This window comes from Helicoverpa zea, chromosome 13 (genome assembly GCF_022581195.2).
Source record: "Helicoverpa zea isolate HzStark_Cry1AcR chromosome 13, ilHelZeax1.1, whole genome shotgun sequence".
NCBI lineage: Eukaryota > Metazoa > Arthropoda > Insecta > Lepidoptera > Noctuidae > Helicoverpa > Helicoverpa zea.
The window spans coordinates 12,704,520-12,841,304 of NC_061464.1; the positions used below are offsets into that span (position 1 = coordinate 12,704,520).

Here is a 136,785-nt window from a genome sequence, read left to right on the forward strand (position 1 = left end):
AAATATACGAGTACGTATATATGTATACAAGTAGGTAGGTACAAGTTATCTGTGCGATTTTATTGTTTAATTCAAATAAGTCAGCACTACGATGATTTGATTCAAGTACACTGAGCGATATAGTGATGAAGTATTAAGGTGAGCTTCGTACTAAGGAAATGGTTAAAATGATAAGAAATGGTTGCCTGATCTGACAGTTTGTTCACTTCACATCTACGGTACGTCACACATCACATACATTATCTTGAAGGTAGCATCTAGAGTAGGCAGAGTGTCACTGTACTATATGGTGTACATTAAGCGATCGTTGAACATGTGGCTAAAAAAACAAGTATTTCCTGCCAAAACGGGAAGTTAGCCGGCACTTAGCATATTGCGGGTGAGCCGAACTCCGACGTAATTGAACTAAACTAAATAACGCGATAAGCTCACGCTCGCCGCTATGTTTTTATGTTACTGATATTCGTGTATTTGATGTACATGATAGTAATTAGCTGATCACTGGATGACATTGTTCCAATATTGGGGGAAACACTTTTATTCATACAAATTTTTCATGTAAAATTAAAATACCATTTTTAAATACTTTCGTTACTTTAAATAAAATGCATACTTTACGCTGATGCTTACTGCCGTTGTAAAAAATACTTATTATTTATTCTTTACGACAATAGAACATGTTTGATTTAAATTCCAAAAGAACAGTACTACGACTGCTACGCCTACGTAAGTCGTAGCAGCGTAGCACTCGTAGCATTCGTAGCAAAATCGTAGTTGGTTTTCGTAGTCAATGGAAGGCAGGAATTGGAAACTAAAATAAACTAAAATATATTTAAAATATATTTGGTACATATAAACTAAAATATATTTGGTACTTCATGAATTATGTGATTCGGAGAACTGAAATCAGTATGAAAAGCATCTGTTTGAATGACGGCCATTAAGCAATTGAGAATTGCAACGCCATAAAAGCTTGCATTGAAACCCCTTTTGGAGTGAGTTATTGAAATGAAACGTTCACAAAATACTAACCCGTGGCGTACACACTCGGTATATTTGTTCGGGTATAATTATTTAGAGTTAGGCGTGAGCCTATGCGGGTCGAGCGTAATAAATTTCTCGGATGGAATTTAAATGTAGAAAAGTTGAACATTTTTAACGTCCATTAGATACAAACTGCGTTACGTACTGTTTGTGTCGGCTGCCCGGGATTACACAACCCTTTACCCAGAAGGATTGTTTGTACCCATGTCACAAAAGCATATTATTGCGTGCTGCAGGCTACCTTAATATTTATTTCAATTAGGAATATACAACACACTTTAACTTATTGTACAGAGATTGTCTGGAAGAAATTGCATCACTGTGTACCGCCAATCGTACTTCACTTTGTATTTCAACATTATTTACTGGATTTAATCATTCAGAATCAGAATCAGAAATATTTATTTGTCAAACATAGGTATTAAATGATGATTTGAAAAAAAAAATGCGCTATATTTTCATCTCATTCTCTATACTATAATCTATTTATATGTACATTTGATTTGTTAGCAAGTAAGATTCCCATTACAAGCAGTGTTATTCGGTTCCTGATGTAAAACTATTATATCGCAGCTTCAGTTCCAGATTTTTGGACTGTTATACAATGTCCGAATGCGAACGTACTATGAATATTTACGTAAGTATTTGTTACAAACATACGTAATGCTTTGTCTGACGGTTGTTTGTGCAAGAGTTAAGTCCTGCAGCATGCTTGCACTCGTCGCGCAAGCCGCACACAACACAAATAACACAGCTGCGAATGTTTGTCGCGAACAATTAGTGCAGCAACTGCAGCTACTGCACCCGCCTGCACCAGCATAGAACAAATACTGCACGACACTAAGCCGTTAAAGCTAAATCTTAATATTATCACAATTGTGCCGCTCCAAACATCCTAGAGCTATTATAAAATACCGGTTTAAAGACTGTTGTTGAATATTTTTTTGTATGTTTTGTGTGTCAACTAATTGCACTTTGCAAATATAGCTGTCATGTTAGCTATGGATGTGTTGATCTCCGCTGCACCGTAGAGATACTCCGTATATTGCATTCGGTTTTGTTGTCGGCACAGATGCGGCGTGTCCTGCACTCTGCAGACTGTCTGTATTAATGTTACAAATTAATTAGAGGAGCAGCTCTGTGTCGTCGCCGAGTGGTGACTGATCGCATGTCCCACACGTTTGCTTAGCAAATCGCCAGCAATTCACAAAATGAAATAGGAAATGCAACAGTTAACCGCTGTGCTGCGATGACTGTCCCCCCCCCTCTCCCGAGGGACATACAAACTGGTTAATGAGCCGCAGGTGCGCTGCGATCTGGTTTACAAACGGAACTGCCCCCAAGTCGCGGCTACTACATATACTGGGGCCGGCGGGACGCATAATGCGGTCGCCGGTCGCTAATCAGCCGGCTTGCTCCGACATAAACTAATAATGCAATTGATCCGGCTGCTGATTGTCAAGTGAGCGAGCACAAGCTTGTGGTGATTAAATCTGTAGGCATGGTGACATGGTGCGCAGGCAAGCTAAGTGGCCACTAGCGGCTCTAAGCTTGTTACACTATTAGCTGCCGCTGATGTACACTACCACACAGACATGCATTGTACGACCACGTTACTCACACTTACCCACGTTACTTACACTCATGCCACCTTACCAAAGCTTGCTACAAATAAAACATAATATAATAAACTCGCTTACTATAGGTACCTATAATGAAGGAACTATTGTATTTTGAAAGCAAACGGCAGATTAATTGCAAGCGTTGAGTTAGAAAGTGACACTTGGATGATTCTGTTGAGGACGACACAACAGCCGCGCACCGCTCAAACTTTCACCGGTAGCTTCCATTGTAGTTATCTGCTGAAGTACACGACGCCTACCGACAGTGTCGCACGCACTAGTGTTTGTCAATTAATTGTGTTAGGAAGTTGCGGGTAGTCGGCAACTCGCTGGAGGCTCCCCGCCGCGTGCCGCTACCGGCGACACACAATAGAACCGCCGACAGTATCAAACTTATTTATATCTTCAAACTTTAATGAACATATATAATTATACACGACGATCACCTAAAACTTTAACGTATATGTAATACATGCTAAATACATATCCGATCATCTTGATTTTAGTACATAATGTGACAATAGAAAACAACGTTTGCGAGATAATCGTCCGTCACACGATCATCAAGTATTCAAACTAATACTTACTAGTAATATGATCGCGTGTAAGCTGTTAATTGTAATGTGAGCGTAATCCGGCGTACTGACTTAATGCGCCGATAACAACTAGCCGGCTAATTAATGCGTAATAATGTATTTATGAAGTCATTCGTTATGCCGTCTGTCGCGCTCAGCCGCTCTGAGCCGCTTGTAGGATCTACTCGTGTTTATTATTTTATTGCTATACATTCAATTACATTTGTACTATGTGATGATATCGTTTAGAGATTATGGTCAATTTACTTAACAAAGAAAGAAATATTTATTTGCATAGAACATAGGTGGTACCAGTTTTTACAGAGCCTAAAAGTTCTATCTATATTCTGGCTTAGTTATTATCATTATAATGATGTTTACACATTTTCATTATCTACAAAAGTGCACCCAGTTGATCAAATATAAATACATAAATCGTACACTTTATAACTTTGATGCTCACTGTAGTCAGATAATTGTCTATGTATTAGAGAGATTTGTTCATCCAAAATATCGACGTAATATCTAGCGGAGATAGAGGTATGTACTCGTACATTGTGGCCTAGCTAGTGCATCCGTTTTATCAAACGATCAGTGGTTACCAATGCGCGGTTACGTGCACCTGACACAACCCTTATTACCTGTGAGATAGAGCTCGGAATGCTTTGCACGAGTGTAATAGGAGATGTTTGGTTTGAGGTTAAATAATTGTTTTGTAGTGAGTCATAAATAGTTCGCGCACGAGTGAGCGCGGCGCACAGTTTACGAGGACAGATCACCGACGCGAACGACGCGACCGACGCGACCAAACGGATATATCATGCATGTAGTAGGTACAAGTTGCATGTGCACTGGACAACAGTTCCACACTGATAGCTAAACCACATATTACCTTAATAGTTACTTCGGCTGAACTCAAATAGGTATGGTAATTATTTTGCAAATAGCTTTTTGTATGTGCTTGCGACTTCAGGGTCAAAAGACAGATTGAAATATCATACCAACCCATCATATAGTGACGGTATTTAAAACAAAAAGACGTGTTTACTTTTACTCCCGTGAAATCGTCTCCAAATCGCGGTTAAAGTTATTGGTTGGTGTTTCATATTATAACCATATTGTTGGAAAAGTGCCCTTCTATCACTTGTGAAAAATTCAATTGGAAATATCCAGTGCTTCAAGAAATATAGTAATTATAAGTTCAAAGAATTTTTTTAACGTTCGACGTCCCTGACCTGCCCCAACCCGCGGTTGGCTCGCTTCTATGAGTCACCTCGTCGGGCCGCCTGCGCTGCTGTGTGTTCTACCGTGTTGTTCGTCGTGCATCGCTCGCTATATATATATATCAACATCACGCCGCTTGAGCTGAGGCGCTCAGTAGCACTAGAAGAGCGTAAATCATATTCGGACTGTGAGAGGCGTTGGGTGAGATTGTTTTAATACTATAATTGATTGATCTCTGATTGATTGCATCTCAACTTTGTAAATTCCTGCTCACCGAAGCGTTATGGCGGAACAGTCTTCTATGTCATCAAGTACATCCTTTACATGGGGTTGTTGTGACCAGGTGGTAGCTAATGAGAAATATGCTACATGTGTCAAGTGTCACAAAACGTATCATTATATTTGCTTGTCTTTAAGGGAAAACTACAATGTACCGAAAGGTTGGCAATGCCCGGCATGCATTAACTCTGGTCCGAAAATTAGCAGATCCGATAGTACTCCTCTGCGCAACGTCTCATCCAACAGGGCGAATAAAAGACCAGCTCTTTCTCCGCCTAAGACGGACAACATTACTTTGTCGTGTGACGATATTCGGCAACTCATTCAAGACGCTGTTAAAAAGGAACATACAGAAATGTTGTCAAAATTTACTGAAACCCTGAATAGAGAACTGCAACCTATTAAAGAGCAGATGGATAAGATGGACAATTCTATGTTATTTATGAACTCACAGTACGAGGAACTTTTGAAAGAATATGCTGCGTCCAAAGAGACCGTGAAGGAATTGCAGAAAGAAAACTTAGAGATGAAAATGTGTATCAATGATCTCGTCTCACGTGTAAGCCAATTAGAACAACAAACTCGTTCAAACAATGTAGAAATCCAATGTCTGCCGGAAAAAAAACAGGAAAATCTATTGCAGATTGTAACACAATTATCTAAGGTGGTGGGGAGCGGCATTGTGGACAGCGACATAAAATACTGCACTAGAGTCGCCAAGCAGAGCTCTACAAATTCTCGACCACGATCTATAGTGGTACAACTGGCTTCTCCTCGTACTCGTGATCAATTTCTCGCAGCCACGATTAAATATAATAAATCAAACCCTAATAATAAACTAAATACCTCGCACCTTGGATACGCCGGACCGAAGACTCCAATTTTCATTACGGAACACCTTTCAACCACTAATAAGGCTCTCCACGCTGCCGCTAGAATTAAGGCTAAGGAGCTTGGATACCAGTTTGTCTGGGTACGAGGTGGCCGCATATTTATGCGGAAAGAACAGGAATCTGAACACATTCTCGTTAGAAATAAGGATACTTTAAATAAACTAGCTTAATTTTTTCTTTTTTCATATTTATAGATCATGATATTGTAGTTTATATAAAAAAAATTCAATAACTTAAGGATTTATTATCAAAATACTAGAGGACTACGCACTAAATGTCAAAGTTTTTATCGACAAATGTCTTGCGAAACCTACGATGTAGTTATATTATCAGAAACTTGGTTGAATGACTCTGTACTGAGCTCGGAGCTATTTGATGACAGATATGTGGTATATAGAAGAGACAGAGATAACAGGAAAAAAGATGGAGGAGGTGTGTTGATAGCTGTTCTAAAAACATTAAATTCTAAGCGTATGTTTCAATGGGAAACTCATTGTGAAGACCTATGGGTTATTATAGACATTTCCATCGCAAAATCTGTTCGTCAATTAGCTCTGTGCGCAATCTATTTACCTCCACCGGTATTGCGCTCAAATCTAGAACACTTTATTGATTCTTGTAACACCTTGTTTGAACAATCGGGGTTCCAGACCTGTATAATAGGCGACTTTAATCTGGGCAACATCGATTGGGACTTGGTAGGTGAGTTGGATAACGGTTATGTACCCCCGGGTATGGGTCACCTTTTAACGGATTTTACTCATATGAACAACCTTATTCAACTTAATAATATTAAGAACAAGTCAGGGAGAATTTTAGACCTTGTATTGACTGGCTTAACCACTAGCAGCGTACTTGCCGCTCAAAACCCATTAAGTATTGTTGACAATTTACACCCCCCAATTGAAATATATATTAAATCAGACGATGAGTTGAGGCTTCCCTATAATAATAATAAGAGAACGAATTTCTTCAAATTAGATTATGATATGATGTGTAAGCACTTGGATGACATCGATTGGAACTATTTATTTGACGGTATTCAAGATGTAAATGAAATGGTTAGTATTTTTTATGATAAAGTTAATAGTTTAATCAAAAAGCATGCCCCGACGTCGTCGCATAAGCGTAAAACATATCCTCCTTGGTTCAATAAAAAACTAATGAGAGCCCTGAGAGATAAAGAAAAGTTACGTATTCGGTTTAAGTTATATGGGAACCCAATGGATGAGCTTGAACTGAAGTTGTTGAGTAAACGCTGCTCTGCTATAGCTACTTCCTGTTACAATGCTTACCTAAGTGACCTGGAGTCTGATATCACCAATAATCCCAACCGGTTTTGGGCCTACATAAAAGGGAAACGCGGAGGTGCTAGTTCCTATCCTCTTACTATGAACGACGGCGTGACATCTTCTTCTAATGGAACTAATATTTCAGAAATGTTTGCTACGTATTTTTCTTCAATGTATAGTAGCCCAAACAATACAAACTTACCTCTTTCTACAGATTACTTAAAAACAATGGCAGCCTTCAGTTTGCCTTTGTCAGCCCCATTAATAGAGCACGACGCTTTGCTTAATAAGTTGAAGTCTCTTGACTGTCGAAAAGGTGCTGGCCCGGACGGTATTCCTCCTATTTTTATCTCAATGTGCGCCTCTTCCCTAGCGACTCCTCTGTTGCTTATATATAATCGATCTCTTGCATTAGGAACTTTCCCTAACGTTTGGAAAGAAGCTAAGATTGTACCAATATACAAATCCGGCGATAACACTGATGTAAGTAACTATAGACCAATTTGTATCTTGTCTACCTTTGCCAAGGTTTTCGAATCTTTGATTTGCCCATGTATACAGTTACACTTGAGACTTTACCTTAGCAGCGCCCAGCACGGCTTTGTAAATTCAAGGTCTACTTGCACCAATCTGGTATCATTTACTGAGACCTTAATGGCTGCCGTTGATAATGCTAAACAAGTGGATGTGATATATACAGATTTTAGTCGAGCCTTTGATAGTGTCCCCCATAACAAACTCATACAAAAGTTATCCTTATATGGTATCACCGGCTGTCTTCTTAACTGGTTGAAGTCGTACCTCGAAAATCGCACTTTTTATGTCGCCGTTAATGGTTACAAGTCAAACTTTTACGGGATCACATCCGGTGTTCCCCAGGGGTCCCATATTGGTCCTGTATTATTTAACTTCTATGTTAACGACATCCCTCATACGTTAAAATTCTCGGAATGTTATATGTATGCTGACGACCTAAAATTTTGCAGAATAATTGAGTCTGACGCAGACGTTGAGTTGCTCCAACGTGACATTGATGTTCTGGTAGAGTGGTGTAAAGACAATGGTATGAGTTTAAATGTAAAAAAATGCTTTCATGCAAAATTTTCCAGGAAAAATAAATTAACGCTTTCCAACTACCACATCTCTAAAAGTTCGATCCAAGAAGTTGAGAGTATTAGGGACCTGGGAATAACATTCGATAGACAATTGACATTCTTACCCCACATTGAAAATGTTATAAAAAAAGCCTCTAGAATGCTGGGTTTTGTTCTAAGGAATCTCACTGGTTTTCGTCATAGTAAGACCAAGATCACACTTTACAATTGTCTGGTCCGCAGTGTGCTGGAATATTGTAGTACGGTATGGAGACCACATTATGCAACACACATATTGAGGCTAGAGAGAGTACAGAAACGGTTCCTGTGGCACTTAGCTTTTTCGTCCGGTCTGGTAAAAAAAATACGATCGTATAATGACAGGCTCACCCACTTTAAGATGGTATCTTTACAAAAAAGAAGGGATATACTCGACTCCGTTTTCCTATTTAAAATTCTACGATACAAAATTGATTGCCCGCAGTTGCTGAGTCGAGTAAAACTCAGAGTCCCCGCTAGGATACCTCGTGCCCCAATAACTCCGCTGTATCCTCCACGTCGTAGAACCGTGCTTGGTGCCAACTCTCCTATCCCTCGCTTATGTAAGTTGCTTAATAGCTGCAGTGATCTAGTGGACCTATACGCTGACTCACTTACCAAACTCAAAAGAACTCGATTTTAAAAAATATTGGTTACTCCTTTTTTATTATTTAATTGATCTCAATTTTTTTTAGCACTGTATTAAATAATAAATTTTGTAATTAGTAATTTTTAATTTAATTGGTTTTGTTTAATTTAATTACAATTTTCACATTATCGAATTTATATGTAGTAATTTGTCATAATCTTAACTTTAACTTATTTGTATAATGCATGCTGTGCTTACCTTTAAGAGATTGTTACACAAGTATTGTTTTATGATGTTTGTATTTAATAATTGTATCGTGTAAACAATTGTTGGTGAGCCAAATAAATAAAATAAAATAAAAAATAAAATCCCATACACAAGTGAAACCGCGGAGCAAGGCTGGTTATCGGAACACTCATATGTTTGCGCTTAACTAGCAGTATCATTGACTTGGTACAACAGTAACAGATATTAATGATTAATGAGCGCATTGTAATGATCCGAGACGTCGGCAATATCCGCCACTACTCGATGCGGCTTAATTAACGTCACGTTAATTGACGTGTGTATGTGTGCGTCGACTAAATTGCTGTTATGCTGATTATTAATACAAGTAAAGAAAAATATCGTTCAAATTATATTACAAACTCAAGCAAAAACCAGTGATAGATATTGAAAAAAAATGTCGCGTACAGTCCTTGACTTGAGTATTTTGAAAATCAAAATACCTTTATTATCAGGCTACATTGGCCCATAAAAAACTTTAAACTATGTTAGTAACACTTCAGTATGCACTATGTCAGTGTGCAGCAAGTGATCAGTTGATCACACACACGTACACTATATGTATGTCACGGGATGTATATCTTCAGGTAAATAACTAGTTAAGTGTATTTTTCGTCAATGATTTCGTTAAGCTGCGGCTGGCTCGCGAGCTTCTGAGCAGACGCAATTATATTATACATTCACCATAATTTAACTAAAATATGCGCCCTCAGCCGCGGTCTTCAGCCTCAAGTATAAAATACGTAATATCAACTCCTGAACCGATAGCCCTCGTCTTCATAAATATTGATCTTGATTTCGTACTTATTTGCTTCTGCCAGCGACTTCGTCCGCGTTAGATTCGGACTTCTTAATAGTAGACAAATGTAATCAGAAAGCTCCGAACTTCTAAGCTATCGAGAGTTATCTAAACGTGTTATTCTGAGCCAACCATAAAAGATAGACGTATACTGTCATAATAGTATATTTTTTACATAATTTTAAGGAGTACATTTCCGTCATACATTGTTTCTGTGTAGCTTTAACCATTAAGGCTGCACACGCGACGGAAGCATAAAAAATGGAGTAACTTCTTAATTTTCATATTGATCGTAGCGTAATGAAAAGTATCCTATAACCTGCCCAGGAGTATGAAGAATTATTGTACCAAGTTTTGTTGAAATCCGTCAAGTAGTTTTTGTTAGAAAAGAATAGAATAATAGTTTATTTGCAATAGGTACAATATAAATACAGATGTTACAAAAATGCAATAGGCGATCCTTGTATATTCTACCTTAACTTCAACATCATCATCATCATCTCAGCCATAGAACGTCCACTGCTGAACCTAGGCCTCCCCCTTTGATCTCCACAGATACCTGTTGGAAGCGACCTGCATCCAGCGTCTTCCGGCGACCTTTATAAGGTCGTCTGTCCACCTCGTTGGTGGACGTCCTACGCTGCGCTTGCTAGTCCGTGGTCTCCACTCCAGCACTTTTCAGCCCCATCTGCCATCTGCTCTGCAAGCAATTTGGCCTGCCCATTGCCACTTCAACTTGCTAATCCGGTGGGCTATATCGGTGACTTTGGTTCGTCTACGGATCTCCTCTTTTGGGTTGAGTCTATATGAATATCAGAGATAAATAAAAGTTCAGAACTCCCCTGGTAAATTATATTGTTCCAAGCAAGACACACAAAATGATTATACAAAAGTTAGGTTTTACAAAAGTTCCGGCCCGGCACACCGTTATACGAAGACTGGCTTATATTCTAATTTAAGGAGGGAATAGCAATATGATACGACGCCCTACGCACACAGCCATGCACATGCATTTACATAGGTGTATACGTGAGTGTCCCTACATCCTCGTTTCGGATTCGATCACGTAGAGAAACACCGAGCATAGCCCTCTCCATAGCTCGTTGAGCGACTTTGAGCTTTGAGATGAGGCCGATAGTGAGAGACCACGTTTCGGTGCCGTAAGTCATCACTGGTAACACACATTGGTTGAAGACTTTCGTCTTGAGGCACTGAGGTATGTCGGACGAAAAGACATTGCGTAGTTTCCCGAACGCTGCCCAGCCGAGTTGGATTCGGCGGTTGACGGTTCGGCGGAGACGGTTCGTGATAACCCTTGAAAACAGCTTATAAACATGGCTTAGAAGTGTGATGGGTCTGTAGTTCTTCAATAGGCTGTTGTCACCTTTTTTGAAGAACAACACCACCCCACCCCTGCTCCATGCTTCAGGCGTTTTGCCCTCGGACAGGACGGAATTAAAGAACTTCTGGAGGACTTTAAGTACCGGTGTTCCACCCGCTCTCAGAAGCTCTGAAGTGATTCCGTCCTCACCCGGCGCCTTGTTGTTCTTAAGCTGCTTCAGGGCCATCCTAATCTCGTACAGACTGATGTCCGGGATATCTTCGGTATAATGTCGGGACAGCTTGGCTCTTGGATCTCCTGCCAAGTTGTCAACGGACTTTGCTACCGAAGTGTATAACTGTCCATAGAACCTCTCGATCTCGCCTAAAACCTCTGCCTTGGTCGACGCTATGCTGCCATCCTCCCATTTCAGCTTGGTCATCTGGCTTTGCCCAATAGACTTGTCCTTTGCGAACACTTTGGAGCCTTGGTTTCGCTGTATGGTCTCTTCAACACGATTCGTATTAAAGAGACGCAGATCGTGTCGCAAGGACTTGGATATTCGTTTATTGAGCTGCCTATATGACTTCGCATCATGGGAAAACTGCAACTGTAGCAAGCGTCGTTCAGCCATGAGGTTTAAGGTTTGCTCGGTTAGTTTTTGAGGTCTATCTTTACGGCAGGGTCTAAAAAACTTAGACCCGTACTTTCCACTAGTCCGTCGTTGATCTCGTCCACTGTCACTAAGTTCTCGAGGCAAGCAAAGCGATTAGAGAGCTCGAGTTGAAAGCTTTCCGGGTTTTTAATATGGGACCGAGTAGGTCGGAGCGTAGACTTCATCAGACTGGACCTTTCAAGTTTAACATTGATATTCAGTGAGGCTCTTACGATTCGGTGATCGCTACCGGTTTTTACCCTGTAGATCACAGAGACATAACTGAAAATTCGTCTCTTGTCGGTCGTGAAGAAGTCTATCTCGTTTCTCGTGAAACCATCGGGACTCAACCAGGTCCATTTCCTGTGAGGCGGCTTCTGGAAGAAAAGTTTCATCATGAAGAGTTCCTCTCTCTCCAGAAAGTCGGCCAGCCTCTGTCCCCTAGTGTTCCATTGCCCATATCCAAATTGCCCCACTCTCAACTCATCACCGCTTTTCTTGCCCAACCTAGCGTTAAAACCTAGCGTTACCTTAACTTAGGCATGCAAAAATAGAAACATTGATTAATTACAATAGGTTAATTACGTTAATACATTAGGTTAATTACAAGTCGTGAATCGGAAAAGTCGTGGTGGCCTATTGGGCAAAGAACCAACCTCTCGTGTATGAGGGCGCGGGTTCGATTCCAGGTCAGGCAAGTACCAATGCAACTTTTCTAAGTTTGTTTGTACTTTCTAAGTATATCTTAGACACCAATGACTGTGTTTCGAATGGCACGTTAAACTGTAGGTCCCGGCTGTCATCGAACATCCTTGGCAGTCGTTACGGGTAGTCAGAAGCCAGTAAGTCTGACACCAGTCTAACCAAGGAGGTCAGATAGGCAGTCGCTTCTTGTAAAGCACTGGTACTCAGCTGAATCCGGTTAGACTGGAAGCCGACCCCAACATAGTTTGGGAAAAGGCTCGGAGGATGGATGACATTAGGTTAATTACAATATTAAAATTGGATATTATGAAATGTCTATTTTATCATTTATTAATTCAGAGATGGAATGATAACATTTATGTAATAAGTAGGATGTTAATTTTTTTTTAAAGATTGACATTGATTGTTTCCATAACGAACATACACAGACAGACAGACAGACAAATTTACTGATTGCATTTTTAGGGTTCCGTACCTCAAAAGGAAAAAACGGAACCCTTATAGGATCACTTTGTTGTCCGTCTGTCTGTCTGTCTGTCTGTCTGTCTGTCTGTCTGTCTGTCTGTCTGTCTGTCTGTCTGTCAAGACCCTTTATCTCAAGAACGCGTGGACGTATCAAGATGAAATTCACATGAAATGCTCAGGTCTGTTGTCCCTTTAAGCTGTGAAAATATCAAGCTTCTAAGCCAAGCCAATCAAAAGATACAACCGATTATGTCGATATTTTCAACAAATTCTCGACACTCGCAAAGGAATCAAAACCTACAGGGTACTTCCCGTAAACTCAGAGTCTTGAAATTTGGCATGAAGTATTGTCATATAATGCAAATATAGGAAAAATTACGAAAATCTCATTTTTTTAGTTATATAATATAAAAAAATATATTTTAATAAAATGAAACTTACTACCTTATTTCTCACGAACGAATAAAGGTATCAAATTGAAATTTATACCAAATACCTAAGTCTATTGTCCCTTTAGGCAGTGAAAAAAACAAACTTCTAAGTTAACGCGATCAAAAGATACAGCAGTTATACCGACACCTTAGACGAATTTCTGTCACACGCTAGGGAATCAAAACCTACAAGGTACTTCCCGTGAACTCAGAAGCAGCGTTATATAGTACAGATAAAGGAAAAATTGCGAAAATGATTAATTTGAAGTTACATAAAATATTAAAATATTATTTTTGCTTACACGACATAAAATATTTTTTTAATAATTATAAACTTACTAACTACCCTTTTTTACATGAACGCGTAGAGATATTAAAGTTGAAATTCATATCAAACACTTCTTAAATATAATTGCCACTAAACTATGAAAAATTTTAAATCATTCAAAGGTCATTGGGCACCTTAGTATGAAAACCATACCCACGGCGGATACGAACGAAATATAGCACAGTATAATGATAAAGGCTCTGATTTACTATGGCATTAGTCGCATCTATGTGAACCGTGAGAATCTAGAGAAAATCAGGTGTAAACATCAAATATTTTCCTCATTTCAATGGGGAATTTAAACGACCAAATTTGACGGATTTGAGAAATCATTTCTTTGTAGTGAAAGAGTATACTCGCCGTTTATTTCCATTGTCATCAGGTCAGGATCTGATGATGGAAATCCTGAGAAATCGAGGGCAACTATAAAAAATTGTAGGCATGCATAGGATTAAAACTTGATTCTCAGATGTATGTCTGGTGATACTATCAAACAGTGAAAGTTTAGAGCTTACCTGATGATGGAGACGTGAGAAAGTCGAGAGAACTCTATGCATGTTTAAAAAAATAATAGATCCCATTAGTAGTGAATTCTCATCACCTAAAATAAAATAAGCTCCAACACAAGGTTACGTTATAAATTGTAAAGGAGTTCCCATAACTATATCTGATCTTTGCTATCGATCCCACAATGGCAGTTAAACCTATCTATGTGGAAAGTCTTCGCCAATACGAATAAAATAAGCCCAAACACGTGGTAGTTGCAACATACCGTTCAGGAGTTCCCTCGACTCTCTGTAGTCTCCATAATCAAATCAGCTCCAAACCTTCACTGTTTACAAGTACCCTCAAAAATACACTCACATGTCTGGTTTTGACTCGATGCGTGACTACAATATTCAAGAGTTGCCCTCGATTACTCAGGGTTTCCAGATCCTTTCTTTATGAAAAGTCTTTAACAATAAAAACTAGCATTGCAACCTGTAAAATCCTCTGAAACTGCTTGTCTATTATATTTTTCAAACGATCCTGGACATTCAAAGAAACGTCATACCATTCTCCACGATTTAAAACTACTTTGATTCATGTCCGCCACTTTTTACAAAGCGGGTCAGATATGCCCAATGACCTTTAAGACATAATTAGTTATTTTCAATCAGATTTCTGAATGATGACTATAAAATGTTGTATATAAATAACTTTAATAAAATAACTTTTACAAGGTACTGGCCTACTATTTTAGTTATATTATAAAATAAAAAATATTAGCTATTTTGACTCTCACGAAATTACCATAACTATGATTGTTCTAAACTGAACGGTTGGCGCGAGACTCACTTTTTATCTAACCAGGATTTGTACGGAACCCTCGGTGCGCGAGTCCGACTCGCACTTGGCCGGTTTATTGGAATCAGTATCGATCACTAATCACCCCCTAATAGTTATTTTGGAAATATATTCAATGTACAGAATTGACCTCTCTACAGATTTATTATAAGTATAGATTATAAAATAATCAGAAGTTTGTAATAGTCACAACTCCTTTTACACGAGGTGGTCTGTTAACATACGAGGCATATGACGGAAAGCTTTTCTTTGGATTTCGTAAAAAAATACCTAAATCAACTTAGGTAAGATTCCGTTTCGATAAATGTTCGTTGGATTATTGAGCTGTATTATCAGTCAAGTGCACAGTTAGCAAGTATACCGCGGTTCCGGCCATTTCCGGTGCTGTGACGTCACACGATAAATAAAATTAAATATTGGCCCACATCCGCGCGTCTCAAATACATGTTTATGTTTATAGCCCATTCACTTTATAGCGCCATACATTCAATATTGGAGTCTGGCTCTCGCCCGCGGCTTCACTCGTCTTCAAATATTATTAACTAACTCTGCAGCAATCACTACGAATACTCAGCAATCCTAAAAACAGTGGAACTGACCAGCACCGGACGTTACCAATTATATTCTAATGTGAACATTTTATGTGTGTGCCCAGGAAGAAATTACACATCTCATGTGTACGCTACACCGAAAAATTACTTCATGAATTTCATGATTTGTACAATTCGATCGCAGTATTCGAATGAAATACTTTAATGCAAAAAAAAATATCTTTAACAATACCTTACCGAACTCGTAAGCCATCAAGATAATTGCTACAAAAAGCCAGATGCCAAAAAGGCAGATAGGTGCCTTTTTGGAATTAAGCTGCAATGCTAAGCAAATGTTTTAGTTTTTCACCAATCATGCGATAGGCATGGCTCTTGAAATACAATTAGTGAAACAGCAATATTGATTTAAACGACAGGAGAGATATGAGATTATTTAGAAACATTGTAAGCCGGTATCGTTTAGCGGCAGCCTGTAAGGGTCGGCGCAAGGCAATCCCGCGCCGGCTGACCGCTGTCACGTCAGCCACTGATAACGTCAGCGCGGATAACGACACGGCTTATGCTCACCGGCAAGAAACACACGATGTTATCTCGCCCAGCCTCGCAACACCATGGCTTCATCGGGTTAACTTAGGCTTGACGCGGTCCGCACATGGATGGGGGACCATCTGTGTCATGACAAGTTCCTCCGTTGGAAAGTACGTTTTAACTGAGGATGTAATCTGTCATTTGAACGTCTTGGGAGCGAGAAAGTTCGAAAATCAGTCTTATGAAAGAGAATGGGTTACCCGGATATAAGGGTAGAGGAGGACATAATCAGTCGCTCAATGCAAAACTGGTACTCAGCTGCATCCGGCTAAACTGACAGCTGACCCCAAGATCGTAGTCATAATATACTTGCAATAAAATGTCTTGTGCAAATTAATTAATAAAAAAAGGCTAGGCAGCTACCTACCTATCTAAAATCATTGGAGTGCAGACCACGAGACGAGATTCTATTAGTTTAAGCCGATAATCTCGTCGCCCAATATCCACAGGTACAAGAGGAGACAAAAATTTAAAAGCTGTATATCTTCATAATATTGTCTAGTGGCAGACTCCGGCTCATGCCGACGCTACACACAAGCTAGTGCGCCACGCGCCCGGCGCCGCACAGAGGACTCACTCATGCAGTATGTATTATTATATCATACACGGAAAACGCGAGCTTCCTTCATAGCGTACTGCGCTTGAAACAAACACGACTATACACTCTAATCGAAATTTTATATAGTGAGCTGTGTACAGGTTTTCATGGTATTTGCAAGTTAACATTCTGTGCCTCACCTGTGTTGTTGTCGCATCGCCTCGCCGAGGCTGCCTCGACTTGCACTGATTTTTCAATATCCGGCCACGTTGTGTAGTCCGGCGCGAGTTCACCTCCGCACTAGAATACTTCCACTTCGAATGCTTATCGAGTCGAGACATCGTCACGGATATTCTAATATTTCAATATTCATTCATTTTCCTTGCGCGTCTTAAACTTTATCTGCGTGATGTTTTTAACAAGTTCGAAATAAAATGCTAGATCGCCGTGCGACGATAACTTAAGTGAATAAGTAGTTACCTAACTGTATTTGACCTGAAAGCGGCCCATTTTTTCTAATATTCATAATATTAGAGTAAGTAAGTAAGTGTAGCAAAACCCGAAAACCTTTTCCTTAAGAAGACCTGTATCAACGAGCGGCTCAGTGGCGACGTTATTGGCTATTTATTAGTATTATACCGCGGCGCGGCTCAGCCGGCGTCAGCGGGTAAGTCGCATCCGAACACAAAATGTTACTTCAATGAATGTAAATAACAAAATCCAAGGACCCTGCCTCGTTCTCAAACAATAAAGTGCACGTAAATGTAACCGACCGACAGCGCCATCTGTGGCTCGCGCGCGCAACACGCTACATGTAACTCTTTTGTTCCTGAAGCATTCGCGATAAAGCCGTAAATATGTTATAACAATCGTTATTAAAATCGTATTGTGCGCCACAAACGATGCCTCTTTGTGCCGCGCCCTCTGATGTTCTACGACTTCACATTTTGTGCTGAAGGGTAAAAGTTATGTAGGTACCTATACGCCTCTATTGAAGTCCTTGCTACTTGCTGCGTAGAAAAAATAAGCGCCCAGTGCTGATTGATGGCGAGCTCCGCAGCGCTGACGTATTGACACAACAACAACTGAGTTATAGCTCCCTCTAGACCAGATTCAGGACAGAAAAATACAGATTTTGACGAACAATACTTCTCATTATGGATAAACATACAACGAAATAATAACATATAACATTTCAGAACATGAATACTGAAGGCAGATCGCGAAGAAATTCATCCAAAGTAGTTAAGCTGACTGCGCATAAACTGAAAGACAAAGTTTATTCCGAACTTTTGTATAACCGTGTCTCAAAATGCTCAAGTGCTCGCGCGACCATTCAAACTAATCATATATCTCATCGCGTATCTCTAACAGCCGGAGGATAATTGAGCACACCCTGGGTTTGGACTGTCTTTCTTTTTCTGAATGTGATGTGACCAAGCAATGGTGTACTGAGCAGCACAATTCATCTAGGAAATGTTAGTTATTTGCTATTTGAACACTCAAGTTGTCACTGGATAGAAGATGTGATGTGGAGTGAAGCTGGAGCAGCGGCCGAGTGCAATGACGCGCAGCGAGTAGGTCGGTACACTGGTATACGAATTGAACAAGTGTAGCAATGGCATACAACACTAATATTCTATTTATTGGAAGTGGTTCTTGTATTAACGTTTAGACTAAGTTGCGTGTCTAGAACTCATGAAATAGTTAGCACATCAGTAGGAGCGAGATGTAAAGTAGTGAACAAGTCTCTCCGCGGTGACGCGCGGTGACCCGAGCTGTCGCATCTGCGTGTCAGCTGTCCAGAGTAGCGAGGTACCACAAGCCGCAGCTCATTTATTGGCAGATTACTTAATGACGATAAAACCAACTAAAGAACTTACTTACATGCAACCAAGTCAAGTGTCAAAAGTCTTAAGTAGGTATTCCTACTAGTATATATAGTATACCAGCTTCCGCCCGCGGCTTCGCCCGAGTCGAATTCGGTTATATCGCATTTCCAAGAGAACTCTTCAAAAGTCCGGGATTAAAACTACCCTACGTTCTTTCTCAAGGTCAACTCTATCTCTGTACCAAATTTTATTAAAATCAGTTCAGTGGTTTAGACGTGAAAGCGTAACAGACAGACAGACAGAGTTACTTTCGAATTTATAGGTAATATTAGTAGAGATTAAGAGTGCATAGTATAATATTTTAGGTATATATATTAAGCGTGCATATAAGGAGTACTTAAGACTTTAGAAAGTACATAGGTACATAGACAAGTTCGCATTGCACCTCTACTAGTCAGTGGCGTAGCGTGGGGGGGCAGGGGGGGCAAATTCCCCGGGCGGCAGCTTTTAAGGGGCGGCAAAATTTACCCAATTAAAAAAAATTGTTCGCAACTGGTCTTAAATAAAAAATAATTAAAATTTCGCGCTCGCTTCGCTCGCGTATTCAGAAACTGTATGCGCTTAATTTTGCATTTGTCAACAAACAATTAAAAAGTTAAGTACGTTTGGGCTAAATTTTACGTAATATTTGGTTTAAGTCCGATAAAAATTTCGCGCTCGCTTCGCTCGCGTATTCAGAAACTATATTATGGCCCTTATTTTTGCATTTGTCAACAAACAAAACGTTAAGTACGTTTGGGCTAAATTTATCGTAATTTTTGTTTTAAGTCCGATAAAAATTTCGCGCTCGCTTCGCTCGCGTATTAAAATACGATATGCCCTTATTTTTACATCTGCCAACAAACAAAAAGTTAAGTACGTTTGGGCTAAATTTTACGTATTATTTGGTTTAAATTTCGCGCTCGCTTCGCTCGCGTATTCAGAAACTATATTATGGCCCTTATTTTTGCATTTGTCAACAAACAAAACGTTAAGTACGTTTGGGCTAAATTTATCGTAATTTTTGTTTTAAGTCCGATAAAAATTTCGCGCTCGCTTCGCTCGCGTATTAAAAAACGATATGCCCTTATTTTTACATCTGCCAACAAACAAAAAGTTAAGTACGTTTGGGCTAAAGGACCATGGGCAAAAATGTATGAAGCCTGGGCTCACCCACCAACAGAGATGAGACCACTTTGATTATACTTGTAAAGCACTAAATATAAAGATTTAAACTCATTTTTGCGTAGAATCCATGGGGTTATTTTGCTATAAATATTTTTCTCCGACCATAAATAAACTAATATTCTGCAAAAAGTAGTGCTGTTATGGCAGTGTAGGTTTTGTTATTGAACACCTTTAACTAGTTTTAATTCCAGGTTTAATGTATACATAAAAAATAAAACAGCTGCTAACAGTTAAAATTATTTTTGTTTACATTTCAATCAATATCAATAATAATGTCGTCTAAATATCCTGCCGGTGGATTAAATTGTGAGTGCCTGCCTCACCCTAGATACCATATTATTGAAATGATATGAGCACAACTTCCTACTGAGCGTCTACCTGTTAGACAAGAGCAGTAATACTGAGCGATGGCATCTCGACCCATTTCGTTTCTGTTAACCAGAATGTATACCTACGTAATATGTAAACCTATTTAGGTGCATATCTTTTTTTTGCCATGGAATTGAAGGTAGTGCCCATAGTAACAATTTTAGTACAAACAAAAACCTTCACAACGGCATATGCTATAACTCTGTTGGACAATGAGCCCAATTTGAATCATGGTCCTTTTACGTATTATTTGGTTTAAGTCCGATAAAAATTTCGCGCTCGCTTCGCTCGCGCATTTGAAAACTACACAGGCAAATTTTTCTTTATTTGCATTTGCTTACCTACACAACTGGTCGCAAGTCGCACTGCACACACTGGGCACAAGTGGTACGCAAGTCGTGGTGGCCTAGTGGGTAAAGGACCAACCTCTCAAGTATGAGGGCGCGGGTTCGATCCCAGGTCAGGCAAGTACCAATGCAACTTTTCTAAGTTTGTATGTACTTTCTAAGTATATCTTAGACACCATTGGCTGTGTTTCGGATGGCACGTTAAACTGTAGGTCCCGGCTGTCATTGAACATCCTTGGCAGTCGTTACGGGTAGTCAGAAGCCAGTAAGTCTGACACCAGTCTAACCAAGGGGTATCGGGTTGCCCGGGTAACTGGGTTGAGGAGGTTAGATAGGCAGTCGCTTCTTGTAAAGCACTGGTACTCAGCTGAATCCGGTTAGACTGGAAGCCGACCCCAACATGATTGGGAAAAGGCTCGGAGGATGATTACCTACACAACTGCCGACATGCGTTTAGCAGAGTGCTAATTTAGGTAAACCGATGAGGTGGTCCCCGGCAAGACAAACTTTAGTTAAAGTGGTCCCTCAGGACTAAAAGGTTAAGAATCACTGGTTTAGATAAACTTGAATGCTATAGCAATACCTACCAGTGGCGAGGCGTCCTTATAAGCCGATTCCCATCGGCTTCCCTTTCGAATTTCAAGAAAGAAGCATAGGTATAAGTTATAATATAGGTATAGGTATAATTAATATAATCATTTAAACCACACAATTTAAATATGTAGGTATAACAAAACGCCTACCACCGTAAAAAAAATTGTCTATAAATTACTTGAAACATTTTGCTCCTACTAAATAAGCCGCGGCTTCCTCCTCCATACAAAACTACGCTTGCGTGACGTCATCCACGCCGCGCCGCGCGATGTTCGCAAAATAAGGGCGAGCGGTAAGCCGGCTCACGGAACGGCTTCCACCAATCAAAACTCGCGAGTGGACGAGAAAGAACGCGTCAAGAGTAGAGTAGCTATATCTGTCTACGCGCGAGTGACAGCGCTTTCTCAAATATGTAAACAAACAAATCAGACAAATTCACTCTCATTGTTCTTATTTTGTTTTAGATAATACCATTAACAATTTGTTCTTTGTATTACTTAATTGAATTTATTAGTGTGTGTATCATTTGGAAATAACATAGTTCGTGTGTGTGTTTTAGTTACATTATGTCAACTTAGATGGCGTTGTGCATTTTTATGCAAATCCTGAATCGCGGTGTTAAGATTCTCCGCGATTTAATGACCCTAGTTGGAAATTTATTTATTTTTATGAATTCACCAAGTATATAATTTTGATAATTTTGATTAAATAGTTGGCAGTATCATTACTCCCTACTAATTCCCGCGATCGCACTGTGTGACCTGGTACTCAGTATAAGTACCTACAGTACTACAGTGTGTGTACCTAGTGAAAATAGAGATATCTACGTTGAAATGATGTATTTTGATACGTAGACAGTTGGCATCAGGTTTCTTTTTAATGTACCTATAGCATTTATCGCATTAGACTGTTTTCCGATCCGACAGATTGTTTACTTTAGGAAGGAACTTATTTTTCAAGGTTAAGTTTTGAGAATAAAAACGTGTTATAAAACTCGGACACGCCGCTCGGGTGAATTACCTACCAATATTACGTCTATATTAAAATTACTAACGTCCTGACGGATAAATACCTACGATAAATATCAATGGCTAACAGGCCGTTGTAAATTAAATACTTAAAATGTATTGTTTCTAGTGCCAAGTTTTCTCAGATTCTAGTAGTTAATATACCTAACTAAAGATAATAAAGTTTTATAGATATTAATAATCTGCCGAATTCCTCGAGAAAACATGTTCAAACTATCAGTCTCTCAGTCAGTGCTAAAAGGTGGACTGAGAAATTACCTCCATTACCTCTCCTCCCCCCCCATCCCTGAGTACTCCCCCCCCCAGTTTTTTTTTTGCTGCGGCTTCCCTATTTCATTAAACCACCCTTCGCCACTGATACCTACCTAGATACAAGCCAAAGGACCATGATTCAAATTGGGCTCATTGTCCAACAGAGTTATAGCATATGCCGTTGTGAAGGTTTTTGTTTGTACTAAAATTGTTACTATGGGCACTACCTTCAATTCCATGGCAAAAAAAAGATATGCACCTAAATAGGTTTACATATTACGTAGGTATACATTCTGGTTAACAGAAACGAAATGGGTCGAGATGCCATCGCTCAGTATTACTGCTCTTGTCTAACAGGTAGACGCTCAGTAGGAAGTTGTGCTCATATCATTTCAATAATATGGTATCTAGGGTGAGGCAGGCACTCACAATTTAATCCACCGGCAGGATATTTAGACGACATTATTATTGATATTGATTGAAATGTAAACAAAAATAATTTTAACTGTTAGCAGCTGTTTTATTTTTTATGTATACATTAAACCTGGAATTAAAACTAGTTAAAGGTGTTCAATAACAAAACCTACACTGCCATAACAGCACTACTTTTTGCAGAATATTAGTTTATTTATGGTCGGAGAAAAATATTTATAGCAAAATAACCCCATGGATTCTACGCAAAAATGAGTTTAAATCTTTATATTTAGTGCTTTACAAGTATAATCAAAGTGGTCTCATCTCTGTTGGTGGGTGAGCCCAGGCTTCATACATTTTTGCCCATGGTCCTTTCAGGCTTAGGTATAGTTCCATGAAAACTAATTTTAGTGTTAGTCCCGTAAATTAAATTAATTTGTTAAACAGTTTAAAGTAGCCCCGCTTTTTAAATTATTTCAATTTCGTATATACCTACTTCACTAGCCTGCGTACCTAAAAGAATTTTAAAACCTTCAAGAAATCAAGTAACAAAGATATAAAAGAAAAATCTACTTAAGAACCTCCCCCTTCTGCCGGGGCTGCGGGTTGTTCGAAAGAGTTACCGCGGCTCTGGAATGATCAAATGTCATTTGATGATTTTTAACGTCGATACCAAAAAAAAACTACCCTTTTTTTTGAAGTCGGTTAAAAATGACAAACGGCCAGTAACACTTGTTAAAAAAAATACGCTGAAAGGGGCGGCAAAAATCGACAACTGCCCCGGGCGGCAGATACTCACGCTACGCCACTGCTACTAGTGTCTCGGAGATAAGCTAAAGCACAGATAGGCTATTCCTACTTGCTGGCTACACGTTTATTACATTTTAACGTGATAATTCTTTCCAAAGATAATGCCAGTTTGTAATGTAGTTTTATCAACAGCGAATGTTTTCAGAACATGGTGTCAACGTTCCATTGTTGAGCAACAAGCGAGCCTCACAGACAGCTGCGAGATACACCGAGTGACTTCATCAACTCACGCCATCCATCTGCCTGCCGCGATATTAATGAAATGCTATCAATCTTGACAAATGCCTTCATAGCGGTGACTTTCATCCAAACATGTTCCGAGCGAAATTAAAAATGATACTGAAAAAGTTTCTTCAATATTTTGAATCCAAAGTGGGAGATGCATGCGAAGTTGCAAAGAAAATGTGAAAGAATTGTATTGTCGCTGTCGGCTGTCGCAAGTCGGCAGGCGCGCGGCATCGACACTGCATTATACATATGTATGGGTACCAGCCACTCGCTTGCTAGTTGCACACATTGATTGAGCTATTAGTAAAGCGAGCGTATGGTTATGACTGAGACTACTGAAAGCAGTAATAAAGCTTTTTACAAACTGCTTTATAATGTCAGATTTCCTTCCACAAATCTACTGTTCTACTTAAAACCACTCTCACTCTCACCGGTCTGTTTCACTAGTTTCACCATCAAAAAATATAATGGAGACTACGTTTGTCATGATTTCAACCACACAACTTACAAGCTGCGCCCAAATGTATCCCGCGGTTACGTGCATTCTGTATGTCGCGCTACGCTGCTGCTACGAGTACTACGTATCGTAGCACCTGCTGAAAATTTGTTGTTATTTATTTATTATATCTCTTTATTCCGGCTAATACTTGAAATGGTTGCAATGAATTTAATGAAACTGTCTCTCGTAAATAGCTCACATAAAAGAGAGTAACATAGGGATTTTATTCGGGTGTTTGAAGTACTTGCCTTTGGACGCGTGGGTGAAACAACGACAAAATAAATAATAGGTGGACTATAAATTAGAGGAGTATCCTATCCACATCTCGGAACGCGTCACCACGCTGCGCCTACACCTCGATAATGGCAATCATCTTAATATCATCAGTGTTTATGCACCAACGCTCGACAAGGATGATGAAACCAAGGCCAAGTTTTACGAAGAAGTTACGCAAACCCTATCAAAAATTCCCCAAAGGGAACAGATACTTCTGATGGGCGACTTTAATTCGCGACTCGGATGTGACTTTGAAGCTTGGCCAAAGGTCTTGGGAAGACATAGTGTCGGTAACATAAATAGTAATGGACAACTCCTGCTATCTCTCTGTGCCGAATTCGAACTGGCCATCACCAACACCATGTTCAGACTCCCGGCTAAATATAAAACTACCTGGATGCATCCGAGATCGCACCTGATTGATTTGATAATCGTTCGGCAAAGAGACATTTCCCAAGTACAGATTACACGTGTTATGCGTGATGCTAATGCAATGTGCTCCACGGACCACCGTCTTGGCGTCACCAAGATGAAGCTTCGTTCATATCCTCCTCGCAGATCTCATGGAGTGAACCCTAAGTGCCTAGATTTGGAAAAATTTCAAAGTTTGGAGGTACGCGACAACTATATACAGGCAATTAGTGATGCGATCCAGCTAATAGACATTGAGCATGGTGATTCTGTAGCTAACTGGCATACCCTCTCGACCGGATTAATCGCTAGTGCTTCGCAGACACTGGGTGTCAAACCTGGTAGACACGAAGACTGGTTTGATGAAAATGATAAAATACTAACAAAAGCTATCCAGAATCACCGCTCCATACTACGTCAATTTAGGGACGATCAACAAGCGGAGCGTGTTAAGCAAAGTGGAGCCGAGTTGCGGAGATATGTACGGGAAATAAAAGACAAGTGGTGGCGTCAAAAGGCCGAACGTATGCAGTGGCTCTCTGACAGGAAACAGCTAGGTGCGTTTTATGATGAGGTTCGAAAACTGGTCGGTAAAACCAGTCGTACAAGAGTGCCCTTAAGATCTCATGACGGCACACAGCTACTGACCAACAAGCCGGACGTACTGAAGAGATGGGCAGAGCATTTCAACGACTTGCTCAATGTCGATAGAGCTGTGGACATGTCGTTCATCTGCTCGATGGCATCACTGCCCACTGCCAAGCAGCTAGACGATCCACTGACCCTGCGTGAGGTCATCGTCGCCGTTCAACAACAACAGAACAAAAAAGCGGTCGCTATTGATAATGTTCCTGGAGAGTTGCTGAAATATGGGGGTGCGGAGTTGCACGAGACCATTTGGAAACTCTTTGCAAAGATGTGGAACGAGGAGCGAGTACCTGATGAGTTTCGAGTCTCTCGGGTGTGCTCCTTGTACAAGAACAAAGGCGACAAATCTGACTGCAACTCCAATAGAGGTATCTCTCTCCTTACCTCTCCAGGCAAAACCTTTGCACGAATTTTACTGAACCGCTTGATGCCCTTGTCTGAAGACATACTGCCTGAAACCCAATTTGGCTTCCGGCCGAATCGAGGTACGTGTGAAGCCATCTTCTCTATCCGTCAACTTCTAGAGAAGAGTCGTGAGCAGAGTCAACCATTGTTTCTTTGCTTTGTTGACTTGGAGAAAGCTTTCGACTCGGTGCCGCGCAAAGCCTTATGGGTGGTACTAGCGATACTTGGATGCACGGACAAGTTTATAAGAATGATACGACTTCTGCATGATGACATGCGCTGTTGTGTCAGTGTGCAGGGCGAAGACTCGGAGTTCTTTAAAGTGAGCTGCGGTGTGAAACAGGGCTGCGTGCTCGCTCCAACTCTCTTTGCCCTGTACTTTGCAGTTGTCGTTCGGGAAGCCTTGCAGACTCTGTCTGAAGGTATCCGTATTTGTTTTCGTACCGATGGCGGTGGTGTCTTCAACCTAAATAGACTCAAGGCTCGCACAAGAGTGTCTCACGCAACTATCACTGAGATGATGTATGCAGATGACTTATGTTTTGTGGCGAAAATCCCCAGATGGGCTGCAGAGGCTTATCGAGACTACGAGACTTCGAGACTACTGCAGGCATGCAGCAGATTTGGCCTGAAGATAAATGTCAAGAAAACCGAAGTCATGGCACTTGATACTGTGAACAGTGCCCCAGTTGACATTAGACTCGGAGATGTCTCGCTTAAGCAAGTAAACCAATTCAAATATCTTGGCAGCACCATAACATCCAGGTGTCTCCTTGATAACGAAGTCAACAGCCGAATAGGAGCAGCTGCTGCAGCTTTTGGTAGACTTCGTGCCAAGGTGTTCCGCTCACATGACATAAAGCTCTACAAAAGTAGCTGTGTACATGACAATAGTTCCGCCAAATCTCCTATATGCCTCTGAGACTTGGTGTCTATACCGCGAGCATATTCGGACATTAGATAGATTCCATCTAAAATGCCTACGTGACATTATGTGCATCCAGTGGTCGGACCGTGTTCGTAACACGGAAGTACTTAGACGCGCTAATGTCAGCGGTATTGAGGCCTATCTAATGCGTCGACAGCTGCGCTGGGCTGGTCACGTCTCCCGGATGTCAGATGCCAGAGTAGCAAAGCGCGTCTTCTACTCAGAACTGGAGACTGGCAAGCGTAAGCAGGGTGGTCAACGTCTGCGGTACAAAGATGTGCTGAAACGCCACATGAAGAGATGTGACTTAGATCCGTCACACTGGGAGGCTATGGCGGCAGATAGGACCAAATGGAGGCGGACTATTAAGGACAAGGTGTGCGAGTTTGAGAGCCGGCGGAGAGAACAGCTCGACGCTAGGCGAGATGAGCTGAAGGCCCGACCACCCGCGGCCATCCAATACACCTATATCGGAGGAGTGCTGACTTGCAGTGAACGTGGACGAACATTCACTGCAAAAATTGGCTTTGTCAGTCACTGGAGAGCACACCAGCGAAGCTCTCAAAATTAAGCGCAGATCCAAGTCGCTGTGGCCGAAATCGGCCAGGATCAATATATAAGGTGGACTATTATGTATTATGACGTTTTTAGGAAAGAAATTTAAAATAACGTAAGTTTGTGCTTTCACGTTGTAAATCTGTAGCGACATTCTACATATACCTATACCAGACACAACCAATCAGTACCGGTACCAACCGCAAAACCATTACAATGTGTCTCTATTTAAGTGGCTAACTTGAAATAACTTGAAATAGCTTGACACTACTAGTGCAATAATAACGTAGTTACAAGTGTAACAAGGAGCGCGATGTGTCCCGCGCGGCGTCACGCGCGTCGGCACGCGCTCGCCGCGCTGTCGGCACGTCGCCGCGCGCTGATTGGCTCCTCGGGGAGCGACGTGACGCAATACCGCCACAGATACCTCTTCAAAACACGCTGGAATTATCCATGTATAACGCCTTGTTACCTAGCGCCAAACAAAACATAGCCAAAGAGACTGGAGCAGGTTACTGACGTTAGCGTATTCAACAAAACCCTGCTGACTTTAATACAAGCTCATTACTGCAAAGACGATAGCAATATCTAATACAATCACGCGTCCCCAGGGAAGTGTCCAGTGAAAGGATCTTACAGCGATCATAAATTCTATTTAATTTGGGGTGTCGCAGTGTGTGCGATAAATTAACTAAGAAATATGAAGTATTGGCGAGCCGGAGCGGATCGGATTACGTGCGAGGTGAGCTCAAAGCTGTTCATATTAGCTGAAGTCTCATATCCGCGGCTCAGCGCTATTCACCCGCGCCATTCACACACACACACACACTAACACGTGTCGCTTTTGTAGAAGAACATTATAAAAATATACCTCAATGTTCGTTACTCGAGTGTGATTAGTACCCACTGAAGCCGAAGTTCTTCCACTAAAGCTCGTAAGTCTTAAGCTCATTTCGTATCGATTTTATACAAAGTCGCTTAAAAGAATCGACTGTATGTTTTCGTTATTTTCTTAGTTACTCTACTTCTCGAAGAAAATTAGATAGATTTGAAAATCCCTTTCTTTATGTATATAAAAGGGTTATAAGGTAACACAGGATCTGATGATGGAACCCAGAGAAATCAAGTTCAAATGTCGAAAATTTCAGGCACGCGTCGAGTAAATATACAGATATAAGTAACTCTAAGTATTATGCAAATATGTTACGACTGTCATGCCAGGCTAGACAATAAAAAAAAAATTACAAAAAATTAAAACCGACTTCCATAAACTCTAAAAAGCCAAAAAAACTTATTTTAGGTGCATCGACCTAGAAGTCGGTGGCAAAATCAACTTCCATTAGACACGGACTTCTAAAAAGTTTTTTTTTATTTTTAGCTTTTCAGTGATAAGAATAGTTGTCACTATCCGCATAACTGGAAAGTTCACATCAATACGAATAATATAAGCCCAAACCCGAGAAAGTTTACATATTCAGTTGTCGATTTCCCTCGACCTTCACTGGTCTCCATCATCAGGTCAGCTCAAAACCTTCACTGTTGAATATATCGGGCAAACACCTGAGTGTCAAGTTTTCACCCTATGTATTCCTACAACTTTCGAAAGTTGCCCTGGATTTCTCAGGGTTTCCATCATCAGATCCTGACCTGATGATAATGGGACCACCTCGAAAGTATACGCTATCAAACAAAGAAAGAATCAACAAAATCGATTAATAAATGGCTGAGTAATCGCCTCGCGAAAATACGGTCGAATTGAGAACCTCCGCTTTTTGGGAAGTCGCTTAACAAAATGCAATTTAGGGAACTCTTTAACGTACTGAACCTCCTGGACTCGTGCTTGGCCACACATACTTATTTCATTCATACTGATATGGACTTTCCACCATTGTAGTGTGTATAAAAATAGTTTTAGACTAAAACACACAGCATAAAAACATTTTAAAAAAATATCCTTTAATAAAAAAACCGACTTGACACACAACATTAACATCATGGTTTTCAGTATTGCATAGTATATGGAATAGTAGACAGAATTGGCAAACGAGTGGGAATTCAGTGAGATCAAACTAAAGAACCTGCTACACACGGTCGTAGAAAATACGCCAAGGCTGAGCGCTACTAACTTTACTCTAAATGCGACATAAAAATAACGTCCGTGCGAACAGGCACTTACAAGTATCAAATGAATTGGGAAATAACAAATAACAACAATAAACATCGATCAGAACTCTTAGGTTTATTCAATATTTCTATTATGTACAAAAAGTAAGTAACACAATGTTAACATTACCTTATCACGTTAACCTTACATCAAGTGAACATGAACACATTTCATACACACACACATCTATTGATTTGTTTACACCGCATCGTCGGGCGCCGCAGCCACCACGCGACCAATACAAAAATATACTCTCCGCCGACCACTGCGGCACATTCTATACCTTACGTTTGTAGTGGCCTGCGCTTGATCATGCTAACATTTCAATACAATCATAGTTCTTCACCGACACATACGTAACTCGATTTAATTTATAACAAAATTAAGAATATATTTAATAATATGTACATTTCATAAATCTCGACGTTAATTAAAATTAAGTAAAAAAAATGAAGAATGCGGCGAACTGCGGATCACTGAATAGTTGCGGATCATAGCCCGCTATGAATCTAAGGAAACTTAAATTTACATGTAATGCATCGTCGACGTCCGGTTCTCCGTCGCGGCAATCTATCGGAAATAATGAAATAAATATGTTCACGGATCACATACCTACATAGTGTAAAAATATGTAAAGTCAGAGGTGCGGGGTTCACTCGGTGTAGGTGCAGGCGAGCACGTAGCAGGGCGGGCGCGGGTGCAGGCGCGGCACGTACTTGGTGAAGGCGGCGGCGCCCGCGTCGCAGTACACCAGCGACAGCGCGTTGTGCGTCGCCGGCACCCGCACCAGCGCCTCGCCCGCCGCCTCCTCCGGCGCCACGTACAGCCGCGCCGCGCCCGCGCCGCCGCCGCCGCGCAGCCACAGCCGCGCCTCCAGCCGCGCCGCGCCCCACGCGCCGCGCGCCGGCAGCAGCTCGTAGCAGCCCGGCGCCAGGCGCTGCAGCTCCGCGCCGCCGTGCGCCGCCAGCGCCAGGTCCGTCACCTCGCCCAGCAGGCGCAGCCACGCGCCCGACGCCGCCAGCGCCAGCAGCCGCCCCGCGGGGTGCTCGGGCGGCGCCGCCCGCAGGCGCCAGTAGCGGCGCCGGTCGGCCGGGCCCGCCGCCTCCCACGCCAGCGCGGGGTCGCCCAGCGCCGCCAGCAGCTCGTCCAGCACGGCGGGCAGCAGCAGCCCCTGCAGCAGCACCTCGCTCTCGGCCTCCATCTGCGCCTGGATCTGCATGCGCGAGCGCGGCGACATGTACGTGGCCTCCACCCACTGGCTCAGCACCACCTGCCCGACCATGTCAAACATGTGTCACCAAATACTAATATCGACTTACACTAACACTAGCCAATTTTCCGCGATTTAGCTTTTTGAACCTCTGGAGCGGACCATTCATTGGTTCGTACGAGCGCAGTACTGTATCTTCCATGCCAAATTCGTGAGAATTATTTATTTATTTATTTAGTAGCTAAAAAAAACTAAACAATAGTAGGAAGTCATAGTCGACAGAGAGCCTCAGAAGAAGAAGAAGAAGAAGACAGAAGTCCTCGCTTATAATCAATATTATTACTTAACATTAAAAAAAATAGTCAAAGCATACAATATCATTGTTGGGGCGCTGCGGCTCGGGCAGCTCGGGCTCCGGCTCGGGCTCGGGCTCTGGCTCGTCGTCGGGCGGCGGCCCGTGGAACCAGCCGTTGATGGACAGCCGCGGCAGCTCCAGCGACAACACCTCCTCCACCTGCACATACCACGTCACACATCATCGACACCGGGATGGGCACATTCAAGTCCATGTCAAACAAGTAACAATGTACATATGTTTGATAATAGTAATGGTGACTTGGACTAAATAAATCTGAAATTTGCTCGATTTAGATCAGGACAAAAGACAATGGGATAAGTATATAAGCATATTACCTGGTGGAAGGAGTCGGTGCCGACCTTGAAGAAGGCCAGCATGTTGTTCCTGGGGCTGACAGAATGCGCCACGTCAGCCGGCCGCCCCGCCTCGTCCCGCGCCAGCAGCTGCAGCGCCCCACCCATGGCCGCCTCCCAACCGCCCGAATCCGTCGCCTGCTTGTCAAAAATATGATTACTAAAACCTTTGAAAAATTGGAAGTCAAATTAATTGTCAATGTACAGAGTTACGAATAAGGTAATTGATATACAAAGTATCAGTGATAGTTACATGAGGATGGTCTCCGGAGCCGTTCTCGAGCGCCGGCATGGCGGCGGGCGGGCGGCGCCAGGGCGCGAGGTAGAGGATGAAGGCGACGCGGCGGTCGCTGAGCAGGTCGTCGTGCGGCAGCAGGTGGTCGCCGGGCCCGTACAGCGAGCACGACGCCGACACCGCGCGCAGCGCCAGCCCCGTCGCGCGAGACACCTGCATTTCATACAAATTTCATATAATCACTTATTTCGGGATTTAGGAGAATCTTCAAAACTATAATTTCTATAAAGTCTTGTGAATTCCTTTAAGATATTCAGGAAATTGAAGTGAGTCAAGTGGTACTCACCCAACTCATAACCTCAGTCTTCAGCAGCTCGTATATGCCTCTAATACTTCGTTGCCAGGTGAGGCTGGCCAGGTCTGCAGTCTGGTGGAACTCGTAAAGATCCATCTTCTTGCGCGACCAGTCCAGCGTGTTCATGTCGTCCACAATGTTGTTGATCATCTCCGAGTTGGCCAGGAAGTCATGCAGCAGGCACAGCCGGAATGGCTTACATGTCAAGGTTAACTCTGAACTTTCCAAATCTTTCATATCTCTCCAGTGTGTTTGAAGTCTTTCTATTAAATCTTCTGACTGCAAGTAAACAAACAGGCATGTTATATGGCAGATACAAATATGTTTGTCTAGGTTTAGCTGTTGCAGAAATTATTGGAATGTTACCTTAAACTTGGGATTAAACTTAGGCTCATCCATTCTGTTGGCGCGAGGGTTGAGCTGTGCCCGCACTGCCTTGGCTTGACTCTTGTCATCCTCCACCAGGATGGAGTCATCTTCCCAGGATGACTCAGAGTCTGAACTGTACTCAGATGATGATGACGAAGATGAGTAATCCTCTGGAAACAGTGGTTTCATTGTTTATTACAACCATTTTGAAATTTAAATTATTTCATTATTTTATTAAATACTAGCCGTTCCCCGCAGTATTACCTGCGCCCGGTGTATTTTTTGCCGCTCTGGTACGTGGTGAGCAGTAGCGTCTACCTACACTTGGTATTGGTATACTCATATAAGTTATGCTACCCTGGTACATGGTGAGCAGTTGCATCGAAATTTCGTTATTGGTATACTTTACTAAGGTGAATTATGCTGTCCTAGTACTTTACTTTTGTGGTTCTGCGGCATTCCGTAAGTTGGTTTTTGTCTAATCACTCCCGTCCCGGGAATCTTACTCGCAATTTTTTTTTTCCTTATTTGCTCACCGTTTAGACCTACCATGGACTACGACAAACATTTTAAAACCAAAATCAGCTCAATCGGCCCAGCCGTTCTCGAGTTTTAGCGAGACTAACGAACAGCAATTCATTTTTATATATATAGATATACCAGGGATATACAATGTTTATTGAAAATCTATTGAATTGGATTTACAAAATAGTTTCTAAACATTGATACCAATTTTATATTTAGGTGATTAGTGTGCCAATGAATCTATATCTTGTGTACTGAGCTGCTGATAAGATACTAATTCATCATTGAGCCAAAAAAAGAAATTGGCAATTTTTCTATCTACTGGCATAATATTTAATACATTTGTTTATTGACATCATTTTATGAACAGCAACTCAGTTACCTGGGCAACCCAATACCCCTTGGCAGGAATGGTGTCAGACTTACTGGCTTCTGACTACCCGTAATAACTGCCAAGGATGTTAGCCAGGACCTACAGTTTAATGTGCCCTCCGAAATACAGTCATTGTTGTCCAAGCAATACTTACACATAAATATAGGTATTACCTATTTAATGTAATTAACCTATGTAATATAATTTATTTACACCTTTATTATCAGGCAACTGTGACACATAGGTATATACCTTAAACTAACATATATGTCTGCAAAATCTTGTTAGTAAATATAACTTAAATTATTATTAAAATACCTTGTAAAATCCACTTCTGAATTCAAGTTTCCCGCGCAAACTGGCGCGAAGTAAATGCATCAGTACTGACCTCCGCGGATCCTCTTGACCTCGTCGGCGGTGGCCTGGTAGGAGTTGACGGCGCACACGTCCGAGTCGTCGCTCTCCGTGTCCGAGATCTCGATGACGGTGCTGGAGAGCCTGCGCTTGGCGGGCGGCCGGCCCGCCGCGGCGCCGCTGGGGCCCCCGCCCTCCTCCGCCGGCGCAGTGCTCGACGATGGTTCCTCGTTATCTCTACTTGGCGAACTCATTTTGTACCAGCTGCACTACATAATATCAAGTGAAAGAAAAACAAAACGAAACCAATATGATGCGACGCCTAACCTAAAATCTTGTTGACGTTCGAAGCCACCAGAATAGCCATGTTTAAAAAATATCAGAAAGATCAAGTATCAAGTGCAAGTGGGCAACCCAAGTCGCGGAACTATAATACTGGCTTGCAATTCTAGTTTTTGTAATTAATACCAAAGGCTTTTTCAAAGCATTAAATGAATTATTATTTAATTACTTTACTTGAAATCGAAACTCGGGTGACCAGTCATGTCAGGTATGTGTCAGGTAGAGATGGGTAACTCAGGAGCAGTACCTAGAAGAGAAATAGTTATAATGCAAAATGATTGTAGGTACTTTCTTAGCTATTAGATAATAGAACTTAAGATAAATATTTGCATGACTAAATTATAAGTCGAATATAGTGAGACCATATATTTTTTATTGTATCGACCATCATATTGTACCTATATTCTGGCAAATAAATAAATTTCATTTCATTTCATTTCATTTCATTAATATTACTAAACAAGATTGCGCACGCTCAAAATATATATTTACGAAAATGAACTCTATTCTAACGCAATAAGGTACTAAATTGATTGCATAATACACAGAGGCAAATCCGAGCCGAGAGGGATAGTTCGAACGGAGGCTTTCTGTCTCTTTCTAACACCTTGCCAGCATAAAAAAATGTTGTGATCAAAAGTTTTGTCTTCCCAAAAAACAATTGAATCACTTATATTTTTATCTTATTTTAACAATTGTAAGTCAACAAATTAATAACAATCGCATTAATTTATTCGTATTTATTATTAAAACATAAACAACATAAATTTTTATTTTGCTTTTTTTTATTTTCTAGCGGTAACCCTGAACATTCTTGGCGCGTAATCAGCATTTAAAATTTTGTTTATATTTTTTTGTATTAAATCAATTTAAACTATTAAAATGGTGAAAAGTGTTGCGTTTCTACTTGCAAATGTGAATCCTATGGTGGTTGCAATATATCGTTCCACAGGTTAGCTAATAATAACATTTTCGTAAACCAAACAACTAGGGTGCCCATGAATTCTTGTAACGAGTCAAAATATGGGTGATGGATTTTAAAACTGTTGTACTATTGTTATAGCTTCCCAAAAAATGAAGAAAGGCTACATAAATGGCTCAGCAGTCTATATATGAAGTAGAAATACAAAAAAAACAGTCTTCACTTCGAATCTTCCTGCTTTTATACTGCTAATTTCCGCTAATTATTAAAAGCCTTTATTAGTATCTTAAGGTCACAAACTGCGTAAGTTAAAACTTCAATACTAATCTGTGTTTAATAATCTTAGCAAATTCGGATTTGTCTCACATAGCTTAATCTCATAGTCACCCTATTAGAAAGGGACAGACAGCCTCCGTACTAACTGTTTCACTCGGCTCGTTTTTTGGGTTTATATGCGCAGTCCTGTTTACTAATATTATGTCTATGCTCAGGAGTGATAGATAAAAAAGATATGTATCTTTCCGTTCTTATCACTCACTCTTTGTATCAGTTCAAATCCGAATGTATCAGTGTATCTTTAACAACTCATTCAATCCGTCGTCCGTTTGTATCTGTGTTGCACTCGCACACACAGCGTTGAGTGGCTGGCGTCACGGTTTCTCATCGGAAAGACCAGACATCTCTTTCGCACTTCCCTACTTAGAATGTTCTGTCTCACTTTCTCGATACCGAGAATAAGTGTTTGACCATTATTTTTATTTATTTATTCGATTTACACGGCTTTAACAGCCAATTACATAAATCGTAAACTTAAATTTAAAATGAAAAATAGAAACTTAAAAATAAAAAAAAATAAACTTAAAAATATTATAAACTGATATACGAATCTATCTATCCTAAACGAATCTATCACTCTTAGTTCGTACTGGGGCCCGATTCTCCTAATTTTACTTAAGCGACCTTCGATTGACGTTCGACTCGATTCGACTGAGATCCAATCCCGACTCGATTACGATTGAAGCGTATGTGGCATTCCGCTATTTTTTCTTTGAAATAAGCCTTTTTATCCTTTTCTGTCATTCAATAATGAATCATTTTGTCTGCAAATGATTTACGATTGCAAAATGATTGTACAGCAAACTACCGTATAGACCAAAATCATCAAAATAGCAGACCAATCGCACACCAATCAAATGTCAATCGAATACGATTGGTCTTTTATTAGTAGCAGAATGCCCGATATGGTTAAAACTGCTATTACGATCATATTGCGATTCGATTTCTATTCGATTTTGACATTATTAACTTAGGAGAATCGGGGCCCTGATTTAGTGATACATTGGATTGAATTGAACGAAGCGAGTCACTCTGAGCAACAGTACAATGTCACTCACGGATTAGAAAGGATATAGAGATACAAAAGAGTGATACATATCCCAGTGATCAAAAGATACATATAAATCTTTTCTTTTCAATGATACGTTTTTCCCATGTCTAGTGTCAGGTATTCCCAAACATCATTACATGACGTGACCGACGTGACGCATTGACATATAACTATATAACTATATATAACTATATAATTCTAAGCTCGATGACGTGACGCGTAAACAAAATGTCAACGTCACTTAGCTCATCAATCGCTGTGAATCTGTGAATCGCTAAGATAACCTCAAAACAGTGATCAGATAGTAAACAAAATAAAAATGACTGATATCCAAAATGATTCCCCCAAAGTGAGAAATTGTACAAACGGACCTCAATGCCAGTACTACGTGACAAGGAAAAAGAGGCTATGCCGCATGACAGTCCGGCCCGGCCACCAGTACTGTGGGGAACACGAACCGCAGCCGCAGACAGCTGACGGTCAGGTTCGATGCGATACTGTTGTACACCTAGGGCGACCCACAGACCTACACTATAATACCATCATCATCAAAGTCGTTCCCCCATAGATTGGGGATCGTGACCATCATTAGTCTCTGTCAGCAATGAGGTTGGGCCGGGATTATTTCCTCCAGGTGCTCCTATCAGCAGCAGTGTGTATAGTTTCGTGCAGACGGAGTTGCAGATGAGATTAGGTTTGGTCACACCATACCATACCATACCACTACATACACACTCCATAAAAAACGTAGTTGTAGACATGTATTCTAAAAGTACCTTCACTTATACAGGATATGGATAAATCCACATATGGAACTTAAAAATATAGTTTCTTTCACTCACATTTTTATTTCAATTAAATTGGTTTAAATTGTTATTTAACACATTAATTAAATGAACCCTTTTCTTGCTAAGGATGACACACGAATTCCATGCCCCAATGATCCCAAACAGTGAGTATTATAGATAATCACTCAGTAATACATAAATGTAGTATTGATCTTAAATCAGTGAAAACTAACTTAATGGTGATTGTTCTAGCACGGTTTACGTCAGTAAACTGGAGAAGCACCTGTCCATCTGCAATGCTCGTGCAACAGAGCAGCCGGTGTACATCGTACCCAACATCAATGCTCCCGCAGAGGTGGACACATGTCTTCGGAAGCCACTCAGTCAATTGCCTTGGGATACAGTCATGCAAGTCGTAGACAAAGTTAACTTTTTATATGAAAGTAAGTGCAGAATATTGCAGCTAATTTAAATAAAAGTTACTATTGTTTATTGTGCTGAAGCTCCAAAAGCTTCCCAACAGTGAAAGAATTGTTAAAATTGGCTCAGTTCAGTAGAGCCAGAGCGAGAAATACAGAAGCTTTTTGTGATTAATAACCACATATAAAATGATTGCACAGAGCATGTGAAGGGCACAATCACAACTGCCCCCGACTACCCCATCCACAGTGCAGTGATGCCTGAGTTTGCTGAGGGAGACAGAGCAGAGAGCTCCCTCCGCCATCTGCGGCAGGTGTCCAGCCTGCTGTGGCTGACGGAACAAGAGGGGCTGGTGGCCGACGACACTTGCTATGTGGAATTGGGTGCTGGGAAAGGCAAGTGCTGGTTGTTGCTGTGATGCAGGTAATGAACAGTGACATAGTGTGACGTGGGATGTTGTGCAGGGCACATGTCGTACTACGCGTGCGGCGCGTGGCGGAGGCCGGCGCTGCTGGTGGACCGCGCGTCGCTGCGGCACAAGCGCGACAACAAGCTGGCGGGCGGCGCCGCGCGCATCCGCGCGGACCTGGCGCACCTGGCGCTGGACCGCGTGCCGCTGGCGCCCGCCTGCCGCGCGCTCGTCGGCCTCGCCAAGCATCTGTGCGGAGTGGCCACAGGTTTGTCTCAATATTAGCCTTTATTGTTCCACCAGATGTTTTCCCGCGATTGCAGTCGCGTCCCGTAGCAACGTTACTCGAGGATAATGTAGCTTTCCAACAGTGAAAGAATTTTTCGGTTTCATGTTAATCCTAATTTCCTAACTAATATTATAAATGTGAAAGTAACTGTCTGTCTGTCTTTTTTTCACGCCTAAACTACTGAACCGATTTGTGTGAAATTTGGTACAGACATAGTTTGGAACTTGAGAAAGGACATAGGGTAGTTTTTATTACAAAAAATATAAAAATAAAATTTATTCCGGACATATAGCGCCATCTATTGGTCAAACCGAGAATCTGCCGGAAGTCACTATGCCACGCGAACGAAGTCACGGGCAAAAGCTAGTAATGTTTATAAAGGATTTGATTAGTGAATATAATGGTGTGCAGACTACGCGCTGCGCTGCATGACTGGCGCGGGCGCGGCGTCGACGCGCGGGCTGGTGCTGGCCACGTGCTGCCACCACCGCTGCGAGCGCGGCGCCTTCGTCGGCAACGAGCAACTCGAGGTCAGCGCCACTCACTCGGTACACAACGCCCATTTAAGTAAAATGTTGACTACAATAGAGAATATCGACGGCATGTTTGCAGGAGCTGGGCATCAGCGGTGACGAGTTCAACGTGATGCTGGGCATCGTGTCGTGGGCCACGTGCGGCGACGGGCGCAGCCGGCGGGCGCGGGCGGAGGGGGCGGAGGCGCGGGAGGGGCGGCTGGAGGCGGCGGCGCGGGCGCGGGCGGGGCGGCGCGCCAAGCGGCTGGTGGAGTGGGCGCGCGTGCAGTGGCTGCGGGAGCGCGGCTTCGCGGCGCGGCTGGTGTACTTCGTGCCGCCGCACGTGTCGCCCGAGAACGTCGCTATCGTCGCCACCCGGCCGCTGCAGACGTGACCGCGCAATTTTCATTTTTATTATTATATACCTATACCCCGACTCAATAAAACGATTGATTATTATTTATTTTAAAGATGAATAAAAATATTTTTAAAATATTCGTTTATTTAGTAACAAAGAATTTGTTGAATAGGATAATAAATAAAATGAAACACTAGCAAATATAATTTTGTATATTTATATCAATAATTATAATCTATAAAACAAAATTCTATTACTATACAAATGTGTTGGAGCCGGCGCGGCCCCGAGCGGAACATTCCTCGCGAGCTGTCGCCAGCGCTGACTCACAGCGCGGACGCTTGTCGCTTCTAACTTAATATAATGCGCACAAACTTAGTGTCGACCATAAAATAAGCTCTAAAAATAAACATGCTTACTTAGACCCGCGGCAGTGCGGCCCTGCCGCGAGTCAACCGCCTAGTTTCGTACTAACATCAACTTAACCGAGTTACTATAAAAATAAAAATTATCTAACACCAAAAACGTTTACATAAAAATAAATAAATGCTCGGTTAGTGGCTAACTAGTCGCGTGCTCGCTCAGGCGACGCAGTGCGACGCGTGTCGCCTGCGCCTGCCCTCGGACCACGCGCCTTATACCCACGCTTCAGGAAACTAACTTTACAATAATGCAACAATCAACGAATATGTTTTTTTTATATAATAGAACAGAAGATTAAACAGATACATTCGAATTTGGAATGCGATAGCGAAGTAGCGGGCATCGCCTGTGGAGCGCTGAGTGACGCGGCGGCGCTACTCGCGCACTACTGCACGTCCTATGTACATTACAATATTTACAAGTACAAGATGTCGTTCGCGGTACAAACATCGCCTCCTACATCTGAACACACTACATTGTAATTGACCAACATTCAAGGTATATGTCTCAGTTACGATTACAATAGCGTAGTAATGTGAAATTTGTAGAAGCTATGTCGATATGTGTATGGGCTGTCAGTGTCCGACTAGCAGCCGACGTGTGTACGCCACTCGCGCTCTTGCATATGTATAAGCCGTCTTCGGTACTACAAATGCTAGTAGGGCGGCCTGCATCACCACATATACATACATATAAAAGCTTAACATACAGGTAGCATCTGTCCAAATACCCAAACCCGGTTCAAATTCAGCCCACTCAACCCACCGATGTGAATGTGTGCAGCGCGAGCAACTTCCCGCACACGGAATATGAAGCAGCGGTTGAACATTCGGACAGCTCTGTATAAACTCGTTGTACGGGAGGTGGCGCTTCTGTGTCTCTGCGTTACTTTTGATACAACATGATTATAAACATATTATTTATAATACAATAATGTCTGCTCACACCCGTTCAGACAATTCTGTCTAATACAAGTACTTTTACATAAGTTACGACATAATTCAACATTAGTTTTATACGTACAAAATAGAACTCACATACGACAGTTGTTTGTATTAGTCCCTGTGCGGTAAAGTGCGTCGTCGGTGTCAAACAAAATAATAAAATGGATCCGCTATCAGAGACATTGTCAACAAAGCATTATTTATGCAACATAGTATGGTTACTAGTCAGTTGGTCACTTATAAATGTTTCTTACATTGAAATATAATTAGAATAATGCCGGCTAGATATTCGTGTCGGAGCGAGTGGGCGGCGGCTCAGTAGCCGTAGCGCTCCTGTATGGAGGACACGACGCCGTTGGCGAGCGACGACAGCCGCCCCGCCACGCGCGTCACGCCCGCGCGGACCGACTCGCGCACCTGCGCAACAACAAACATTTCAAATAAAAACAACCAGTCAAATGAGAACTAATTAATTATTAAATTGAATTTAAAAGCTAATTTAATGAATTTGAATAGCGACGAATGAACAAAGCTGATTTGTTTTTCAAGAAAGTGTGAATATTCACGTGACCTCGTCGAGGTCGGGCGCGGATACGCTGAAGGCGGAGTTGCGCGGCATGCGCTGCGCGTCGCCGCCGAAGTACTCCGCCGACGAGATGCTCGTGCTGCCCTGGAAGCGCGACAGGTTCGAGTCCCGCTCCCACCGCGAGTCCTGCAACACCCGCCCGGTCAGTGCCTGCCCACTCCGTCCCGCACACACCGCCCGCAGCACTCACTCACCTGCTCGCCGAAGAACTGTGCCGAACTGATCGCCTTCGCCGACCCGAACTTCTTGACGGCAGAGTCATCCTCCGCGCTGTCGGCGCGGCGTCCGCGCGGCCTGCCCGCATTGCCCCGCGTGCCCTCCGCGCTGTTCCGCGTATTGTCCGCGCCACTCAGCCCGGCGCCGCCGCCCATGCTGCCGGGGCTGGCCAGGCTGCCCCCGCTGCCCAGCCCGCCGGCGCTGCCCCCCATGCTGGCCATGCCGGCGATGTTGTCGAACGAGGAAGACTTGCGGTCGCTGTCACCGAACAACTTGTCCAGGTTGCGACTGTTGCCGTACGGCTCGTTCCTGCAGAATACAATACATGTCGGTGTGAGTATAGAGTATGTGCCGCGGGCGGCGCGGCGGGCGGGTGACGCACCGGATCATGGTGAAGGAGGAGCTGAAGTCGTCGATGTCGTCGAGCGGCGCGCGCGGCGCGGGCGCGTCCTCCTGCTCGATGGGCGTCATGTCGCTGGCGGCCGAGTGCGACACGCCGGCGCGGGCGGGCTGCCGCTGCGCCAGGCCCAGGCGCTCGGCGGCGGCGCGCGGCGCGGGCGCGCGGTACGCGAGGCGCAGCGCCGCCACCTCCTGCTCCACGCTCTCCAGCGTGGCGGCCGGCGCCGCGGCCTTCTGCTGCTGCGCCAGCATCGCCTCGCGCTCGATGTCTTCGAAGTTGGCCGCCACCTTGGTCGCGCCCAGACCGCCTTTCCTACCGCCCAGCTGCAATACCGACAAATGTTGCTTTCTTTAACGTCCAATCGACGCACGTTGCTCACTCTCTACTCAGTTGATATATTTTTTTAATTTTTTTAGATTGTGTGAATGGTAGTACATCGGTCGATAGAGACACCAAATGACTTGGGAACAAGAAGATTAGTATATGTATAGTTTATGTTTGCAATATCATGAAGTGGTCAAAGAAGTGAATAGTAATGTAATGTGGTGGGTACATACCCCTTGTCGCTTGGCGGGCGCGCGGCTGGCGATGGTGCTGGCGCGCGGCGCGGCGGGCGTCATGTCGCCCGACGCGCCGCCCGCGCCCCACAGCCGCGCCGCCGAGCTCAGCGCCGCGCCCGCGCCACCGCCCTGCGCCACACATACATACAACACTCCATGTACCTACCAAATGTGCTTCGGTCTTTTGCTAATGTTGTTCCCTGACCAATTACACTTTTGTGACACCGTAATCGCAAATACAACAAAAAAACTACAATAGAAATACAAAAAAAAAAAAATAGTTGAAATTATTTTGAAACTCGATTTAAAACTATTAAAGAATTTATTTTAAATGGTCTAATTGCGGCGAGATTTGTACAACACAACTCCTAAAAGACAGCATTTGGAAGTAAATCTAATCTCATCAGCATTGCTTTTATAAACCTCGTTTTGCTTTTCGAAACATATATCGTCAACTTGTCAAAATATAAATGCGCGGTGACAAGTTTATTCAGTTTATACGTTAACTAGTAAGTAACGTCGCAGTTAATATAAACTAGTTTCGCTACGGGGGACGGAGGCTAACGTTATCACCGCGAGATAAGCCGCGGCCTGCGCACGCGCACGCATTGTGTACCTATCACTGATTGATAGATATGCTGAATCAATCAACCAGACAGTTTTTAACAATTAATATTGAGTAATATACACCTATCTAAATGTTATCACTGTTTACATTGCCATAGGAACTGATGCGGAAGACGAGATTGTAACACGGAAATGTGACGAGCGTGTCAAATTCATCTGTAAGTCACATTTCACACTGGGAGTCGCAACTCATGCTATTAATAAATTAAACAAAAGCAAATTCTAATATTAATTATATATGGGCGGGCAAATTACTATGACCAAAAATATTTCACAAAAATAGTAGTGTAATGATATTGAGCTAGTTAGGAAATATGAAGTGAATGTATAAAACAAAGCACGCCAGGCGACACAAGCGGCGTACCTGAACACGGGACATAGGTACTGAGCGGAGCAATTACGTATCCCGCGCGGCCGGCCGGAGCGCCGAGCGAGTGAGTCCTACTGCCACGCTCGCACTCTCGCTCTCATTTATCATATTTGTTATCTGAATCATTTTTGTTTCCTCCATGTTGACATAGTTTTTTAATTAACTAGACATGTATTGAAACTTATTGCTGTAATCATCATTTATCAATCTGTGGAATAGTGTAGATTACGGCCGCATAAAGTATTGGAGTAGTGCAGTGGCCTCGATGGCTGGCACGTGCAGATGTGTGGGTGTCTGTGTTACCTGTGCGGGGATGGGAAGCTCGCTAGTGTTAGTGGGTGCGGCGTCGCCGTGCTCCGCAAACCAGTCTACCTCGGGCTCCTTGGCCTCCTTGGGCTCGGGCGCCGCCGGCTCCAGGTGAAGCTGCATAACACAAAACCCAACTGAGACACACAGGTTAAAACTATCAAAAAAAGTCATTAATAGTTATTCAAAATGCAGAACTAATGTAACCATTTGACTGTGACTAAATTAGGGCCAGGCCCTATTTGACAGTGACTCAAAAACATTAAGGCCATGTTATATGACCATTTTTTTAATTAAAACAGGATGTTTTAATTGTGTTCAAAAAATATATTAAAACTGCCCTAAACATGACTATGTAAATTAGATAATTCTGAACTGAACAAATGAAATATCTTCCAATTGGTTTAGTATATAAGACAGAAGAACACAATTAACATGATGTACCTACTTACCCAAATCTGTGAATAAAAGTGGAATAAAATAATCATTAAATGGATTACCAGAATATGTATTAAATTAATGAAATGTCAGAGCAACCTGTGCAACTGGTTTAATCTAGACATCTGAATAAAGATATAAGTAAGAATATATTATGAGACAAGAATGTTTGAATCTTATTGTCATCCTATATGGTCTTTTTATGAAAAAGAATGAGTATTTCAACAAAACATTATAGTGTGCTGATTTTATGCATTGCTGAGGATACCTTGGTGCCGTAGGTCTTCATGGCCTGTTCGGACATGGCGCTCAGCTTGTCACGGTACATCTGTGCTACGCGGGAGCTGTACTTCTGTCGCGCGTCCTCTGTCGACAGCCCGTGTGTGCGGAAGAACTGGGTCTATCATCAACACATAGTGACTTATTAATGACCAACCCATTCACACATAACACATTAGTCGTCTTAACTTCCAATTAAATAAATCGCAAGCTAATAAACGAGTCAAGACAATGAACATACAGCGTTGACATTCCCGCCAAGCTGCATGTTCCGGAGCTGCTTCCATGTCCAGTTGGTGTCGAGCTGCGTGGAGCGCACGAACGTGAGGTGCACGCCGAGGCTGCGGTGCACCGCGGAGCAGTCCAGGCAGATGAACACTCCGTACGTCACCGACGACCACGTAGGGTTTTTCGCGTTGCAGTCGAAACATACCTGTACACCAGACCACAAACTGTGTTATCACTGAACTTTCATTCTAAAACTACATAGCTACTGAAATGTATGTACTTTATTCGATGGAATAGAGCGTAATCTTTGAAATATTGCTTCAATATCGGTTTTACTAGGCCCAGAGTCAGCCATTTTCGACGTGTTGTCACTATCTGTCTGTCACGTAAATGTCAAATCAACGTTGTTGACACATTCGTCATGACGTGCATTTTCGATTCAATAAACGCACCGGACGCATTTGCGTTTGTATTTTTAATTGTGTTATATTATAAAGTATTAATGAAATGGATCAAATCTTATCTTACATATTGTAATACTTATTATATTAGTGAAAAATACAAATACTTACGTTCCCAAAATGAAATAAAGTTGCGAACAAGGAAACTTTTAAATATATTGTTGGCAACAAATACAAATATGTATAAAAAATTGTTTAATTAAAAAAAGAAGACATTATACACTTTCTAAGAAGGAGAATCAAAGCTATATTGTAAAACCATAACTCCGTCTGCACGCCATTCTCTGCTCGTCGATTGAAGCTAGCTTCATACACATCTTTTCTCTACAGTCTTTGATAGAAATTGAAATTGAGAAATTGTCTAGTCTATGATCAATTGATGGTTGTCGAGCAGACGCATGTTAACAAATTCTGGAGATAATTTTGTTGATAAACTAATTTATTATATAAAAAGAAAAAGTCCAGTGAAAGCATATTTAATATTGAAGTTGGAACATTGCTGAGAAATATTTAGTGTTACACGGGTAGTGGCAATAGAAGGACGCTGTTGTGTGCGGCGGCATCTCGCAACCCAAGTGCTCAATTAGTTATGTCTACGTGCCAGTGTCCTCGGGCAGACGAGTGAAAGTGCAACAAACTATGCGAGTGAACATGTCGGGGTGAAATTAAATGAGTGAAAAGTGGACGAGGTAGACGTTCCAATGGAAAACGTAAACTTTCAGCCGAGCGGGGACGAGATCGAGCGGGCCTTGATGGATCTGGGCCCCCTGCTCGGCGTCACCATCAAGGAGGAGGTGCCGGACGAGCTGGGCGACGCGGGCGCGCCGGCCGCCGCCGCGCTCAATGTAGGCACTGCTCAGTATACGCCACAGCACCATGTATTTGTATTTCAAACTTGTTTTAGATTTAAGGCTTTGAGGCTAAATTAACAAGCTTGATATCAATAAAACAGTCCATGAATGAGTGCTGCAGGTGGGTGCAAAGTAGCATCCCATCAGTCACACATGCAGGCTTTGCAGACATTCATTGTGATACTATAATAAATTAACAAGCTTGATATCAATAAAACAGTCCATGAATGAGTGCTGCAGGTGGGTGCAAAGTAGCATCCCATCAGTCACACGTGCAGGCTTTGCAGACATTCATTGTGATACTATAATACATATTATATTACTTGGAATAATTTTTAAATTGTATCTGTATGTCTCCCAAGTAAAATGAAATATGTATATGAATTGCATTTTGTTAGGAGTGGCACAGGTTGTTTAAATAACATTTTATAAACATGTTTGAATCTGCCATATATAAAGAATTAAAGAAATTCAGGTTCCATACTAGGCTCATTCAAGAGGACAGTCTGTTATCACATGCTGTTTGTTTATCTCTCATTCTGTGAACTTCTTTCCACATTCTCAAAACAAACATTTACTTTTTGTTTTCATCACTAATATTGTAAATAGGAAAAAAATGTATTTTTGTTTGCTTGTTTGTAATGGATAAAATTAAAATTCTTTAAGCACTAAAAAGCTACATTACCTGCGAGTAACATACACTATATTATATCCCAGTATGGGCAGTAGTTACCACGGGACACAGATGAAACTGTGGGAAAACGGCTAGTGCATAATTAAAATAAATAAATACACAACTATGTTCCAGTTCCCTACAACAAAAATAGATAAATTTAGTAATTATTGCAGAATTCTCAATTACTTCATACAGATGCCAAATGTTATCAAATCATTTATTTCACTTACTAATGAAAAGAAAAAAATCTAATTATATTATAATGAATTTAGATCCAAAAGTACCTGTTTGTGGAGAAAAACAGGCAAGAAACTCCATGCTTACTCTTTCAAAGTAGTTCACACAATTTGTAATAATATAGGTACAAAATGAAAGATCATGTTGATATATTTTTTAATTGATGCATTTATTTTGGGCATCAAGTCCCATATCAACGTATACATATAATGCCATATTTACACTAGCTAGATAGTCTTAACATGTGAGGTGTAGGACACTACCTCCTGCAGCAAGGCCAGTCATCTCACTTCAGAGTATCGTGTGGTTAAAGTTGTACTCCAATCTGTGTGTCACAAATATCATCTAATTACATTAAGCCAGCGGTTCCCAAATGGGGTTCCGCGGAACCTTGAGGTTCCGTGGCAGGCCCTCAGGGGTTCCGTGGAAAATTCAAGATTTCCATATGGTAAATCGATTCACTTTTGACAATATTAACTTATTATTCATTTTCAATTAACTTGTTTTAAAGATTGCATTCCAAAATTCTATTTAGGCACCATGTAGGTGGGTACCACTCGGGAGTGTAAGTCTCGTACTTTCGCGACAAGTGGCGGGGAAAGGCCACGGCAGCAGGTAATTTAATTCCGTTTTTTACAAATTGTAGATTAACTTAATACCTCCAGGTCTTCGGCAATCGGCAAAAGTAGGTAGCAAATCGGCCAAAAATCACCGCATTTTTGGGCTTATTTTATCGCCAGGATTATACGTTTTCATACATTTGATAGGACGTGAAATGACACGGCATACGAGTATTTCCAGTGGCTATTTTTACCATGAATCAAAGTGTGACATTATTTCCAATTTTTGCACCTCCGTGAATTCGAAAATTTCGCGCTCGCTTCGCTCGCGACTCCATGTTACGTGTAAAGCTTTTATGTTCATTAAACTAAAAAAAAATCGCGCTCGCTTCGCTCGCGATACCGGCAACCACTGAATGTCTTTCAATGCTAGCGGGTGCTTGGAACTTAACGCACTCGCTTGCCTCGCACCTGTACAAACCCAACCTATTTCTTTTCGCGTTTACTTTGTCAGTCTTCAAACTGAAAACTATTCACATAATACACAAAGTCAAGGGCGGCTAAATTGTTTTCTGGCCCGTGTGGCAGATAGCCATGCTACGCCTGAGTATAATGAATATATCTCTAACCATATAACCATTTGGTGCGCTACCACGTGCCACGAGCCGTACCTAAGTGTATTTACGTCTTTAGTTTACTTCTTACTTAAGCTAAGGTTCCGCCGAAAAATGGTGAAACGAAAAGGGTTCCGAAGCCAAAAGAATTCGGGAACCGCTGCATTAAGCCATTAAAGTATAAATTGAGGAACATCCAAGACTTTCATATTTACAATATTAATGAAATGACCAGCATGTGCATATTGTACATGCAACAAATCTTAATGCATACTGATATAATAAAGAGGAAACTTGTTTGTTCTCAAAAGGCTCTGAAACTTGGCTGGAAAGCTACACTCTGCCCAAGCAATGTAGGTTATATTTTAAGTGGTATGTGTATGTAGTGATTATTAATATAAACAATTGCTATGATACTGGGAAAAACCAACAAATTGTACCAATTTGGTTTACTTCATATTCAAACTTCTCATTAATTACTTGCTGTTTTCCCGCGGTTTTACACGCGTCCCGTGGGAACTACTGCTCGTACCGGGATAAAATATAGCCTTTGTTACTCACAAATAATGTAGCTTTTCAATGGTGAAAGAATTTTTAAAATTGGTCTGGTAGTTTTTGAGTTTTTCCATTACAAACAAAAAAGTTTTCTGCTTTATAATATTAATATGGATTGATTCGATTGATTTGTTATCTTCTTTATTAACATGCTTATATTTTAAATTTTCAGCTTAACTTTGTCTGATATCGTTTTTTTTTGTTGTAACATTTCTTACTATTGACCTTATTCTTGATTAGGGGAAGATTACAACTTGTCTTGCCTCAATTAAATCATTAAGTCAACGCTTTATTTTACAAGGTCTTAACTGTCTCAATGAAAGTTTCATCTACATACTTCTTTTTCAAGATTTTGTTTTCATGTTTTTTTTTCAACTTGTTTGAAATAAAAGAACTATAAATGGTTACAAATGACTAAACAAGGTGTGATAGGTTTCGGAAAGTAAGTGTTGTGTGTCTTCAGGTGAGCAGCACGCCGGATGGTGGCGGCGCGGGCGGCGCGGACGCGGCGTCGCCGGGCGCCGACAAGGGCTCGGCGGACTCGCTGGCGTCGCCGGCGCGGGCCTCCCTGGCGGCCACGCGCTGTGTGCTGTGTCACACGGCGCTGGCGCTGGCCGACGGCACGCCCAAGCTCATGGAGTGCCTGCACTCCGCCTGCGAGCCCTGCATCCGCGCCAAGCTCGACGAGAAGCAGGCCAGCTCCAGGGACTTCTTGGGTATTTCTTTACACTAAATTTGTGCCTTCAATTCACCCAGGAGTTTTATTGAAGCTTCTAATTGGAAGTTATTGAAGTGACTACGTAATGAGATAGTAAGGTGTGAGCGCGGGTGTGTGCGCAGGCGCGGAGCGGCTGGCGGTGACGTGTCCCGCGTGCCGCCTGCAGTGCCAGGTCGCCAACATGATCGACCAGCGCTTCGTGCTCGAGAAGATGCAGCTCGAGCAGGCCGGCTCCAACGGTCAGTCGATTCTGCTAATTTTACTTAAGCAACATACGATTCACATCCGACTGAGATCCAATCACGACCCAATTACAATTGCGTATGTGTAAATGTAAGCGTATGTATTACGATTGTAGAGTTTGCTCTACCGAATAGACCAAATGGCAGATCAACCGCAAAACAATGAAATGTCATAGGAATACGATTGGATAAGTAGCAGAATGCCCGCTAAGGTTCCACCTCCAATCCGAATCAATTTTGACATTTATCTGAGCAGAATCGGGCCCCTATACTTTTAATATGTAGGTACAATTTTTTTTTGTTTTTACTCTAAAATTTCGACATTACTGAACTGATTTGAAAATTTCTTGAAAACATACTTTATCCCCGAGTAACATACATACGCTATATTATTATGATCGGGTTCGGGAACGAGTTCCATTGGGACGCGGGTAAAACAGCTCTAGTAGCCAATAATTGATGAAGCAAGAAGTTTATCTCTAGTATAAATAGGTGTTAATAGAGCACGGTGCGTGTGTGCAGGCGTGAGCGGCGAGCAGCAGTGCAACAGCTGCGAGGACACGGAGCCCGCCACCAGCTACTGCGTGGACTGCGGCGAGTTCATCTGCGACAACTGCGTGAACGCTCACCAGAGGCTCAAGATCACCAAAGAGCACACGATCAAGTCCAAGGAGGAGGCGGTGGCGGAGCTGCAGGCGGCGGCGGGCGCGCGGGCCCCCAGCGACATGTTCTGCGCCGAGCACGCGGGCGAGCGCCTGGCGCTGTTCTGCGAGACCTGCGACCGCCTCACGTGCCGCGACTGCCAGCTGCAGCACCACCGCGACCACAAGTACCAGTTCAGCACGGAGATGGCCGCGCAGGTACACACAGCCTTATCATATTACCTTACCGGCCCACCGGATTTTCGTGCAGTTAACGGTTGCTGTCAGTCAGTCTGTGTTACTGCACTGCTCTTACTTAAAAATGTACTTTGATCCAACAAAACATGAGTCTCATATCATGTCTTGATTCCTACCACTATTTTTTACCTTTTTTTGATCTCAAGGTTTACTTAGAAAGAAAGAAACATTTATTTGCCCAGAACGTTCTTTACAGTGGTTAAAAGCTCTAGCTACATTCTGCCTAACTTGGCATGCAAATATTTATACTTGCATAATAATTTTCATTTTTTTATATTTTAGTATTTTAATTATACAAGTTATAGTTGCTCATAATCTACTTAATATTATTGAATATAAATATACAATAACTATTACATTTCCTTTGGTTTTACAAATAATCATATTCATCACTTTTACATTGCATAAATTCTTCTAGTGTATAAAAAGATACATAGGAAGATAACTCAAAACTATAAATGAATGAATATGACTTGTGAAGCGTCGCGGTGGTTGCAGGCGCGGTCGACGATCAGCTCGCTGCTGTCGGAGGTGAGCTACAAGCGCGTGCTGCTGGGTTCCGCCATGAAGGTCATCCGCGACCGCCAGCACCTCATCGCCGACAAGAAGAAGGCGCTCGTGCACGAGATCACGCAGACCGTCGTCAAGTGAGTGTCCCACCCACCCCGCGGTGACGCCCCGCCCCACCCCGCCCCACTCACCCTTGCACTCCCGCAGGCTCACCAACGCCATCAACACGCGCGGCAAGCAGCTGGTGCTGCGCCTCAACGAGGTGTGCGACGCCAAGCAGCGCACGCTCACGGAGAAGAAGGAGGCGCTGGAGCAGCTCGCCGCCATCACCGACCACTGCGTGAGCTTCGTGACGGCGGCGCTGCAGGGCTCCGACACGGCCGTGCTGCACGCCAAGCGCCAGGTGTGCGCGCACCTGCAGCGCATCAAGTCGCGCCGCGCCGACATCCCCAACCCCGAGATCCCGGTCCGCATCGCGCTGCAGCTCGACAAGCTGCCCGAGCTGTGCCGCGTGCTGGCGGCGCTGGGCAGCATCGTGGTGGACGGCAAGCCCGACGCGCCGGCGCAGGGCCCCTACCACCCGCCCGCGCCGCCCTCCGCCGTGGCGGCGCTGCAGCACGTCGCCATGCACCAGGTAGGCCGCGCTCCGCCCCGTGCTCTGTCTCTCTAACACTGTATAACGTGTATGTCATTGGTTATGGCTTGTCTGCTTCTGTACTCGTTCATAATCGTGTGCATGGGACGATACTTTTTATATATGAATGTTAAATATACCTCAAATTTATTACGAATGTCATGTAGTAGTATTCGTGTAAATGTAAGCGCAGAGATTGATCTGTGTGTAGTTGGTTTGCAAGTGTAGCACGTTAGAGTGCGCGTGTACTAATGCTGGGTCGTGTCCCGCGCAGTCGTACGTGCAGGCGGGAGGCGCGGGCATGGCGGGGCCGGCGGGCGCGGGGCTGGCGGGGCCGGGGGCGGGGCCGGCGCTGGGGGCGGGGCCGGCGCTGGGGGCGGGGCCGGCGCTGGGGGCGGGGCCGGGCGCGTACCTGGCGGGCGGGCTGCGCGCGCGCACCACGCCGCTGCGGCACCCGCACGTCACCTCCACCACGCACCCGCACCACCTGCACGGTACCTACTTACTTTATTACAGGCTCGATAATATGCTGTGTGTTACTTCTTAGTATTTTTTTTTTTAAGATTGTTATTGGCAAATATATTTAACCAGTTAACAACGCGCGTCTGTACATCTATGTGGCGTCACTCATACACACGTGTAAGAGAGAACATGATATGCGCAGTCTGCGGCGAGTGTTATGTGTACTATCATGTAATAAGTTGGTGTCTGTTGGTGTACCGTACTGTCTGCGGCAGGGATGAACGAGATGAACCTGCGCGGGCTGCTGAACGCGCAGACGCAGCGCGGCGCGGGGCGGGCGCCGGCGCCGCACCACGCGCCGCACCACGCGCCGCACGCGCAGCACGCGCAGCACGCGCAGCTCGCCATGCAGCACGCCTACCAGCAGAGTGAGTGTAGTCACGCGTCCCCCACGCACTGTGTAGCCCGCGCTAACGGACTGTGTCGGCAGTGATCGGCGCGTACGCCGGCAGCGCGTACAGCGGCAGCGGGCGGCGCAGCGGCGGGCCGCGCACGCCGTCGCCCGCGCCGCCGCCCTACGCGCCGCCCGCCAAGTGGCACATCCCGCAGGCGGGCGCCGCGCCCGACGCGCCGCCGCCGCCCGGCGCGCAGCCCGACTACAAGATCACGCTGGGCCGCCGCCCGCCGCCCGCCTCCGTCACCTCCACCAACCCCAAGACGCCCAGCCCCAGCCTCAACGTGAGTCTCTCTAACTATACGCTACTCACACAATACTATTTCTTTTATTTGCTCCTTAATATGAATGAATAAAAATAAGGCTTGTGTTTAAACACCACCCAAAAAAGTACCTATTTTACTACCAAAAAAATTCTAAACGGTTACCAAAATGGATAAATGGTCACCAAATAACGTTTCCTAAAATATTATTAAATAAAACCATTTTTTCGTATTATTGACTACTAAAAAAATATATGGACGCCTTTAAAATACACTTTAGACCAAATATTATATATTGTCACTACTTAGATGTTACCAATTATGTAATACCATGACTTCTAATTTGGTCATTTTTGTTAGACTAAGAAAGCTAACGGTCGCTAGAATATTTCCCAAATACCAATTAATATACTGGGGTTCCCAAACGTACGTCGCTTATTTATTGTTATATGAATTTGGGTGTAACTCAGTACGTTTAAAATGTAAGCACGCAACATGCAGCAAGCATGGCTTCTGTCACGGCTCCGGCGGTCCCATGCGAGCTTATCGTCGCAGATAGTTTTCACGCTCACCACCGCAGCTTCAGCTTGCTGGCCGGCTCAGCCTCAGCCTCGTCGGCGAGCGTTAAAACTACCTGTGCCTCAGCTCGCAGGTCGCCTCGCCCCTCCGCGCCTACGCGGTTTTGAATTGCACTCTAGGGGTAGGGCAGACAAGATTACGTGGAGTCGATTTTGCAGCGATTCGTTTTCGTCACTAACTTTGATTTTTGGTATTAATATTGATCTTTGAGTTGGATAGAATTTGGTGACCATTAATCCATTTTGGGAACCAAAAATAATATTTGTGCGAAATTTGCGATTTTTCTGATGTTATTTTATTTTTTTTGGATCATAATATTATATACTTTAGTGCCCTTTTAATAACGTCAATTTATTTTTTTTGGAGTTGTTTATTTTATTTGGTGCCTCAGCTTAGTCTTAAAAATATTTTTGGTGACCGCCTAAATTATACCCTAAAAATAATGGTTCGAGTGAATCAACCTCGTCATTATACATACACATTATGTAAGAGCCGGTAAGGGACACAAGCAATGCCCATAGGATTCTGATTGACATAATGAAAAGAACAATAATTTGATTATTGCATATTATTTCTATTTTATATATCATATATTTATATTGAGTAAGCGTGGTGATTAATGCTCAATCCTTGTCCGTGTGAGAGGAGGCTTGTGCCCAGCAGTGGGACGATAAAAAGGCTGTAACGGAATATTTATTGCATTTTAAGTATTTCTATTTTATCTGTCTTAGGTTTTTTCTGTTTCTATAATTAGGTACATACTGACAGACACAAAAGATTTTTTATTTTGTATAAAATTCTTAGCACGGCATCTGTTTAGTCTGACGTTTTTGCAAACTCCCTTCGGTGTGATTATAAACAGATTGATTTGTTTACGTACCCGGGCGGGCAGGGCGGCGTGCCGGGCGAGCTGGACAAGGTGTGCGCGGCGTCGGTGCAGGACCTCATGGCCACCATCGCCAAGCTGGACTCCAACGGCGTGCAGGTGGTGGCCGAGGCCGAGCCGGCCGGGCCGCCCGCGCCGTCGCCCGCGCCGCCCGTGCACTCGTCCACGGACGAGCCGCGCGCCGACCCCAACGAGGACTGGTGCGCCGTGTGCATGGACGGCGGCGAGCTGGTGTGCTGCGACCGCTGCCCCAAGGTGTTCCACCAGTACTGCCACATCCCCACCGTGGACAAGCTGCCCGACGAGGCGGACGCGTGGCAGTGCCTGCTGTGCGTCAACTTCGCCGAGCTGCCGGCGGCGCCGGGCGACGAGCTGCCGCCGCCGGGCGGGGGGCTGCCGCCGCGGCAGCAGCGCCTGGTGGAGCGGCTGACGCTGGAGCTGTACTGCCAGTACGAGGCCAGCCTGCCGTTCCGCGAGGCGGCGCAGGTCGGCGCGGCGCCGCGGCCCATGTGCCTGGACGCCATGCGCGTCAAGCTGCAGCCGCGCAGCCCGCAGCGCTACACGCACGTGGCGCAGTTCGTCGCCGACGCGCGTCTGCTCTTCCGCAACGCGTACGCCTACAACCCCGTGAGTACCGACCATACATACTGCTCAATATCACTTCACTAATGAAATGAAATGAAATGAAATGAAATTGTTTATTTTGCAAGTTGGACATTACATCACTTTTACACGTCATTTTAAGAACGCTGAGGCCGGCATTTCCTAACTGACTGATCCCTGAGAAGAAACGCCGAAACAAACTCAAGGGTCATAGTCTCTTTTAAAGTCCAAACATGTTATAAATGAAATAATTATGTGTGAGTGTCACCATGTACGCGGTCTGGAATGGCCATTTGAGGAAAGAGCCACATCAGGCTGGAGCTGACCAGTCCCAACAGACGGCACGCATGCATCAGTCGTCGTGTAGCTCAACCATATCTTAGGGAGCTCAACGACCTGTCACACGACGATACCAGATCTGCAGAACATTTGCGTAGGCCATTTAAAAATACTCAAACCTGCCAGACAGTATTTATGTTATAAGAATATATAATGTTGCTCGCATACACGATACTCACATTCACAATAATAATAATAAATTAAAAAAAAAATAAATATATAATACCATTATAACATAAAAATGTCAATAAAAAGAATGTCATTAATAAAAGTTATCTGATGATAATAATATTTAAATGTCAAAAGTAACAATACACAGGCATTTAAAAAGATATCACTCACTAAGCGAGCAGCTCATTCCCAAGCTTCTTTATCATTTAAATAATCAGATATTTTGTAATATCCTTTTTTCAAGAGTTTGGATTTTATATGATTTTTAAATTTCCTGATAGGTAAGTCACAAACCGCTTTGGGAAGTTTATTGTAAAACTAACTACTGTAACTCTATTGATTATGTATTTATACTGATTTTATTGTATTTAAACTGTTATTATTGTATTTATATTGATATTCGGAGCATTTTATATTTTAAATTGAGTTTTTAAAAATGTCATATCAAGTAGGTTTATCAGTTAAATGCCTACTTCAATGGAGTATCATAACATTTTTTAGGTTTGCTACTACTGAAAGTACGTTACAGTATTAACTAGATTAGATCTTTTCATTCTCCTCCCATTTTCAAAATTGACTTTAAATGCCGATAGCCCTTTTTTACTAAGGAAATTAAATATAATTCGTTGTCAAGATAATTGTAAGAGCTGTCGCTCGCGTGGTCAGTGGAAGTTAGGTCGTGGGTCGTGTTGCAGCCCGACAGCAGCATCTACAAGGACGCCAAGCGGCTGGAGGAGTTCTTCGACGCGCAGCTGCTGAAGTGGCTGCCCGAGTACGCGTACTGGTCGGGCGAGGGCGAGCCGCCCGCCAAGCGCCCGCGCCTCTAGCGCAGCGTCCAACGCCCGCACTCTCTCTGCTCAGTTCCTGTCTAGCGACACCCGACACCGCGCGACTCGACTATACTCGACATATGTCAGGCTCTCGCAGCTCCACGGGTGAAGCTATTTATGTTAGCATACGGCTTAATGTCGCAACTGTTACACTCTACTGTACACTATTCTCTAATAAACTTAAGCAAAGCGTTAATGTCGTCGTTTGTTCGTAAAACTGGCCTAATTTTGACGAAAGCGTCAGGTTCGGTGTTTTTAATCCCATAATGGTGAATCTTGATCGTCTGTGCAGACCATAAAAACTGTATCGAAAAAAGAAGACTAAAAGTGGATTCGGGCAACAGACGCTTTAAGTTATTTTTCTTTTAATATTTAGTTGCAGTTAACAACAACTGCTAGCCCAGAGGATACACATTAGCATTCAGATTATGGCAGGGCGGCGTTTGATGACATGCCGTGCATTGCATCACCTAGCCACTATACGAGTCGACGACCGACATTAATGCTCTGCGACGATGTTTCATACGTTTACTTGAGTATCAGTTGATTGTTCTGGCGGACAGCAGCGCCTGCGCGTTACCATGGTAACCTGCTCAGCTGAGCGGCGGCCGGCCTGCCTCCTCCACATTTACTGTATATCTTGGATCACAATACGTTGTACAGATATGTTTTAAGCTACCATTAAATAGACTTTTATTGGTTAATATTTTATTATTACAATACAATATAGGTATTTTTATAATTAGATAAAATATTTTATTAAAACTTGTAGGCAACTGACGGTTTCTGTAGGCTAAGCATTATTGTCAAACAATTGTAACGATTTGTTCGAAGTTTTATGTCATCACTAGGTGTTAAATATTGTGAGATAAAAATTAAATACTTGACGAAGATGATGATGATGAGCGATCTCTTACACGCGGGTCGGGTCGTGCACGTACATTTCTCAATATGCCTATTAACAATTACCTATTACCGAGTTCGCTCTCTGAAAGTCATGTCATATTGTAATACGTTAATAACGTTAAATTCATTTTGGAATCTATGACGTTAACGAGTTACCGTTTTTCAATACTTTGGTGAATAAATAAATAAAATTAGAAATATGTCAAAGTAATGATTGTTGTATTACGAGCGTGCCAATGCCGTGTGCGCCGGCGCGGGCGCAGCGGACAGGGACGTGCGAGGCATACGTTACTGTACTTGTGCGAACCAAGTGATCGACGGGGCTCTCCGGGTTATTGATAATCTCCCTATAAGTATTATTGTTCTAGAAATAAAACACATTTATTGGAATTGGCGTTTTGTATTACTAGCCTCTCCCCCAAGTGCTGTATTTTTGTAAAGTAACAACACTGGTCGGCTGTCAGTTGTCAAGGCTGACGTTAGCAGACGTCAGTGTCGGCGCGCCCACCCGCCGGCGTCCGACAGCGCAGCACCGACTCGCCGCACACGAGTAGCGCACACAACAGCTGCAAGCGAGCCTGTTGTTATTGTTACAGCCACCATACGCAGACTAGATCAATAACGTACATAGTCTGAGCGCCACGTAATTCGGCCCTGACCCTCAAGCCACAGGTAAGTGACCTCTACTAGAGGTTGTTCACACTTGTATTTCCAAAATATATTAACTTTCATCCAATTATTAACTGTACTTAAAAATTCAGTGGTTACACAAAGTATTATATACTGTAAACATAATCGTAATTTAGCGTAGTGACACTCCCGGGGTAAATAATAAAACAATTGAGTTAAACCCATGTGACGCAAAAAAAAACCGGTCTCTAATAGCATTTTGTTTTGCTAAGAGGTCAAACAATGTCACATTTTCCTTAAGTTTTGTACTCACTGAATCAGAATAAATATACTTAGGACTACAATATAACTGTATTTATCTGGGTCAGTAACAAATTACGTGCAAAGTATTGTTCTACTGGAAAACAATAAGAATTGCTGACCGCTGCTTCTCTCAAACAAATAAGAAAGTGCCGCTAAAGTCCCCAATGTCACAGCTATTTGCTTGAAACAAAAGTTAGAGATTCAGAAAGTTCGCCATCAATAAATAAAGTAATTGTGCAGTTGGCTATCTGAAAAGTTGTTTTGCAAACCACTTATCATCTAGCGTATTCTTGGTAAATAAGTTCAATAAACTGTATCGAGTCCCGCAGTCGGCGTAGATAAGGCGCGGTGTTTGTCCGCGCGGTCGGCGATATCGATTTTTGTTTTATTTGAACTAAACAAGTAACGGTAAAACTTACATCAAATACTCCAAATACAGAAATTAATTTTATTCGGTGCAAAAACTTTCTCAACTTATAGGTAGTTTAAATAAGTTTTATAGATACTTACGTATATATTTATTTTGTTGTGTTTTAGTACAAATAAGAATACCAATGTAGTTATTGATAGCGAAAGATGTTTATTTTGTAATCGATTCTACGGTCACAGTCGTCATAGTAGGCACGGCGGCAACGTGAAACCGGTTTATTGACGCGAGCCCTGGGGCCCGATTCTCCTAATTTTACTTAAGCGACATACGATTCACGTGAATTAAACGTTTTTATCCTTTTCTGTCATTCAATTATGAATCATTTTGTCTGCAAATGATTTACGATTGCAATATGATTGTAGAGCAAACTACCGTATAGACCAAAATCACCAAAATAGCAGACCAATCGCATTCCAACGACATTCGATTGGTTTGCGATTGGTCTGCTATTGCGATCAGATTGCGATTCAATTTCTATTCAATTTTGACATTATTAACTTAGGAGAATCGGGCCCCTGCTCGGCGCGCGTAAGGGCCGGTGCCCCCTGCCGGCGTGGCACGGCAGGTTGTGCAGTGGCATGCCGTGGCATCCAGCTGAAAGCCCAGCCACTCTGGCATTCACTAGTTTTGCGTCCTGCGCCCCACCGAAATGCTGTACAAGTTTCAACCTTATTTCAACTAGCTATATAGCAATCATAATTCCTCGATCCCTAAGTGTCCCATACGACTCCAAGAGAGGATATAAATAAAGGTACATAAGTTGTGTGCATAAGGATGTAAATGAGGGAGTAGATAGGCATAATACTTATATACCTACGTGAATATGCTCGCAATCAATTACGACTCAAGTATTTGCGGAATGCCCCATATGCTTTAATCGTAGTTGAGTCGTGATTGAATCTCAGTTGGATATCAGTTGTATGTCTCTTAAGTAAAGTGAGCGGAATAGCGTCATAGTGTGTGATGAGCGTTGTGTGGTGCAGGCACGAGCGCAGCATGCGGCTGATCATCCTGGAGGACGCGGGCGTGGTGGCGGACTGGGCGGCGCGCTTCGTGCTGCAGCGCATCACGCAGTTCGCGCCCGGCCCCGGCCGCCACTTCGTGCTGGGGCTGCCCACGGGCGGCACGCCGCTCGGCATGTACCGCCGCCTCATCGACTTCTACAAAGAAGGCCGCCTCTCTTTCAAATACGTCACTACCTTCAATATGGACGAGTATGTCGGTACGTATCCTAATTATACAAGAACACCATAATAATGTAGAGTTGAAAACGATTATGTTACTATATACTAAAATTACATAATTGTGGTACTTAGGTCTACCGCGCGACCACCCGGAGTCGTACCACTACTACATGTGGAACGAGTTCTTCAAGCACGTGGACATCGAGCCGGGCAACGCGCACGTGCTGGACGGCAATGCGTCCGACCTGGTGGCCGAGTGCAAGCGCTTCGAGGAGCTGATCGCGGCCGCGGGGGGCGTGCACCTGTTCATCGGCGGCATCGGGCCGGACGGGCACATCGCCTTCAACGAGCCCGGCTCGTCGCTGGTCTCCCGCACGCGCGTCAAGACGCTCGCCTACGACACGCTGGAGGCCAACAAGCGCTTCTTTGGCAACGACATCAGCAAGGTGCCGCGCCAGGCGCTCACGGTGGGCGTGGGCACCGTCATGGACGCCAAGGAGGTGATGATCCTCATCACGGGCGCGCACAAGGCGCTGGCGCTGGCCAAGGCGGTGGAGGAGGGCGTCAACCACATGTGGACGGTGTCGGCCTTCCAGCAGCACTCGCAGGCGCTGTTCGTGTGCGACGAGGACGCCACGCTCGAGCTGCGCGTCAAGACCGTCAAGTACTTCAAGGTGCGTGCATTCCACTTACGCATTACGCTGACGCTTCTGTTGCTCATCTCGATGTTATCATATCATATAGCTCATCTATAAATAGTCTTTCTACAGGATATGATACAGGCCCCTTGAGGTACTATGTAGTACCCAATATTATATTCGACCAGGACTACATTATTATTGAATGTACTTATTACATCGATACCCTCAGGCCCTTTTCACACGCACTCAGTCGCTGCACAGCAGCTGTGCTGTGTAAAGTAAAAATGTTAGTGAAAATCACTGACACTACGTACTTAACAGCCGCACTAAGCCGTCAAACAGAGACTAAACATAGCACAACGCGCTTGATCCTGGCGGGTGATCATCTATGTCATAGCGAGTTCATGTTTGTGTGGTCATCTTTGCTTATTCGTACGCGACACCCATGTACTGCACGCGCGGGGCTGCAGGGAGTGCCTGTCCGGTACGAGAGAACATCGCACGGACAAGCGCCAACCTCTCCTGAATGCCGCTGCACCCCACTACTACACTATGTGTAATGCTGAAACAGATGCGGTCTGCAGTGGACTGCATGACAATGATGTAGGTTGCATGGGTGGCGGGTGAGCGCGCGTGTGTGTTTGTGTAGCGTGTGCTGTTGTCCAGGCGCTGAGCGAGGAGCATCAGCGGATGATCCAGCGCCGCGTCGAGGAGCAGCGCGTCATACACTGACCTCACTCGCATTCCACCACCACCGGCTCAACTAACCTCTCGTCGAGTGACTGCCTTAGCAACGCACACTCATGGATACAGATGCTGCACTGTAGAGCATCGCGTGTCCGTGAGCGTGTTGTCGTAAAACACTCGCCATGATGCGGTTATGTTGCAGAGCCTCATGACGGAGCACAACAAGCTGCTCGAGATCATCGCGCGGTGACTCCGGCGCCGCCCCGCTACCGACGCGCGCCTTACATCTACTATATAAAAATAAGTCCGGTTTTCCTCCCTGACGCTATAACTCCAGAACGCACGAACCGATTTCCACGGTTTTGCATTCGTTGGAAAGGTCTCGGGCTCCGTGAGGTTTATAGCAAAGAAAATTCAGGAAAAACAAAAAAAAAAATATCACCAAACAATATGTTACATAAAACGAAGCCATCTGGTGGCGGAACGGAGTTCGCCGGGTTTGCTAGTCTTATATACAATGTTATCAATTTTATATTATATCGATCTAATTAAAGAATACATTTTTATACTGTAAAGCAGGTTTTTTATTTCTACTTTGTATAATACTTATTTCTAGATTGTACACTTAGAAATTAGAATGCAGTCTATGTTCACAATAGCAAGCGCACAGGCACTAGGCGTCGGCGGCGGCGCGGCAGCAGCGCGCCAGCAGCCCCGCCAGCTGCAGCGGCGAGCCCAGCCCGTCCGCCACGCGCAGGTGCGTCAGCCCCACCTCGCGCACCAGCGCCAGCCGCGCGCCCTCGCCCGCCTCCAGCGTCTTGCACACGCGGAACATGTTGCTCACGATGTCCTCGGCCGCGTAGCCCAGCTTGCACAGCTTGGCCACCACCTTGTACGCCGCGTGGATGTCCTGGCGCAGGCACGCCTCCAGCATGCCGCGCACCAGCATGGGGTGCGGCTCGTCGCACACCTTGAACACGTGCTCGGCGCTCACGTGCGCGAAGCCCTGCGCCGTCGACTGCAGGTTGTTGAGCGCGGCGCGCAGGTCGCCCTGCGCCGTGAACACCACCGCGCTCACGCCCTCCTCCGTGTACGACAGCTGCTCCTTCTCGCACACCTCCAGCACCTGCGGGGCAGAGGGCAGGCGTCAGCGCGGGCGGGGCGGGTGGGGCAGGCGGGGGCAGGGGCACGCACCTTGGCCAGGATCTGCGCGTCGGTGAGGCGCGAGTAGCGCAGCACGGCGCAGCGCGACTGGATGGGCTCGATGATCTTCTCGGAGTTGTTGGCGGCGAGCGCGAAGCGCGTGGTGTGCGAGTACAGCTCCATGGTGCGGCGCAGCGCCTGCTGCGCGCCCTCCGTCATGCTGTCCGCCTCGTCCAGGATCACCAGCTTGTGCCGCCCCGCCGGCAGCGTCACCTGCCGCACACACACTCAATCATCACATAGTTTCAACTACAAATTATTCACATCAATGAATAACAATTTTAAGGGCCCATATCTAAAGGGTTAACAAAGAGCAACTACTAATAGTAACAGTAAAGGTAATAGTAAAGGGATAACGAAGAGTAACGAGTAATTACTAAACTATTAAACTTTACTGTCACCATGCTCTCTCATGAACCATAACAGTCAGAAATACTGAAAACTATTATCTATACTAATATTATAAAGCTGAAGAGTTTGTTTGTTTGAACGCGCTAATCTCAGGAACTACTGGTCCAATTTGAAAATTTCTTTCAGTGTTAGATAGCCCACCGGTACGGGAAGTAATTCCCACGGGATGCGGGTGAAACCGCTGGCAGAAGCTAGTTGATTAATAAAATTTATATTTAAGTGGTTCATTCAAAGGTTTTTTTTATAGAAAATATGTTTGCATGCAATTCTGAACCACCTGGGATTTGTTTTTATTTATTTCACAAAGTTACTTTGCCCTTACAGATTACTTCTAATTCAACATAGTACTTACAAATGGGTATGTTTTCTATACTATATTTCCTTACAAACTACACAGTAAGTGGCCCTTGTGAATGCGCTCAGTGTACACTGTACAGTTATAATTTCCAGAAATGACTATTCTTATGTTGGCTTATAATTTCTCTAATGTTTTCACTAATTGTTTCTTTTGTCTTGCAAATGATATATTTTATATGTGTTTTCTTCTCTCTCAATATTTGCATGCTGTTTTATAATTGCGGAATGTGTCTAGCACTACAACTAAATTTTGTACCAATTCTTGTACCACATTTTATGCAAATAAATGAAATTATATTATCGCATTCTATAACGATATCTCTAGCTACTGTGGTCTCTAAGGTATTCGACAGCGTGCTTAATGGTCAATTAAATAAACACATCGTATTGCACGATAATCAGTTTGGGTTTCGGCCCGGTTTATCAACAGAGAGTGCAATATTGGGTTTTAAGCATGCTGTGCAGTACTACACTGGCCGCAGTACGCCGGTTTACACCTGTTTTCTCGACCTTTCGAGTGCTTTTGACCTGGTTTCCTATGATATTCTTTGGAAAAAACTGAATGATGCTCTACTACCACCTGAAGTTATCAATATTTTTAAATATTGGTATGGAAACCAGGTCAACAGAGTTCGTTGGGATGGAGCGTATTCGGACCCTTACGGATTGGAGTGTGGGGTGAGACAGGGAGGTTTGAGTTCTCCCACACTCTTTAATCTGTACATGAACCAACTGATTGTGGAGCTGAGCAGCACCAGAGTCGGATGCTATATCGATGGCGTATGTGTTAACAACATAAGCTATGCTGATGACATGGTGCTGCTCAGCACCTCAGTTTGTGGTTTGAGAAACCTTGTGCGTGTATGTGAAACCTACGCCAGAGCTCACGGCCTGGTGTATAATGTAAAAAAAAAGTGTCGTTATGGTGTTTGGGGCTGGAGGTAAATATCCAGAAGCAGTGCCTCCTATCTTATTGAATGGTGTTGCCTTGACGAGGGTACACCAGTTCAAGTACCTCGGACATGTATTGACCGCTGGCCTCAAGGATGATGACGACATAGAACGTGAGCGGAGGGCGCTGTCGGTGAGAGCGAATATGATTGCCCGCAGGTTCTCACGTGCTTCTAACTCGGTTAAAGTAACGCTGTTTAGAGCTTACTGTACATCATTTTATACCAGCAGCCTGTGGGTTAATTTTACGCTTAAATCGTACAGCGCCCTTCGTGTTCAGTACAACAATGCTTTCAGGGTGCTGATGGGGCTGCCTCGCTTCTGTAGTGCATCAGGGATGTTCGCTGAAATGCACGTAGACTGCTTTTATACTATTATGCGGAAAAAGTGTGCATCCCTGGTGCGCAGGGTGCGGGCCAGCTCCAATGGTATCCTGGGCATGGTGGCTGATAGGTTGGACTGCTGCATACTGAATCGTTGCTCCAAGATTTCGGCTGGAATCTTGTAGCGGCAATTCGTAGTGAGTGTTTCTTTATGTAACCAAATTGCACATTGTAGTTTACTAACATAGTCTTAAGTAAATATTGTTACTAACCTGATATGAGTCCTAGTTACTTGAAATAAATGCTTTATTATTATTATTATAAAACCTGTTAGGGCTCAGGCGGAAAATGCCTACAGACAAGGTGACCCGATATGTAAAGTGTAGGCCAACCCTACAGACGTCTGGCCTAGAGAACTTCACAACTCTCAGTCATGAGAAAACAACCACAAAAAATACATACTGACGGCTTCATGGTACATGTGAACATTGCAGATCACTTTTCACATTATGGGTCTTCATAATCTGAAATGCATAGGATACAAACCTTTTGTTGTGCAAACATTTTGATCTTGTTGCGCACGACATCGATGCCGCGGTCGTTGGACGCGTTGAGCTCGAGCACGGCGTCGCGGAAGGCGGCGCCGAGCAGCGCGCGCGCCAGGCACAGGATGGTGGTGGTCTTGCCGACGCCCGGAGGACCCGCGATTATTATGTTAGGAGCGTTCCCGGTGCGCGCAAACACAGCCAGCCTAGAGACCGTGTCTTCGTTGCCCACGATGTCACTGAATACTATCGGCCGGTATTTTTCTATCCATGGTAAATTAGAAGATGGCTTGGAGCCGCTAGTGCCAGCTTTGGACGTTAACGGTTTTGGAGCAACCTCATCCACATCCATAATGGAAAGGTCGTTATCACTCATTTTAATATCAAGAGCAACAAATTTTAAAGTGTTTGACTCTGCATGCAGCAACAACAACTATATTATCTGAAAGATTTCTCAGTTTTATAATTTTTCCAACATGAAACTTTCGCTAATGTTGGATTAATTTCACAGGTTACAACATTATTTTATTTGTATGAAACTATACAAACAAACAATAATTTAAAAAGTCCTAGACTAAATGTAGACTAAAAAAATTTGAATGTTGTCTGTCTGACATGTCATTGTCGTCTAAATTTGGCGTGTGTTCCGAAATGAAACTTGAAGTGCCGTCCGTGTGATGTCATGAATCGACGCCATAACGAGTATTAACGAGAATGAGAATCAAGTTGTTATTATTCATACACATTATAACATCATTATACATGTGGTTATACTTGTCTCACCAATAGAGTATAGTATAGTAAATATGCCATCAAATTCATGATGACACGAGCATGAAATACCTCAAGTGAAGATTCCGAGTTATATTTCGGAACACACGCGGACTGGCGGACTGTACACGAGTGAGACATTTTGTTTTCAAAAGCTCTCGTAACATTCGGATAATATTCTGAATGACTTATTTTTTCCCTTTTATTCCCTATCCATAGTGTCCACCATGTGTATTCCAAAAGGTCCATAGTGTCAGGTTTCACCCGGGTTTCACAAATAATAAATGTCACTTTCAGACATGACTTTGACACTGAATTGTGATTGTGACACTGACATATTTGATTTGGTTGTGATCAGATTTCGGAATTGATCTTTAGAGAGCTATTTAATCAAAAATATAAATGTATTGTATTTCTGAATATCTTTCATGTAAACAATATTTTGGAGCGTAGTTCCCGTGTAAATGCATTTACTATATAATTAAGTTAATATTTATGGTGCTTTAGTCAGTGATAAGTGACCAATTGATTTATGAAGAGTTTAGAATAAATCGGTGACCTCAACTTTTAACTAGGGGATGGTGAATCATCACTTCAAATATCTGGACGTTCTTGTATTTAAATAAAAAGGTATTGCTCCTATAATCATGTAACTGGTATCCATCGTGTAAAGCAGTAGCACTTCATCTATTTAAATAAGCACAAATTAATTAAATAATTGCAATGCTAAATTGTTTATGTACTAGCAGTTTATTATGTGATGAGTGCTGTAACCCTTATATTAAACAAGAATTGTGGAGCTATTTACTTAATATCGGTTAATGGTTCACCTCGGGGGCAGACCTTGTATTAAGAAATTGATGCTACAAGAATGAAGAATGGCACATGATACCAACAACAATAAAGTCGTGTTTATTAGTAATAGCTAGCATAGGAAGAAGTTGTTCAACTTTGTCTAACTAGTAATAGCTAGCATAGGAAGAAGTTGTTCAACTTTGTCTAACTAGTAATAGCTAGCATAGGAAGAAGTTGTTCAACTTTGTCTAACTAGTAATAGCTAGCATAGGAAGAAGTTGTTCAACTTTGTCTAACTAGTAATAGCTAGCACAGGAAGAAGTTGTTCAACTTTGTCTAACTAGTAATAGCTAGCATAGGAAGAAGTTGTTCAACTTTGTCTAACTAGTAATTTATCATACCAACATATGTCATACTTAGGGCTGGGTACACATATCAACTTGGAAAGACAGCAGTTGATATTCACTATCATTTGTATAGAACTGCATACAGCAATGCAGATTAATGGCTTCATATCGGAGCAGTAGACAGATGAAATCTGTTTGTGAGTTGACATGTGTGATACACCTTTAGTACTCTGTAAAAATGAAGAGTTTTGTAAAGGATGTTGTACAAGTAATAATATTTGTGTAGCAAACACAGCACCACAATGGAGTGGTTGTTTGGTCACCGGATGACTCCGGAGGAGATGCTGCGCAAGAACCAGCGTGCGCTCAACAAGGCCATGCGGGACCTGGACAGGGAGCGGATGAAGATGGAGCAGCAGGAGAAGAAAGTCATCAATGACATCAAAAAGCTGGCCAAAGAAGGACAGATGGTCAGTCCCAACTAATTAGTGAACACTTAACGTTATGTTTTATTGGATTCAAATTATCTTACTGAATCATCAGAATACCACTTGTTTATAAGCCCTCCTACTTGTGATGCAACTTAATCAATCCTAAGGCTACATGTAGTTACTTGAAAATGTTTCACCTAAACTACCTGCGTGATATACAGGCGCATCACACATTCGCGTCGAATAGTGTCGGGATATTATATCAGGATAAAAATTTTGTGTCAGATAACAACCATTGAAACATTCAAAATCACAAGCTATCACATTGACAATAGTAGTAATTGCGCCTAGGAATGTAATTTGTGATTTTGTGCACAGGATGCTGTTAAAATAATGGCAAAGGATCTAGTGCGCACGCGGCGGTACGTGCGCAAGTTCATGCTGATGAAGGCGAACATCCAGGCCGTGTCGCTCAAGATCCAGACGCTCAAGTCGCAGAACACCATGGCGCAGGCCATGCGCGGCGTCACGCGCGCCATGGCCACCATGAACCGCCAGCTCAACATGCCGCAGATACAGAAGATCCTGCAGGTAGGCACCCCACCCGCGCCCCGCCTCGCCCCACCACGCCCCACCCCGCTCACCGCCCGCTTGCTTGCAGGAGTTCGAGAAGCAGTCGGAGATAATGGACATGAAGGAGGAGATGATGAGCGACTCCATCGACGAGGCCATGGCGGCAGACGACGACGAGGAGGAGAGGTCAGTGTCCCGCCACTCATGCCCTCTCCTTTGTATGCTCTCTAATACCTTTTGTTCAAATACCTACTGGACACGGGTAAAATGTCAACGTTAAAAACATCGAAAATGTATAATATTTATAACAGATCTATAGGTACTATGTGCTAAGGAACTGTCGTTCATAATTGTACCTGTGGAGTGACGATTGACGTGAGCTTGTGCTTGTGCAGCGACCAGGTGGTGTCGCAGATCCTGGACGAGCTGGGGCTGCAGCTCAACGACACGCTGTCGGGCCTGCCGCAGGCCACCGGCTCGCTCTCCGTCGCAGGTCAGTCCCCAGCACTCGCTACCACACTCTCCAGTATTTCTGCCTCACGGAATACGGGGATCGTAGGTCTCGGGTCAAGTACCCATAGTACTCAAAGTATGTCACTACTAACCTTGGCCGTTTTTCGCCAAAAATACAAGTATTTATATGAAACAGATTTGGGTAATATAGAAATTCGACCATTACCAATAGAGATCAATTATATCATTAGATGACTTATTCCACATTAGGCACCTGTGCAACCTGACGGATTCCACATGTGGCTGCCACGGATCAGTAGATACTAGTGCTGCGATGTTTTTTTAGTCAGTTTAATAACACTAAAAATTTTACCATGCTTAGGTAAGCGGCGTGAAATGTTTGGAAAAATATGTACTTAGCGTGAATTCAGCGAGACAATTATTAATCGAGGTTTGGATGCAGGGTGTTGTATTATTTTCAAGCATATGCATCAAGGGTATCATGCATATGGAGTAAAACAGATGGCAAGCAACATCTCCTGAAGGAAGATGCCTTGTGCTTGATGCGTGCGTGTGTTGCAGCGCGGACGCCGGGCGCCGCCGCGCCGGTGGCGGTGGCGGGCGGCTCCGGCCCCGCGCCGCCCGACGCCGACGCCGAGCTGCAGGCCCGCCTCGACAACCTGCGCCGCGAGTAGCCGCCCTCACAACACGCTTAGTTAAGTTTATCCACTATATTATATTATACATATTTTTGTAACATAAATAAAAGCTTGTTTTAAAACCACTGATAACACAAATTTCAGTTATTATTATTTATTTTTAAAGTCACTTCTCCGTGACCTGACACTTGTTATATCTATACAATAATAAAAATATAATAACTACCGGTTATAAATGTATAACATTTAATAAAATATTACATAATTGATATTCATCGTGTTGATAGTCAATAAGTGTCAGCGTGGTGTGTCGCCACTAAATACACTATCTGTGTGACATTATCCGTGCAATGACGTGGCTCAGCGATACAATACTTTCACTGAAATACTAGATGCTGGATCCGATTGTATGTAGATAGTACAAACGAACAACGTATTCTATTGGAATAGTTTAGAACACAGTTGAGGCGCGGTGGCTGGCACACTGTCGTGTTAGTGACACGTGTGGCTTCTGCCTAACACTACCTCAGGAATGTACAAGTATCAACAACCTGGAGCCGCTCCCGCGCCACCGGAGCGCCTCGGACTCAGTCTTGTTGTAGCCTACCTCCCGCCACTCACACACACTCTTCATATTTCACACAACACTTCTCTCGTAAAAGTACATTATATCACAGACTGACGGCACCCGACTCGTCAGATGCGCATGCGGAGAACCACACGGCTCGACTCGTGTAAACGAACTACAAAATATATTACCACCATGAAGTACGCTAATAGGGTCACAAAATATCTAGGTTCTAAACATATACCTAACTAACTTATATGTAAGTATATACGCTTATGAGCTAAAGGAAGAGTGCATGGGCTCAGTGGGCGTCGTCGAGCGCGCTGAGCGCGATGCCCAGCTGCGCCAGGTAGTAGGTGGACATGACGAGCAGCTGCTGGCACGGCAGCGCGCCGCCCCACAGCCCGTAGCCCAGCAGCGCGTCCGACAGCGCGAACAGCAGCGCGCCCGCCCGCGCCGCGCCGCCCGCCGCCGCGCCGCGCCACGCCATGCCCGCCAGCAGCAGCGCGTAGCCCGCGGCCGGCGCGCGCAGCCCGGGCGGCGGCGCCAGCAGCAGCACACTCGCCGCGGCCGCCGCCAGCAGCGCCGCGCCACAGCGCCGCGACCCCGCCGGCGCGCGCGCGAAGGCGCACAGGTACGCCACGTGCGCCGCGCCGAACGCGCCCATGCCGCCCGCCAGCTGCGCCGGCCACACCAGCAGCGCGTCGCCCAGCGCCGACAGCGCCAGCCCCGCCGCCACGCGCCGCGCGTACCACCCCCTACTCGCGTACCACACACTCCATCATCAATACTGATTCACTCACTTGTGTGTATTCATTTTAATCATTACAATAGTAACTACTAGTCACCCGCGATTTCATCCGCGTCGCGTGAAAATACTTCCTATAGAAACCATACGCATAAAACATAGCATCAACGCAAGTTAAGAAGTTATAAAAACCACTGCAATGTAAAGAGTAGTCACGAGCGGGAATTTTTTCGATTTTTTGAGGACTCCAAAAGTAAACTCTAACTAAATGAAGAAGAAACAAACTGTGAACTTTATGCTGGGTTCAAAAGCGAAGTGAAATTAGCAAAAAAAGAATATAAAACGAAATAAAGTCTGCAAGCTGTGATTTATTTGAGTGTTGGGCCCAAAAGTGCCAAAACAAATACCAAAAAAAAAACATTGTGAAATAACGAGTGCAGCGAGCGTGAACTTTTGTTAAATTGTTAGTTTGAGGAAGCCGACCCCAACATAGTTGGGAAAAGGCTCAGAGGATGATGTTAGTTTGAGGACTCAAAAAGAAAACGCAGAATAAATCTATACTAATATTATAAAGAGGAAAACCTTGTTTGTTTGTTTGTTTGGTTGTAATGAATACACTCAAAAACTACTGGACCGATTTTAAATATTCTTTCACCATTAGAAAGCTATATTTTCTGCGAGTAACATAAGCTATGTTTTATCCCGGTGCGGGCAGCAGCTCCCACGGGACGCGGGTGAAACCGCAGGAAAACGGCTAGTTAGAAATAAAGAAGAAACTGCGAGAGAAGCGAGCGCAATTCTTTTTCTAACTTTGTTGAATTGAAAAAAACTGATTAATGCAAAAATAAACGAGGCTTCACGATAAAAGCGAGCGCTATTTTTAACCGCCTTCCCAAAAAGCGGAGGTTCTCAATTCGACCGTTTTTTTTGTATGTTTGTTACGCGATTACTCAACCATTTATTAATCGATTTTGATTATTCTTTTCTTGTTTGATAGCGTATACTTACGAGGTGGTCCCATTATCATCAGGTCAGGATCTGATGATGGAAACCCTGAGAAATCGGGGCAACTTTCGAAAGTTGTAGGAATACATAGTGTGAAAACTTGACACTCAGGTGTTTGCCTGATAGCACTATTCAACAGTGAAGGTTTTGAGCTGACCTGGTGATGGAGACCAGTGAAGGTCGAGGGAACTCGACAACTGAATATGTAAACTTTCTCGTGTTTGGGCTTATGTTATTCGTATTGACGAGACCTTTGCAACAGTAAGGTTTGGAGCTGACTTGATGATGGAGACCAGAGAAACCACCTCGTGTTTGGGCTTATATTATTCATATTGATGAGAACTTTTCAGTTATGCTTTGTATCACTGTATAAAACCGACTTCTAAAAACACTTAAAAGCCGAAAAAAAAACAATTTTAGGTGCATCGGCCTAGAAGTCGGTGGCATAATTAACTAAGGGACATCCATTAGACACCCTTCTTTCAATTTCGTTAATAAATAGACAAAAACAAAAATTGCACATTGTCATGGAGCCCGGCATCACACGGGTGTAATTTTGGCACGTAGGCACAGCCCCGGCACGTGCTGTCGGCAGCTAAGGTTCAAAACGTACCTTAAGGAAGCTACACGCAGTAACATGCGCTAAGTTTTATCCGGGTACGGGGAAAGTACGCGGTTTCACCCGCGCAAAGAAATATAACTACATGCATATAATGTAATGTTCTAGATACCGACCAGTATGAAATGACCTCTGTTATGTTATCTACGGCAGGTATCGCGAAGGAAGTTTGCTTGTTGATATGATGTGTATGTATGTGCGATAGTGCACGTGGCGTGGGGTAGGTCAGGGAGCGTACTTGTGGTGCGGCAGCGCGGCGTGGCGGCGCAGCACGCACAGCAGCAGGCACAGCACGGGCGCGCACTTGGCGGCGGCGGCCGCGGGGCCCGGCGCGCCGCCGCCTGCGCCCAGCGACACGAAGTACACGCACACGCACTTGAAGAACGGCACCAGCCGCCCGCCCGCGCTCACCCGCCGCGCCTGACGAACACAATACTTACTGAACAAAGGCCTCCTATACTCACCGCACTGCGCATCCGTGTTGGTAAGCGCACTGTAGAATATTTTTATTGGTGCCCATATCAGAGCAAGCCTTTTAATATCCCCACTTGGTAGTGCGTGGTGGTCATACGGCCACCAGTCGACCATCAGAGCTTCATTCCTACTTCAGAAGGGTGCAGTGCTCTACCTATTTGTTAGTAAACATGTATTACGCAGGTACATAAGCTACTACTTTATAATAAACAGCAAGTGCGTAGTTTGGTCTTTGTCTTACCACTTAGGTGGTACCTACTTTGTCTTGACATTGAGTGAACTTGCGACTACACTACACTTGGCCGATAAATACATTGCCAGGTGATAACGACTGCCTGCCGAATTGGACAGTAGCTAAACGGTACAAACAACGTGTTGTGATGGAGTAGTGTTTTTTTGGCATCTCAGTGGCGTAGTGCTGATGCATCGCATTACGAGTTTAGATTAGACAGACATACCTACGACGCTAATTATTTCCTTTAACTATCGATAACGACGATAATATTATTATTATAATTTATTTTTAACGATCCTGCGTACTCGATGCGTATTTTGCGCAGGTAGGCCACCCATAATGTTATGATAAACTATTATTCTTCTGGCATTATTTCTTCGCGGTATGAAACCGGAAACATGATTCTAACATGATTGCAACGGAGTTGCGACTACCTACTGCGAACAAAAGTAGGTAACAACCGGGAAGATCCAACGCGATAACACCCGCCTCATCTCTTAGCGATTTTTGTGACACTTGCAAACCGATATGAGGACACCTAACGCAGCACTAAGGCCTCAGCCTCGAATTTTGCGGGCAGCAGGGCGGCAGCGGCGGCGGCGCGGGAGCGGGGCGGGCAACGCATACCTGGGGCCAGATTCTCCTAAGTTAATAATGTCAAAATCGAATAGAAATCGAATCGCAATATGATCGCAATAGCAGTTTTAACCATATCGGGCATTCTGCTACTAATAAAAGACCAATCGTATTCGATTGACATTTGATTGGTGTGCGATTGGTCTGCTATTTTGGTAATTTTGGCCTATACGGTAGTTTGCTGTACAATCATTTTGCAATCGTAAATCATTTGCAGACAAAATTATTCATTATTGAATGACAGAAAAGGATAAAAACGTTTATTTCCAAGAAGAAATAGCGGAATGCCACATACGCTTCAATCGTAATCGAGTCGGGATCGGATCTCAGTCGAATCGAGTCGAACGTCAATCGTATGTCGCTTAAGTAAAATTAGGAGAATCGGGCCCCTGTTCTCGAAACTAGCGGGCAGATCGCGCGGCACTATAGCAGTGTAGTGTTGTGTTTGCTGTTCCATATGGGTGTCCTCTCAAAGATGGCCGAAATAATTAGCTCTTGCACGTCCGAAGACATTTTGATACGTCACAAAAAAAATGTATAACACTATGCCTACAATGCAGACGCCCAACGCGGGCGGTCACCGCTTGACTGGAGCGCACCGCTCGTTGCCCGCCGCCATTTGATTTTAATCTCAATATTCGAGGGCCGGTCCATTTGATTTTATACGCGTAAGATCCTGCCGCTCCCGCGCCGCCGCCGCCGCCGCCGCCGCCCCGCTGCCCGCAAAATTCGAGGCAGAGGCCTAAGGGTCATGTCACACCAGAATGCAGCGACATCAAGACGTGCGAGTTGCGCGGCCATTCTCGTCACCGCGGGCGGCCGCGCGATCTTTTCAAGCTTTTTAAGCGATAGTGGAATTTTAAGTAGGTATGTATTAAATATACATAAATTCAATATTATATTATGCCATTCCGGTGTGAGTCGAGTGGTGACATCGAGTCGCAAGTGCCGAGAGAGCGCTACACCGACTGGCAATGTAGGTCGACTATGCAACCATACGTAGGCTCTAGGTATAGGTACATATACTTGTACGAATGTACTTGAACACTTTGATGCACAATCGATATAGGTATCCAAGTACAGGGTCCCGATTCTCCTAAGTTAACACTTTCGATGCCCAGCACCCGGGATTCGAGTCGAACCATAGTTCATTCCTTATGCCCGCAACCCGAATACCGAGTCGTCGCTATGTGTAGCTATAGATGCATGTGCTCATGCCCAGGACCCGAATAGCGAGTCCATAGCTAAGTAAGCTGTAAGGGTTGTCAAAAGTAAATAAATGAAATCAATTGAAAAAACATCGCTTTAGTTTATAACGGATTAGAAAACGTAAATTGGTATTATTCCATCCAGTTATTGCTTCACTCCAGTATTGTATTAATTTGGTACATGCGTACTTAGGTTAGATCTTGTTTGATGTTAGTAATAATGCGCTCACGCGCGCCATCTATTGATGTATGTCCAAATCAAGAGACGTTAAATTCGCAAAGATAATCCTTGCCTAATATAAATGGGAAATAAATTTATTATTAGGTCAAAGTAATATAAAAATACTAGTGTTTACAGCTAAATCACATATCATTTACAAAATATGAGAAGAATTATTTCAAAGGTTTTTGAAAGTATCTCATTTGGGGATCTCTTTGAAAATATTAATAACATAAACGGAAGTAATACGTTAAACGGAAGTAATAAATAAACTTCGTATATGTTTGTATAATTATAATTGATTAACTGAATACACGAACGGTAGGTATATGTTTATTTGTACCGGGATTAAATTATTCAGTAGACTACAAGTTGGAAATTAAGCTACGGAATAAACAGGAGATCAACTGAAGGTACTTTTTCTGACTAGTGTTAAGTTCTCGATAACTCTGATTGGTCAACAAGATCGGGCCTGGCAATCTTCGACTCGAAGATTGTCAAAATATTGTCAATATAATAGATTAAAAGTTAAAACAAAAGTGCATCTATCGCCTTTTGTGCAATAACGAAATTTATGGTTCTTTATCTCTGGCCCGTAAAATGACAAACAAAGCGCGTCGGCATGTTTTTTGAGATTACGAGTATTTAAACTAAAAACTAGATACTTATTTTCTTTGTTATCCTATGCAGGTGTTAAAACAAAGCACGTCGGCGTTGTATTGATTAAAAAAAAGCTTACAGAAACATGTAGATAAATCATATTAAGTAAATCTGTTCTAACATAATGCACGTTAAAATTAAAAAAATAGTCTCTTTAACAACATAATAAATTAAATAACAAGACGGGATTTATTTTCTTTATTCTGATCAAAAATGCACAATAATTATATTCTAGTAAATTATTTTGGGTAGCCCTACGCTCGGTGGGCGGGGCTTAAGTGAACCCGGACGCCGGGTTTTCGGGCATAAGGGTCCCGTTCCGATACAATTGCGCTGTTGGACTCGAATACCGGGTTGTTTTGTAGTTATGCAAAATATTTTTGGGCATGTGGATAGGAATTGCATAGGTGAGCTGGGCAGCGAAAGTGTTAATAATGTCAAAATCGAATAGAAATCGAATCGCAATATGATCGCAATAGCACTTTTAACCATATCGGGCATTCTGCTACTAATGTAAGACCAATCGTATTCCAACGACATTAGATTGGTTTGCGATTGGTCTGCTATTTTGGTGATTTTGGTCTATACGGTAGTTTGCTCTACAATCATATTGCAATAGTTAATCATTTGCAGACAAAATGATTCATTATTGAATGACAGAAAAGGATAAAAACGTTTCATTTCAAAGAAAAAATAGCGGAATGCCACATACGTTTCAATCGTAATCGAGTCGGGATTGGATCGCAGTCGAACGTGAATCGAGTGTTGCTTAAGTAAAATTAGGAGAATCGGGCCCCAGTACGTATGTTGAATAGAGATGTGGGAATCATTCACAAACTATCAATTAACTTAGATCAACAGTGTTTCATCGATCGTCCCGGGAGGGGAATTATATTGAAACTGCACTTAAGCCTTTTTAAATAAGTCTATTTACCTATGGTATGATAGCTTGCACGAAATCTGAGAAGATCCCTAATTTATTTACATGTCTAAAAATGCACAATCATCCTGTGTATTTTTCAATAAGTGTATTTTTTTACTAAGCCGGATTTATAAGCTGTTGCGTTAAATACACATTTGGATCAGACTTTACTTGCAACACGGAATTATTGATCTGTTCCTAACAGACTAATTTCTAACAAAGAACAAACAACATACCAGGTCGACTGGAGATATCATAGTAGCTGCGTAGTGTGCGACTTCCTTCTTAACTCTTGAACCAACTGCGCACCTCCGACAAGAGACATCAACTAACAACGGTACTATAACAAGCGACGAATGACTCCCCGCGAAGCGGCACGAGGGGATACGAGAATAATATGTTTGTTTTGATTACTGTGTTCGGAGCTGAACAAGTACGCAACTGTTACATAGATAAATTAAAAATAAGGTTGTTCTTTCGTTTACTCGTGAAAACAGATGCGACTTCAATTTGGTAGGTTTATATAATTCGTTTTGAAACATTTGTAACCTATATTTACCGCCAGGGACAATTTTCAAATAAATACAGACAAATTACTCAATACTTTATTGCATTCCTTAATTTAATGGAAGGTAATAGATATAATAAAAATTGCGTGACTTATTCATTCTAGAAATAATCATTTAGTAAGTGCCTGTTTAAATCATTGAAAAATTAAATTAGGTACGGGTGCAACATTTAATGATTTCGATTTAGATTTGGGACAGTTCTAATAAGAAGATCTCATTTGTTTTTTTATACCCAGCTAGAGAAACTTATTTCACATTTTTGGAAGAAGGGTGGACTGAACTGTAAAGCGGTCTACACACCAAAGCCGCTGCCCCGGCGGCACGGATCACCGGCCCAACCCGCCGGCCTTATTTTGTACAATCATGCCGCCGGCTTGCGCCCGCGCGGGCAAGCTGGTGGGGCAGCATGCCGATGCCGACGGCATCCCTCTTCACTCACTCAGTTCCCCTCCGGCTTTCATAGAGTATTTGGCAATTACTAGAACACCACATGCCGCGGCTGTCGTGCCGCCGGCACTAAGCCGCCGGGCTGTGCCGTCGGGTCAGCGGCTTTGGTGCGTAGACCGCTTAAAGATTGAGCTTCACTACAGTCAAACAAAACTAGGTACTACGCCCTGTACGTACGAGGAGTTAAATAAGTGATTTCGGACGGGACAAGTTATTTTGAGAAAAACAAAAACTTTTGTTTTAGAACGTAACAGTGGTAGTTTGCAATGTCATCTGTCACCCACCGGGGATGTCAGCGTCACATTTTCTACAATCAAAGCAGCTGATATCTTATAAAGTGAAATTAAACATTTCCACTTATCACAACATTTTGTTCATATTTAATACGTTGTTATACAATAAAAATGCCTAAAAAGAAGACTGGTCAGCGCAAGAAAGCGGAAAAACAGAAATTGCGCCAGAAGGAGATTCGCAATGCGCGAGAGAATGTGGACCTAGCAGCGCACCCGTGCAACGTTCCCATGGAGTGCGACAAGTGCCAGAAGTAACTCCTCTTTTGTGTTTGTAAATGTAACGCCACTGCGCTAACGTAGTACGCAGGTCGGCCAATGTGAACTGTGTACAGATACTATCTCGGTACATAGATGTCTCCTTGCCACGTTAATCTGTAACTTCTTAAAAGGCATCACGTGTCGCACGAGGAGCTCTCTACGACAACTAACAACAGTTAAACACCAACACAACACTTACTTCACCTGTCCTTGCTGAGAGGTGGCACAATGGTGTCTTCACACTGGTTTTAGACTAGATAAATTATATATAGATAGGAACATGAAATAAACTGTTCATAATCAGCATTTGTAGTGTTCCTCTGCAGGGCCTTGGCCAGCAAGGAATGGGCTTTATCTAATACAGTGCAGTCCAGACTAAATGTGTGCCTAAATGTTATTAGTGTGTATTTATTGTATTGAACACACATAGTCAAATTGTTCCTTTCTGGGCTCCAAAAAAGAAGAAGTTAGAGGAGCAAGCTCTAGTTTTGTCAGTGTACTTAAGAAAAATGTTATGTTAAAAGTATCAAAAATATTATGTGAGCAATTCCATACTTTTATGTTGTGTTACTTGGCAGATTGTGACTAAAACTATATTAATAGAATTCTTTTTCAAAGTAAATGATCAGGTGCTTTAACTTTTAAGAACTTTTCAAAATTCAACTTAAAGGTATTAGAAATTAAAATACTCTCAAATATTTATTTTGTTGCAAAAAAAACAGGAAAATCAAAAGTGCTTGGCGTGCCTCACAGAGAAGGTTGTGAGGGCCATAGATTGTAGGCGACTCTGATATAATATATGAACAATTGAACATAAAAATTTTACACTTAACAGGAAGCAGAAAAATCGTGCATTCTGCTACTTCTGCCAGGCTGTGCAGCGGCTGCCGACGTGTGCACATTGCGGCAAGGTGAAGTGCATGCTGAAGTCTGGAGACTGTGTGGTGCGCCACCCCGGCGTGTTCACCACGGGCCTGGCCATGGTGGTGAGTGCTGACTGCCAACCAAGCGCGATAACTCTACAACTATGCTAAGTTAGAAGCTCTGAACAGCAAATAGGCAACTACTTTTAGCTTTGATAATGTTGATGTGCAGAGCATTGAATCTGGTATGTCAAACTTGTGTTCACTTGATTTGTTGTAGTTATCACGTCACCTGTTTATGTTTAATAAGATTCCTGTAGGTATAGTTTTTGGAAGTAGTCAATTTGTGTGCAGGGCGCCATCTGTGACTTCTGCGAGGCGTGGGTGTGCCACGGACGCAAGTGCCTCACGTCGCACGCCTGCACGTGCCCGCTCATGGACGCCGTCTGCCTGGAGTGCGAGAGAGGTCTGTCATCCCATTGCACCAGTGCCGTCTACACACTTCAGATGATATTTACTGTATGTATTTGGAATGTTCAGGCGTATGGGAGCACGGCGGTCGCGTGTTCCGCTGCTGCTTCTGCCAGGGCTTCCTGTGCGAGGACGACCAGTTCGAGCACCAGGCCTCCTGCCAGGTGCTGGAGTCCGAGACTTACAAGTGTGAGTATCGCGGGCCGAGCGGCCGACGTACCCGCGGCGTGCGGAGTGGCGTGCGAGTGACCGCGGGGCTGGTGTGTCGCAGGTCAGTCGTGCAACCGGCTGGGGCAGTACTCGTGCCTGCGCTGCAAGACGTGCTTCTGCGAGGAGCACGTGCGGCGGCGCGGCGTGCGCACGGACCGGCGCGCGGCGCCGCCGTGTCCGCGCTGCGCCTACCCCACGCACGTGACGGCCGACCTCAGCATGTCCACGCGCTCGCACCGCTACGGCCGCCAGGGCGCCGCGCTGCCCGACGACGACGACGACCTGCCCAACGACACAGGTACCTTCTACATTCATATACATCATAATAATCCCTAAGAAAACTCCAAATTTCTAACTAATATTACATAGAATATATCACATGAAACACTTAATGCTCTTCCTCCTCTCTCCTACAATTGTTATATGCGCGACAGGGTCCATAATTGTGACTAAATGATCTATATACCAACAACTTCTCTCATCATCATTAATTTGGTGTGTGTTGGACCATGAAAGAGAAAGGTGTGCCTGGGAAGTATGTGGAGTTAGTTTGTGCGATGTACAGGTAGGGCATGCAATTTCGGTAAAACAAAAATTACCGGTAAAAATTCGGTAATAAAAATATTTTTACCGGTAAACCGGTAAAACGGTAATTTTTGTAATTTTTTTAATGTGATATTATAACAATAAGATTGGGTAGTCTTAAAGCAAAAACTAAATAAATATGCAAAGTATAAGGTGGTAAACGTTTTTTGTGACGTGGGCCGTAACAAAAAACATGTCATTACCATCCGTACGCGATGTCGCCGACAAAATGCAAGAGAAACTGCGATGGTACGGATATGTAAAAAGGAGTGACACCTGAGGACATCGGCAGTGTGAATGTGATACTCAATCTCAATAGACCCGGTCAAAGGCGCAAAGGCAGGCCAAAACCGTGGTGGTTGAGTGTCGTAATGAATGACATGAAAATCTGCGAACTCGAAGAGAAAGATGTCTATTCAGGAGGATAGAGCGAAGTGGAAGAAGGAAGATACAGAAAGCCGACCCCGTCACAAGACGGGATAAACGCTAAGAATTACCGTAAAAAAATATATTTTTCATTGAAGTGAAAGCCCTTTTTTATGGTAAATCATCATATGACAGACTCTTTCTGTCTAAAACCCATGTTTTTTAGTAGGCGTTTTATGGACCAGGGTAGCGGTAACTCTTTCGAACAATCCCGCGGCCCCGGCAGGCCTTGGTCCTGCTGGGCCCTACTGGGTTTGCTGACATCTCCCTGAGGAGCCCGTGGAACAACGCGCGCCGCTGACACGGGTCTGTTGTCTATGCAGACGGTGGAACGATGAGCCACCCGAACTCACCGCCCACAGACCGACGCCTACGGTGGCCGGGAGTCGTCTCTCGACCCTTGGCGCCCGTGGTGTCTTCCTGGTCCACTACAGCGGCTGGGATGAGAGGTGCTACTCGCAGTCGCTCCGCCGTCTCCTTCTCGAGCATGGCTGCTTCGCAGAAGGAGGCGACGGCTTCCCATTCCCTCTAGCTCCGGACCATGGCTTGAACCAGGGAAGGACGCGAAAGGTCGCCGCTGCCTATTGCCTCGACGACAACACGGCGGTACCCTTCCCAGGCAGTGCACACCTGGACTGTGTGCTCCACCGTATCCTCAGAGCTGTCCGCATGGTGGTGAAGTAAAAGCCCTTGCTCAGTAAGGTCATAGAGTAGGTAAAATAAGCATTAGCTACATTTGTACCTAATATGAGCTGACAGTTTTGAGGAAAAACAGAATAACCGAATGAATACAATTTGTTTAGATTTTATAAATTAAGATGAGAAAGAAGATTTGTATCTAACCTAGAGATAGTTAGGGTCAATTCCCACTGAAAGAGCAGCGGCCGGCAGCGGCCGTAAGAGCACGGACAATGTAAGAGCGCGGCGCGGCGCGGCCCAGCGCGGCGCCGGATTGACCCAGGGTCAATCCCCACTGAAAGAGCAGCGGCCGGCAGCGGCCGTAAATGCAAGTGATTGAGCGCGAGCGCGGCGGGTCGCGCGGCGCCGCGCTGGGCCGCGCCGCGCCGCGCTCTTACATTGTCCGTGCTCTTACGGCCGCTGCCGGCCGCTGCTCTTTCAGTGGGGATTGACCCTTAAGGACACACAAGTTTACTTTACTAAAAAACAGCATCTGTAACACTTACAATACGTAATGTATGCAACATTACATTATATTCAGGTTACATAACAAAGATTTGACGTTAAATGAACAATTGCTATATTTTATCAGAAAAACGTAAAAACCGGTAAATTACCGGTTTCATATTATTTTTACCGGTAATTTAAAACTCGCAAAAATGGGCGATTTACCGGTAAAAACGAAACCGGTTAACCGGTATTGCATGCCCTATGTACAGGCAGTCCTGTACGTGTGTCCGATCGTCGGCCGGCAATACTGACCAGTTCAGTGTGGCTGTGGGCCTGCACCAAGAGTCGGCTTTAAGTCCTTACCTCTTCCTGCTTATTATGGACGCTTTGACGGCGGACATACAGGAGGAGGCACCTTGGTGCATGCATGCTATTTGCCGACGACATTGTCCTGGTTAGCGAGGATGGACCTGAGATCCAGAGCAGATTGGGGAGTTGGCAACAGAGACTGGAGAATGTTGGCTTGAAAATCAGCAGAACCAAGACCGAATACATGTTCTGCGATTTCGGCGGTCTCTCCAGTCCTGAAGCCATAGCGCTTGATAACACACCTCTTCCTGTCTGCTCCGATTTCCGGTATCTCGGCTCGCTTATTCAGGTGGCGATGGCGAAATAGATCGGACAGTTACGCACAGAATTAACGCAAGATGGATGAAATGGCGGCAGGTAACGGGAACAACTTGTGACCCTCGTATTCCCCTTAAACTTAGGGTGAAAATTTACAAGAGTATGGTCAGACCTGCTGTCTTGTATGGATCAGAGTGCTGGCCCACAAAAGCGATGAATGAAAGACATGCGGCAGAGATGAGAATGTTAAGAGGTATGTGTGGCGTTACGCGAATGGACAGAGTGAGGAATGAAATGAAATGAATAAGAGGAAGTTTGAAAGCTATATCTTGGACGACCCCTTCCTCTCTTTCCTTCGACCTTCCCTTCCACGTTAACCTCTCTATAAGCAAAAAATAATTGAGAATTGCTCATTCACTTCCCGCATAGAACCGTTATAATAAAACAATTCTACGTGTCAAAAACGAAGACTAAATTAAATGTTACGTTTAATTGAATTAAGTATAACAATTATTAAATTTGTTTTTTTTTTTTTTTTATTTATGTTATAATTTAGAAAATCATTTATTAAAAATCAAATCAAAATCAATGTAATAATTTTGAAAATCATTTATTATTTATTTAACCGTTGAAGGGTAACATAAAGTGTGCGTGCAACGTTGCAGGGTACGCGGGCGTGGAGGGGGGCGACTACTCGTCGTACTCCGAGTCGGAGGAGTCGGACGAGTCGGAGGAGTCGGAGTCGGAGGAGCAGTCCGAGGAGGAGGCAGCGCCCTCGCACAAGCAGACCTGACCTGCCCACCGAACTCACAATATACTCATGTTATTACACTAGACCAGTGTTTTTCTTAATAAGCAAAATTTAACCCAGGCGTCTTTGAGTAGTTCCAGTGGCGGATTTACCTATAGGCCAAGTAGGCCAGTGCCTAGGGCGGCAGATTTAGAGGGGCGGCAGCAATTTTTTTACAGGTTTTTTTTTATAATTGAGTATATGAGTACACAATCCATATATAAATAAACGATTAATAAACGCAAAATTAATAAACTTTAATATATGCTTAGGTACTTACGTGATCATGAATTTAAAAATATTCTAATAGCGTTTCAATAAAAATAAAATAAAAAATCTTTTCATCAGTTTATAGTTTTTTCATCATTCCTGGTTTGTTCTGCGCTCTTTGAGTCCTCAATCTAAAAAAAAAGTTAAAGCACCGAAGTAGCAAAAACAACTGACGATTCCTAAGCTGTTTATGAGGTGGAGGACTTTTGTGTTCCAAGACTCAAAAAATTTCGCGCTCGCTGCGCTCGCGCCTTTCACTTGACAGTGACTATTTTCTGATTTCTTTAGGTATTATTGCGTCCCAAATATCAAAAATTTCGGGCTCGCTACGCTCGCGGCTTCTTCTCTTTGCAGTGCTTTTTTTCCACTCTTGTTTGGGTAGGTATTTTTGTGTGGAGAATTGAGTTTTGGAACAGAAAAGTTTTTACATTTGTCGTTTTTTTTTGTGGGGGTGCTCAATAGGTAGTCCGCCCCGGATGCCACCCGATGCTACGCCGCCACTGAATCATAGCACCCGAACGAATGAACCGATTTCAATTTAGTTTTTTTTTTGTACAACAGGTGTTTTACGAGCGAGTGTTCTTAGACATGTTTGATGAAAATCGATTGAGCCGTTTAAAAGTTACAGAGGTTTTACGCTTCAAAGTCGCTGTCATATAAACTTGTTAACATTAAACTCTTCGGTACATAGAGGCTTGCAAAAATAATTTAGTAACTGACAGAAATATCATTAAGTTTACAATCATTAGAGGCGGCAAAAATTGAATGGCCTACTAGCGGCAAGTTTGTACAGCCCCGGATCTAGGGGGGGCGGCAAGCCGGGGCCTATGCCCCGGGCGGCAAATTCAGGGGGCGGCAAAATCAGGCGTCCCAATTCACACTTCACAGACCAATGGACAACTCATCATCAATTTAATGACCACGGAATAAATAATAGCACAAGTACAGCAATTTTATAGCCATATCAACTTGACCGATACCCTGAGCGCGGAGTGAGATATGCTGCACGACTGCACGAACATTTATTATTCACGAGGCGAAGTTTTAGCGAACTAAAACTGATTAATAAAAATTATTGGCTAGCTATGAGCCAGGAACACTTATGGCATATTTATTTTTATTTGAAATCCTACATCATAGATAACTATAATAGTTACCTACAGAGCCGCCCAATAACCCGGGAGTCTCGGTCTCAGGGGCGCCGCGGGACGCCCTACCAACAGGAAATTTCGATGAAATTACACCCGTTTGATAAAGAAGTTCCACATTGTTTCATGATACTGATATGCAAAGATTCTAAAGAAGTCGCCTTCGCTTTGGATTCATTGATCATTTTGGTTATTTTTCACTTTCAACATCCTCCAACTAAGTGAAAAAATTCTCGCTCGCTACGCTCGCGATTAAATGACAATATATGTGTATTTTTTCTGATTGTTTATTATTTTTAGTGACGCACCGAATCAACGAACACAAATGGCACTCGCTCTAATCACGGTTTCTTTTTACTTGTACATAATTCCCAGTTTAATTTTTGAGTCTTCAAACAAATAATTTGAAAAAGTTCGGGCTCGCTACGCTCGCGGCTACTTGTTGCTTTAATATGTACCTCATCAGGTACTTTTGTATCGTAGGCTTAAAAAATTTCGCGCTCGCTTCGCTCGCGCTGTCTAATACATGCGTTGCCTCGATAACTTCATAAGTCTGTTTGACGCTATCTTACCTTTATAAGTCAAATGTAGCAAAAATATATATTTATGGAGTCTTCAAAAACAAAAAAGTTTACGCTTCCGACTGCTTGTTCCGATACAGCGCTTTTTAAAACTTATTAACGTTTTGGGTCCAAAATTGAAAAATTTTCGCGCTCGCTTCGCTCGCGCTCATTTTTGCAATTACGTTATATTGTCTCGACTTTCATAACTTAAACTTGGCCAACAATTTGAGCCTACAATGATTTGGACACATTTTTTTTCCTTTTACCTTCCAAAAAGTGACTTTCGTTCGAACGTTTTTATTTATATTCCTTGTAACTAACTACTCTAAGTACTTCGATCAATATGTATGTACTACCTACTCAAAATCTTTCAATACATAGGGGGCGCTTGGGTGATGATTGTACCCAGGCGCTACATGAGCTAGAGACGGCCTTGCCTGCCAACATATTGATAGCTGAAATTTTATGGATGATAAAGATGAAAATAAACATAAGTAGGTAGGCGGGGCGGCATTTTTCAGTTTTTGCCCCGCCTAAGAAAAATTGAAGATCCGGGGCTGAGTTTGTAAATCCGACACTGAGTAGTTCAGACATACATAAAAAAAAGTTCCCCACGAATTGAGTCCCTCCTTTTTGGTAAATTGGTTGAAAAGTTTTCATCACAAATATTCTGCCATACGCAAAAGTATAAGTATTTTAAACAGCTCAGCAAATCCCAATCGGTAGTCACCAATCCAGAAAGAAATATTTTCACTTTGAGGTAAGCGTAAATAGAGTGAAAAAAAATACTTTATGTAATCCGATAAACTTTTTAGCGCGAAATAATGGTAGATGTTCCAAACGTTTTCACTCGCTTCCCGGGGAAACTTCTTCCCGTACCCGGATGAAACATATCCTATGCTCAGAGCAGATACTGTAGATTCCTAGCATTAAAATCATTATACAAATCGGTTCAGGTTCGGTAGTTCTGGAGCCTATTCGGTTCAAACAAACAAACCAACGAATCTTTTATCTTTGTATAATAAGTAAAGATATCGGGTTACATTTGAATGGGAGGTTTTCTTTTATAAATTACAAAAAAAATAGATCCTAAGAAAGTGACAGATGGCGTTGTACCTACTACTACGTTAATGAGCGTTTGCCATAGACATAATATTAGTAAACAAGACTGCGCACGTAAACCCAAAAAACGAGCCGAGTGAAACAGTTAGTACGGAGGCTGTCTGTCCCTTTCTAATAGGGTGACTATGAGATTAAGCTATGTGAGACAAATCCGAATTTGCTAAGATTATTATCCGCAGATTGGTATTGAAGTTTTAACTTACGCTGTTTGTGACCTTAAGATACTTATAAAGGCTTTTAATAATTAGCGGGAATTAGCAGTATAAAAGCAGGAAGATTCGAAGTGAAGACTGTTTTTTTTCTATTTCTACTTCATATATAGACTTGAGCCATTTATGTCGCCTTTCTTCATTTTTTGGGAAGCTATAACAATCGTACAACAGTTTTAAAATCCATCACCCATATTTTAACTCATTACAAGAATTCATGGGCACCCTAGTTGTTTGGTTTACGAAAATGTTATTATTAGCTAACCTGTGGAACGATATATTGCAACCACCATAGGATTCACTTTTACAAGTATAAACGCAATACTTTTTCACCATTTATATAATATAATAGTTTAAATTGATTTAATACAAAAAATATAAACAAAATTTTAAATGCTGATTACGCGCCAAGAATGTTCACGGTTACCGCTAGAAAAAAAAAAAAAAAATATATGTTTTTTATGTTTTAAGAATAATAATTTATATAAATAATTTATTCGTATAATAAATTAATGCGATTTTTATTAATTTGTTGACTTACAATTGTTAAAATAAGATAAAAATATATATGATTCAATTGTTTTTTTGGGAAGACAAAACTGTTGATCACAACATTTTTTTATGCTGGCAAGGTGTTAGAAAGAGACAAACGGCCTCCGTTCTAACTATCCCTCTCGGCTCGGATTTGCCTCTGTGTATTATGCAACAAATTTAGTACCTTATTGCGTTGGAAAAGAGTTCATTTTCGTAAATATATATTTTGAGCGTGCGCAATCTTGTTTATTATATTACATCTATGGCGTTTGCCAAGTAAAAAAAAAACATTGCACCGAGCCAAGAAATTCAGATTTCAAAAACAATTGTTTTCAAAATCTCTCCGGACTCCCAATAATAATCTGACTGACTTCGTTTCTCCTATTTTTTTAATTGCCTTGGATGTAATAGGTTATTTTATTAATTAGGTTTTTACTTTAAAAACCACCCAGAAGAAGGACGGACTTCAGTTAAAGCAAAAGTCATTTAATTTTATAAAGTACCTACTGTTTTCTTACTTTATGTTACCACCTCATTATTTATAGAATTGCTCAGAATAAGATTTCATACCGACAAATTCAGATTTATTACTGCACGCACGTAACGTAACTGCTCATTCAGTAAATTTCACCGCTCAATAATTTATTCACTAATCCAATTCATTCCTTTTTATTACTCATTTTTGTTTACTCTACTGCATAGTTTTAACAGCTGAAACTTTAGTTACTAACCCTGCCATTTATAATTTTTAACTTACCAAAACTGTTTTTTATATTTGCCTCTTAAAATAAAATAAGTGCATGTATTATAACAGCAAAGATAAGATCACGTCTCATTTTAATCAAAATAATAAAAAAACATCAAAAAACTATTTTATATTTGAATTTCTCGCCTCCAGTCGAAGCATTCATGAAGCATTCGCCTTAATGCCACGATTGATGAATCTGCTTAGCCTTAATACACATTTTTTCAGGCATATGACAAAAGTGTTGCCATTATGTAGGTCTGAAAGTATAATATGTTTTCTTATTTTGAACTGAGAATGGACCATGAGATCATACTATTGAGTATTAATTTTAATTTTTGAGTACTGGATGGATATACATCACAAAATAATATATAATAATATATACTTTATATCTCGACTTAGCGCACGAGGTTGTCGCCATGTGGAGTGTCGACGCGGCTGTTATTGTGCCGATTGTCGTTACGGCCAATGGTTTAATAGCCAAGAGCCTCGACCAACACCTCAGGAGACTCGTTGGGCGGCTGGATCAAGGGACTGATTCAGAAGGCAGTACTCCTTGATACGGCACGTATTGTGAGGAGGTTTCTGTCTCTGGGACCCTAACCACCGGTACCTTGGACCCTGTGCCCGATATCAGTGGCAACCTATTTATTTTTATATTTTTATATTTAAAAATGTAATAAATATGTGCAAGAATAAATAAATGAAAAATATATACCTTAAATGGTATTTTATAATATGGGTGTAAGAAAACACACTCGAGTAAAGAATAAATGTTATGGCAACATTGCATTTACTTGACAATTTGACAGCTACGCAGCAATCGTCAGTCTCTTGTGATACCGTAGTTTGCCGTAGTTTTTTATTCGTTTTGCTAAATAGTGTAGTGTTAGAGTGTAGTGGTCAGCTCAGCCTGATCGCAGTGAATCCGTCCGAGAGGTGGCGAGTGCGGGACAGCCGGTCGCGATGCTGGCGCCGCATCGCGCGCGGTGAAAGTGCATGGTGTTGTGAGCGCGAGTGAGACTGCGAGTGGGTGACGATGGGCGTGGGCCTGCAGCCGCTCGAGTTCACAGAGTGCCTCGCGGACAGCCCGCAGTTCCGGGAGAACCTGCAGAGGCACGAGAAGGAGTTGGAGCGCACCAGCCAACAGATCAAGCGGCTCATCAAAGAAGTCAAGGATGTGGTGCAGGCCGCCAAGCGTAAGTCGCGACTGCCGCTCTAGTACACACACAGCGGAATGCTGCGGCTATCCTCACTCTTATGTACTCGGTACCTGAAGATTTACATTTGTATTTAATGTTATAATGAATTATTTAATGAAGCTATGTGCATGGGCATTAATACAATTGCGGTTGGTCCACAGAATTATCAGGAAAGTATGTGGATGGCTAGTGAGTGCACCTTGGTAGTTGCAAGTACTGGCAGCAGTCTGGCTGATAAGAGTTAATCAGTCCTTTGTGGAGTGTGACACAACAACAAACACACACACATGCAACACAGCTGTATGTCCATGTGTGAATCACTAGCACAACTGGTTTTGTTAATGTTTGCCTTGTCACACACTACCTGTGCCATTGTGCTCTATCTGTTGTGCTCTGCTGACATAATACAAGGAATACTACTCTTGAATTATATCAATGTGTATTTGCTTACATATTATATTCTGGAACTTCTCAGTAAATATTCATTTCATAAATGGATCACATGCTAGCAATACAAAACCTTGTATCCACTATAGTTATGTAAAATTCTAAAGTATGTGATGTAGATACATGTAATTGTGTAAATCTGTCAAATTACTTCATACACATTGAAATATTCGACGTGTGAGTGTGCAGCAGGCGTTGTGCTGCAGTGATTCATGCTGAGCGGCGGTATCCATGTCAATGATGTTGTTAATTAGCACCACTTAACTGTAAGTGACAGCGCAGACACATGTGCTGCCTTGCCTACACTTGTGTTTGTTGTTTGTATTGCATCATGGAAAACTCATTTTAAACAGGATAAATTAAATTAATTTTAGCCCACCTTATTGGTAGGAAGTCATTTATATTTATTAGATTAGAATGTATGAATTATACAAACAAATAACATGCATTTTATTATGTAATATTGGACAGTGGAGGCAGTGAGTGTCTGCTAGATGCAGCACATTACACAATAGAGTCACCAGTGGCAGGCTGTGTCAGCAATATTCATTCTATACATATTTTACTAGCTGTTTTCACACAGTTTCACCTGCATCCTGTGGTAACTATTGCCCATACTGGGTTCAAAATATAGTATGTTACTTGGGAAGAATGTAGCTTTCTATCAGTGAAATAATTTTTCAAATCAGTTCACTAGTTTTGGAGCTGTTCAGGCACAAAGAAACAAATAAATGTTTATTTTTTGATATAATACCTCTTGGTAAGACTGGTTGTCAGACCCTCTGGATTCTGATTGCTCATAGCACCTACCATCATCCATCCTCCCGCCTTTTTATCAACTATGTTGGGACCGGCTTCCAGTCTAACCAGATGTAGCTGTGTACCAGTGCTTACAAGGAGCGACTGTCCTATCTGACCCCCACGAACCAGTTACCCAGGCAACCCAATACCACTTGGTTAAACTGGTATCAGACTTACTGGCTTCTGACTACCCGTAATAACTGCCAAGGATCATAGCTCCCACCAGACAATTTTTTATTTAGATTTTTTTGCAACTATTTGGAAGTTTGTTATGTAATTCCTTTGATTTTTTCTGGTTAAAGGGAGGTATGTAATATATGTGTTATGGACCATGTGATTAATTCGGGCATTATTAATAATGCCCGAGCATTATGAATAATGTCTAGCTTTATCGGGCTAAGTGATTAATAACTATCTTAACTTCATTATTTATCACATTGCACGGGCATTATTATATTGCTACATGACAGTTGGGCAATTTGATAATAAAGCAAAAAATTGAAGTTAGTGACGAAAACGTATCCCACGTAAGGCCGCTGCCTCGAATTTTGCGGGCAGCGGGGCGGCAGCGGCGGCGGCGCGGGAGCGGCAGGATCTTACGCGTATAATCAAATGGACCGGCCCTCGAATACAGCGGCGCGGGAGCGGGCAACGAGCGGTGAGCTCCAGTCAAAACGGTGACCGAACGCGCCGCCGCCGCTGCCGCCCCGCTGCCCGCAAAATTCGAGGCAGCGGCCTAACAGTTGCCCGGGTAACTGGGTTGAGGAGGTCAGATAGGGCAGTCGCTCCTTGTAAAGGACTGGTACTCAGCTACATCCGGTTAGACTGGAAGCCGACCCCAACATAGTTTGGGAAAAAGGCTCGGAGGATGATGTGACGAAAACGTATCGCTGCAAAACCGACTCCACGTAGTCTTGTCTGTCCTACCCCTAGAGTGCAATTCAAAACCGCGTAAGTGTGGAGGGGCGAGGCGGCCTGCGAGCTGAGGCGCAGGTAGTTTTAACGCTCGCCGACGCGGCTGAGGCTGGCCGGCTCAGAGCCGGCCAGCAAGCCGAAGCTGCGGCGGTGAGCGTGAAAACCATCTGCGACGATAAGCTCGCATGGGACCGCCGGAGCCCCGCAGCACCGGAGCCGTGACAGAAGCCATGCTTGCTGCATGTTGCTTGCTTACATTTTAAACGTACTGAGTTAAAAAATTAGAAGCTAAATAAATAAATTTTATGATGTCATTTAATAGTATTTTAGAAGTTTACTGTTAGAACGCATGCTACAAATTTAGATGCTAAAAAATAACCATCATGCGGAGTTGTATTTAGAGCGGTTTACTTAGAAGATAACGAGTGGCTGAGATAGTATTATTTAGATGCTCGTTAATTGTGGCTGACTTAGTAATTTAGAAGGCAACATACATTATTCGGGGCGAATAATTATATTAAAAAGGAGCCTGTTTAATAAGCACCCTTTAAATATGACTTTCCTTAACTTTTAAATGCAAAAACTAGTGGATTTTTAAGGCAGAAGTCCTTCATAATTAATCCAAATCATGAGGCTGATTATTTAAGTGGTTTAATATTTAGTTTATTTTAAATTAAATGGCAATAACAATAAAAAATTGAATATAAATATGTTATTACTTTGCTTGTATTACTTTGCCCAAAAGGTCACGGGCAATATGTATAGTGCCCGGTCAATTTGATTATTTGAATAATTATTATCAAATTGCGCTCTCATATTGGGCATTTTTCATAATGACCGGGCATTATGTATACTGCTCAATTTATCACTTGGTCCATAACATATGTATATCAGTGTCGGAACTGAGCAGGCTATAGCGGTGGCATGGCGGCGGGGCTGGGCGCGTGAGTCAGGCGCGCTCGATAACCTCGCTCACTGATTGTCCCGCGCTACGCGCGCGGGACAATCAGCCTTGCTAAACTTGCTCGAAACGCTATCGCCACATCGCGATAGTTCACTACATACACTCATTATCTGCACGTTTCTTAATCTCGTCCTTGAACAGGCACACGCGCACTCCGCAACTCGCCCGGCTGTGTACGATAGCCACGTAATTAATATAATAAATAAAACCATGTCGAAAATCGTCTACACTTAATGACAATAAATTGATGACTGTAAAATCTATAACTTACGTGTAGGTATAGGTTAAAAGGTAGTACCTACGATGTACAAATATGTAGGACAATGAGTGACCTCCGCGGCGCCATGTCGCGCTGAGCGCAGCACTCCGCACCCGCGGACACGTGACCACTCACTCGGTCGCCCCTCGACCATCTACTAAAATCTACTTGATTTGATAAGTTGGCTGCAAGGCAGGTGGCTGTGGCTGCCTTACATCTTTCTATGTTAAACTCAACCAAGCTTACATACTTAGCTTGCAACTGCTAAACAAATGCTCTGTAGGAGTTTTTAAATTGTTAGGAGATGGTTGGGTAGACAGTTCTCATTATCCGGACCGCGTGAATTAGCTAATCCTGTCTATGTATATTGTTATTCTTATAGGAACATTAATTATTTTGTAAGTCGTAATCTTTACCGTCTGATTTGAGCGTCACATACCATAATACTACTGGCTACTTTTTATCCGGATGCGCGAAGTAGTTCCCACAGGACGCGGGTGACACCTCTGGCGGAAGCTAGTAATATTATAAAGTAAATTCAGTTGAGTGTTGATATGTAGGTGACGTATGTATGAATGATGTCGCGAGTATTGTGGCGTTGCAGGCCTGGGCGCGGCGCAGCAGGCGCTGGCCACCAGCATGGAACAGTTCGAGTTCGCGTGCATCGGCGCGTCCATGACGGAGGACGAGCGCGTCATCAGCCGCTCGCTGCACCACTTCGCCACGCTCATCCGCACCATCGAGGACGAGCGCGACCGCATGGTCAGTACTAACACATTACACCCCTACTCTAATCTTGCGTTTCATAACACATTTATTCATTTATTTTTTGGATTTAAGTGATATATATTTAAGTATTATTAAATACTAGCCGTTTTCCCGCGGTTTCACCCGCGTCCCGTGGGAGCTGCTGCCCGCACCGGGATAAAATATAGCCTGTTACTCGCAGATAATATAGCTTTCTAATGGTGAAAGAATATTTAAAATCGGTCCAGTCGTTTTTGAGTTTATCCATTACAACCAAACAAACAAAGTTTTCCTCTTTATAATATTAGTATAGACTAGCTTCTGCCAGCGGTTTCACCTGCATACCGTGGGAACTACTTCCCGTACAGGGATAAAAAGTAGCCTATAGCCTTCCTCGATAAATGGGCTATCTAACACTGAAAAATATTTTCAAATCGGTCCAGTAGTTCCTGAGATTAGCACGTTCAAACAAAGAAACAAACAAACAAACTCTTCAGCTTTATAATATTAGTATAGATGTATCACTTAAATTAATAACTCAAAGAGATTTCCCGTATTTGGTGTTTCTTCACTCTTTGTGTGTCCGTTTGCCAGTTTGCAAAGACCTCCTCTAACCTATTTCCATTCGGATCTCTGTGGCTACGGCTCTGTACTCCTTGTTATACCTGGCACCTGCCTCATGTCGTCGGCCCGTCTATTGGGTTGTCTACCTCTTTTCCGTTAACCTTCTGTTGGGTAGCATTGTTACTGTTTTATCTTTCCCTTAAACAAGCAAGGAAGGTGATTAGGTCACCTATTTTTTGACTTATGTGCTAAATCCCTAAAAAACAACAAAAAGTTTAGGGTAAAAGTTTCGTGGCATAGTATTTTTTGTTTGTTTTTGATTCGCTAATTTGCAAATATTTTTTTAGCATTAGAGTGCAGATATCTTAATTAATTTAAGGCTCTATTTTATTTGAGTGTGGAAAATACATTTTGTCATGGTTCGCCAGTCCTGGACTAGTGTGCTATTATAGTTCGAATTTTTATCACTAGCTTTATATGTATATTTTGGAAGAAAACTTTGCAAAGATATTGAGTGGCTCGTCCGCCGGGCCCGAGAGTTAGTAAGATGAACGACGGGCGGAAGCTATACGTATGTATTAGGCCATCGGGGCTTAGTGAACGCCGTCCAATGTCAAGGAGAACTAGTGGCGAGCGCGTCCTGCCGGCCTTGTTGGTAAACACGCCGGGGCGACCTTCAGGAATCACTTTCGATTCCGTTAGCGCGGCGCGGCATGCGGCGCGCGGCCGGCCCGCAGCGCGCGCCGCATGCTAATGAGGCCGTTGACACAATTAGCCGCGCGTTACGTCCCGCCGCCTCCCATTCACTGCTCGACTGTAGAGCACGCGCCCTACGACGCGGAAGCTTCTCGGGGAAGCTCCAACTATTTGTGAACGGTTTCTACTCCCCGCCAGAGACGTTTCTTCGGTGAGGAGCCGGCGCTGCGCTGCGGTTGCTATATAACATATGTGTACCTACACTAATATCCATGTTTTAGATATGAGATATGGTTCAATTAATTTGTATTTAGCCACAAGGTAGCGAATTATGTCGCAGACCACTTGTATTGGGCAGCGCTCTCACGCGCGAATTTCTTAATAAACAACACGAGATGGTCTGCGCGAGAGGTCAATGCCCGGGATTCTCTTCTATGAACAAAATGTGTTGTATCGTTGTCTGTGCCCGGGCATGTGCTCCTTCTTCTTGAGGCAGGGTTTGTGTTGCAAGCCACTTCTACAGGCACTAGGTATACTTATTACTTACGGTCACCTTTTGGTTCGCATTATTGCAAGTTTCGTAGAGATCGCTACGTCAAAAACATTAACTAGGTACATAAATATGTATATGACTTGGTGGTCAGAGTCGCCAATGTCGTGTGTTGTGTTGCAGCTGGGGCGCGCACACGAGCAGATCATCCAGCCGCTCGAGCGCTTCCGCAAGGAGCACATCGGCGCCGTCAAGGAGGGCAAGAAGAAGTTCGACAAGAAGACTGCCAAGTTCTGCCAGAGCCAGGAGCGCACGCTCTCGCTCTCCACCAAGAAGCCGGAGGCCGTCTTCCAGGAGGTAACCTCGCCCACCGCGCTTTACACCAAACCGACCCCAAAGTGTTTCACTTTCGCCGCAGTGGAGCATATATGAACAGACTTCCCACAGAGGACTTGACGAACTGATCTTGCCCACATCAAAAGTTTTTGTCCCGTCTGGTGGGTTAACATTTAGCCATGCCACATATTTATAAATGTATAAAGTGACTTCCCTAATCCAACTTCTTCTAGCAGTCATATCTACATATGTATGTACATACTAATTTCTGCCAGTGTGCATCATTTTATTTTATTTGTAGGAACTACTCTGCGCACCAGTGTTGCATGTAGCCTTCTGAAAAATAGGTTGTTACCTAATAGTAATCTTGAGATTTGAGCGTTCGAGTAAAGAAACAAACAATCCTTTTATTATACCTCTACAATGAAGTGTTTTGGAGTGTGCCGTCGTGTGCAGTACAGTGTGTGTTGTACAGGCGGACGCGGCGATGGACATGGCGGAGCGCGACTTCTGCCAGGCGTCGTTGGAGTACGTGTTCCAGCTGCAGGCGGTGCAGGAGCGCAAGAAGTTCGAGCTGGTGGAGACGCTGCTGGGCTTCGTGTTCGGCTGGTGGACCTTCCACCACACGGCGCACGACGTGCACGCCGACGCCGAGCCGCGCGTCAAGGACTTGCAGCTGCGCATCCAGCGGGTGAGTGTGTGCTGTGTGTGTGCTGTGTGTCTGTGCCGTGTGTGTGTGTGTGTGCCTGCTCGTGTGACAGTGTGGCTTACTAACCGCGCGCCGCTTGCAGACGCGGACCAACTTCGAGGAGATGAGCAAGCAGACCGAGTCGCTCATGAAGAAGATGATGGAGGTGCGCCAGATGGTAAGTGTGTGTGCGTGCGCCGCGCTGGCCCGCGAGCCGCAGCCTCACCCCGCTCTGTTGCAGCACAAGGAGGAGCAGGCGGCCGACGAGCCGGGCGGGGCCGACTCGCGCGCCGGCTACCTCTTCCTCATGGAGAAAAGTGAGTACCTCCAAGCTTCATCCACTAATGTGTCGTGCGATGCCTGCGTGAGGCTGAACAATGCAACGTATGCGATGGGTGTGTGCAGAGGCGTTCGGCACGACGACGTGGAGCAAGCAGTACTGCACGTACGAGAAGGCGTCGCGGCAGCTGTCGCTGACGCCCTACAACCAGATGAACGTGAAGACGTCGGGCGGCACGGAGGCGCTGGCGGTGTGCGGCGCGCGCGCCTGCGCCGAGCCCGTGGAGCGGCGCTTCTGCTGGGAGTGCGTGCCCGACGAGCGCGAGCGGCCGGCGCTGGTGCTGCAGGCGCTGGGCGAGCGCGACCGCGCCGCCTGGCTGGCCGCGCTGCGCGAGCCGGGCGCCCGCGCCGCGCCGCCCGCGCCGCCGCCCGCGCCCGCCGCGCTGGACGACGCGGGCTTCGCCTTCGTGCGCCGCGTGCTGGCCGCCATCGAGGCGCGCGGCCTGGAGGAGCAGGGCCTGTACCGCGTGGCGGGCGTGGCCAGCAAGGTGGCGCGCCTCGTGGCCTGCGCCGCGCCCGGCCGCCGCCTGCCGCCGCTCGACGACCCGCTGCACTGGGAGACCAAGACGCTCACCTCGGCGCTCAAGAGCTACCTGCGCGCGCTGCCCGACCCGCTGCTCACCCGCGCGCTGCACGCGCAGTTCCTCGCCGTGGCCAGTACGTGTGTGTGTGTTGTGTGTCGTGTGTCGCCGTGCCCGTGCTCACCCCGCGCGTGTTGCAGAGTGCGAGCGGCGCGGCGAGCGGGCGGCGGGCGTGGCGGCGCTGCTGCGCGCGCTGCCGCCGCACAACCGGGAGATGCTGACGCTCGTGCTGCGACATCTGCGCAAGTACGTACTCCGACACACACCTACTCTCGACTCTGTCGCGAATCACGAATTTTCTTTTATTTTCTAATGCTTTTCCTAGCTGCTAGCTTACATCGTTTTTTTTAGCCTTAGCATTTTGGATAGGGCCAGGCAACAGTAGGTACGACGCCATCAAACTAGCTCTTGGAAAATTTTTTAATTCTCAAAAAGAAAACCTGTCATAAAGACATACGCAATGCACATATTCCATAGTATAAGACATCATCTGTAAGCCGGACTGTAGGGACTTCTTTTTGAGTAGGCAATTTATCTCGACGTAAACAGGCGTGAAAATTCTTTTTGCACAAATACTTCATCCGTGCGTATTGTTTGTTACGACCTCGAGAGCATTTCGCAGAACTTCGTCTTACGAATTCCCGCAGCATTATATGTTTCAGTTTGAAATGACTTCAGGGATAGCAGACTAACTAGAGTACACTGTGCAGGGTGGCGGCGCGCAGCGACAAGAACCTGATGTCGGCGTCGAACCTGGCGGTGTGCTTCGGGCCCACGCTGCTGCGCGCCGAGCGCGAGACCGTCGCCTCCATCCTCGAGCTCAAGTTCTACAACGTGCTCGTGGAGACGCTGCTCGAGCTGCCCGACGACCTCGCGCCGCCGCCCCACCCGCCCCACCAGCCGCCCCACCAGCCGCCCCTCCTGCAGCCGCTCAGGTACACGCACTTCTGACTCGCACTCCTCCACGTCATGTCCACTGTTGTACACGTGTGCTACTGTTGTGCTGCGAGGAGCCCGCGCCCGCCGCCTGCGCGTCCCGGCAACCATCCCAACACCCTGAAATGTACGTCATTGTAATCACAGTACGGCTGAAGTCAATAACATTACAATGGAAATAAAAAGCCCCCTTTTGTACGGGGCCCCATAGCATTTGTTTATATTGTTTAATGATATCGCGCAACTGCACAGTTATTGTATTTCCTATTACACTATGTAATAGGCTAGTTTTTCGAACTTATGTTGTACAAAACTGCAACTCGCAATTTTTTTCATCACTGTGATTCAGTGATAGAAAAACGCTCTGCAATGACCATTCGCGTTTGGATAGAAATAAGATTAGACAACGAGTATACACGAATAATTATAGTTTTCTTTTACAAGTTAGTATTGAGTATATGTTTCGCACAATTTCGAAGTCGAGGCGGGGCCAGAGCCGACGTTCTTGCTATTAATTTGTTAAATCACATTCATATTGAATACTTTTATTTACTAAAAACAAAATAAAATAATTATTTTATGATTTAAATTTTTGAGCTTGTCGTTGATATTATATTTACAACAACCTACAACTAATAAAGGAAGAAAAAATGACACTATGTATACAGTGGTAGTGTGCACTTTATGTTATTTACGTGAACTAACACAAAACAAGTGAACATCTTCAGTGGGTAGGTACTCGTTTGTTAATAGAAAATGAGTATAGATGTAGAGATCTCGCTCTGTTTCAAGATGGTATTTTTCGATAAAGTGTGTATATGTTTGAATGTGTAAGCACTAAACATGTGTTGGGACATAGGTACCTAGTAGAGCGATACAGCACAGTAGGACATGTCGTTGTACATGCTGGACGCTGCTCGCGGCGCCCTTCCTATTGACCATCCTCTAAATCAGTGGTTCTTAACCGGTGGTCCCTGGAGGCATTCCAAGTGGTCCGAGAAGCTTTGCTTCGCGACGTTGCTATACTTGCTATCCATCTTACTTGACCAACAGAAAAAAATTAAGGTTTGAAATGTAGCCCTTTTACCTAATTTTGGTTCTGAGTTTTAAAAAATAATTAAAATTTCCCGCTCGCTTCGCTCGCGTATTCAGAAACTATGTGTCATCGTTTTTGCATTTCACTACAAACAAAAAGTACTTTTGGGCTACATTTTACGTAGTTTTGGTACTGAGTCTTAAAAAATAATCTAAATTTCCCGCTCGCTTCGCTCGCGTATTCAGAAACTATATGCCCTCGTCTTTACATTAAAAATGCGGAATTCTTTTCAAATTCCATGACTGTACATATAAAATTAGTAACTAGAGCGGCTTAGACAGCGCGACTGATTCAGCGCCCGCGAATTTTCTGTTGTTCTGAGGATTAATCTAGATACAAGGCGTGTTGTCATTCCGTTTCTGTCACCCCTTGATGCTGCCGAGCATCGAGCCGCTACTCCCACGAGTTTCGACATTACTATCTCTAGTAATCAAATTGGCACAGAGATAGCTTACTGAAATCCGCCGATATAAAACATAGTTTTAAGCTAATCCTGTACTACGTAACCTACTTAGCACCTCCAGCCGGGCCGGCTCCGCTATGTCCCTGCATTGTACATCTGTAATATCCTTCGGAAATATTATATTAAACTAGCTTCTGCCAGCGGTTTCACCCGCATCCCGTGGGAACTACTTCCCGTACCGGGATAAAAAGTAGCCTAAAGCCTTCCTCGATAAATGGGCTGTCTAACACTGACAGAATTTTTCAAATCGGACCAGTAGTTCCTGAGATTAGCGCGTTCAAACAAACAAACTCTTCAGCTTTATAATATTAGTATAGATTACACTGTAGGTATATTGATCTATATTAACAATGTATTAAAGGTAATTATTAATAATCACTTCGTGAATAAGACATTTTTCCCGTAAAATGTAAATGATAAAAATGGTTATTGTTTGTTATCCGAAGAGACACATCGCGGACTTGACCTTTTTTATGGTGCACAATACTGTAGCACGTATATTTTAAATAGTTTGGATTTATCTCGTGGTCTTCAGTCGGCATTTTAATATAAGCGAACCAAATAGTATTATGCATGCGTTATAATATGTACATTATAAACCTTCCACTTCACTAAACTATCTATTAAAAAAAAACGCTTCAAAATCCGTTGCGTGGTTTAAAAGATTTTGGCACACATAGGAACCGACAGACAGATGTAGTGATTAACTAATTCAAGGTTAACGGCTCCTACAGAAAAAAATCCTTTGTGAAGTGTGTCGGGCTCGCGCGCTCTCCTCGCGTCGCCGCTACCTGACACTGATTGTGTTTCTGTGGCAATAAACCCTTGTGACGGGATCTCATATCCTTAGTACCTTGTAGACGTACGTTAAGTTCCGGTAATTTCAATAAATATATTATTAAAGTAAAGTACAAACAAGTAGTAAAGGAACACGCATTGAGCACACAGTCGACACAGTAGCATCCGCTGCCCTCTGCTCTGCATACGCGAGTCGCGATTTGTCTCCGCCGACCGCACGGTTCATTCCCACCCGCTCCACACATTCCTTCCGAACGTAACAAAGCGAAAAATACTATTTAATGAATAGTATTTTTACTATTCTTTAAGGAAACTAAAATCCTTCCCCCGAGCTCCAAAAATGTTAAGTACAGACGCCATAAAAAATATATAGGAGCATTACGTTATAATCGTTTATTTGATAATAAGGTTAATAAATAAAAGTATTAACACAAATCGACTGCAGTTTTTCTTTCGTAAATTGTATTCAAAAACGTATCCAAACATTATCATTACAATTCTCGGCTTTATAACGACCTTGCTTACCACACTTTTATAGAGGTGTATATTATTTATCAGACTGTTCTACAATGTATAATATAATTGATGTTGAAAACTGCTTTGAGTGGTATCCAAAACTGAATCGGCGTATTTTCGATGTGAAAAGTGGTTTAGCGGCGCTGGGCACTTTTTGGAAAAAAAAAAAATAAAAAAATAATTGTATTTTAGCATACAATGATAGTACTGTTATACCGCTAATTAAAGCAATTCTTGTAAGATTATTTATTCATTCCAGTTTTTACTTCTGCCAGCGGTCTTCGGGTGCAACTTGTTGGTTTTTTTTAAACATATTTTATGACAAAATACCTTTTAACAAAGTCAAAGGCTTTTTATCTTGTTGACGAATCACAAATTCTTTTGGAGCCAATTTGGAGAATTGAGAGAGATTTTTTTAATATTATGTACTTTTTTCCGCAAATTTATGAACCCAAGTCAAAAAAATTATGCTAACTTCTGTAACAGAGAACAATGGTTTGGAGTAAATGGCAATAAACCGACTGCGCATACCTGACAGACATCAGTCGCGCGCGGAGCCTGCCCGACACAGCTGTTCCTTACAAAAACTACCGCCTTATTATCCCGCCTCCCCCTCCCCCCCCGCGCCGTCCTCGCCTCGCACATCCGCGCCGCGGTGCACACCTGTGTGCTCTCCTTTATATCCACAAGGATCCTTTTGGTTCGTAAAACCTATTTGTATTGAGCACAGCCTGTTATGTGAGTGACACGAATAATGCAATACTGCAGTGTTACTGTATTCAATTCATTTAATTAAAAAAAATACTAAAATTAATGAAATTAAATTTGCCACAAGACATATCTCAAGTATTGAAGCAGAATATTCAATTATGTAGGTGAAGAAAATGTTGCCAGATTTAGTTTATTATTTTGAAATTTAGATCTATCTACTCATTCTTTTTTCTATTTGTGTTTAAAAATGCTATTGTTTTGTTTTTTATATTATTATATAAAAACGTTGCACTGATGTGTGATCACGTTATTGCTAGGCTGTTATTATAAGCGAGGACTTTTAATTGGCTCTCTGTCGACTATGACTTCCTTTTACTGTTTAGTTTTTGTTTAGCTGTAAGTTCTCCATAGTGTACTAAATAAATAAATAAATTTTGTTTTTCGCTAGATACACAGAGTAACGTGGATCACATGCCACCGGTACAAGCATCAAAATTACATTTTTTAAACATTGGTACGGGTATAGTTGCTGAATATAGAGTTGTCCCGAAAATAAACTACTGTCGGTTATTTACAAGTTACTGCACTTACATGAAAGCTGTAAATAATGATACATAATAGACATCGTATTCAAGACGAGTGTCTTCGGGGTGAAAAGATTTTTTGTTGTGGAGTTGTGCGCGGCAGATGCGCCGCCCGACGCGAGCAGCTGTCACGCGCGTCTAGTGCTGAGCTTACCGATCCACTAGCTACCACTCAACAATATCTTCACGACATTTATAGTCGTCTCCACATTATATACCAAGCTCAAGTAGTCCAGGGTTTCCGCAACGATTATGTCACTCGAAACACAGCATCGATATACTTAAAAAAAGTACATTGGTACTGGAATCGAACCCGTTCTCTCGTTTTTGAAAGGAAGGCGCTCTGACTATTACTTCGTGTTTCTCTTTCGGAATTTCGAAAAAAGAAAACAAAGATATCTGAATTGAGAGCCTCATTTTTGAGGAAGTCAGTTAAACTTAACTTCATCCTAATCCGTATCGTTACAATGGGGAGTTAGTATTCTGGATGATTGAACCGACACCGTTCTGTTGGGACTTGTTAGTTATTGCCCGGGAGGAGGAGAGGGCGGGGGGCGCCAGGTGCGCGAATCCTTACGAGAGATAAGAATGCGGGCGGCAGCTGCGCGTGCGCGGAATGTTCACCTGCCACCTCCGCGCGAACACAGCGCTTGCAATCATATCTATATTCAACTACATACTTTGCTACACCTGACACCTCAAAGTTCAGTTTTCATCAAAATACGGAGTGACTTCACGTTTACTGTATAATTGTACCTATCTCTCGCGTTTTGTGAATATATAAAATGTGCCTAGTGAAAGGCCGCGATAGCGTACGATACATGCATACGTCTTTATAATAATTGGAACACTTAGGTCGATATACCTAGTATTAGTCGTTTTGCGTTAATTAGCATCAAAAACCTAGGTAGATCATTTAGACAAAGATGGTCTTCACAAGGCTACACTGTAGACCTAGTCCCAGCAGCGTAGGGGTGGGGTGGGGTGCGCGGGACGGCAGGTGTGCGTGCACCTGCCGGGCGCGTATATAGCGCGCGCGCGCCGGCCGCCGCGCACTGCAGCGCCGGCGCCGCTCGCTGCACTACCGCGCTGTTCGCTCTCTGCACCATGATCATCTGCCTATCCGGGTTCGTCATTGCCGGGTTGGTGTCTCTTTACGTTCTTTGCTCATCGATTCACTGTCAAGTCGCCGATGTTATTTTTGATCAACTATTGTCATCGATCCTTGATCAGGTTTATTTGTACTAAGCGAGTTAACGTAAAGATTAATTGTTGAAAACAGTTGTGAGAGGACCCATGCCTTTCTTTAGATATTGTGAAAAAGTGCAAAAGAAAATGTTTGTGCATGAAGTTTTTAAGTTTTGTGACGCCTCGTTAAGTGCTCGATATACCTAAGAAGCTGTATAAAATTGGAGACGATCCTTTCTACAAGTATTCGCAGTTCGAATGTCCGTGATGTGACTATATACAACAGTATCTGCAAACAAATGCATCGCAAACTAGCCACTTGACTGCTCCTTTCCAGCTTCTTGGGTTTATCGAATGAGGTGGAGTGCGTGTAGTGACAGCGAGTTGTTGTGTTGGTGCTAACTGGTGGTGGTTGTTGTTGCAGGACGTCGCCGACGGCGATGGCGAGTGCTGGCGCTGGCGAGCGCGCGGACGTGTGCGTGCAGCTGTGCGAGCGCGTGCTGGCGCCGCGCTACTCGCCGCAGCACGCGACGCTGCTGGCGCAGATGGCGCGGCCGGGCCGCTCCAGCAGCTCGTCGGCGGAGTCGGTGTCCTCGCAGGGCGCGTCGCCGCTGCCGGCCCGCGGCCCCGCCTGGCGCGTGCGGACGCTGTACGCGTGTCTGGGCGAGAGCGAGGGCGAGCTGTCCTTCGAGCCCAACCAGATCATCACGAACGTGTCGGCGTCGGGCGAGCCGGGCTGGCTGCGCGGCACGCTCAACGGCAAGACGGGGCTGGTGCCCGAGAACTACGTCGAGCCGCTGCCCTGACTCACCATATCTTAGGCTTATGTTGTTGATTCTTTTGTACGTATTTGTATATTTTGTACATTGTAAATAAGAGTTTGTTGATATTTTAACTATTTATATTATACTTTGTTGTGAATTTTGTACCAAATATACTATGTATGACGTATTATTATGCGATATCCGCTCGTGGATTTTAATGATAAAGATAAAGACTAATTTGAACGAAAACTTGATTTTTATTGATACCCAGTTAGTTTACATGAAGATATAATCATAATAATCGACCAGTACATATGAAAACTAAATATGAAAAAGCGTTACATCGATGCGATACACATAAAGATGAACCGACCGCTCCCCGTGAGCCACGTCACTCCCGACGCCGCCCCCCGCGCCCGCCCGGCGCCGCACTGTCCGTCACGCGCACTGTCCAGCGAGTCCCCCCGCCCCCCGCGCCCCCTAGCTGCGCTCGGCCTCGGGCGCCAGCTCCGCGCCCGCCAGCCGCTCCAGCTGCCGCGCCTCCGTCGCGCGCAGCACGCGCAGCAGCGCCGCGTACTTGTCGCGCGTCGCCCGCAGCCGCGCCGCGCCCTCCTCCGTCGCCAGCCGCGCCGCGCGCTTCAGCTCCGCCACCGTCGCGTCGCGCGCCGCCAGCGCCGCCTCCAGCTCGTGCGCCCGCGCCGTCGCCGCGTCCGCGCGCGCCGCGCTCGCCTCCGCCTCCGCCTCCGCCCGGGCCAGCGCTGCCCGCAGCGCGCGGTCCTCGGGCGCCGGCGCCGGGCCGCGCGCCGCCGCGCCCAGGCGCGCCTCGCGCTCCGCCAGCACCAGCAGCTCGCGCCGCAGCCGCCGCACGTGCTCGGCGCGGCGCTCGGCCGCCAGCGCGGCGCGCGCCAGCGCCTGCACGTGGCGCGCCGCCTCGAAGGACTCGCCGCGCGCGCGCTGCAGCTCGGCCGCGTCCAGCGCCCGCAGCGCCTCGGCCTCGCGCAGCGCGGCCTCGGCGCGGTGGCGCGCGGCGCGCTCGGCCGCGAGCTGCGCGTCGAGCGCGGCGGGCGCGGGCGGCGCGGGCGGCGCGGGCGGCGGGGGCCGCGCGCGCAGCTCGTCGCGCTCGCGGGCGGCGGCGCGGGCGCGGTCGGCGAGCGCGGCGTTGTGCAGCTCGAGCGCGCGCACCTGGCGACAGCGGCCCAGCAGGCGGCGGTTGCGCTCGGCGTGCGCGTCGCGGCGCCAGCGCTCGTACATGAGCTGCGCGTGCGCGAGCGCGAGCTGCTCGCTGAGGTCGGCGGTGGGTCTGGCGCGGCCGGCGTACAGCTCCGCCATGTAGGCGTCGAGGCGCTCGCTGGGCTGGCTGGACTCGCCGCACTGCGCAGGGGGTTGGGGTTAGTCTCGCTACTGCTCAGAGTGCTCGTGTAACAGAGTATTAAGCCTATGTACTCATAATCAAAACCAAAATTGGTTTATTCAACTTGGCTGCAAAACAACACTTTTCGAACGTCAGAAATTTACAAAAGACAGCCCCCAAAACGCCCGCCCTTCACCACTTCCTATGTGTTTTTGCTGGGAAGAAGAAGTGGCGCAACAAACTCCCCAGCAACACATGTCTGTCTGTAGGTTAGAAGAACCTATTAACAATTTATAATACATAAAGGACAATGGGCACTTTGTATGGGATTTGGTACACGCTCCAACAGTAACGTATGATATATAATTAGAAAGGTATTTACGTGAAGAATAACAAAAACTAGGGGGCTTGCCTCAATTAGCTGTCCGATCTGAGTAATGATAAAAATGGAATCGACATAGAAACAAGTATGTCATCCATATATGCGAAGTCATTAAGAGGCATACGTCGTCAGTGTAATAATTTTAAACTTAGTTAATAGACATCATACATTGTTTGAGATACACTCTATTATAATGTAAAGGTTGTAATAGTCTATGGAGTCATACTACGGAAACACAATCGTCATCTGATTTGACAAAAGTTCAAAACATTTCTATTCATCTTTTTTTAAGAAGAAATTCATCATTATCTCAGCACCTCTTGAGGAGCAAGATTAATATAATATATAATTATTATATAATTTAGATTAACATCGTCTCCTGACTTTTCAACCTTAATTGATTGTAAATACTGAAAGACTTTCATCAAATACATAAGCTAGTTCTGCGTGAACTGCAAAGGTTTCCACAGTCTTTTTTTAAAGCAGTGAGCAGGCAAACTTTCTATGAAGGCCAAATTCTTGTTTTTTTTTTGTAACTTTACCAGTTTGTATTCAATACAGTTAGATTTATGAACTACATCTACGTTGATGATTTATGAATATTACACATTCTATTAGTCGATGTCACGCGAAATGGACAAGGATTTGGGACTGGTCGTCATAGTAAACATTTTTTGCCTTGCCAAGACCTACGCAATGGTACTAGAATCAACACTGTTGAACAGGGTACCAAAACATAAAGATTACGCAAACATCTTTGGCTATCAATAACTATTCTTTTTTGTACTAAAAAACAACATAATAAAAATATACGTATCTATAAAAACATATTGAACTATAAGTTGACAAAGTTTTTGCACTGAATTAAATCATCCCTGTATAGTCAGTAAGACGACCTGGCTTGGATCAGCCATCGCCCCCCTCGCACATTTTCGAAGGAGGGAGGCAACCCGACCGCGGACGCTACCGCAAGCAGTGCCGTCTACTCACTGCTACACAACTCAATATCAAGATCAATTATTATCAGTTCTCGCTCAGTAGTGGTCATTATACCTACTAATATTTTAGATGCGAAAGTAACTCTCCGGCTGTCTGTGTGTTACGCTTCCACGTCTAAACTACTGAACTGATTTTAACAAAATTTGGTACAGAGATAGAGTTGACCTTGAGAAAGAACATCGGATAGTTTTTATCCCGGACTTTTGTAGAGTTGTTTTGGAAACGCGATATAACCGAACTTGACGCGGGTGAAGCTAGTTACCTATAATTTAAGGCAAAAAAAAAAACAATGCATGTATCTTGTCAATAATGTAAAATCCAAAAATATATATAAAATTGTAAAAAAAACTTTACTTTTATTACTTTCCTCGAATTATGGAAACGGGAATATTACCCCCGTTAATAAATCTGCTCCAAAAAATATATTGCTAGCTACTGATACGACCTCCTTATACTGATCATTTCTATTTTGTCGCAACTTTTCGAGAGACCTGTCCACAGACAATATGACCGATTATTACATGGATGGCCAGCGTTCTGTGCATTATATTTGAAATCTGTAAGCAACTAGCAATCAGAGTATAGACTGCATTGAATAGATGCTTCATTGTAGTTGTCGCACGTATACAACTATCTATTGACAAGTACCACCGGCTAGAGTGTGTCGACTCACCGAGCGGCGCGAGTCGTCGGGGATCGCACGCAAGTAGTCCGCGATGATGAACTCGTAGGGCTCCGGCCACGTGTCCACCGTCTGCACCGCCACCGACACCCGCGCGCCGCCCGCCAGCCGGCCCTCGCACGACGCCGCGCGCCGCGCCGGGGGCCCGCGCGCCGCCGCCCGGGGCCCGCGGGGGCCCGCCGCGCGCGGGTCCCGCACCCGCACGCGCGCGCCCGCCCCGCCGCCCGCGCCGCCCTCCCACTCGGCGTCCGCGCGCGACGTCAGCTCCAGCACCTCACGGTCCTCGCCGTTGAGCGGCTCCAGCGCCAGCGCGGCGGCCGGCACGCGGGGCTCGGGCCGCGCCACGGCGCCGGCCGGCGGCGGCGCGCCCGCGAACAGCACGGGCGAGTCCGCCGCGCGTCGCTCCTGCGCCACGCGAGCCAGCCGCGCCGCGTACGCCTCGCCCGGCGCCACGGGCGACGTCTCCTTGCGCGGCGGCGACGCGGGCCGCGAGCGCCGCCCGATGGCGCGCACGGCGCCCGACTCGCCGGGGAAGCGGAACTGTGCGCGCGTCTCCCGCGCCGGCGTGTTCTCCGGCGTGGCCTCCACCGCCGCCTCGGGCGGCTCGGCCGCGTCCGCCTCGCTCGGCAGCGGCGTGTGCGGCGCGGAGTCGGCGCCGCAACGGTCGCTCAGCGGGAACCAGGGCTCGGCGCCGGGCCGCAGCCCGCCGGCCGAGCGCGCGGCGTGCGCGCCCGACCCCGGCGCCGGCTCGGGGGCGGCGGCCGGCGGTGCAGCCGGCACGGCGGGCGCGGGCAGCGGCGACGGCGCGGAGTCCTCGGCGCGCGCGTGCAGCGACAGGCGCCGGCAGTCGGCCAGCACGTCGTGCGGCTCGCTGCGCGCCCAGCGGGCGGGGTCGGCCTCGCGCAGGCGGCTGCCGGTGACGAGCGCGGGGTGCAGGCGCACGGACTCGGCCAGCACGGTGACGCCGCGCTCCCAGGCGTCGCGCGCGGCGCCGGCGGACAGCTCGGCGGCCTGCGCGCGCAGCGCCTCCAGCAGCGTGCAGGGGTGCGTGGCGTAGAGCGCGTGGAAGAGCGCCAGCTGCGCGAGCTGCAGGTGCGCGCGCGTGGCGGGCGGCGCGGCCTCGAGCGCGGCGGGGCGCAGCAGCGCCTCGGCCAGCTCGGCGGGGTGCGCGGTGGCGAGCGCGGGCGCGGCGGGCAGCAGCGCCGCCAGCGCCAGCAGCGCGTGCAGCAGCGGCAGCGCGTCGCGCTCGTGGCGCGCGGCGCGCAGCAGGGCTCGCGCGAGCGGGTGCGCGGGCAGGCGGTGCAGCCAGGGCGGGCGGCGCGCCACGAGCGGCGCGAGCGCGGACAGCGCGTGCGCGCGCGCGGCGCGGTCGGCGCCGAGCTGGTCCTGCAGCGCGTCGAGCAGGTGTCGCGCGTGCAGGTCGGGCGCGCGCGCCAGCAGGTCGAGGGCGCGCGCGGAGGCGGTGCGCGCGTGGTAGGCGAGCAGCGCGCGGGTGAGCCAGGGCTCGCGCACGGCGGCGTAGAGCGCGGCCAGCGCGTCGGCGGCGTCGCGCGCGCCGCCCGCGCCGCCCTCCAGCAGGGCGAACACCTCGCCCGCCTCGCACGCCGCCAGCATCTCCGACCGCCTGCCGCACAACAAAAAACAAGTTTCTTATTCACATCTATGGAGTTTCCTACCGGCTCTTCTCCATGAGACCAACTATTTGGAACCGTGCAACTAGTGTGACTTTTCATAAGAGCTTGCAAAGGCCTATTTGGAATAAAAACATTTTCTTATTTCTGAAGGAAAGACTTGGACAGCTTTCTTTTGGACTGGCCTCAAGCAGCAATGAATAGAGAAAAGTGGAAGGTTTTGGAGGAGGCCTTTGCCCAGCAGTGGGACAGCATAGGCAAATAAAAAAAACAACTTTCGCCAAACATTTTTTTTTCATGAGATTTGGTGAAAACTTATTTATTTATTTAACAGTTTATGTACAAAGAATACAGATACACAAAGGCACAGCTTATTTCATGAGAAATCTTTTCCAGCAGGCCCGTTATAGAAGAGTTAGAATAAAAAGAGATGCAGATAGACTTACTTCTTAACCAACTTCCTGAAAAGAGGAGGTTCTCAATTCAGAATACTTAACGTACTAACTGAGCTTTGTGTTCACATAAAATATTTTAGTTTATCTGCAATGCAACCTAGCATATATTTTCTGCTTTTATATTCTACTATCTATTTGTGAACAGTTTTAGAATATTGTTAACTTCTATATTTTTATTTATGTACTGTATACTGTAAATTAAAGCTGCTTACTGTTCAAATGTAATAAAAAAGAAAAAAAAAGTGTTATTGGATCGATTTTTATCCTCACTTTATTTTTAAGCTGAGTTTTTAATAAATAAACTTTAATAGGTTAATTTTATAAGCATATGCGCGCACCATAATGGCGCGGTTGCCAACTTAGGGGTTTTCCCCCCAGATTTAGGGGGAAAATAAGTGAGCTCTAGAGGCAAAGTGATTTGAATTTAGAATGCAGTGTGCGATACTCCATTTGTGACAATCTTGATAAGACTCTTTAAACATATTATAGTTCGGCCATTCAGAGAATGCGTTCCTGACACGTCGCGATTGAACTGACGACGTAACTACATTCATTGATTATTGATATAATAATGTTGTTTTAATGCTCCTCAATTGTTAAAACGGTAAACAACCAGCAAAAATATTTTTATCGTAACTGCAACGCCATTGCAAAGTTACGTCGTCAGTTCAATCGCGACGTGTCAGGAACGCATTCTCTGAATGGCCGAACTTTAGTAGAGTACACGTAAAATGGGGCTATAAGCTAAGTGTCCACTTGTCGGTATCGTACGCAACGGACGCAACGCACGCAACGGATCGTAGTATTATTTATATAGAAACTCAAACAAGATGTGCGATGCGTACGATGCGGATAGGTGGACGCACTTGTTTGAATTTTTATATAAATAATACTACGATCCGTTGCGTGCGATACGTCCGTTGCGTACGATACCGACAAGTGGACGCTTAGCTTTAAAACTTTGAATGAAGATTATTTTGAACTTTGAAAAATCTGGTCTAAGTTTGCTATTTAACCGTTTTTGTAAAATCCTACAAAAATACAACTTTTGGAAGGTTTTCTTTTCGAGAATTAAAAAAGAAAAATTGTTCCCACGACTAATTGTTTTCGAAATCTTATTAGAATATTATCCAATTCGAAAGGTTATTAGGACAATCAGATAATAACCTGACTGACTCCTTTTCTGACTGATTCATTATTTTCAATTTTTTTATTGCTTATGATAAGTATGTTTCCTTACACAACCTGAAAGTTATATGACGTTGATTAGATATGACGCTCCGTTCCTTGCAGTCACCCACCAAGATCAGTGCCATCTAGGCATCAGCTAGGAAAATAATGAAAAAGATAATCCCTTATTTAAATTTTTATCCATAACCTCATCATCATCTTCCAGGCCTGTCCCCAACTATGTTGGGGTCGGTTTTCAGTCTAATCAGATGCAGCTGAGTACCAGTGTTTTACAAGGAAAGACTGCCTATCTTACCTCCTCAACCCAGTCACCTGTGCAAACCAATACCCCTTGGTCAGACTTACTGGCTTCTGACTACCCTTAAAATATAAAAGACAAGCAGTTTCAGAGGATTGTACAGGTTGCAATGCTAGTTTTTATTGTTAAAGACTTTTCATAAAGAAGGAAGATGCCAATTCGGATGACCAGGACCTGATGAGGATCTGGAAACCCTGAGAAATCGAGGGCAACTCTTGAATATTGTAGGCACGCATCGAGTCAAAACCAGACATGTGAGTATATTTTTGAGGGTACTGGTAAACAGTGAAGGTTTGGAGCTGATTTGATTATGGAGACTACAGAGAGTCGAGGGAACTCCTCCTCCACGGTATGTTGCAACTACCACGTGTTTGGGCTTATTTTATTCGTATTGGCGAAGTCTTTCCACATAGATAGGTTTAACTGCCATTGTGGGATCGATAGCAAAGATCAGATATAGTTATGGGAACTCGTTTACAATTTATAACGTAACCTTGTGTTGGAGCTTATTTTATTTTAGGTGATGAGAATTCACTACTAATGGGATCTTTTATTTTTTTAAACATACGTAGAGTTCTCTCGACTTTCTCACGTCTTCATCATCAGGTAAGCTCTAAACCTTCACTGTTTGATAGTATCACCAGACACACATCTGAGAATCAAGTTTTAATCCTATGCATGCCTACAATTTCTGATAGTTGCCCTCGATTTCTCAGGATTTCCATCATCAGATCCTGACCTGATGACAATGGAAATAAACGGCGAGTATACTCTTTCACTACAAAGAAATGATTTCTCAAATCCGTCAAACTTGGTCGTTTAAATTCCCATTGAAATGAGGAAAATATTTGATGTTTACACCTGATTTTCTCTAGATTCCCATGGTTCACATTGATGCGACTAATGCCATAGTAAATCAGAGCCTTTATCATTATACTGTGCTATATTTTGTTCGTATCCGCCGTGGGTATGATTTCCATACTAAGGTGCCCAATGACCTTTGAATGATTTAAAATTTTTCACAGTTTAGAGGCAATTATAATTTAAGAAGTGTTTGATATGAATTTCAACTTTAATATCTCTACGCGTTCATGTGAAAAAGGGTAGGTAGTAAGTTTATAATTAGGTATTAAAAAAATATTTTATGTCATGTAAGCAAAAATAATATTTTATGTAACTTCAAATTTATCATTTTCGCAATTTTTCCTCTGTACTATATAACGCTGCTTCGTGCCGAATTTCAAGATTCTGAGTTCACGGGAAGTACCTTGTAGGTTTTGATTCCCTAGCGTGTGGCGGAAATTCGTCTAAGGTGGCGGTATAACTGCTGTATCTTTTGATCGCGTTAACTTAGAAGTTTGATATTTTCACAGCTTAAAGGGACAATAGACCTGAGTATTTCATGTGATTTTTTCACTGCCTAAAGGGACAATAGACCTAGGTATTTGGTATAAATTTCAATTTGATACCTTTATTCGTTCGTAAGAAATAAGGTAGTAAGTTTCATTTTATTAAAATATTTTTTTTTATATTATATAACTAAAAAAATGAGATTTTCGCAATTTTTCCTATATTTGCATTATATGACTATGCTTCATGCCAAATTTCAAGACTCTGAGTTTACGGGAAGTATCCTGTAGGTTTTGATTCCTTTGCGAGTGTCGGTAATTTGTTGAAAATATCGACATAATCGGCTGTATCTTTTGATTGGCTTGGCTTAGAAGTTTGATATTTTCACAGCTTAAAGGGACAATAGACCTGAGTATTTCATGTGAATTTCAGCGTTGATGCGTCCACGTGTTCTTGAGATAAAGGGTCTTGACAGACAGACAGACAGACGGACAACAAAGTGATCCTATAAGGGTTCCATATTTCCCTTTTGAGGTACGGAACCCTAAAAAACATACAAACTTAGGAAAGTTGCACCCATACTTGACTGACATGGAATCAAACCCACACACTCATACTCGAGAGGTTGGTTCATTACCCACTAGGCCACCACGACTCATAAAACATCAAAATTATGAAAAAATCTGATATACATCTAAATTAAGTGAAGTATGCAGGTCATTTGCTGGCAAGGTACACATTATTTTAGGGTGTTGCCCCACCCTGGTGTACATCAATAGTGGCATCTTCCTACCGATTATCAGAATTGGTGGGGAAGGATGGGGTCTGAATAGTTTATACTCTGTCTTAATCCACAAAGTTTCATCATGATCTACTTAGCTATCTGTCTTTTCCAAATGCATTGGGGTTTGCATCCAGTGTATTGTTATGCAGCTGAGAAGCACTAGTATTTGTATATGGTGATTCCTGATTTCATATATTTCAACAAAATACAGAACAAATAATGGAATTAACACTATACGTGTACAGGGGTTCCCTAATAAACTTACCCCATTTATTGTAGCACTTTGTTGGCATGATCGATATACATGTTGATAGTAAATTTAAGCTTTCAAGTGCTAATGATCATTGAGATTATCCGCGGATGGACGGATATACAGACAGACATGGCGAGACTATGAAGGTTCCTAGTTGATTATGGAACATCGCAAAAAACGAATTACTTTATAATTATTGGGATAAAACTATAGGTACCGGTAATAACTGAAACTCATTATAAGCTATATAAGTAGAATAGATTGTTTCACGAAGCCATGAATGTAATTGATGCCGTGAATAGACCGGCGATATAATAAATATTTGAGTTTGCACTGTAAGTAACGCAATCTCTCGTACACCCAGTTACGGCAGGTAATCGCGGGTGGTACGTACCAATCAGCAGTGCGGAGAGAGGATCCCTGAGTCGCTGAGGCAGGAGGAATTTTGAGATGTTTTACTCCAACTACTATCGATTCAATACAGTTGTATCTTCAAATAGATATCTGCATCAATCACTTTAATAGCAGTGAAGAATGCGTGGCGCTGAACTTTCACAAAACTTTTAAAAATATGGTGTAGTGGAATCTAATGCAAGTTATTCTTCAATTATTTTTCCGACTTTCATCACTTCAACCATCAGCTCGGCAATCTACGACGATGAAAATAGTTGACATTGTTGACATTCGACACTTGACAGTGACTTCCTATTAAATTTGTCAGTCATTCCGTATCACAGTTTAATAAAGCCAAAAAATATATTATTGAAACTCAACGCTACCTCACACCACGCGTGACCTCAACCCACACCAAAATTCTTTCATGAAACTGGTGGTGGTTATACGGGGCATACGAAACGTAGGCTTCAACAACAACAGTATAAATAATATTAGACAATTTTCAAACCATAGATATTATATAAAATTATGTCATGAAATAGAAAACGTCAAAGTCAAAGGCAGCTTCCTAACCTAGTTCGTGCCTAGCGGCGAGACATAATTTCACAACAGTTTTATAATATTTCAAAGATGTATGGGAATGAGAATAAAGGGTTAAATTAAAGTTTCATCCATCAACCCCATTTTATAACAATTAAATATTTTATTTAGTTTTTGAGGGAAGTGAAAAATAATTAGTAATGCTTAGAGTCAAAGCCGTATCTGCAATTTACATCGAGAGTCAAGCTCTCGAACTGCTCTCGGCGGCGAGAAGAGATGTGTACAAGCTGTTCCGTAAGTTTTGTACATCCACTTTATCATAAACTACGTGTAGTGTACTTGGAATGTTTATAATCGATTCCATATGACCATAACTTGAACTTAGTATAAGCCCTTTTGACTTTTTTGGGCATAATTATGATAAAACTAAAGTTGCTTTATAGAAGTAACTATAGTATTAGTTCAGTGGATCATCTAAGTGGCGGATTTTAGTGTTGAATGCATTTCTTATGTATGTAACAGTTGAGTTGGTCAGAACCGAGTGATGGTTGTGAGCGTAACCGCTGCTCCTTGTTGCAGGCACCAGCTCGCTGAGCACGCAGGCTCCCTCCTCACAGGTAACTATTGTTTCACTCTCTACACGACACTGCCGGTCACTGATTAAGGCACTTGTTTCTAGACCTAGTTGCGTGTTCCTTATATTTGGCAAACCATTTGAAGTCACTCCAGTTACAGCTTATTACACCATCATGGTTTGTGTACTTAAACCCTAGATTTTAATTTACTCTCTTTACCAAAGTAGTTGGCAGAAGATTGACTTTCTCATAGTTGCTAGTTTACATGTAATTTATCTTTCAATTTTAATATCACTCTTATTTACACAGTAGCCAATCACAAATTATATATCTACTAACTAAAATGGATTAAATTGAAATATAATAATATTTAAAAAATGCCATTGAGAAACTCTTCGCTGCCCTCTGCGAGCATACCCATGAGGCTTACAGATTGACTTACAATTAACATTTGAATACTTCATAATTATTCACTATGAATTGTTTTTAATAGTGAGCAGTTATGATAAGTCTACTTATTTTTCAAGCATACGAGGAGAATTAAGCATTATAGAACGGTAGGTTACTTTGATTAATAATCTTGGTGTTCCCTACAGTGTTACCCATACTGCAAGGAAAACAATAGCATGCCCACAAGTCAGACAGTTGCACACGTTGTATTCAGGTTACCCATGCTGTGCCAGATATTGTTGTGTTCTACTTATTCCTCAACCGATTACAAAAAGCCTTTCTATTTTTGGTTTTGTAAAATGACACTTAGTGCAGATATAATAATAAAAATGAGCAAACTGTTTATGCAGCTTCAAGTAATATAATTTTTATTCTAATTCTAATATAACAACATACAAGGGCTGATTTTTTCAGTGCAATGTTTGGTATGGGAAGGAGGTCCCACTGAAACCGCAGAAATGTATTATTGTAGTCCTATTTAGTGAGATAGTAAACTGTTCATCACTAATGTGAACTTTAACTCAATGTGGCCAGAGTTGTCAACAGTATTGATGAGCCTGACTTCCCTTTTTTGTAAATCAGTTTTAGTTAGCAAAATTGTGTTTCTATTCAGCACTATCATTTTAGCTTAGTATAAGTACTGAACTTTAATCATGAACCCATGCATAATCAGTGTTCTCCCACAAGCGGGGTTACCCAGGTGAATAGATTCGCTAAAACTTTTTGCTGCAAAGTGTACAATCACACAACCTCCAGCAAGGTAATTCATTCCTTTTATAGTTTATGTAGTTACTTACTGTCAAACCCACACTAAATATTAAATAATTTAAGTATTTATAGTAGTAGCTGAAATACACTGTACAGCTTGAAATGTCAATATACCGTCTGAAATTATAAAATGGTTCATATAACGTGTACCCTGTACCTTGCAGACAGTACTGACGTCGTCGCGAGGCGACAGCGATGGCGCCCCCCCCGGCGCCCGCTCCCCACCCCCGCGCTCTCCGCCCCCGCCCCCGCCGCCGCCCCCACCGCGCCGCTCCTGGCTGCTCACGGCCACCGCCGTCACCGTCACGGCGTCGCTCGGCGGGGTTTGTAGCACGCTCGCATCTCGCGCCGCGTCCCTAGCGTTAGCGCCGGTACACTGTCACTTGTGTCCGTCGCTTTCAGGTGTACTTCTATAGAAAACTGAGCGAGGACAACGAGAGCCAGCCAGCAGTCCAGCCGGAGCCCAGCGCGGCGAGCGCGGCGTCAGAGCCCGAGCCCATCCCCAGCTCGGGCGAGGACATCCCGCGGCGCGTGCAGTTCCTGCTGGTGGGCGCGGGCACGGCCTCGTTCGCGGCCATGCGCGCCATCCGCTCGGCGCGGCCCGACGCGCGCGTGCTGCTGGTGGGCGCCGAGCCCGAGCTGCCCTACATGCGGCCGCCGCTCAGCAAGGAGCTGTGGCGCGAGCCCGACCTGGCGACGCGCGCGCCGCACCTGGACGCGCTCTCCTTCCGCCAGTGGAACGGGCGTCGCCGCTCCGTGGCCTACGAGCCGCCCGCCTTCTACACGCCCGTGGCCAGCCTGCCCGACAGCGCGGGCGGCGCGGCCGTGGCGCGCGGCTGGCGCGTGGTGCGCCTGGACGCCGTGCGCCACGAGGCCGAGCTGCGCGCGCCGGGCCGCGAGCCCGTGCGCGTGCACTACGACAAGTGCCTCGTGGCCACGGGGGTCCGCGCGCGGCGCAGTGAGGCGCTGCGCGAGGCGGCGGCCGCCGGGCGCGCGCTGGCGCTGCGCGGCGTGCGCGACGCGGCGCGGCTGGCGCAGGAGCTGGAGCGGCCCGGCGTGCGGCGCGTGGCCGTGCTGGGCGGCGGCTTCCTGGCGTCCGAGCTGAGCGCGGCGCTGGCCGAGCGCCTGCTGGCGGACGGGCGCGAGGTGCTGCAGCTGTTCCGCGAGCGCGCGCCGCTGGCGGGCGTGCTGCCGCCCTACCTGGCGCAGGAGGCGGCGCGGCGCCTGCGCGAGGCGGGCGTGGCGCTGCGCCCCGCCGCCGAGGTGGTGGCGGCGGCGCCCGACGCGCGCGGCGTGGCGCTGCGCCTGGCGTCGGGCGAGGAGCTGCGCGCGGACCTGGTGGTGGAGTGCGTGGGCAGCGAGGTGGACGAGGAGCTGGCGCGCGCGTCGGAGCTGGAGACGCACCCGGAGCTGGGCGGGCTGCTGGTGAACGCGGAGCTGCAGGCGCGCACCGACGTGTACGCGGCGGGCGACGTGGCCTGCTTCTACGACGTGGTGCTGGGGCGGCGGCGCGTGGAGCACCACGACCACGCCGTCGTGTCGGGCCGCCTGGCCGGCGAGAACATGGCCGGCGTCGCGCCGCCCAAGCACTACACGCACCAGAGCATGTTCTGGAGCGACCTCGGGCCGCAGCTCGGCTACGAGGTGAGCGTCGCGGCCGGCGCACGGCACTGCTCGGCGCCGGCGGCCACGCTCACTCCGTCTGTTCGCAGGCCATCGGCATCATCGACTCGCGACTCCCCACCGTGGGCGTGTTCTCCGCCGACGCGGTGACGGACACGGCGGCGGCGGCGGGCGCGGTGGCGGGCGAGGGCGGCGCGGTGGCGGGCGAGGCGGGCGCGGTGGCGGGCGCGGTGGCGGGCGAGGCGGGCGCGCTGCGGCCGGTGGCGGCGGCGTCGGACGCGGGCGGCGCGGCGGAGGCGGACGCGGCGGCGCGGCGCTACGAGCGCGGCGTGGTGTTCTACCTGCGCGAGCGGCGCGTGGTGGGCGTGCTGCTGTGGAACCTGTTCAACCGCATGCACGTGGCGCGCCAGGTCAGTGCGCGTCACGTCACGTGTACTGCCGTGTGGCGGCATGCGCTGATCTCATGTAACTCTGTGTGCAGGTGCTGGCGCAGGGCGAGTTCGACGACCTGTTCGAGGTGGCCAAGCTGTTCTCGCTGCACGAGGATGACTAAACAGTATTGGATGGATACACAGCGGGGACTCGGAGAGCATTTATCTGTTATAACTTTGTAAATAACTATTATAAAATAATAATAAAACTGATCTAGATATTATTCTCGATTTTTTGTTGGCCAGTGCTTCTTCGTCGTGATGTGTTGAAGCAATAATAATATATCGGGGTACTTTTGCGATCTGAAATCACCAACCCGCATTGAGCAAGCGTGGTGATTAATACTGAATCCCACCCAAAACAAAAATGTGAAAGACTGCCAAGTTCGATAATATGGGAATGCTTCGCCTATAAAAGAAGTGAGATCTGAATAAGTACCAAGTTCCATACACATACCTCAGTTAAAAATAGTTACTTTTTAATGATGTTACTTGGAAAGTTTTCATACACCTTGTTATAAACCTACTAAACGCAATGAATCAAGTATTTAATTTTCTATTAAAACTTGCCAAGTAACATCATTAAAAAGTAACTATTTTTAACTGAGGTATGTGTATGGAACTTGGTACTTATTCAGATCTCACTTCTTTTATAGGCGAAGCATTCCCATATTATCGAACTTGGCAGTCTTTCACATTTTTGTTTTGGGTGGGATTTCATTTATTTTTGTAAGGTTGTTTATTTTATTTTTTTCTTATGATGAAGTTAGTTAAAGGAATGTCTCATTTATACTATCTTTTAGATTTTTTAATATGCACTATGTTTCTTACAAAGAAATGAACTAGATTAACTAAATGGACTAGATTTACCAACTGACTGACATGACATGTTATCATATATTATGTTCGTGGATCAAAGTTACACATTCGTTATTTTCGAAAGTGATTCACACTTGGCCGTTTTCAGATTTTTATTTTACTTCTAACTACACTATTTTACTTCTAACTAAACTAAATACAAACCATTCGAAGATGTATTATATAAATATAGATAAAGGACAATGCCAGGGTCTGGGCTCATAGTTTGCCCAGCAGTGGGAGTAGTTCCAGAGGGTTCCTTAGTGCACTCTGAACACGTAATGCAAATATTTTTGAAATCGCTCCCTGGGGTCCCGAGGAAAACCAGTTCAAATATTCTCCATGAAGAGTCACTTGACAAGGCCTGAGCCATTTGCCCAGTAGTAGGAGTGTTTGGAATTGGTTCTTTACTTCACTCTTAACACGAAATTAAAATATTTTTGAAATCGGTCCCAGGGGTCCCGAGAAAAACCGGTTCAAATGTTCTCCTTAGATATTCACTTAACAAAGTCTTTGGCATTTGCCCAGTAGTGGGAGTGGTCAAAATAGGTTCTTTACTACACTCTTAACATGAAATCCAAATATTTTTGAAATCGGTCCCTGGGGTCCGGAGAAAAACCGGTTCTAATATTCCACATGAACTGTCGCTTTACAACGCCTATGTCATTTGCCCAGTAGTGGGAGTGATTGAAATAGGTTCCTTACTTCACTCTTAACATGAAATTAAAATATTTTTAAAATCGGTCCCAGGGGTCCTGAGAAAAACCGGTTCAAATGTTCTCCTTAGATAGTCACTTAACAAAGTCTTTGGCATTTGCCCAGTAGTGGGAGTGATTGAAATAGGTTCCTTACTTCACTCTTAACATGAAATTAAAATATTTTTAAAATCGGTCCCAGGGGTCCTGAGAAAAACCGGTTCAAATGTTCTCCTTAGATAGTCACTTAACAAAGTCTTTGGCATTTGCCCAGTAGTGGGAGTGATTGAAATAGGTTCCTTACTTCACTCTTAACATGAAATTAAAATATTTTTAAAATCGGTCCCAGGGGTCCTGAGAAAAACCGGTTCAAATGTTCTCCTTAGATAGTCACTTAACAAAGTCTTTGGCATTTGCCCAGTAGTGGGAGTGATTGAAATAGGTTCCTTACTTCACTCTTAACATGAAATTAAAATATTTTTATAATCGGTCCCAGGGGTCCCGAGAAAAACCGGTTCAAATGTTCTCCTTAGATAGTCACTTAACAAAGTCTTTGGCATTTGCCTAGTAGTGGGAGTGATTGAAATAGGTTCCTTACTTCACTCTTAACATGAAATTAAAATATTTTTATAATCGGTCCCGGGGGTCCCGAGAAAAACCGGTTCAAATGTTCTCCTTAGATAGTCACTTAACAAAGTCTTTGGCATTTGCCCAGTAGTGGGAGTGGTTAAAGTAAATTCTTTACTTCACTTTTAACAAGAAATTAAAATATTTTTGAAATCGGTCCCTGGGGTCCGGGTGAAAAACCGGTTCTTATATTCCACATGAACAATCGCTTCACAAAGCCTGTGCCATTTGCCCAGTAGTGGGAGTGATTGAAATAGATTCTTTACTTCACTCTAAACATGAAATCAAAATATTTTTGAAATCGGTCCCAGGGGTCCCGAGAGATTAATCTGATAAGACTTTTCTGCCAAATAAGTCTTAGGATCTCGCTGTCAGGATCCAGTGCTGGAAAATGTTGGAATGGGTTTTTTTTACTGTGATTTTCAAATAAATTCTAAAAGCGTTGGATTCTAATAAGAACTGACAATGATTTTCTGAAAAAAAAGGCAATTACCGCAATATTTTTGAATTTACGGTTTAAATCTACAAGGTGCCTGCGCAATAAGCTATCTTCTAGAAAAATCTTATCAAGAGGAATAAAATAAGCTCGAACATGAGGTAGTTAGTAGATACCGTTGAGGAGTTCCCTCGTCTCTCTGTCGTCTCCATTGTCAGGTCAGATCTTAACCTTTACAGTTTTGTGGTGTCTGACACATATACCCGAATGACAAGGTTTTACTCGATATGTGTCTACAATTTTTCGAGAGTCGCTCCCGATTTTTTTAGAGGTTCCATCACCAGACCCTGGGCCGGATGACAAATGAACCATTGAGGAAGTAAGCCCTTACAAACAATAAAATAATTGTTGAAATCGATTGGTAAACGACGGAGTTATGCACGTACAAACGTAAAAAGAATACAAATGAATTAAGAACCTCCTCCATTTTTGGAAGTCGGTTAACAAAAAGTAGTCGTGTACAATACCTCGTATTTGTCAATGAATATAATTCATTTCAATTAAGGTAATAAAAGTGGAATAGTTAAGAGTTCGTAAGCTTATTTTTATGTAATATTGAATAAGAGTCAAACCAGTTTTTCTCAGGACTCCCGGGATAGATTTCGAAATGCTTTGGTCTGGGACCTAATATAAGCCTATGGAACATAATACACTATGCAGTTACTGTGGGCAACACTTGAGCCCAACTTCCATACAAAGATTAGCATTGTCCTTTTGTATTTTAGATAAGTGAGGGGGTCTCAATAGATACTAGAAATTTGATATGCGTAAATAAAATAGATTTTGAGTTACAGGGGGTCGAATTTGGCCCGAAATGGTTCGTGTAATATAACCCTCGGCCGGTGTGTCGCTTTTTTTGCTCGAACTTGGCGGACACACTGCCGTGTGTCTAGATCCTCCGTGTGAGAGGAGGCCGCAGCCCAGCAGTGAGACAATAAAAAGGCTTAGAACAAAAATTTTTACTTTTTTTTTTTTAACGACGTCAAATATCATCAAATGACCCCTCCCGCTGTGGGTTAGCAGCGGAGAGGGAGTGTCAGACTCTTACTGTCTAAAAACCGTCGTGTTCCGTCATAGGCCTTTTGTGTACCAGGGCCGCGGTATCTCTTTCGAACAACCCGCAGCCCCGGCAGGCCTTGGCCCTGCTGGGTCCCGCTGGGGTTGCTGACATCTCTTTGAGGAGCGCGTGGAACAACGCGCGTCGTCGACACGGGTCTGTCGTCTAAGTAGATAGAGGGACGATGAGCCACCCGAACTCACCGCCCACAGACCCACGCCTACGGTGGCCGGGAGTCATCTCGCGACACCCGGCGCCCATGGTGTCTACCTGGTCCAGCGCGGCGGCCGGGATGAGAGGTGTGAACTCTCTGGCGTTCCGCCTCCTTCTCGAGCATGACCGCTTCGCAGAAGGAGGCGACGGCATCCCATTCCCTCTCGCCCCGGACCATGGCCTGAACCAGGGCCGGACGCGAGAGGTCGCCGCCGCCCAAAGCCTCGACGAGGACCCGGCGGTGCCCCTCCCATGCGGGGCACACCTGGACTGTGTGGTCCACCGTGTCCTCGGGGCCTTCCGCACAATGGTGACACCCGGGCGCCTCCTCACGACCGATTCGGTGCAGGTACCTCCCGAAACAACCGTGTCCGGTGAGGACCTGCGTCATGCGGTACGTGAGGGCGCCATGACTCCTCCCGAGCCACTCCTCAAAGAGGGGACTTACCGCCACGATGGTGGCGTGCCCTGCACTGGGTTGCGACAGTCGCTCCCTCCAGGCCACCATGAGATCGCGCCGGAGCTCTGCCCGCTGCGCGACAACTTGCTGCGGCAACGGGGTTTCCCCCCGGCGCTGAGTCTCCTCACGCCAGTCGTACAGGCGCAAGAAGACCCTCGCCTCCAGATCCCACGGTGGCAGTCCAGCAAGTAGGCCAGCTGCTTCGTGGGAGATCGTGCGGTACCCCCGGATTAGCCTAATGGCTATCACCCTTTGGGGCACGTTCAGGTAGTGTACGGCCCGCTTCCGTACCGAACGTGCCCATACCGGGGCCCGTAAAGGGACATGGACCGCAAGACTCCCGCGTAGAGTTTACGGCAGGGGGCGTTTGGGCCTCCCAGGTTGGGCAGGAGCCGCCTTGCCTTCTCCAGTTTGGGGCCCAAACGTCGGAAATACGAAGTTCCACCGGCTGTCGAGGACGAGTCCCAGGTATTTCATCGCCCTCTCGACGCCGATGGTAACCCCCCCCCACCGTGACTTGGGAGCCTGATTACCTCTTAAAATGATCTTTCAACAAAAAAAGGCCAATTTAAAGATGACGGCTGGCGGGGAGTTGATGAGGTTGAGTATATAAGGGAAGTAAATGAGAAGGAAAACTCGAAAAAAAAAAACCCTCTAACAACCCGTCTGGCCAGCGTGATAGCAGTAGGCTAAATTCCTCCTATGGGCAGAACAAAAAAGCCACGGTCCCTAGTTCCCGGCAGTCCCGCTATTCCCGGTCACGGTGGCGACCGTGGTTACGGTGGGACAGGAGGTGCGAAGAATCTCTGGGTTACGGGAGGCCACCAAACAAAATTGACTCTTGCGACGTACAACGGCCGCATGCTACGGCTTGACTCGCATCTGGCGCAACTCGAGACGGAACTTGGGAAGATTAGGTGGCATATATTAGGGTTATGTGAAGTTCGAAGAGACGGGGAGGACCCTCGAATCAGGTCACCTAATGTACTTCCGAGAGGGAGACCAACAATCCCAAGGTGGCGTTGGGTTTCTGGTTAATAAGTCCCTAGCTGATAACGTTGTGGAGGTGTCTAGTGTGTCGAACAGGGTAGCGTACCTTATCATAAAGCTCACCGACAGGTATAGGTATATACTCCCAAAAAAGGTTAGGTTAGGTTAGGTTAGGTTAGGTTAGGTTAGGTTAGGTTAGGTTAGGTTAGGTTAGGTTAGGTTAGGTTAGGTTAGGTTAGGTTAGGTTAGGTTAGGTTAGGTTAGGTTAGGTTAGGTTAGGTTAGGTTAGGTTAGGTTAGGTTAGGTTAGGTTAGGTTAGGTTGCTGCGGAAGAATTTGGATTCCCGCGGCCCCGCGCCCACGTGTAAGGAGGACACAGGGGGGTTTTAGCCGGTAAGAGTCCGGCACACCCCTCCGCCTCTCCCCAGGCGGAGGAAGTCCATGAGGATTTCCCCCCGAGAAAAAAAAAAAAAAAAAAAAAAAAGGTTAGGTTAGGTTAGGTTAGGTTAGGTTAGGTTAGGTTAGGTTAGGTTAGGTTAGGTTAGGTTAGGTTAGGTTAGGTTAGGTTAGGTTAGGTTAGGTTAGGTTAGGTTAGGTTAGGTTAGGTTAGGTTAGGTTAGGTTAGGTTAGGTTAGGTTAGGTTAGGTTAGGTTAGGTTAGGTTAGGTTAGGTTAGGTTAGGTTAGGTTAGGTTAGGTTAGGTTAGGTTAGGTTAGGTTAGGTTAGGTTAGGTTAGGTTAGGTTAGGTTAGGTTAGGTTAGGTTAGGTTAGGTTAGGTTAGGTTAGGTTAGGTTAGGTTAGGTTAGGTTAGGTTAGGTTAGGTTAGGTTAGGTTAGGTTAGGTTAGGTTAGGTTAGGTTAGGTTAGGTTAGGTTAGGTTAGGTTAGGTTAGGTTAGGTTAGGTTAGGTTAGGTTAGGTTAGGTTAGGTTAGGTTAGGTTAGGTTAGGTTAGGTTAGGTTAGGTTAGGTTAGGTTAGGTTAGGTTAGGTTAGGTTAGGTTAGGTTAGGTTAGGTTAGGTTAGGTTAGGTTAGGTTAGGTTAGGTTAGGTTAGGTTAGGTTAGGTTAGGTTAGGTTAGGTTAGGTTAGGTTAGGTTAGGTTAGGTTAGGTTAGGTTAGGTTAGGTTAGGTTAGGTTAGGTTAGGTTAGGTTAGGTTAGGTTAGGTTAGGTTAGGTTAGGTTAGGTTAGGTTAGGTTAGGTTAGGTTAGGTTAGGTTAGGTTAGGTTAGGTTAGGTTAGGTTAGGTTAGGTTAGGTTAGGTTAGGTTAGGTTAGGTTAGGTTAGGTTAGGTTAGGTTAGGTTAGGTTAGGTTAGGTTAGGTTAGGTTAGGTTAGGTTAGGTTAGGTTAGGTTAGGTTAGGTTAGGTTAGGTTAGGTTAGGTTAGGTTAGGTTAGGTTAGGTTAGGTTAGGTTAGGTTAGGTTAGGTTAGGTTAGGTTAGGTTAGGTTAGGTTAGGTTAGGTTAGGTTAGGTTAGGTTAGGTTAGGTTAGGTTAGGTTAGGTTAGGTTAGGTTAGGTTAGGTTAGGTTAGGTTAGGTTAGGTTAGGTTAGGTTAGGTTAGGTTAGGTTAGGTTAGGTTAGGTTAGGTTAGGTTAGGTTAGGTTAGGTTAGGTTAGGTTAGGTTAGGTTAGGTTAGGTTAGGTTAGGTTAGGTTAGGTTAGGTTAGGTTAGGTTAGGTTAGGTTAGGTTAGGTTAGGTTAGGTTAGGTTAGGTTAGGTTAGGTTAGGTTAGGTTAGGTTAGGTTAGGTTAGGTTAGGTTAGGTTAGGTTAGGTTAGGTTAGGTTAGGTTAGGTTAGGTTAGGTTAGGTTAGGTTAGGTTAGGTTAGGTTAGGTTAGGTTAGGTTAGGTTAGGTTAGGTTAGGTTAGGTTAGGTTAGGTTAGGTTAGGTTAGGTTAGGTTAGGTTAGGTTAGGTTAGGTTAGGTTAGGTTAGGTTAGGTTAGGTTAGGTTAGGTTAGGTTAGGTTAGGTTAGGTTAGGTTAGGTTAGGTTAGGTTAGGTTAGGTTAGGTTAGGTTAGGTTAGGTTAGGTTAGGTTAGGTTAGGTTAGGTTAGGTTAGGTTAGGTTAGGTTAGGTTAGGTTAGGTTAGGTTAGGTTAGGTTAGGTTAGGTTAGGTTAGGTTAGGTTAGGTTAGGTTAGGTTAGGTTAGGTTAGGTTAGGTTAGGTTAGGTTAGGTTAGGTTAGGTTAGGTTAGGTTAGGTTAGGTTAGGTTAGGTTAGGTTAGGTTAGGTTAGGTTAGGTTAGGTTAGGTTAGGTTAGGTTAGGTTAGGTTAGGTTAGGTTAGGTTAGGTTAGGTTAGGTTAGGTTAGGTTAGGTTAGGTTAGGTTAGGTTAGGTTAGGTTAGGTTAGGTTAGGTTAGGTTAGGTTAGGTTAGGTTAGGTTAGGTTAGGTTAGGTTAGGTTAGGTTAGGTTAGGTTAGGTTAGGTTAGGTTAGGTTAGGTTAGGTTAGGTTAGGTTAGGTTAGGTTAGGTTAGGTTAGGTTAGGTTAGGTTAGGTTAGGTTAGGTTAGGTTAGGTTAGGTTAGGTTAGGTTAGGTTAGGTTAGGTTAGGTTAGGTTAGGTTAGGTTAGGTTAGGTTAGGTTAGGTTAGGTTAGGTTAGGTTAGGTTAGGTTAGGTTAGGTTAGGTTAGGTTAGGTTAGGTTAGGTTAGGTTAGGTTAGGTTAGGTTAGGTTAGGTTAGGTTAGGTTAGGTTAGGTTAGGTTAGGTTAGGTTAGGTTAGGTTAGGTTAGGTTAGGTTAGGTTAGGTTAGGTTAGGTTAGGTTAGGTTAGGTTAGGTTAGGTTAGGTTAGGTTAGGTTAGGTTAGGTTAGGTTAGGTTAGGTTAGGTTAGGTTAGGTTAGGTTAGGTTAGGTTAGGTTAGGTTAGGTTAGGTTAGGTTAGGTTAGGTTAGGTTAGGTTAGGTTAGGTTAGGTTAGGTTAGGTTAGGTTAGGTTAGGTTAGGTTAGGTTAGGTTAGGTTAGGTTAGGTTAGGTTAGGTTAGGTTAGGTTAGGTTAGGTTAGGTTAGGTTAGGTTAGGTTAGGTTAGGTTAGGTTAGGTTAGGTTAGGTTAGGTTAGGTTAGGTTAGGTTAGGTTAGGTTAGGTTAGGTTAGGTTAGGTTAGGTTAGGTTAGGTTAGGTTAGGTTAGGTTAGGTTAGGTTAGGTTAGGTTAGGTTAGGTTAGGTTAGGTTAGGTTAGGTTAGGTTAGGTTAGGTTAGGTTAGGTTAGGTTAGGTTAGGTTAGGTTAGGTTAGGTTAGGTTAGGTTAGGTTAGGTTAGGTTAGGTTAGGTTAGGTTAGGTTAGGTTAGGTTAGGTTAGGTTAGGTTAGGTTAGGTTAGGTTAGGTTAGGTTAGGTTAGGTTAGGTTAGGTTAGGTTAGGTTAGGTTAGGTTAGGTTAGGTTAGGTTAGGTTAGGTTAGGTTAGGTTAGGTTAGGTTAGGTTAGGTTTTTTTTTTTTTTTTTTTTTTTTTTTTTTTTTTTTTTTTTTTTGTGGCAGGAGTGGGAAATCCTCATGGACACCCCGAGGGGTAGTGCCGGACTCTTACCGGCTAAAACCCACTCCTGCCGTCCCTTGTTCCCCTGACGTGGTCAGAGACCTGTTTAGACTTGTTTCTTTTGTTTAAACTTGATTAATTTTTTGATGATACGTGGAATCTTAGATCGTTTTAAAATATATATTTGTATATAATAAATATTCGTATATATTTAAATGGTTGTATATATTTTATATTTTACAAAGTAGTTCATGTGTTTTCTATATCATATAATTCCAGTATTTATACCTATTAAGATCTGTTTGTTATTTGTATATATTTAATTATAAATATTTGTATATAGTTGTATAAGTTAAATTATAGGTATTTGTGTATAATTGTAAAAATTTAATATTTGTGTATAATTGTAAAAATTGAATTATAAATATTTATGTATAGTTGTAAAAATTTAAATTATAAATATTTGTGTATAATTGTATAAAATAAATGTTAAATATTTTTGTGTATATATATATGTAATAAATTGACGATCTTTTGTGTATACCCCATGCTTACCAGGCCATATTATTTCTAATAAGGTGGAAGCATGGGTCAGGCTTCTTTATTCCTACGTATTATTTTATTTGCAACTGTTTCGGCATACTCTAGGAATTTTTCTCTTGCTTTTCGTTTGTGCATTATGTGGCTAATGTTTTGCAGGCTCAGCTCTGTATCTAATTCCTGTTCCAGTGTCCACCGTTCCCGCGCGAAGATAGGGCATTCTAGGATGATGTGGGGGACAGACTCGATCGCACTAGGGTCGCAGATGCACGATGGGTTCTCCTTACACTTAAAGCGGTGCAAGTATTCGGAGAACCCGCCGTGCCCCGTCAGCACTTGTGTTATTACCCCACGTGGTAGAATTTTTCTGACGATCCTGTACGCGTCCGCAGCGTCGGGCAGAAAGATCTTCGTGACCCCCGCTGTCGCTCCGTTTCCGTATCTCCGATTCCATTCGCCCAGCGACTCCAATCGGATCTGCCGCTTGACGAATGAAACCGGGCAGAGGTCGTAATCTGGCCTGGTTTTGTTCTTCAAAGCCGCTTCCTTGGCCAGGTGGTCGGCGCGCTCATTTCCCTCCAGTCCAGCGTGTGCCTTTATCCAGAACAAGGATGTAACTTTGCCCTGGGATAAAGCCACACTGAGGTTCGCCCTTGCTTCCACTGCCAGGGCGTGGAGGGCACTCTGGTTGGTGACCGTTTGCAGGGCTGCCTTCGAGTCGCTGTATATGCCAAAAGTGCCCTCCCGGCGCCGCAGTATTTGCCTAGTGGCTACGCATATGGCCAGGAGTTCTGCCTGGTAGACAGTACAGCAGGACGGCAGACTGAGTTTCGAGGACTTGATCTCGGCCTCTCTATCCCAAAGGGAGAGTGCTGCTCCGACCTTGCCCTCGATCTTGCTGCCGTCTGTAAAGAACCGTATGTCCTGGCTGTTGTGGGACTCCACATGAGACTGATCTACCAAGCTCACGAACCCCATGGCCGTATGTTTCGCCGGGTGTGGCGTGTCTGCGAACGCCACCACCCGTTCCACCTCACGACCGGCCAGCGAAGTTACTCCCTTTTTCTTTTCATAGAGCGCGGCTGCTTCTTGAATCCTAAGGTCGAGCGGGAGCAGCCCCGCCAGCACAAGTGCCGAATGCAGTGAAACGGTGCGGTACGCTCCACACAGCTTCTGAGCGAACCCTCGCTGGACCGAATTAAGGAGTTTCTGCACACCGACTTTCTTGGCTGCTGGCGCCCAGGCGCTGGCCGCGTACAGAATCACCGGTTCCACTGCCGCCGTGTAGATGCTGCGGATCACCTCGGGGTGTAGACCCCAGCTCACCTTTGCCGCCCTGGCCAACTGTTTGTAGATATTAATAGCCTTCTTACAAACGTTTGCGACGTGCGTGTTGAAGGTGAGCTTGTGATCCACAGTGAGCCCCAGTATCTTTATTTCCTCTGACATGCCAATGGCGACCCCGCCCATGCTCAGGAGGGGGACATCGTACTTTAGCTTCCTGGTTACGACCATGGCGCATGTTTTGTGTGGCGCAAACTTCAGCTTATTTCTGATGCCCCACCCCCGAACATACTCGAGGGCGGCATTGGCACGTCTTTGGATTTCGAGTGCTGTATCCCCGCTGAAAATGAGGACGACGTCGTCAGCGAAAGCCTGACAGTAGTCGCCTCGCTGTTCAAGACCTTTTAGCAGGGGATCCAGCACCAGGTTCCAAAGGATTGGGCCTCCAATAGACCCCTGCACACATCCCTTGTTCGTATCCCGGCGGCACTCCGCTCCGGCGTACCTGACCCGGACACACCTGTCGTTGAGGTAGCTGTCTATCATCCTTCTTATGTTCACCGGGCACTTTTCCTCAGCCAGTCTGGTCCTGATGGCCGGCCACCATGCGCTGTCGAAGGCTCCCTCTATATCAAGAGAGACAACAGTGATCAGCTTTTTGTCGTTTAATTTTTCCTTGATGTGTTGAATCATGGTGTAGAGGGAGTCTTCGGTGCTTTTTTGTGGCATGAAGCCAAACTGGCGAGTACTAAGCCGCGGGACTAGGTGCCATTTGAGACGAGCTACCATCAACTTTTCCAGGATTTTGCCCAGGACAGGTAATAGGCCGATGGGTCGGTAAGACTTGGGGGCGGTGTAGGTGTCTTTCCCTGGCTTCCGGAGGATCACCACTGTGGCCTCCTTCCAGGCTCCGGGGAAGTGTCCCTGCTCCAGACATTTATTGGCCAGGGCGAGGAAGATCCCCGGATCGCGGAAGATGGCTTGAGCGCAGATATCGGCGGTGAGACCATCCGCCCCGGGTGCCTTTTTTGGGTTGAAGCTATCCACCGCCGTTTTCAGTTCCAGTAGCGTGAACGGTGGGTCATGGTGCTCATCATGCGACCACACGTTCGAGCGATCGGCATCTTCACGAGTACGGCGGTGGTCCTCAGTTTCGCCCTCTTCCGAGTCCACGGGGTAGAAGGTCTCCGCCAGGAGCCGCGCTGAGTTTTCTGGGCTCAATGGCAGTCCGTCCTTGACCAGGGGTACATCCTCACATCTTTTTGTGGTGCGACCGATAACCCTATAGATCCCCTCCCATACCCCCTCCCTATCTTGTTTCTCGCAGAACCCCTTCCAACTTTGCACTTGTGCTTTCATTGCCTCGTGTTCATATTTTTCTTTTGCTTGCAGGTACTCATCAACGACCTTTTGTCTCCGGATCTTCGCGGCACAGCGTATACGGCGTCTCCTGGTGTTGACCTCGTTTTTCATCTCGACGAGCTCGGTTGACCACCACGGTATGTTGACTAAACTGTTATTTTTAATTTTTGGTATGGTTTCCTGACTTGTTTTAATTATTATGTTGATGTAATTTTGAATTGATTGATCTAAAGATTGTGTGTTGTTAATTTTGTTTATTTCTATACTATTAATTTGATACTCTTCTTCCAATTGGGCCAATTTCTCACGAAATTGACTCCAATTGGCTTTTTTGGTGTTATAAATTCTTGTTTGCCTATTAATGTTAATACCTTTTGATTTTTGTAATTTAATTTTGAACACAATACCGTTGTGGTCCGAGCTCGTGATGCCGCTCTCGACTCTCCAGTCTTCAATTAGACCAAGGAGTCCCTCCGAGCAGGCTGTGAGGTCAACAAAGCTGGTGAACTGCTTTCCTCCTCTGAAGGTGTCGAAGGTCGGAGTATTGCCGGTGTTGAGTACCTGCAAGCCCATGTCCTCGAAGCTGCCAGCTACTTCTTCCCCCCTGCTGTCGATGATTGAGCTACCCCACCAGGTGCTCTTTGCGTTCGCATCGCCCCCGACTATAATATCTAGGTGACCCATTTCCTCTCGGATCCGCCTTAGTTGCTCCAAGTATGGCTCTATGGGCTGGTCCGGTTCAAAGTAGAACGAGACTACCGCAATCTCCCAGGCGCGGGTACGGATCCTTACCACCGTGATGTTGTTGGTGGTAAGTTCTGGACACTGTAGCACGTCTAGGTCGTGATTGAAGACGGCTATTGCCGACTTTACAGTTCCTTCTCCTTGGTCGGCGCTCTGGAAGATTCTCACTCCGTGATAGTCTCGCATCTTCCGGATCCCACCCACATACGGCTCCTGGAGCAACGCCAGAGCAACTTTCCTGTCGCCGGCCTCTATGAGCAGTTCTTGCGTGGCTAGGTTCTTCCTCTGGAGGTTGGTTTGGATTACTGAGTACTCTGGGTCAGGTCGGGGTCGAATAGCTGGCTGGCTGATTCCGGGTGCGGTAGGCTCAACCTTAGCAGTAGGCGACTGACAGACGGGATAATGCATCCCACTTCACCCGGACGGGGCACTCGCTGTCGAAGGCGTTATGGTCGATCTTGGGCATTTTTGCCAGAAGGCAGTTGCGGCATTTGGGAGGTTCGGCTGCTTGCCTTAAGGGGCAGTCCGCTCGGAGGTGGAGGTCTCCGCAATGAATGCAGACATCGGCTGTTTCCGTGCACATCTTCCGGGTATGACCATAGCGCAGGCAGCGCGTGCACTGCACCAGAGGTGACTGGTCCAGTACACGCACCCTCTGCAGGTCGATGTGCAGTCTTCCCGCCGATGTCAGCCTCTGCCATAACGCTGGGGACACCTGCAGAATGATGTGGCACGTGTGGGGATTTCTCGTCCTGCGACGGTATTTGATGCCCATTCTCGCATCCTCTGCAGGTACGTCCCCAATCAGGTGGTGATTTTGGCATTTTATTGCCTGGATGACCTCCTCGTCCGAGTGACAGGAGAGGACGTCCTTGATGATTATGAGCGGGTCCTTGTTCTTCACTTCTTCCACCATCAGGTTACCCGCTCTCTTGATCCTCTCCGTCGCCCTAGTCATTTCCTCCCGGGATCCAAAGCCCACAACCACCTTCCGGTCCCTTGCCTTCCTCAGCCGTTCGACCCTCGTGCCCTCATTTTTTGCATCGACCGCCGTCCTCAGCTTCTCGATGACCACTTCACCGGTGTCTTGATCGCTGGTGGATGACACGATCACCGAGTGCAGTGGCTCTCGGAATTGTATTTTTGAGGTTGCGGCGATCTCTGCGAACGTCGGTCCCTGGCCAGCCACGTAGCGTGGCGCCTCTTTAAGTTGTTCCGACAGAGCCTGCGTGTGCTGTTTGCAGTCCTCCAGGGCCCGGTTGTGGCTCTGGAGCGAATCCATGAGCTGATTCACAAGCTCTGTCGGAAATTCCTGGCGAGGAGTCTGTTGAGGTGGGATGGATTCCGTTGTGTTTTCCAACTCGGCACTTGTTTCCTTATCTGCCCCTGCCTCCTTGACGAGGTGGTAGAGTCTCTCGGCTGCCTTGGTGATCTCATAGGCGATTTCCTTTTTTAAGTTACGAGAGCTCACCACCTGCATTTTTACTTTTGAGAGGCAGGCTTTGGCTTCGGTCATCCTGTTCATGTACCGAGTTGGCTGTGTCGTTTGAGAAGGTGGCGATGACAGGATTATTGTTTGCTCTAGCCGTGACTCTTGTGGGAGGATTGTTTTGGGCCTGAGCTTAGGTGGAGATCTTTTCGGGGACTTTGGCTGAGGCGAAGGTGTTTTCTGAGGGCGGGCCTCGCTGACTATCTCAGCCTCCCGCTCTTCAGGACTGTGACATACTGATGGTCCTGCCTCAGCTACTATTGAGCTTCCCGATTCCGACCTCTCTACTCTGGCCTTGAGCTTCTTCGCCACTGGAGTTCTCATGCCGAACATGGTCAGGGGAAGGGTAAATACAATGAATTAAATCCCTGTAAAGGGGGGATAGGTCAAATAAATAAAAGAAAGTAATAATGTAAATCAATATTCGTCAGCAATAGTCATAAAGTATATATTATAATAATAAGTCATAAATTGTGGTAATAAACCAGGTCTATATTTTGCAAAATTTGATTTTTAAATATATTCTAAAGCTAGGTGCAGCGGTCAAAAGACTCGTTGCACGGCGTTAAATTATATTTTGTCAGGGGGTTGGTCCCCAGTCAATTTGTGAGGTAGAGAGCCACTAAATAAATGATAACTTTTTCCTGCTTAGATTGGCCCTAAAACCTGCACAAAAAGTCGATTTATTCGAGTTTAGGAGCCCCGATTACACCAAAATTAGTATTTTCCGAAAGGGAGTATGGCTTGAATGCCAAATCCGTCAAAAAATATTTTTCGTGAAATTTGTCCCAAAGTCCTTCCCTTTCCTATAGTAAATTTTTCACGCTCTTACTTGCGACTAAAGGGCGGGTGGGTGGGGCATTTTTTGACGTTTGGTGCGGCGTAGAGGGACGTGCGATACGTCAAAAGACGCGTCTCGGCGAGCCCTAGCCAGCTGTCCAGAAACTAGAATAGGCTTTCCTAGAAATTTGGAAAATTTTGGTCGAAAAACTGTAAAATTTAGTGTTTTTTAATAGAAAATATTTAATTTCGACGTCCAAACCTACCCAAAATCGTGCAAAATGCAGTCAGGAAGACAGGTCGGAGTGGTAAGTATTTAATAAAATTTTTACAATGAAAAAATCTAGTCAGAATTTTGATAAATAATTAATTTTGTGTTTTTTACAGGTCGAGAAGGGTGGGGGTGTCAAAAAATCGGGTCACACCGCTTCGATGTCGCGTTTGAAGGGTTATCGCGTGCTTACAAGCCTGTTGTAGCTATTATACGCAAAAAACCGCATCAAAATCGGTCTCCTTTTGAAAAAGTTATCAGGAGTACTAGTGTTTTTATAGGGCCTTAGGTGGATTTCGGGCGTCTACTATTTGTATGGAAACGGATGTTTCGCGAATTTTTTGACGTTTGGTGCGGCGTAGAGGGACGTGCGATACGTCAAAAGACGCGTCTCGGCGAGCCCTAGCCAGCTGTCCAGAAACTAGAATAGGCTTTCCTAGAAATTTGGAAAATTTTGGTCGAAAAACTGTAAAATTTAGTGTTTTTTAATAGAAAATATTTAATTTCGACGTCCAAACCTACCCAAAATCGTGCAAAATGCAGTCAGGAAGACAGGTCGGAGTGGTAAGTATTTAATAAAATTTTTACAATGAAAAAATCTAGTCAGAATTTTGATAAATAATTAATTTTGTGTTTTTTACAGGTCGAGAAGGGTGGGGGTGTCAAAAAATCGGGTCACACCGCTTCGATGTCGCGTTTGAAGGGTTATCGCGTGCTTACAAGCCTGTTGTAGCTATTATACGCAAAAAACCGCATCAAAATCGGTCTCCTTTTGAAAAAGTTATCAGGAGTACTAGTGTTTTTATAGGGCCTTAGGTGGATTTCGGGCGTCTACTATTTGTATGGAAACGGATGTTTCGCGAATTTTTTGACGTTTGGTGCGGCGTAGAGGGACGTGCGATACGTCAAAAGACGCGTCTCGGCGAGCCCTAGCCAGCTGTCCAGAAACTAGAATAGGCTTTCCTAGAAATTTGGAAAATTTTGGTCGAAAAACTGTAAAATTTAGTGTTTTTTAATAGAAAATATTTAATTTCGACGTCCAAACCTACCCAAAATCGTGCAAAATGCAGTCAGGAAGACAGGTCGGAGTGGTAAGTATTTAATAAAATTTTTACAATGAAAAAATCTAGTCAGAATTTTGATAAATAATTAATTTTGTGTTTTTTACAGGTCGAGAAGGGTGGGGGTGTCAAAAAATCGGGTCACACCGCTTCGATGTCGCGTTTGAAGGGTTATCGCGTGCTTACAAGCCTGTTGTAGCTATTATACGCAAAAAACCGCATCAAAATCGGTCTCCTTTTGAAAAAGTTATCAGGAGTACTAGTGTTTTTATAGGGCCTTAGGTGGATTTCGGGCGTCTACTAGGTTAGGTTAGGTTAGGTTAGGTTAGGTTAGGTTAGGTTAGGTTAGGTTAGGTTAGGTTAGGTTAGGTTAGGTTAGGTTAGGTTAGGTTAGGTTAGGTTAGGTTAGGTTAGGTTAGGTTAGGTTAGGTTAGGTTAGGTTAGGTTAGGTTAGGTTAGGTTAGGTTAGGTTAGGTTAGGTTAGGTTAGGTTAGGTTAGGTTAGGTTAGGTTAGGTTAGGTTAGGTTAGGTTAGGTTAGGTTAGGTTAGGTTAGGTTAGGTTAGGTTAGGTTAGGTTAGGTTAGGTTAGGTTAGGTTAGGTTAGGTTAGGTTAGGTTAGGTTAGGTTAGGTTAGGTTAGGTTAGGTTAGGTTAGGTTAGGTTAGGTTAGGTTAGGTTAGGTTAGGTTAGGTTAGGTTAGGTTAGGTTAGGTTAGGTTAGGTTAGGTTAGGTTAGGTTAGGTTAGGTTAGGTTAGGTTAGGTTAGGTTAGGTTAGGTTAGGTTAGGTTAGGTTAGGTTAGGTTAGGTTAGGTTAGGTTAGGTTAGGTTAGGTTAGGTTAGGTTAGGTTAGGTTAGGTTAGGTTAGGTTAGGTTAGGTTAGGTTAGGTTAGGTTAGGTTAGGTTAGGTTAGGTTAGGTTAGGTTAGGTTAGGTTAGGTTAGGTTAGGTTAGGTTAGGTTAGGTTAGGTTAGGTTAGGTTAGGTTAGGTTAGGTTAGGTTAGGTTAGGTTAGGTTAGGTTAGGTTAGGTTAGGTTAGGTTAGGTTAGGTTAGGTTAGGTTAGGTTAGGTTAGGTTAGGTTAGGTTAGGTTAGGTTAGGTTAGGTTAGGTTAGGTTAGGTTAGGTTAGGTTAGGTTAGGTTAGGTTAGGTTAGGTTAGGTTAGGTTAGGTTAGGTTAGGTTAGGTTAGGTTAGGTTAGGTTAGGTTAGGTTAGGTTAGGTTAGGTTAGGTTAGGTTAGGTTAGGTTAGGTTAGGTTAGGTTAGGTTAGGTTAGGTTAGGTTAGGTTAGGTTAGGTTAGGTTAGGTTAGGTTAGGTTAGGTTAGGTTAGGTTAGGTTAGGTTAGGTTAGGTTAGGTTAGGTTAGGTTAGGTTAGGTTAGGTTAGGTTAGGTTAGGTTAGGTTAGGTTAGGTTAGGTTAGGTTAGGTTAGGTTAGGTTAGGTTAGGTTAGGTTAGGTTAGGTTAGGTTAGGTTAGGTTAGGTTAGGTTAGGTTAGGTTAGGTTAGGTTAGGTTAGGTTAGGTTAGGTTAGGTTAGGTTAGGTTAGGTTAGGTTAGGTTAGGTTAGGTTAGGTTAGGTTAGGTTAGGTTAGGTTAGGTTAGGTTAGGTTAGGTTAGGTTAGGTTAGGTTAGGTTAGGTTAGGTTAGGTTAGGTTAGGTTAGGTTAGGTTAGGTTAGGTTAGGTTAGGTTAGGTTAGGTTAGGTTAGGTTAGGTTAGGTTAGGTTAGGTTAGGTTAGGTTAGGTTAGGTTAGGTTAGGTTAGGTTAGGTTAGGTTAGGTTAGGTTAGGTTAGGTTAGGTTAGGTTAGGTTAGGTTAGGTTAGGTTAGGTTAGGTTAGGTTAGGTTAGGTTAGGTTAGGTTAGGTTAGGTTAGGTTAGGTTAGGTTAGGTTAGGTTAGGTTAGGTTAGGTTAGGTTAGGTTAGGTTAGGTTAGGTTAGGTTAGGTTAGGTTAGGTTAGGTTAGGTTAGGTTAGGTTAGGTTAGGCTAGGTTAGGTTAGGTTAGGTTAGGTTAGGTTAGGTTAGGTTAGGTTAGGTTAGGTTAGGTTAGGTTAGGTTAGGTTAGGTTAGGTTAGGTTAGGTTAGGTTAGGTTAGGTTAGGTTAGGTTAGGTTAGGTTAGGTTAGGTTAGGTTAGGTTAGGTTAGGTTAGGTTAGGTTAGGTTAGGTTAGGTTAGGTTAGGTTAGGTTAGGTTAGGTTAGGTTAGGTTAGGTTAGGTTAGGTTAGGTTAGGTTAGGTTAGGTTAGGTTAGGTTAGGTTAGGTTAGGTTAGGTTAGGTTAGGTTAGGTTAGGTTAGGTTAGGTTAGGTTAGGTTAGGTTAGGTTAGGTTAGGTTAGGTTAGGTTAGGTTAGGTTAGGTTAGGTTAGGTTAGGTTAGGTTAGGTTAGGTTAGGTTAGGTTAGGTTAGGTTAGGTTAGGTTAGGTTAGGTTAGGTTAGGTTAGGTTAGGTTAGGTTAGGTTAGGTTAGGTTAGGTTAGGTTAGGTTAGGTTAGGTTAGGTTAGGTTAGGTTAGGTTAGGTTAGGTTAGGTTAGGTTAGGTTAGGTTAGGTTAGGTTAGGTTAGGTTAGGTTAGGTTAGGTTAGGTTAGGTTAGGTTAGGTTAGGTTAGGTTAGGTTAGGTTAGGTTAGGTTAGGTTAGGTTAGGTTAGGTTAGGTTAGGTTAGGTTAGGTTAGGTTAGGTTAGGTTAGGTTAGGTTAGGTTAGGTTAGGTTAGGTTAGGTTAGGTTAGGTTAGGTTAGGTTAGGTTAGGTTAGGTTAGGTTAGGTTAGGTTAGGTTAGGTTAGGTTAGGTTAGGTAGGTTAGGTTAGGTTAGGTTAGGTTAGGTTAGGTTAGGTTAGGTTAGGTTAGGTTAGGTTAGGTTAGGTTAGGTTAGGTTAGGTTAG

General features: G+C 44.3%; 14 protein-coding genes across 23 annotated transcripts; 8 read left to right on the top strand and 6 right to left on the bottom strand.

Moving 5' to 3' along the window:
* The first annotated feature begins 5,099 nt into the window (after positions 1–5,099).
* LOC124636083 lies at positions 5,100–5,807 on the top strand. Its single transcript, XM_047172035.1, has one exon. The coding sequence runs from the start codon at positions 5,100–5,102 to the stop codon at positions 5,805–5,807; it is 708 nt and encodes a 235-aa protein (XP_047027991.1).
* A 23,900-nt stretch (positions 5,808–29,707) lies between these two features.
* LOC124635848 (prolyl 3-hydroxylase sudestada1) lies at positions 29,708–34,302 on the bottom strand. Its single transcript, XM_047171797.1, has 7 exons — positions 33,818–34,302; positions 32,529–32,701; positions 32,154–32,441; positions 31,826–32,020; positions 31,555–31,710; positions 31,235–31,375; positions 29,708–30,921 (listed from the first exon to the last, which is right to left on the bottom strand). Exons 1-7 carry the CDS (start codon positions 34,035–34,037, stop codon positions 30,304–30,306), a joined length of 1,791 nt encoding a protein of 596 aa, XP_047027753.1. The 5' UTR covers positions 34,038–34,302; the 3' UTR covers positions 29,708–30,303.
* A 2,354-nt stretch (positions 34,303–36,656) lies between these two features.
* Positions 36,657–39,345, top strand: LOC124635553 (tRNA:m(4)X modification enzyme TRM13 homolog). Of its 2 annotated transcripts, XM_047171465.1 has the most exons (7): positions 36,657–36,918; positions 37,349–37,386; positions 37,475–37,665; positions 37,843–38,037; positions 38,107–38,319; positions 38,752–38,870; positions 38,953–39,345. In XM_047171465.1, the coding sequence occupies exons 1-7, from the start codon at positions 36,754–36,756 to the stop codon at positions 39,244–39,246; spliced, it is 1,215 nt and encodes a 404-aa protein (XP_047027421.1). In that variant the 5' UTR covers positions 36,657–36,753; the 3' UTR covers positions 39,247–39,345. The 2 variants fall into 2 exon arrangements, with proteins under 2 accessions (XP_047027421.1, XP_047027422.1); XM_047171466.1 differs by lacking the exon at positions 37,843–38,037.
* Positions 39,346–39,404: 59 nt separating this feature from the next.
* LOC124636084 (ADP-ribosylation factor GTPase-activating protein 3) lies at positions 39,405–44,984 on the bottom strand. The gene is made up of 10 exons (XM_047172036.1): positions 44,868–44,984; positions 44,601–44,792; positions 44,349–44,480; positions 44,095–44,100; positions 43,640–43,759; positions 42,289–42,468; positions 41,762–42,129; positions 41,358–41,688; positions 41,149–41,289; positions 39,405–40,994 (listed from the first exon to the last, which is right to left on the bottom strand). Exons 1-10 carry the CDS (start codon positions 44,940–44,942, stop codon positions 40,893–40,895), a joined length of 1,647 nt encoding a protein of 548 aa, XP_047027992.1. The 5' UTR covers positions 44,943–44,984; the 3' UTR covers positions 39,405–40,892.
* A 242-nt stretch (positions 44,985–45,226) lies between these two features.
* LOC124636085 (E3 ubiquitin-protein ligase TRIM33) lies at positions 45,227–57,427 on the top strand. The gene is made up of 11 exons (XM_047172037.1): positions 45,227–45,893; positions 49,005–49,257; positions 49,382–49,498; positions 50,024–50,361; positions 50,899–51,047; positions 51,118–51,544; positions 51,819–52,038; positions 52,282–52,486; positions 52,519–52,744; positions 54,195–54,815; positions 55,997–57,427. Exons 1-11 carry the CDS (start codon positions 45,750–45,752, stop codon positions 56,126–56,128), a joined length of 2,832 nt encoding a protein of 943 aa, XP_047027993.1. The 5' UTR covers positions 45,227–45,749; the 3' UTR covers positions 56,129–57,427.
* An 87-nt stretch (positions 57,428–57,514) lies between these two features.
* LOC124635582 (glucosamine-6-phosphate isomerase) lies at positions 57,515–61,542 on the top strand. Of its 3 annotated transcripts, none has more exons than XR_006985030.1 (5): positions 57,515–57,709; positions 59,384–59,622; positions 59,717–60,258; positions 60,892–61,198; positions 61,419–61,486. XR_006985030.1 is itself a non-coding variant. In XM_047171508.1 (5 exons), exons 2-4 carry the CDS (start codon positions 59,397–59,399, stop codon positions 61,160–61,162), a joined length of 816 nt encoding a protein of 271 aa, XP_047027464.1. In that variant the 5' UTR covers positions 57,515–57,709; positions 59,384–59,396; the 3' UTR covers positions 61,163–61,198; positions 61,419–61,542. The 3 variants fall into 3 exon arrangements, 2 of the variants coding, with proteins under 2 accessions (XP_047027464.1, XP_047027463.1); XM_047171508.1 differs by having other exon boundaries at positions 61,115–61,198; positions 61,419–61,542; XM_047171507.1 differs by lacking the exons at positions 57,515–57,709; positions 61,419–61,486 and adding an exon at positions 58,359–58,378 and having other exon boundaries at positions 60,892–61,195.
* On the bottom strand, positions 61,473–65,722 carry LOC124635580 (replication factor C subunit 2). The gene is made up of 3 exons (XM_047171505.1): positions 64,704–65,722; positions 62,107–62,328; positions 61,473–62,038 (listed from the first exon to the last, which is right to left on the bottom strand). Exons 1-3 carry the CDS (start codon positions 65,076–65,078, stop codon positions 61,586–61,588), a joined length of 1,050 nt encoding a protein of 349 aa, XP_047027461.1. The 5' UTR covers positions 65,079–65,722; the 3' UTR covers positions 61,473–61,585.
* Positions 65,723–65,810: 88 nt separating this feature from the next.
* Positions 65,811–68,869, top strand: LOC124635584 (charged multivesicular body protein 2a). Of its 2 annotated transcripts, none has more exons than XM_047171509.1 (6): positions 65,811–66,103; positions 66,902–67,085; positions 67,425–67,637; positions 67,708–67,805; positions 68,015–68,112; positions 68,655–68,869. In XM_047171509.1, the coding sequence occupies exons 2-6, from the start codon at positions 66,918–66,920 to the stop codon at positions 68,765–68,767; spliced, it is 690 nt and encodes a 229-aa protein (XP_047027465.1). In that variant the 5' UTR covers positions 65,811–66,103; positions 66,902–66,917; the 3' UTR covers positions 68,768–68,869. The 2 variants fall into 2 exon arrangements, with proteins under 2 accessions (XP_047027465.1, XP_047027466.1); XM_047171510.1 differs by lacking the exon at positions 65,811–66,103 and adding an exon at positions 66,790–66,812.
* Positions 68,870–76,549, bottom strand: LOC124635585 (lysoplasmalogenase). Its single transcript, XM_047171511.1, is given in 4 exon segments — positions 68,870–69,611; positions 69,613–70,057; positions 71,910–72,091; positions 76,263–76,549. Coding segments are annotated over 4 exon segments (687 nt in total). The 5' UTR covers positions 76,284–76,549; the 3' UTR covers positions 68,870–69,572.
* Positions 76,550–77,315: 766 nt separating this feature from the next.
* LOC124635581 (zinc finger protein 330 homolog) lies at positions 77,316–82,737 on the top strand. The gene is made up of 6 exons (XM_047171506.1): positions 77,316–77,586; positions 78,429–78,579; positions 78,811–78,922; positions 78,997–79,116; positions 79,199–79,435; positions 82,569–82,737. The coding sequence occupies exons 1-6, from the start codon at positions 77,447–77,449 to the stop codon at positions 82,694–82,696; spliced, it is 888 nt and encodes a 295-aa protein (XP_047027462.1). The 5' UTR covers positions 77,316–77,446; the 3' UTR covers positions 82,697–82,737.
* A 5,408-nt stretch (positions 82,738–88,145) lies between these two features.
* On the top strand, positions 88,146–103,621 carry LOC124635555 (rho GTPase-activating protein Graf). 5 transcript variants are annotated; one of them, XM_047171471.1, is made up of 10 exons: positions 88,146–88,486; positions 92,480–92,637; positions 94,556–94,729; positions 95,184–95,399; positions 95,500–95,574; positions 95,638–95,713; positions 95,802–96,392; positions 96,457–96,562; positions 97,027–97,251; positions 103,033–103,621. In XM_047171471.1, exons 1-10 carry the CDS (start codon positions 88,327–88,329, stop codon positions 103,412–103,414), a joined length of 2,163 nt encoding a protein of 720 aa, XP_047027427.1. In that variant the 5' UTR covers positions 88,146–88,326; the 3' UTR covers positions 103,415–103,621. The 5 variants fall into 5 exon arrangements, with proteins under 5 accessions (XP_047027427.1, XP_047027426.1, XP_047027425.1 ...); XM_047171470.1 differs by having other exon boundaries at positions 95,500–95,713; XM_047171469.1 differs by having other exon boundaries at positions 95,802–96,562.
* LOC124635554 (hamartin) lies at positions 103,610–113,431 on the bottom strand. The gene is made up of 3 exons (XM_047171467.1): positions 113,143–113,431; positions 106,778–108,410; positions 103,610–104,743 (listed from the first exon to the last, which is right to left on the bottom strand). Exons 2-3 carry the CDS (start codon positions 108,398–108,400, stop codon positions 103,853–103,855), a joined length of 2,514 nt encoding a protein of 837 aa, XP_047027423.1. The 5' UTR covers positions 108,401–108,410; positions 113,143–113,431; the 3' UTR covers positions 103,610–103,852.
* A 250-nt stretch (positions 113,432–113,681) lies between these two features.
* On the top strand, positions 113,682–117,755 carry LOC124635806 (apoptosis-inducing factor 1, mitochondrial-like). Of its 2 annotated transcripts, XM_047171758.1 has the most exons (6): positions 113,682–113,978; positions 114,264–114,301; positions 115,642–115,800; positions 115,880–117,121; positions 117,190–117,510; positions 117,582–117,755. In XM_047171758.1, exons 1-6 carry the CDS (start codon positions 113,885–113,887, stop codon positions 117,651–117,653), a joined length of 1,926 nt encoding a protein of 641 aa, XP_047027714.1. In that variant the 5' UTR covers positions 113,682–113,884; the 3' UTR covers positions 117,654–117,755. The 2 variants fall into 2 exon arrangements, with proteins under 2 accessions (XP_047027714.1, XP_047027715.1); XM_047171759.1 differs by lacking the exon at positions 115,642–115,800.
* Positions 117,756–126,977: 9,222 nt separating this feature from the next.
* Positions 126,978–132,138, bottom strand: LOC124636087. The gene is made up of 2 exons (XM_047172039.1): positions 130,735–132,138; positions 126,978–130,601 (listed from the first exon to the last, which is right to left on the bottom strand). Exons 1-2 carry the CDS (start codon positions 132,136–132,138, stop codon positions 126,978–126,980), a joined length of 5,028 nt encoding a protein of 1,675 aa, XP_047027995.1.
* Between the last annotated feature and the right edge of the window lie 4,647 nt (positions 132,139–136,785).

Coding starts and splice junctions, on each gene's coding strand:
- LOC124635554 (XM_047171467.1), bottom strand. CDS start 108,400: ATGCTGGCGGCGTGCGAGGCGGGCGAGGTGTTCGCCCTGCTGGAGGGC. Junction 104,744..106,777: donor CCGACGACTCGCGCCGCTCG/GTGAGTCGACAC, acceptor CCCCCTGCGCAG/TGCGGCGAGTCCAGCCAGCC.
- LOC124635555 (XM_047171468.1), top strand. CDS start 88,327: ATGGGCGTGGGCCTGCAGCCGCTCGAGTTCACAGAGTGCCTCGCGGAC. Junction 95,400..95,499: donor TGCAGCTGCGCATCCAGCGG/GTGAGTGTGTGC, acceptor CGCCGCTTGCAG/ACGCGGACCAACTTCGAGGA. Junction 95,714..95,801: donor CCTCTTCCTCATGGAGAAAA/GTGAGTACCTCC, acceptor GGGTGTGTGCAG/AGGCGTTCGGCACGACGACG.
- LOC124635582 (XM_047171507.1), top strand. CDS start 59,397: ATGCGGCTGATCATCCTGGAGGACGCGGGCGTGGTGGCGGACTGGGCG. Junction 59,623..59,716: donor CAATATGGACGAGTATGTCG/GTACGTATCCTA, acceptor TGTGGTACTTAG/GTCTACCGCGCGACCACCCG. Junction 60,259..60,891: donor AGACCGTCAAGTACTTCAAG/GTGCGTGCATTC, acceptor GCTGTTGTCCAG/GCGCTGAGCGAGGAGCATCA.
- LOC124636084 (XM_047172036.1), bottom strand. CDS start 44,942: ATGGCTGACTCTGGGCCTAGTAAAACCGATATTGAAGCAATATTTCAA. Junction 44,793..44,867: donor GCTCTATTCCATCGAATAAA/GTACATACATTT, acceptor TCTGGTGTACAG/GTATGTTTCGACTGCAACGC. Junction 40,995..41,148: donor CCGCGCCCGACCTCGACGAG/GTCACGTGAATA, acceptor GTTGTTGCGCAG/GTGCGCGAGTCGGTCCGCGC.
- LOC124635580 (XM_047171505.1), bottom strand. CDS start 65,078: ATGAGTGATAACGACCTTTCCATTATGGATGTGGATGAGGTTGCTCCA. Junction 62,329..64,703: donor AAATGTTTGCACAACAAAAG/GTTTGTATCCTA, acceptor TGTGTGCGGCAG/GTGACGCTGCCGGCGGGGCG. Junction 62,039..62,106: donor ACGCGCAGATCCTGGCCAAG/GTGCGTGCCCCT, acceptor TCTGCCCCGCAG/GTGCTGGAGGTGTGCGAGAA.
- LOC124635848 (XM_047171797.1), bottom strand. CDS start 34,037: ATGAGTTCGCCAAGTAGAGATAACGAGGAACCATCGTCGAGCACTGCG. Junction 32,442..32,528: donor AGTTTAATCCCAAGTTTAAG/GTAACATTCCAA, acceptor GTTTACTTGCAG/TCAGAAGATTTAATAGAAAG. Junction 31,711..31,825: donor GCTCCGGAGACCATCCTCAT/GTAACTATCACT, acceptor TTTGACAAGCAG/GCGACGGATTCGGGCGGTTG.
- LOC124636083 (XM_047172035.1), top strand. CDS start 5,100: ATGTTGTCAAAATTTACTGAAACCCTGAATAGAGAACTGCAACCTATT.
- LOC124635584 (XM_047171509.1), top strand. CDS start 66,918: ATGGAGTGGTTGTTTGGTCACCGGATGACTCCGGAGGAGATGCTGCGC. Junction 67,638..67,707: donor AGATACAGAAGATCCTGCAG/GTAGGCACCCCA, acceptor GCTTGCTTGCAG/GAGTTCGAGAAGCAGTCGGA. Junction 68,113..68,654: donor CGGCTCGCTCTCCGTCGCAG/GTCAGTCCCCAG, acceptor CGTGTGTTGCAG/CGCGGACGCCGGGCGCCGCC.
- LOC124635806 (XM_047171758.1), top strand. CDS start 113,885: ATGCTTAGAGTCAAAGCCGTATCTGCAATTTACATCGAGAGTCAAGCT. Junction 114,302..115,641: donor CGCAGGCTCCCTCCTCACAG/GTAACTATTGTT, acceptor TGTACCTTGCAG/ACAGTACTGACGTCGTCGCG. Junction 115,801..115,879: donor TCACGGCGTCGCTCGGCGGG/GTTTGTAGCACG, acceptor CGTCGCTTTCAG/GTGTACTTCTATAGAAAACT.
- LOC124636085 (XM_047172037.1), top strand. CDS start 45,750: ATGGAAAACGTAAACTTTCAGCCGAGCGGGGACGAGATCGAGCGGGCC. Junction 49,499..50,023: donor CGAGCAGGCCGGCTCCAACG/GTCAGTCGATTC, acceptor GCGTGTGTGCAG/GCGTGAGCGGCGAGCAGCAG. Junction 52,039..52,281: donor GCACCCGCACCACCTGCACG/GTACCTACTTAC, acceptor TGTCTGCGGCAG/GGATGAACGAGATGAACCTG.
- LOC124635581 (XM_047171506.1), top strand. CDS start 77,447: ATGCCTAAAAAGAAGACTGGTCAGCGCAAGAAAGCGGAAAAACAGAAA. Junction 78,580..78,810: donor CCACGGGCCTGGCCATGGTG/GTGAGTGCTGAC, acceptor ATTTGTGTGCAG/GGCGCCATCTGTGACTTCTG. Junction 78,923..78,996: donor CTGCCTGGAGTGCGAGAGAG/GTCTGTCATCCC, acceptor TGGAATGTTCAG/GCGTATGGGAGCACGGCGGT.
- LOC124635553 (XM_047171465.1), top strand. CDS start 36,754: ATGACTGATATCCAAAATGATTCCCCCAAAGTGAGAAATTGTACAAAC. Junction 38,038..38,106: donor GGAATTGGGTGCTGGGAAAG/GCAAGTGCTGGT, acceptor GATGTTGTGCAG/GGCACATGTCGTACTACGCG. Junction 38,871..38,952: donor TCGGCAACGAGCAACTCGAG/GTCAGCGCCACT, acceptor GCATGTTTGCAG/GAGCTGGGCATCAGCGGTGA.
- LOC124636087 (XM_047172039.1), bottom strand. CDS start 132,138: ATGTTCGGCATGAGAACTCCAGTGGCGAAGAAGCTCAAGGCCAGAGTA. Junction 130,602..130,734: donor ACAGCGAGTGCCCCGTCCGG/GTGAAGTGGGAT, acceptor ACCAACCTCCAG/AGGAAGAACCTAGCCACGCA.